Here is a 144179-nt window from a genome sequence, read left to right as displayed (position 1 = left end):
ATTTCCCCATTTTCACTAAGTCATTACAATTAAGGTGGTGTAAAAAAATCAATAAAAAAATGTGGCATATATCAAAGCTTTACAATGTAACCTGTACACAACCTCAATTAGCCTATATCAATACAAATGAGAAACAACAGAAAATTAGGTCATGTACCTTTAGAAAATGCAATAAGTTTAATGATTATATTTTTTAATTTATTGAAAATAGTACATGTTATGAAAATTCAGAATTTGAATGGGGCCGGTGACCAACCATACACCTAAAAAAAAATATATACGCGGGCCATACTTTGGAATCAAATATCTCCATTATTTGAGTTTTCCACATGCTGGAACCAATTTTATATTACGGAAAACATCGAAATCTGTCTTTTAAAAGTTAACAGTTCCGAATGTTTTATGATTTTTTTTCTTCAAATTTTCCTATCAGGAAGACTATTATCATAAAATTTTGGCAATCATTGTGACACAAAATTTGGACCTTCCTTAAAATAATGAGCACTATTTGGATTCGAAAAAAGTTATTTATGTTGAAAAAAAACCTTCAAAATGACCTTACTCAATCATACACGCTTTCCACGGTATTCTCTGGTTGACATCGTAAACTAGTGGGAATGAATGTAGAAATAAATCGGAACCTTAGTAGAGTGCATTCAGGGTCTTTCTTTTAATTCTAAGACAACCAAACCTGACATTCCTAACCTGACCACAAAAGCATATATTCACAAAATCTTAAGAAATCGCTAAAACTCCGCAGTATGTGTTAACAGACATACATCGAAATCGAACCATGTAAAAGTTGCATTTCTAGCATAATGAAATCGTAATAAAACAAAAGGAACTTGGGCTCATTTTCACCACTTTTCAGCATAATTTCATTCTACACGCAAACAATACGTAAAATTACTATCGGCATGAAACCAACATTCCTAACCTTACAACGATGTGTGACCAGCGTACGTTTAATTCCTCTATTTCGCACCAGTTTTTTTAAAAAAATAAATTCGTTCTACATGCACAAAACACGTGCATATTCGAATAATGACGTCACTGATGCTGCATAAAATCACTAATTTCTCGGGTGTAACACATCTCTGCAATGTAAAAACTACGACAAGGAGCAAATGAACTAATTGATCAGGTTGCTTCTGAACGGGTCGCAAACGAAGGACTCAAATTCACAGAATGGGTTCACGGGGGGAACAAAATAGTGAGTCCCTTTGTTTTTACTCGGCGTCCGCACCCGTCCAGTGTGACGTCAACCACAGCCAGTTACGTGAAATTCTGCTCTTCAAGCTTTATTGCAGATCCAAAACCAATAAACTGTCCGAACACCAACCTGCTCCGCTTTACGTATCAAAAGAGAACGGGTTCCGAACGGGTGTGTTCTTGAAGAAAGAAAATTTCCTCACCATACACAAAGCTAAAGCAACATTTTTTCCGCAAAAAAATCTGAGGATAGCTGGTGCGTAGGTTTCATCTTGAGTAGTTTGTTCTCTAAGGAAAAATCTCACACCTCTCCAAATTCCGGTCTTGAACAGGGTCACAAGAACGAGTCGCAAAATGAACGGATCCAAGAACCTAGAGCAGAGAGTGAATAAATATAGAATTGAAATGCAAGGAACCATAATTTTGTACGTAACAGACTAGAAGTCATAATGACGAGTGGAACAAGTTTCTGAACTGAATCTTTTGGGGGACTGGAATCACAAGAACCGAATTCGGAAGTGGAAATGAACCGTTCGTTCATTTTATAACTGGTTCTCCTGCAACTCCAAAATGCACGTAAATTCCAGAAAATATGCAAAATTCCCTGACTTTTCCCTGTTTTCCAGGTTTTCCAGTCACGTAGCAACCCTGCTTCTATCACCTACGAGAACTGTACGTAAGGAGACACCAAAAGATTTTCAGACAGGTGGTTTCCATGTCTGACAAGACAGATATGTTAAAAAAAAAGGGAGACTTAAAACGTACCTTATTGTGGTGTGTAAACATTTTCATCCTTTTACAATGAAATTTTTATCTGAAAGACATCTCAATTGTTTCCTGATGAAGGTTAATGTTCATTATTCCAAACATCAAGGTATGTTTTGAATCTCTTTTTTTCACAGTATTTCTTTTTAATGTGGTAACATGGATGATGGTGAAGAACGTTACTGACAAGACACAGAATTTAAGTACAATTATTTAAGGTTCAGGAATTCTGCCTAATGCACAGGATAATTCAGACTTCAGATAATGTAAGGTTGGCAAATAAATTGTTAGCTTCATTTTTAATAGTTCATTTACCATCAGAAAAAATATGACTGAAATATATATATTTTTCACCTTATGCAAACTTCGAAACTTAATATTACATTCTGTAATCTAAAGATTGATGTTTCCCTACTTTTTGGCACAAGGTGCATGACTTCCAATTTCTGTAAGTCAGGATGAGGGAACCTGTTTAGAATATTTTATCTTTATTATCTTGGGTTTCTCAAGAAATTCACACCTTTCATTAACTCTAAAATAACCATATCAAAACTTACCAAATACTTCTGAATAAGCTCCGAGCCAACTACCCTCAAAAACGTAGCAGACGTTTGATTAGCAACAGCTTTTGCTAGCAAAGTCTTTCCAGTTCCTGGAGGGCCATACAATATTACGCCTTTAGGGGGTTTTATACCCATCTCCTCATAATACTCAGGGTGGGTTAGAGGCAACTCTACGGATTCTTTGATCTCTTGGATTTGGGTATCCAGACCTATACAAATATAAACACATTTCATTTTTCGAATGATAAAAAATAAGATGCACACAACCTGGTGTAAATCTGAGTAAAACATTTGAGAAAATTGAGATTTGGTATGAAAAATAATATTACTGTAGATACACAGTGGCAGAAACATAACTTAAAAATTTTCAATTACTTTTAACACCAAGCAAAGGGCTGGACTGATGCCAGCTCTGATACCTTACCAATTCCTACACATAATGGAACTTGAAAATGGTAGCAATTCAAGGTAGTTCACAATATTTATAAACTTTAATGTATAGCAATCCACCAGAGATTAGCTTCAAATATTCATAATTTCATGTATCCATATGACCTGGATTATCACTTGCTGGCTGTAAATCTATCTGTTAGAAATTCCCATGTGCTAATCCACTGTTTTTAATGTTAACATTCCTAAGGTATTAAATAAAATCATAAATACACCACATCACAATTTTTGACTTGCACACAGGACACTACATTAACAAATAAACAAAACATGCAGAAATAAGAAAGTTTAGAAATTGAAACATTTGTAGCATTTAAGAGTAAGATTGCAATGTAAATTCACTGACTAGTTGATTTAGATTATTTTATATCACTTTTCTGCCATTTTTGGATAATAGGGATGATTCAAATTCGTGAAAATGCCTTAACTGAAACATGTCACAAGGAGAAAGGGATGGTGGGTGACAAAATGAATAATGCAGAACAGTTGCAAACAAAAACATAAAAATTACCTCCAATATCTGCATATGTTTCTTGAGGAGCTTTTTCTAGCTTCATGACAGTTACCATTGGATCTGTGTCATCTGAAAGAACTCCCACAACAGCATGAACCTTTAAAAAGAAAAATTCATTTTTTTACAAGTGATCCAGCATACTCATACTAATTCTTGCCTCCTTATTAACATAAATCAGAAATACATGATGAACATTCAACGGCAACTACATAATCTACAAACAACATTGCAACATAATATCCTGCAGTAAAATAAAATGCATACTCTAATGCTAACATTAAGAATGGCACACTTACTCAATGTTTCAAATACATGCATGGATCATTCAAAAAAAAAAATGCACTGTTGTATTTGTGTGGTTCAAGTACAAACATATGGATCATGTATTTGTAACATACGTAAAAAATAAAACAAATTTAACTACTACAGGTACAGTGCTTAATACTTCCATCATGACTGGTTACAAACTTCCAAAGAATTAAGTTCAGCAACAACTCACCTTGTGATTAAGGAGCACTGAACACCCAGGTTCCAGCTGATCTTTATCGACAAATGATAAAATGCTAACGTAATGCTCACTGCCTACAGATGTAGATACGATGGCATGGTTATCATCTATTATTTCTTCTAGGGTACCAACAGACATTGGAGTCCCTCTCAAATCATCCACCTTCGATCTCTCCTCCTGAAAGAAGAAAAAAGAAACAATTCTCAGATAAATTAACACCTGGTGCAAAAGTCCTTGAGGGCCAAGAACCTACCCACTGCCAGGTTCATTTCCACATGCCTCAGCAGAGGCGGACGGTAATCGAACCGGTTATGGGGGGGGGGGGGGTGATGTGTGGTCAGCATGACAAGCACCCCCCTCCCCCCTGTTGAAGGTTTCCATGACTGGGTTACGCTTCTCCTTTGTAGCTCCCCAAATTCCTCAAGATTGTGGGTGGCCACCAGTCCCATACACTGTTGTTAGGCTCCCTCCCCCCCCCCCCCTTGAACCAGCACCCATCCTGTATCCCCATATGAAAGCCTGATGCCTTAGACAACATTGTTACTTGCCTGGACCCCCACACTCTTTACATCCACACTCGAGGTTCGGTGCACTTCGTACTCGGCTCTGATTTGTCTAGGGGTATCTTTCTTTGTACGACAATGCACGTGGGTTGCTACAAGTCAACATAATTATATAATTAACTACAAGAGACAACGGATAACCTTTGCGAAACCTTTATTACGATAGGGGATAAATTACCTTGTCCAGCTTGTGTGAAATTAAAAACGGAAATTTTGGATAATTTCTATAGTTTAATTAACGTAAAAATTTAAAGTATATACATGTCGTTTCCGAACGTTCATTTCTCTAATTATTTATCGGGCCAAAACTCTAATTTTTGATGTTGGAATCTCTATTGTTTGTACCTGGATGCTTTACATTTTATGAATTACATCTGAAGTACGCTTGTCACAAGGTAGACTCGCGTTACTCCAAGAAACGTCTTAACAGGCGCTAGGCCGCCCGACGTGTACATTTCTCAACCTCCACGGTGACAAGGCACTAGGCTGCCCGGCGCACCGTAATTACTTCAAAATAACATCCAGTACAAACTACCTTTTTACCTGTAAATCGGACACCAAGGCACTAGCTTGCCCGGCAATCCAACCTCTTACAACATCCGTTTCGGGAGACCTGTCCTCCGGTCCTAGCTAACCGAAGCAAAAACAGCCTCTCCCTTCCAAGTCTCAGTTCCAACAGCCGACCTCCCCTACTCTCATCTGGGAGTTTATATATGTTTGGTTGGTGTCTGCTGCCAACCGCCCTTCTTTCAAAATTTTTAATCTTTTAACAGCTAAACTGCCCGCCTTTCTTCTGAACGTTCGAAACACGAAGCAAGAACAGATAGCTACATGGTGTTTATACATGGAAAAATACGAACCTAAAAATGCATAATAAATTGATTTACACTAATCAGACATATATATGTTTATACACTTGATTACCCAATTAATTAACATATTAATAAATATTTCAATAAGAAAAAAAACACTGTTGCCCTGACACGGGGGCAGGGTAACAACATATGACAGGACCACAAATATAAATTAGATAAAATTATTTTTCTTGCCAAATAAATTACTAAATGCACAATGTATACACAATAGATGATGAGTAAATTACTTTATCAATCGTACTCACAGTATTAGGTCCTCAAAATGTGTTTATAATAATACATATAATTACAGTGGAACCTTGAATTTACGTTTTTCAGGGGAGCTGAAAAATCTTAAAATTCACGAAAATATAAAATCGTGGAATCTTTTATAACATTCTTCTTCTATGTTGGGACCATCAACATGAAATGTATAATGTGGTAAAATTTTGAAACTTAAAATTGGGGTTCCATTGTAATATGCATTCATTATAAAGTTCACCAGATAAACTTACCTCATTTTTCTCTTCCTGAGGCTTCAACCTTTCCTGATTTTGGATAAACTCCTCTTCCATCATCAAGAAGTCTTTTATTCTGTCCATTTTCAACAACTTTAAGCGACATCTTGTATGAGGAGTAACTGAAACATAACAATATTTATTCCAAGTATTATACATTTTTGTATTTATATTCAGTGGCGTAGCAACATATCGCGAGGCCCTGAGCAAGATTAGAATGCGAGGCCCCCATCCGTACTTTACATTTGAAATCTCAATTTGAATCCATAGAAAATCTTCAAGGATACGTCAGCAAATTTTATCACATTTAAATATTAATAGTAATAATAAATTACTCACGAAAATTATATTTAATAATATGCCATAGAGAAATTTACACTTGACAGAGGTATATTCTTGTAACACTGCTGGAATTTTCTTTAACCAAAGTAGTAGTAATAATACCTTTTTAAAGATGTTCTTGAGGCACTAATACATAACTGAACTATCTTTAAATATGCTAAACTTTATAAAAAAAATACAAACTGCGAATCTATAAATATAACCTATATTATTTTCAATTAGTTTTTCTTTGCTTCCTCATTTAAAAATTTGTAGGCAAGGCAAAAGAAGAAAATATCCAAGAATACACATAAAATTTTTTCTCAAATGTTTCACATGATAAATATGGCAATAATTTTAACCTTTTTTTTGGGCTCTGTTAGGCTTAGGACCTTGCTGCATTTGTGTTACATTTCTGATTGGACGTATTCATTCAAATTATAACGTTAAACTAGAATTTAAAGCCAGATAAAAACAGAATGTTTCAATTTTATTTCCTGCAAAAATTAGCCTTTTTCGATCTATATTTCTAACTTCTATTTATTACATTTTGCGTATCAACTCCATGGGATGTGAGGCCCCGGGCGGTCGCCCATTTCACCCACCCCTTGCTACGCCACTGTATATATTGGTCATCAGGAAAGAAAGTAATTTTATTCTTACAAATATGTAAATCATCATAGGTACAAGGTAAAACTGAAAGCTAAATAATACAATTTAACATTATTATGCAATTCAAAACAAATTAAACAATGCACTTTCATCAAATTTTATAGTTTCCTGAAATGTACTTTCAATCATATTCAGTGAGAGAATTCCTGAGAGAGAAAGTGTAGCTAATGAATGTAAAACCCTTCCCATTTCATGAAAGAATAACAATTTACATGTTCACAATAATTGCAGTCAGTCATTGTGTAACAACCAGCCCTGGTACTCTTCTAGGAACTTACATTCCTTGCATTTACAAGCAAATCTCCCTCTAATTTCAATATCAGCAATTTATTCATAGACACCCTCCTTACTTTAACATAGTTTTGTACTAGCTCACATACTGATCTGTTCTGTACTGCAAGGTTTTTTACATGAAATATACAGGGTGATCCATTTGGGTATGGATAAAATAAAATGGATTTGAAATCTTTTTTGTCAAATGTGATTACCTGAAATATTGTATACAAAAGACTGCAAGGTGGTAGTTTTTATCTTTATACACTACTAACAGTTTGGTACAGTTTTCAGTTTTTTACATGGCCTCCATTGCGAACTCTGCACAACTCATAACGGTGATTCAAATCATTCCACGTCTCATGTAACATCTCTGGGGGGATTCTGTCGAAAGCCTGTGTGAATTTGAGTTTCAAATCGTCAATATCTGTGGGTTTCTGTGAATCGAGTGTCTAACAAAACCCCAGAAATTTCCGTTGGACTTCTGTAACACTCTCACACTTAGCATACCAAAGGACACATTTAGCCCGTTGCTGGATCGTAAACGCCATTTTAAGAATAATGATATCAGACTTCATTGTTGCCAACACACTACAGCAAAACTCCCATGTTTCACGCACGAAAACTTTCCTACTATCACATTTACGTTTCTATTGTTTTATTTTACCCATACCCAAACGGATCACCCTGTATTATAATATAGTAAAGTCATGTGAAAACCCAAATTCACATTTTTATGCATCAAAAAAGGAACTTCCTCTGCTCCAGATAGCGAAAATGTTATCATTATTCTATTAATAAGTTACTTTTAAAGTAAATCAAGTTATACAGTGGTTTGATAATAGAAAGTTGCATTTTGTGTTTCACAAGTGTCATAAATCAAATCAAAGTAATGTCCATTTATGTCTATTTAAAATGAATCTGAGGTTGATAAAACAAAATATCAGAACCTAAAGTGAAATGACAGCAAGTTGTTTTTACACATACCTTAAAAAGATATAATTCAGGACCTTTAACATGCAACTGAACATCTGTTCTATCTGATCAGTACTTGATTAAGTGATAAGCAAGTTCTAATTTTTATTTATACAGGTAAAAGTAATGCAAATTACTTGATGTTTTCTAGAATAGTGTCCACTGTTTACATAGCAGAGCTTCCAAACCTTTTCAGTACAACATTCTATTTTTTTATTAGTTTGTCTCTACACATCGTGGAAATAAAGGTTTTATCTAATTCCATTAAAACTAATCTTTTGTTGATGATGATTTCCACCAATTGATCCACCATTTCTCCCCCCAACAAACAAGAAAATAAATATTCATTTTTATACAGTATCTTTCCACTAAATTTTTTATGGTGCTGTTACTGACTATAACTAGTACATGTGTTACCTTGAGGCAGCTTCATTGCAGCATCTGGCCCTTTAGTCCTTCTCTTCTTTTTGCCAACTCGAGTAGGAATTGGAGGCTCATACTTCTTTTTCTTTTCCTTATCATCCTTCTTGTCTCCACCTGAGCCTCCGCTACCTGATTGGTTTTGTCCCTGAAGAAGAATTTATCAGTTATTAATGATTTCAGAGTTGGTGTTTTAAGTCCACTTTATGCACAGTAAGGCTAATCGGGACTGGACCTACAGTTTAAAGTGGGATCCGAACCACTTGTGCCTCCACCGGGTATCGAACCCGGGACCCCTTGATTACAAGGCGGCGACGCTACCACTGTGCCATCGGGGAGGCCCTTAATGATTTCAGAGAAAGGGGAAAATGTAATGCACTGTATGTATTAAAAAATTAGTTGTCCCATTATTGACACAAATGGAAAATTGAGTAATTTGTGTTGATTATTTTAATAATTATTTGTATGATGTTAAAAGTTATTAATGAATATTGCAAGATACTTGACCGCGAGTCTTATCTGCGTAGGATCTTTGTCTCACGTACTTGCTCTTCACGGAAAAGAGTACAGGTTCATTTAACAAATTCACAACTATTTTTTTACTTTTCAAAGCCAAAGGTAAGTTGGAAAAGGTGAACAAACCTTTGAAAGGGAACAAATTTTGTTTTTGGCCACGCTTCTAGAAACTCAAAAACAATGGTATCGGTTAGTATCAGTGCAAAAATATCAACCGATACATCGGTATTGATATTGGCTCAGCCCTAATCTTTATGTATACTGTACAGTTGATAGTTGCTTGAAAAGAAGAGTTATTCATTCTCTGGGTATGGAATTATGTTTCTTTTACTGTTTGAAGTGTCTTTCATAACTGTTTTGAACACCTATACAGCCTGAAATGTTTGTGTGAAATATGGATGTTAAAACATGTCAAGAATAAGATCAGTGATCACGAACATTGAGAACACTTTTTCATGAGGATTTATCTACCATGTAAATACTAACTGAATACGTGTTTTCTTTGCTGGTGAAATTAAGCATATGCTATTGTCAGCACCTGATGAATGGTCATGTCCAAATAATAATATCTTACACCACACTCCTATTTTTGGATTATGAAGGAGGGGCCCATCCTGAAATCCTTCATTTTTTTTTATTTTTTTTTTTTTAGGTTGCAAATTGTTCAAAACAAAATTCTGCATCGTGGAAACAAATATTTATGAGTGTACAGCCGTTTAAAGTTGCAAGGTGGAAGTCTACTTGCGGCCATGTTTTCATAGCAGCCACTCGCACCCGTACGGATGGATATATAACAGTCGCTTTTTCAGGATTAAACCATAAAAATTGCCCACCGATTCAGGGCTATGCCCCTGGGGTAATTGACCTACCACTACCGTGGCCCCGCCTTTTTCTATAGAGTCCCTTTAAAGGCATGTTAGAACCTGCCCAACACTATCTTTCGACAATTCACTCGAACATAAGGGAATTAAGTAACAGTAGTATAAGCTGGTGACACATTAAACTCTTTTATTTTCAAATAGAAATCATTGCTACTTACCTCATATGCATACCAGAACATTTTTCAAGCTGGGGATCACTTTTTTTCCATGAAAAAAGCGTTATTTTTAACATTATAATCATTTATTGGTCGTTGCTAATTCGGCGGGCAAATCTTGACTCACGTTGTCTGTCGTCAGCTGATATGCAGTGTCGTCAGCTGATGTGCAGTGCTTCCAAACTTATGAACCGATAAATGCCGCACAAACTATTCACAAAAGGTTTTTAAGCGAAAATTGAGGCTAGACTCTACTTTACGTCCTTATCTAAATGGTGATCGCTTCTTTGCGTTCGCAGTGTGCGATCGTGGTGCGGCACTCGGCATCTCTTCGGGTAAGTACCTTTTTCTTTATACACTTTCTGTTCACGATAGCCCCACTATCCATTCACGGGGTCGAGTTATGCCTACGAGGTTAGGTTAGGCCTGTTAGGTTAGGTTCCATTAGCACTCATTTCACCCCTAAATATGTGCTTCATCATCTAAAAAATTCCTCAGTACGTTCAATTACGCATATCCGGACAACATCGTTTTTTCTCGATTCACTCCTTCAGGAAATTTTTCCTCGCTTTGGGATTTACGTTGTTGAATTCCTTATAAAATAACCTTTCCAACGATATATGACACGTATTCCTTAGGATAAGGACGTAAACTAGTCTTACCTTAAATTGAAAAAAAAAAAAAAAAACCGCTCACACGTCATCTTGAAAAACTACACTGACAGGGGGTTACATGATCGAACGCATGGAACATTTGATTCACGTAGTCGACGGTAATGGCGGCACGAGCTATCGTACAACGAAGATGCATGAATGACGAAAAATACCTTACTTACAGGCCAAATAAGTTGCACGATTCGAAAAAACAATTTCCCCGGCTTCAGAAAGTCCGGTAACATTATCGTATGGGTGAAACGGATTCCTTCAAATTTCCTTCAAATTTACAGGAGAAAGTACTTACGGAAATCATTTTCTTGAGCGTTTTGGAAGTTCCTGAATGTAGATTTGATCCATTTTAATGTGAAAGCGTTTTGTTTTCTGCGAAAATCTCTGTCCGACACGCTGTTTCTGCTCCCGCCATTTGCTTTTTGCATGAGAGTGCAATGTTCCGTGTGTTAAGGCGAAGCAACCCCGTAGCCAGTGTTTCAGCCTCGCCGTGTTTTCACTAGAACCACCTGTCCAGTTCGGAACAAGCCATTTTTCCTGAATGGGTGTCACTTATCGCACAACATTGTAGCAACATTGTGTTCCGACGTCACAGGAGAGAGCTGTTTTTACAATTTTTCTTTGTATTTATGCTAATGGAACCTAACCTAACAGGCCTAACCTAACCACGTAGGCATTCCTCGTCTGACGTCAATATTCAAGGTTGCAAGATTGTTGTGCGTAAAGGAAGAGAATTAACGAATTACGAAAGAAAGATGTTCCGACCCGAATGGGTGTCACTTATTGCACAACACTGTAGCAACATTGTGTTCTGACGTCACAGGAAAGATCTTTTTCATGTTAGGCAATACAAGCTAACGCGTCTCTTAGCGAAAATAATAATTTTTCTTTGTATCTATGCTAATGGAACCTAACCCAACAGGCCTAACCTAACCACGTAGGCATTCCTCGTCTGACGTCAATATTCAAGGTTGCAAGATTGTTGTGCGTAAAGGAAGAGCATTAACCAATTTCGAAAGAAAGATGGTGTGTCACTTATCGCACAATACTCTAGCAACATTGTGTTCTGACGTCACAGGAGAGACCTTTTTCATGTTAGGCAATACAAAGGTAACGCGTCTCTTAGCGAAAATATTATTTATTTGTATTTATGCTAATGGAACCTAACCTAACAGGCCTAATCTAACCACGTAGGCATTCCTCGTCTGACGTCAATATTCAAGGTTGCAAGAGTGTTGTGCGTAAAGGAAGTGCATTAACGAATTGCGAAAGAAAGATGGTTCCGAATTGCGAAAGAAAGATGGTTTCGAATTGCTGTGTATGGACAATGAACGTGGTAAATCGCAAGGTTATTTTACAAGTTCTACACGTAAATGCGACGTATTAGCATAATTTCAAATAGGGGCACGAAAGTAGATATTTTCCGGTGAACGAGGTTGCACCACTGCATAAATCGACAAAACACTCCCAGAACGCCCCCTAAACCAGTATGCTATCACGGCCATAATGTGTTACAGATTCGAAACAACAAGTAACAGTAAGTACTCGTAAATAGAGAAAATAAACATTATCTTAGTTAGAAATGCATTATTTCGCCTTAAGAAATGTTCCGCAACACGTTAGCAATGTAAAGAAGTCCGAAATATATGATTCGTAGGTGTTTCACCCATACGATAATAGTACCGAAAGTCCTCAAGTACTTTCTCGTCTTTTCTCCAGTAAATTTTAAGAAATCCGTCTCCGACTTATACTATCGTTACCGGGAATGAAACACATAATCCACAAGTCATTCAAAAGAAGAAAAGGAAAATGAATCCATGATGGAAGCCCTGAAAAACCGCAATGACATTACATAGGTAAGGAATTTTAATATTACAAAAATGTAAGTTTCGTAGCACGTATATCTCTAAAAATTTCCTTCCGCGCTAGTTAAAAACACCCTTTCTTAGAAGAAACTTCATTTTGGACGAAAAGTTTTGAAAAGACAATTGGTAAGTACGAACCATTCGAAACACAAAATATTCGATTTAAATGTGTCTCCGATATACTAAACTGTTACCGCCTTAAGGAGACTCTACGAGGTACAGGTAAAATTCACTGTAATATGTAGGTAATTTCCATATCCCAAGGTGGACCATACTAGATGTAACACTCACTACCCCGAGCTCGCAAGTCACCGGGAATGTTGAAAATCACTAGTTCCTCCCTTTAAATTTGTGCACTAATATAGGCATTATAATATAAAATTTGACCAGTCCTGCGTCACGCATAACGGGTTAATCGTGTATTTTTATTTGACATGAGTGGTGTTCTTTCAGATAAGACAATTTACTACATGTGAAGCAGCAGTGGCCATTACTCAAGCAATTCGAGTTTGCACATTTAAAAACACCCTCTGTAAATACACGATTAGAGTAAATGCTTCCTCTTTATTTACTTCACTTACCATTTTTCTCCAATTTTAGAATTCACCAGTCATTACTTGCACGGTGAAACAACGAAGAAACGATATTCCACAGATTATTCTGACATGTTCGATCACGGTTGCCAGGTCTACACATCAATATAGTATTCCCACAGACTACGTTCTCCCTAACACTAAGCTGATACGTAGGAGGGCGGAGGGGGAGTGGGGCTAGGACTGAACCTGATTCCTCAAGATCCCGACTTCCGGAAATGATTTCTCGACTTTTCTGGATCTTATGCACAGAGTAGAGTAATCGGTATTGGGCGCCTGCGGTTGAATATGGGATCCGAACAACTTTTTGCCTCCACCGGATATCGAGTCCGAGACACCTTGATTACAACGTAACGGCATAACCACTACGCCATCGTGGAGGCCTCCGTTCGTCGTACAGTGGTGGAAAAAAGTTCTTCCCCATAAGACTTCAATGGCAGTAAATAATGCCGGAAGGGTAGGCAACACACATTGCACCTTTAGGTGATCGGGTGATTCTGTCTGTTTCAAGAGCAACTCGTCTTTCATGCAAAAGCCAACAGGCACAGGGAATGTAGGAAAGTCACGTGACCTGTCAGGTTGAATGTTGTTCGTCAGAAAATCGCCTTTTCTCAAGCCAGGTCGCACAACCGACAAGAGCTACACGTTATATCTCCGAAAAGGATTCGCCTAAAAACGTTGAACGAAACACTTAAACAATTCTTGCCTTAATTATATAGGCTACTACACTATATGTGCCGCAGTAGCTCAATCGTTAGGGCGTTTTAATATCATGCGAGAGATCTGGCATCGATCACCGACGGGGGAGAATCGGAATTTTGTCCATCTGTTCAAGCTGCTCTGGTACCCACCCAGCTTCGTATAAAGTGGGTACCTGGAGGAAACTGGGGTGGGGGGTTAAGGCGGCCAGGGGCGTGGTGCTGATCACATCATCCCCACCTTCGGCCTGATGAAGAAATCTTGGCGCCCTAACCCCACACCCCCTATACGCCTTAACGGCTTGGTGCAAAGCACAAGGTAGCACTTTGCTTTTTAATTTACTATATTACATACATCCCGATTTTGTCGGAACAGAACTTCCCAATCTCTACGTGGGCTTTCTTCCAAATTCCGTAGGGATGTGAATAGGCTCCAATTCTTCTTGACACAATTTATACATGTTATATTTCGATATAAGAACAATAGACGTTATCCTTTGTGTGTGTGTGTGTGTGTGTGTGGTGGGAGGGTATCATCTAAACATGTGAGGTGATCCTTTTCCCAATACTCCATTCTCAGAAATAAATCTCAATTCGACACACTGAAAATGTAGCATTTTCTACATCTTAGCATGCAATTATCTAGTAGCAAAATAATGTGTGGAAAGAGAAAAATTACGATTTATAACGCACTCTGGAAATTTCGTATTATTTTTTTTTTCAATTTGAACTGACATTCATAATATTCATTGACTAAAGAATAGCTTAGTCGTTCTGCTACTTTCAATTCTTCATTACCGTAGTCACCGTAAATCTCTCTCTCTCTCTCTCTCTCTCTTTCCCTCTCTCTCTCTCTCTCTCTCTCTCTCTTAGCCTTCCCCATGGCGCAGTAGTAGCGGAGTCGCATTGTAATCAAGGAGTCCCCGGTTCGATACCCGGTGGAGACACATAGTGGTTCGGATCCCACTTTAAGTTGTAGAAGCAGTCTCGATTAGCCTTTTTGTGCATAAAGTGGACTTAAATACCAAATGAAAATAAAAATAAAAATCACCGTAACTCTCTACAAAGCCAGAGGATCCAGGTTCGAAACCTGTCGAGGCTTAGATGTAGCATTGCATTCGCATCATTACGCATCATCTTCATCGTCGCGATTATCGCAAGAGATAAAAATGCGACACAAAAAAAGCCAAACAGAAGATTGGAATCAATCTGAATATTGGTTACGTTGGATACATGGTAGAATTGTCTTAAAATCACTTCCTGTGATGTAATAGGGTTTTTTATTAGAGACCATTTGTATAATACATATCGGTGTTGCGAACAATAAGTAGTTTCACGTTCACCCCACTCTTCGGTGTTTTAGAAATGTAAGGAAGAAGGATCTCTAAATTTCCGCTTTCACATGTCAATGAAACTTTAACATAAGTTTAGTGTAGGCCACAAAAGAGATTTACATATTGTTATGATATCTTTTATACGTCACGAAACATACTTCCAATGAAATACGATACTACTCCTTACGTTCCTGTAAATGTTCACCATTAGTCTGGCGAAAGAAAAAGTAACGAACATTTCTGTGTTTCCTTGAGCAGAGATAAGGCGCCTGCTTGTAGCAAGCAAGCAACAACTGCTTCGATCAGTGACCTTCACTGCCGGAGTGACTCACAGCAGGCCTGCGCTCGTTCCAGTGTGCGTATGAAACAGGTGTTTTATTTCGTTCGTTCCAATCCACAGTTATATCAAGCTAACATTCTACAATATGTAGTAAACAAGTTGTATACATTATGGTCTTCCAGAGTGTTGTTGCCTCCTGCTATTTACATGCGGGAGATGGGGGTGTTGTAAACATTTCTGAACCCAAAGGTCGAGCACGAAGGAAAAGTTGTGTAATCATTTAAGGTAATAACAAGGTAATAGAAGTTGAAGGAAATGCTGGAATAAATTATATCAGAAATTGAGTAAAAACCGTTCTTATCACACATAGGGCTATCAGATCACTCTTCAGCGGAAAGTAGGACAAATTGTCTCCAAATGTTGGACACGATCGCATTTCCAGTAAATATAATAGGTTACTAGAACATCTTAACATATAACGAGAATATGACACATCTTCAGCTCAAAAATTAATATTGAAGTGAACGGTTGATTTAAAAATTCTTCAACTGCTAATTAATAGCACAGCCGTACGTGATTTCAACTTGTGTATGCAAGACAGAACGTTTTTCGTCGAGACGGGGCCAGGAAGGGAAAACAATCCATGAATTCGGGAAGGAAAAAGTTCACAATTTCGTAAACAAAGTCTGGAAGTTCTTGTTTATTGAAATGTAAAAAACTGCTATACACTGAAAAAAAAACAGAATTTTGTGCCTTGTTTTACCAATAAGGACTGAGGGCCCCACAGATGGCGCAGTGGTAGCGTCATTGCCTTGTAATCAAGGGGTCCCGGGTTCGATACCCGGTGGAGGCACATAGCGGTTCAGATCCCACTATAAAACTGTAGGTCCAGTCCCGATTAGCCTTACTGTGCATAAAGTGGACTTAAAACACCAAATCAATCAATCCAATAAGGACTGTTTATGTAATTTCTGGAATGAAACTTGTTACTTCGAACAAATTACCGACACTTATTGTATCGATAAAACTTCACAAAGTAAGCATTTTTATACATATATCTGGACTTTTCCGGATCTAGAAAATCGGGAAGTAATTTCTGAGCTGGGATTGTAATTGTTTTTCCGAATATCCAGTAGCAACCATGCACACTCTTTGATTTAAGCATACTTCTTCAAGGAACCACGTTATCTCAGACTTCCCTCAGATTTTCTGTTTCTCCATCTAATTGGAAGTTACGTGATGCCCAAAATACGTATAAGACATTTGTGATTTCTTTCAAATTCTTCCGGAGCCCAGACACAAATCTAAAATCTAGGACACGTCCGGAAATAAGAATGCTTCTTATAACCTCTTTTTATTTTCTTATTTAGTGTCGTTTTCCTTTCACCTTTTACTAATCGCGACGACGAGGATGAGTGATATAATAGAATTGATGAAGGGGCACTCACAAAGAACACCCATACGCACGACGGTATTCGAACCCAGGACATCAGACATCGTAGCACACTGTGCTAACCACTCCGTCACGGACGGAATTCTTATTGCCCTAATCGATCCACAAGCATTTTCCCTATCTTTAACTACACACGAAACATAATGAACAATCTAAATAAACAGGTGCCAGTTCACACTCTAACCGTAAAAAAACATGTGCACGTGAAAATGCAAAATAATATTTATTTTTAGGTAGTTGTGATTTATTATTGTATATTAAAGAAATATATTAGTGATAAAATGACGGAAGTAGAGGAACATCTCCAATGAAACACTCATGCCTTATGGATATTTGTATTTCTTGCCGAACAAGGTTCCGAGTTCGAGTTCCGACCAAAATGGGTCCATTGTGTATGTTCATTCATGTGTTTAATGTAATCATAAATCGTTGTCATGAATAATTTAACTTCAGAGGAAGAAAACTGAGAAAATTACTAATAAAAACAATAACAAAACAAATTTGATCTTAAAGCCCTGGCTTTGCGCTAAATATTCCATCACGGGGACTGGCACTTTACGTAGGTGTAGACACGCTTCGTACAATTTGATGATATCGCGATAACGTAATGGATGTGCAGCCACTTAACTGAACGCCCCAAAATTCCCATTTTATTACTAAATTCTAAATTAGCATAATATCACAGTTTACCTATTCATAATATGCGCCGCTTTGGTGCACTTTGTGTATTGTTTCGTTGGTTGGTTATTTTAATTAATGTTGCATTAATCAACATCAGGTTAATCGCGCCAGGCAAAGTGGAGGGAAAATGACAATGAAGCAGAACGAGGAGGGCCTTGGTTCCCGATTAATGAAACTTTGTCTATCGCCGCGTGAAATCGATGAAAATGTAACTTCTTGATTTTGCTTATTTCATATTGCTTTTCTAGCACTTGCGTCAACAAAGGCGATGAGGATAATTAATGAAGCTATGAAATGGATAATAGGACATGATGATCCATGCCTTACACAAAATTCTAAGTTGGGACTAATGAATATCGATTCGTTTTATCATTTGTCAAGTAGTTGTTTTTAACTCCAATCTTTTTCAAGGACTTCTGGGTTGACATTCTGTTGCGCGATGATGATTCGATGAAAACCACAATTTCAGTGAACTTTCTTGACAATGACTCTAATATCAGTAAAGAGAACATATCCTTACGAGTAGCTGTTGTTAAGAAACCAATTCCTGAAACTTTTTCTGCTGGTCTCACTGCAACCAGCTGTTGTTTGTTATGGCTGGGCCTGGGGGTATGACTCACGCTGCTGTCAATAGCTATTCAATCGTTCCCGAGAAGCCAAGTTCACCAGGAATACCTAAGTGACAATTTTGTTATTTGGGTTGCATAGACAACAGGCTCTAAGATGTTATGATATCGTAGGTCTCGTGGCCCAAGAACTACTTTCTCTGACTGTACAACACTTAGGAAAAGACTAAAAGAGCATGATTTTGAAATCATGTTATCGAACATTGTTACCTGTACGAAAAATGTGAGACACCTCACATGTGTAGAGATCAAGATGTAACAAACTGTGAAAGCTGAAACAGTTTCACTAGGCACAAAACCGAAGATAGTGAGTCCACTGTACTAGTTCGTGACACCACATAAAATAGCTACATTACTAAGGCTCTTCATGGGCTGTAGCGCAAATGATTATTATTATTATTACTAATTAACAATCATTACTACTCTGCTACACTTACTTGAGAAAAAATACACGAGGATCCAATTTAGGGGGTTGGGTCCGACTTGGATCGACATCCTCCATTATTTCATTTATTAGATTTTTCTTGCATATAAAAAATGTTCTGGGATTCTCGTTAGTTATTTTCATGTGTAAAAATCTAACGCACTAGAACTGCAGGGTAAAATTAAGAGACTCGATTTACAACGGGAACTATTAATCGGTTTTGCGTGGGGGGTGGGCAAGTGATATCGCAGTCATTGACTTTGCTGGTGCGTATTAATAGTCACCATCAACTCGCAATCAAGATGTCCTGGATTCGATTTTCAGTGACGGCACATTTCTCAGTTTCAAATAGACCCAGTACCAGATAAAACATGTATGTTAAAATTTCTCTTTGGTAGTTTGGAAAATTATATTATTGTACGTTTCTGTTTTATATTGCTCGATTTATTTTGATCGTTGGGATATAACGACGTAATCACGTATCATGGCTCTTTTGGGGATGGTAGTGCCCTCCGTTAAATGCGCCAATGGACGTCGCCACAATTTTTTGTATGGAGGCCGGTTAGTCGACATAAAACTTGATAGGAAAATAATCATTATAATTATTGTGAAGTAGCAGTAATCTATTATTTTTATTAGCAATTTATTATTATTGTTCCAAGCACAACCGTTTTTCATTCTATGCAGACTGAAATGCATAACCATTCTAGTTTGTTGGTTTTACGCACCTCACTTGGGGCGGTTGATGATCTGTAGAGAATTACAGCGTCAGTTTGAAACATCTGAATTAATAATAATCGTAGATTCTGCCAACTCCAATTTACCAAAATGCATTGGACAAGTGGTGCCTCACTGTGGGCTTCCTCGAAAATGTCAGATGGTAAAGTTAGTGAGTGATGATGCCTCATCTGATAGGTCTCTTAATTTCAAACAGCTTTTGTAGAAAACATTCTTTTGGTTTGGTCAAGGACTTTCGAATGGAATTTGTGGGGATTTAAACAAATCGAAATTCCGCACCGTGGGCGTGCGGTCTAGGGAAGCGCGCTAGTTTGAGTCTCCTGGGGAAAGGGTTAGCACCTTTTCTCCTAAGATTTCGGCAAGTGTATGTGACCGGTGGCTACCTACCATCATGAGAGAATTGGAGTAGGAAGCTACGAATGAATAGCGTAACCCGGTCATGGAAAACCTACAACAACGACTCGGGGTACGTCGTGCTGACCATACTTCGCTCCGTAACTGGTTGAAGAATCGCCCACTTCTGCTGAGGCATGTGGGAGTGAGACCGGCAGTCAGAAGGTAGGCCCTGGCCTTCAAGGGCTGTTACGCTTCGGGTTGTTATTATTAAACTATTGTCAAAGAAGTCAGTTCTTTGCCGCTCACCCATATCAAAAAATGTTACTTACAAAATTTCTTGAAATCAAAAGATAAGTAGTTGTCTACGTACCTCCTATTAAACATGTTTGATGCCGACTACTATGGTGTAGTGGTTTGCACAGCGTACTATGACGACAAGGATTCCGGATTCGAATCCCGGCCAGGCATGGTTGTTCTTTGTGAGTGTCCTTTCATCAATGTCATCATGTCATTACTCATCCTCATCGTCGCCAATAGCCAAGAGTGGAAGAAAAGCAACTCTAAATAACAAAAATTATATCAAATCAAATGTTTGATGTAGGCTTGTCCCTCTATTAGGGCATCAGATATTTTCAAAACAAACCCTGTTACTTATCGCATGCGTTTGAATTATTTGACATTACAATTTATTACCCATTCAGATATCATTAGCTCATTAGCGAGATTTCAGACGCACCCTGTATTTCGTTCTTTATCACTAAAATCCGGCACATTTTCATGGTACCCTATCGGAACAGAGGTTAGAAGTTCACTGCTTATCTAGGATTAGAGTACCGTTATTTTGTAAGGAGTATATCTCTTGATAGGATGACCCTGGCAACTATCCAGCTCTCTCTGACGTCATTTGAGATTAAGAAATTACTAAGTCTACTGAAGTGGTACGGAAAATAGCAATGAGGATAGTTGTCTGCACTAGAAAAACAGAGAAAAGTTTTATAAACTACAAAAAGTTTTTATGCTTGTAAGTTCCCTGCTTCACAAGATATTCATTTAAAATGTCAGACAGATATTGAAAAAGGTTCTCTGTCTGTTCTAGGGATGGTATTGAGACTAGAGGACACCAGAGCAGACAGAGTTTTAGTCTCGTCTCGAATTGTAAATGTCTCGTTCTCGGTCTCGTCTCGAGTTAGTGTAACAACATAAACAGCACACATCTTCAACAGTAGTGGAAACGTCGTCGCCTCGTACCGGGTTCGATACCCGGTGGAGGCACATGGTGGTTGTGATCCCACTTTCAACTGTGGGTCCAGTCCCGATTAGCCTATCTGTGCATAAAGTCGGCTTAAGACAAGAACCAAACAGCTCAAATTCTCACAGCATGCAGAGACCATTAAGGCAAACAACTGACGCCTCGTTTCGACGCTACAAACCGTCGGAAAATGTTGATTTTGCCATGAAAGTATGTAGCCACACCGCACAGGTTTACAGTTGCCACAAATAGATTGAATTTTCATCGTAATTACTACGTATAAAATATGTGATGTATCTATAAAGAATCAGATAAAATCTGCATGTTTAGGTAGAATTTTCAAATATAATGCCAAGTTTCGAACGAGACCTCACGGCCACCGCACAAAGTATTGCGCTTAAAAATGTTATTGAATTGTTTATTCGTTGTTGCATTTCTCGTTCAAGCGCGATGACATTCGAGCAGAGGGAAGAAAATAAAAGAAACACATTAGACGACACGTTTGCAAATCAGCATATGTAGTCAGAAAAAATATACCTCTCATCAGAAGACAGAAGCGTTTTAAGGGGAGGAAGAGAGAGGTGTTGATATTAAAGTAGCAGTAGAGAATAAGAGAAAGGAAGAACATTAAATAACGTACAAAGAGAGAGAGAGAGAGAGAGAGAAGAAAAATGAGAAATAAAGTAGCAAAGGACAGAAAAAGACCGATAAATTAAGATGCGAAATAGGCAGACAGAGAGAGAGAGAGAGAGAGAGAGAGAGAGAGAGAGAGAGAGAGAGAGAAAGAGAAGGAAATATAGAAGCGATAGAGAGGCAGAGAGAAAGGGACACGCAAGAAACAGAGAGAGGGGAAAAGAAAGATAGAGAGAGATATATATAAATAAAGAAAGAAAGAGAGAGAGAGAGACACACACACACTAAAGAAGAAAATGAGATAGAAAACTGGAGAAATTGATAGGAAAAGGAATGAAGAAGAAGTGAGGAACTAGGCACATATTTTTTCTGAACAGGGCGGAGGGTTAAATAAGAAAAGCTGTGTGTTTAGAAGGAGAGGCGGCGCCAGACTATCTGGTTTTGGTGTACCATTTCTTCAAATAAAAATGTATTTTGATCCAAACAATGATTTATTAGCCAATAGTAGGAAGTTTAAATAATGGAGTAAAAAGAAATTATAACATTTAAAACTTATGGAATTGCACTTACTTTAACTTGCACTATCTAAGAAATATAATCCAGGCTTTCCCACCCAATAAGTTGCATAGTAAGTAGACGTGGGGGGGGGGGGAGGGATCATGCTTATAATTTATTATATCGAATTTTATTTTTGAATATATTGTTGGCATTGCACTGGAGTCGTTGGCGTGGTGGGGGGCATTACCCTGAATAATTCAGAGACAATCTTAAGACATAAATCATAATTAATTATTCTATCCAGTGAAGAACATTTACTGGTAGTCAATAATTCTTACACATAGATCAGAATTTTTTAAAAGTAAATACTTTCGCTAGAAATACATAGTTAACTAGTAGCAACACCAATTAAGAAAATGAATTTTATATCAAAGAGTACTGTTTTCAGCAGAGTTTTTGTTTTGCATTGAAAATGTATTAAATTTTAGATTCAGGCCTTCATAATGCAGGGATGGGTAGAGCGTTCTCCTGAACCAGAGATCCTGGGTTCGAATCTTCTAAAGTTTGTCGTCCTACTCATCATCGTCGACGTAATTGCAATTACTTTTTATCATGAAATTGACCAATTACATTTTGACAGATCGGATCAGGCTGATATTTAACTCTTTTTAATATTTTCGGAAAGAATAAGAGCAGACCCATAGCGAGGAGTAGGCTAGAGAACCAGTCTCGGAGGGCGTCATTCAAAGCTCTTGTCCCCCCCCCAAGACAACATAGTAGGAATATGTACCAGATAAATTTATACCTGGCAGAGCAGAGGTAAGGGAGAAGGAAACATACAAGGTGTTACTCGACCCTTATTTTCCTGGAAGTTAACATGAAACTCCAACACGTGTGTTTTAGCTTCCTTACACGTGCTGCTCTTCCATGGTGAATTCCACTTGGAGAAGTAGATGGGGAAGTAATGGTTCTTTATATGACATGCCTCTTTTGTCGCCTTTCAAATTTCTGCAGGTGTGTATATTTTATTCTCTGCACAAAAATCCGTTAAATCTACAACAACTTTTGATATTGTGAGCTCGTATTAGCTTACGCTTGCATTATTTACTAAGTAGCTTTCAATAGTAACAGCTGCCGTAAATTCTTTCCCATTTAATTGGATAAAATATGAGCTGCTGGGTAGGTCTAAATATGGACTACCTTGTCTTGGGAATAATTACATGGTAAATCTAAAAAAAAAAATGAAACTAATCTAATCTTTCTTTTTGCCCAGAAGTACTCCTAAATACGAGCTTTCTAAATGACTGTCGGGGTTTGATGAGGTTATTACTAATCAAGTGATTGATTTGGATTATTTTACTTCGCTTCTCTGCCACTTTTGGTTAATAGCAAAAGAGATTATCACTGATTTTTTTATTCAAGAAACTAATGCCATTTTGTGAGAACTGCCTCCTGGCGGGCGTTGACGCAACTACACGTTAAGAATTAGAAGCATACAAAAACCTATCTCAGGAAGCGATAGAAAGAAGATGATGTGGAAATAGTCATTAAAGTCGTTAGGAAAGAAAGACTGAGCAACGCTTCAAACTTAAGCAAAAAAAGGAAAGAGAGAGCGACCTTGGAATACAATTGGGATGACAATAATGCGACTCGCGTGTTTCGTAATGGACTCTTCTCTGAAGACTCAAAGCGAGAACATTGAGCAGTAGAGACTGCTGCTTAGATAGCAAAATTGCGCAACCACTACTTATTTTAACATACCTGTACATTAGATATTATTAACGTCAAGTTACGGTGAATATATGAGTTACATAACGTTAACATGCGAAACAGAGAGAAAAGTAAATTACCTATCCAGCATTATGTTCTTTGCCTGCTCTCGGTAAAAATTTTCCACTGTTCTGAGTGGCAGTGACGAATTCACGAGGTGGCCATTTCCCCCCGGAAATTAAAAAGTCCCTCCAGAAAATTTCAGCAATTTGGAAGAGCATTAGGACAATAGCTAAGAAATTTTGCAACCGTGTTCACTTTGGTTTCTATCATTCACTTTGATTTAACCCAGAACGTACTATTTCTGTTCTTCTCGTTGTAATAAACACTGATTCAGCCCTCGTAATAATTAAAAGTCAAAATAATAAACGAATTTAAATTATTATCCCTTTTGTTAACTGCTAAAATGAGAAATATGATGGAGGATACGCTTCAAGCTTGTGTGAAGGCGTAAACTGCTGAGACGGATGAGGACCTACAGTAAGGTTCATTGCTGACGTCATCCACAGATATGCTGTAGAAATCCTAGATGCCTTGATTTAAATGTAAATTATTGCATCCTATATTATTATTTTCTGATTCTCATAATCTCATTCTTAAAATGATAGTTAATGAAACATAATTACACTTAATTTAATAATTATGTATCAAATGTAAGGGACAACTTAAAAATATTAGTATTGTTTCATTGGTATTATAATTTGAAGCTGATGACATTCCCCCGTGAAGTTTGATGTCCCTCATCGCCCCGCCCCGAGGAAATTGGCTGGATTCAACGCTACTATGTGGAAATCTCACTCCTCCCGCGCGAGGGTGTACTAGGTTCTTGAAACTTCAAGACAGCATTGGAACCCTCCCTATCCTTTCTCAAGCGCAGTGGTTCATATAGTGGGTGCCGTGGCTGGCTTACAGGGGCGCCGCGAAAAGTTGCAATATTTTAACTGAAATGATATAATTGTTCCAAATATGTACTTATTTAGTACTTTTTACATGTAAAATGTTTCTGAATTTGAAATATTTTTAACTTAATGCAAGCTGAGTTGAGTTGGTGTTTTAAGTCCACTTTATGCACAGTAAGGCTAATCGGGACTGGACCTACAGTTTAAAGTGGTATCCGAACCACTTGTGCCTCCAACGGGTATCGAACCCGGGACCCCTTGATTACAAGGCAATGACTTAATGCAAGCAACCTAACCGCACCACTAACTGAGCGTTGCAAGTGTTAGATAGGCCTACATTCTGACTTGGGCGCCGCGGAAAAATCTTGAAACACTAAGAGCGCCGTGAAACGAAAAAGTTTGGGAACCCCTGCTCTAGCGCTTATGCCTTTCTACATATCGTAGTGGACAACGGGTGGTTACTTACCGATAGTGAGGGTGTCCCAGAAATTTTTGTACAGGGCCGGGGGGTCTCGTTCACTCATGTACGAGGGCTATTTTTTTTTGTTTTAACATCCGATGGTGCCGCCAGGAGGCTCGTGAAGCGCTAGGAAGCGGGGCGTCCCGCAGCGTGATTGGCGTACCCCCTGCCACTACCACCACTACTGCCAAGGCCAACGCTTCAGTTGAAGCTGAGCGACGGGTGCGTAAAGATGTCTGCTACAATCGACTCTCCCGCCAAGTGCGAGTTACGTAGTGTGATACGATTTCTACAGGAAGAGGGGCACAATACAGCGGAAATTCACCGTCGAATGAGCTGTGTGCCGGAGAGCTATGCTGTCTTCGGGCATTGTCTTGCTTCATGACAATGTCCGACCGCATGTTGCTGCATCAACACAAGACCTTCTTCAACAAATCCACTGGGAAGTGTTTGATCATCCTCCCTACATCCTAGACCTGACAACGTGACTTCCCACATTTTCAGGGTGATGAAGAAGTGATTGGGAGGACGGTGCTTCCACACCAATGCTGAGCTTCGGCAGACCTGGCTCAACAGACAGGCGGCACTTTTCTTTGCAGAGGGTATTGGAAAGCTGGTACGTCGGTACAATAAATGTTTGAATCTTCTTGGTGATTATGTTGAAAAGTAGATTATACGTGTACGTAACTTTTGTCAATAAACCCATTTTGCTATTCTCTGTGGTTATGATTTCATGTCGTATCCCTCGTAAATTTCCATTACCTTGATTTTTAAATATCGAGTACAGTGTATGTGTTTTATTAATGTTTGTGTTTTCTGTATCACGTGTATCTTAAGTCAGCATAATAAACATGCCATCAGAAATTCTTACAGCGTTGTTAGCCGAATTTTAAACCCTGCAGCGATATGGTAGTGTCAGTCATATATTAGAATGTATTGCATAGTTATTTATGCTGTTAGCGGTAGAGCCTTCTTTAAGAAGGTCACTCCGGCGCAAGAATTGATTATTTTTAATCCAATCTCATATTAATTAATAAATTACATGTTTTATTTATGTAAGGTCACATTTCAAAATGTGTAGCTTTATCTTAATTGGATTCATGACTTTCTTACCCCCCTGTATTTGAGGAGAAAAAAAAACTGGCTGCTCAGGAAAATGGGCTGACGTCTGATTCGTTTTTGTTTCGTCTACTCCTGTATATCAGTCAATCAACCTTTTGGTATGTATGGATAGTTTATGCGGTAAAGTAATGTTAATTTAGACGCAATATTTTCATGTAGGTGAGGGGTAGATTCTCACTTGGAAGTTCCCCGTACAAGCTAAAAACTGTTTTCCAAACAGACGTAGTTACGTACCGTTCACACTATTGCCCTTGAAATTGTGTAAGTCGATATTGAAGTGTATGCCTGTAATCATGGTAGAACCAGTTAAGTTGAAGTAATATCGCTGCCGTTTCTTGCATAAAATTAAGTCAACTTTCCTGTTTGATTTGCATGCACACACGTACATAGCAACTTTCAGGTTAACTCATCGTTCCGTTCTAATATCTGTAGTTCTACAGGGTTATGTAATATACATGCATCACCCGAGTTCATGACCGGCAGTCAGTGTTATATACAGAGCTAGGAATTTTAGGTGCAAAAATTTGCCAACAAAGGTGCAAAAAAGGTGCCAATTTTTGTGCTAAAATAGGTGATAATTTTTAGATGTAAAATTTATTGTGAGCAGTGCATACATATATGATTCAACTTGTCTGGATAAACACATAGAGTATTCTCTGGTTTTAAATCGTTTAATAACTAAGCAAAGAAAATTCTCTGATACATTAGAAAGCGACATAAAGGAAAACATGCTTCTTCTTACTTGCTTAGAATTAGTCATCTAGAAAATTGTTAAAATAGATTACATTCAAAATTTCTATGTTCTTCTGAGTGAGGCTACATCTGCGGTCACTAAGCAGATACAAGTGGTGCGTATTTTGTTTTAAACTGGTAATCCACATCCTTGTTGGTTGCGACTTCTTGAACATCAGAGTTTTTGGCTAAACTTTGTTCTCTTTCCCGACCCCTTGCAGCTCTCGTTGCACATCCATCAAAACAGCCCACTGTGCTTCCTTTTCAGGACACTGCTCCTCCAGTTTTGTGATTGCAGTAGTAAGGAAAGAGAAGCCATGTACAATATAGAGTTCATCTTGCAATTCCTGTTTAAGTGCAAGTTTTTTGGCTTTTTCTACAGCTGAGGAATCACTAGGCAAAGCATCTAAAAATTTCGATATTGTATGGAAATGACTGCAAATAAACATTGCAGCTTTTAACCATGTACCCCATTTAGTGAGGATGGAAGAGGGTGGCAATGGAAGTTTCGTAATTTCTACGTACTTCTGTATTCTAGAAGGAGCCTTTTTCAGTATTTTCTTAATGCTAGAAACAAATTCGTTCACATATGTATATTCATCTTTAAGAGCTTCACAAACTCGATGCAACGCATGAACAATGCAGGTCACATGTTTTAAGTTAGGATACATATTCTTCAGATTAGAAAATTCAGCTAACATTGAAGAACTAACCACACACTATCATATTTTACGCCCTCCGGCTACAATACAACACATGCATCATTGAAACTTTGCATTACACTTGCATTATTAAGTTTTTAATAGCATGGGTTTCACTTGATGTCCATTGAGAGGTGCTACTAAAATGTTCAAAACGTACCTGTTTTGCCTATCTGTGGTTTCATCTAGTATGAAATAGACTGGATGGTCAGCTACTATTTGCCTGATCTGCGAGATTTTAGTTTCATAAGGAGGTTGAAGGTAAGATTTCCTTAAGGTGCTCTCATCTGGAACTGACTTCCCAGTATATTTTTGCAAATATGATTTCATGACAGGATTGTTAAGTTTCGAAAGAGGTATTCCACATGCTATAAATGTCTTTGCTGTCTCACTGAAAAATTCATTTGTATTTCTGGAACTCGAAGATGCAAGCGCCTCACCAATGAATTGCTGTCGCTTCCCACCTTTACCATCTCGTAGTTCTTTATTCCTGACGTGCTTCCTACTTTGTAGATGCTGCACAACCCGAGTGCGTTGGTGTTTGTCATCTACAGCAATAGAAATATCACACACATCACACCTCAGAACAGATCCACCACTCTGAATGCCGTCACCGCTTAACTGTTTAACAATGTCCTGCAGTTTCCCAACATTTACTGTATGTTTTGGCATGGTGAACAAGCAAATCCGATGCATCGATCAATCGATCACAGACTGCAGTTACCTTGCTCGCTGAGACTGGAGAAGGAAACAAAAACAAAACAGTTTTCCTACAACAATTCGTAAACAATACAGCATAGGACAAAAAGAGCACAACGTCTAGCAATTGAAATGCGTCAATGTTGGCACTGTTTAAAGTCCGCGCGCTTACTACATTAACGTCCAAGAACTGAAGAAAGCCGATTCATTGTTGTGCGGTAAACAAGAATCGCGTGCCAAGAAACCGTGACTCGAATGTGGGTGGGGTTAAACAGTGCGCGAGTTGTATTTAAAAAAAATGATAAAGATGCAAAAAGGGCGAAATGTGCAAAAGCTTCTGAGATTGTGAAAAAGGTGAAAAAGGTTCTGAGATTGGGAAAAAGGTGCGAAAAGGTGCAACCGAAACACCATGAGTAGAGTTCAGTACATGCTTATTTTGGGGATGAGTCACTTTTTTTTACCCATTTTCACACAAAAAAATTTAAGGTGCAGCACCTAAAATTCCTAGCTCTAGTTATATACCATACGCTCTTATTTCCCCCGGACATTCCTGTTCTTAGGTAATAGAAAGTGCGTCCGTGTCGCTTGTGAAACGATTATCGCTGAAAACGATACTCAAACACTGGAGATATCAACCGATATATCGAGATCAGAAACAGAGGGGAAGAACATTTTAATTTACACACACACACACACACACACACACACACCCCCACACACACACACGCATCATAACTGCAAGGACAAGGTCCCAAAACTGGGTACCGGAGCAAGAACGGTTTACTTTCCCTTTATACATAGAATTTACCATAGTACGGGGGCAAAAGTAACATAAAGTGGGGGAAACTACACCCTACAACCCCTCTAATCGCAGCCACTGTATGCGTATATAATAAACGGCGCCTGGTCACCATGGCTCGTGAATTTTCAAATTCAGTTTTAAAAAATTATTCGATTTTATTAATATTTCAAGTTTGCTTATGGAAATTTGCATTACCTTTTTTTAAAAAAATAACGCTTACAGTGTGCTTTTTTTTTATGTTTGTACGTTTTCTGTATCACGTCTATCATTAAATCAGAATAATAAACATAACATAAATTAATATTTTTTTACTGTTGTTAGCCAAATTTTAAAATCTGTGTCGATATGGTAGAGTCCACCAGTTGAGCCTTTTTTTAGAAATGCCACTTTGGCCCAATAATTAATTACTTTTAATCCAACCTTGTATTAATTAATAAATTATATGGTTTACGATCAAAGTTAAAAATCTGTAGCTTATCTTAGTTGGATTCATGTCCTTCTTAGCTCGTATTCCCATATATATATTCTGTTCTTGTATCTTCTTTCCAGCTATCGACCATTTCTCACTTTTACCTATTCGTTAGTTACTTCCTCTCCTCTTCGACCATTTCTTTTCTATATTTTCCCTCGCATTTTGGTCAGTTTCTTCTTTATTCCTTCTCTTTATCGATATTCTACTAATTCTCTCCCTTCTCTCTCTCTTTTTCTGCCTGTTTAAATTCTTTACTTTCCCTCAGGCTTTCCTATTTCTCTCTTTCTTTCACACTCTCACTGGCTTCTTTATTCCTCTCTCTCTCTCTCTCTCTCTCTCTTTCCTTTGCTCACCTATTTCGCCATTTCTCTCTGCTTTTCTGTGCTGTCTCGCTTCATTATTTGTCTTCCTTTATTTTGCCTATCACTTCCGTTTCTCTTTTTTTGCCTTTCTCTCTCACTTTCTGGTTTCACTAAATCTCCCTCTTTCTCATTGTCTACCACTCATTTCAAATCTCCTTTCTTTACATATACTACTTTCTTATGATTACTAAGGATGCAGCTTTTCGATTTTATCACCCCTTAGAACATTTTCTGCGGGCTCTCATGCAAGTACTACTCAAAAAATTGTAGTATGTCCAAAAATTATCAGAAATCTGCACAACCCATCTCGCGCTTCGCGTCATCTCGGACTAGAACTCATATCTACATTCATTAGAACTTGAAATCGTGTAGCGTCCACGTGATCTTTAGAATGCTTTACTGTTGTGCTTTTAGAGTTATATTAAAAAAAGAAGTGCAGAAACGAAAATGTAAGTTTACAGATTAACTTAAATATCTTTTTGTGCGAAGTCTGAAGAAGCCAGAAGATACTGTAAATATAACCTGTTTCGAAGCTGTAACGAAGCATAGATAAACATCTTGATGTAGAAATGTATTGTGAGTACATTACTTTTTTGCTGAAAATTCTTTCTAAAAACTGTTTTTCACTTCATACACGTAATCCTGAGTGCAGTAAACATATTTCACGGAGCATGTTCACTAATAGTGAAAGGATAGACATATCTGAAATGATACTGTACTGGATGTATATGGAATTTTAATACTTTAGAAACTAACAAAAGTAGAATAGTATATTCATTTTACTATCTACATAAAACATAACTATTTCCAAATAGTTTTAAATAGTGAAAGTCAATACATAGACGTACACAACTCTAAAAAAAGGATATCTCAAAAAGGGAATAAAAATAATAATCCTGCAGAACCTTTGCCTTAATTCCTGTAATACAGAAAGCAAACTTCGAAGGTATCAGGTTGTCTTCCATAGCAGCGACTCATTAGGTCAAGATACCAATGGCAGAGCTCGTGCAAGTGTTTAAATCTAGCCACAGCCACCACGGCTCCGTTGTCATGATGTTCGTGCGAATCTACAAATATTATACTGTCAAGATCCTTCTGGAAAATGAAAAGAACGCTTTTGTTTTCAGTTACGAGAATAACAAACAGCTCCAGTTTCTTGGAGGTTAGAGGATGCTCATACCAATCTTGCACACCCTGTTCAAGGCTGGAAATAAGTGACGATCCAGATGAGTAAACTGTGCTCCTCCATTCCGTAATGGACTGCTTCTTCAATTCTAACGCTGTAATGCCTTCTGGGACTGTCATATTACCGTACCGAAGTGCACCTCTCTCCTGTAATTTGTTGTACATATCGTCCCCTTGCACGATGCTTTCAACAAGAGCTGTTGTTACATGATCTTTTAAACACTGATCATCGTGACCCTGCACTATGCTACTAAGATTCCTGCATTTATTGGTCATCAGCAGAGTTACCACAGTGCAAGAATTGCTTTCTATCTTTCTACCAGCGATGTGCGACTGTGAGTAATTGGTAGGAAACCAGTAAACATGGACTTTGTCTGCCTCCTCGGTTTGGACTACTGGACGGTAATTGATTCCTGCCGTAGCCATATTTCTTCTGCTTCTTCTTTGGTGTCACAGATTCCTAGTTCTGGCGATAGCCTAATTATAACTGGCAATGGCTGATGCAAATTTTAGCTGTGGATAGCATGTTGTTCAGCTGGTTGGGAAATACTTGGTACAATTTAAAGGATAATTGATTTGCCGGTGAATATGACTCTCCTTGGTTACCTATTTATCGATTGTTGCTAAGTTAAATTGTTAGTTTATTCCAGTGGCGGCTTCTGACTATTAGCACAGTCGCTCGTGCACACCCAAATAAATCAATAATGCAAGGAATATCAAAACATCAACATTTTCCATGTCATTTCACCTACCATTTGCTTCCATGTACAGTACAGAATGTTACCAGTAGGGGTGTGCGGGGTCCCGAAAAGTCGGGAAATACCAAATGGTCATTTTAAAAAGTCGTTAATTCTCGACTGGAACTTATCGAAATGGTTAGTTTTTGTTCCAGAAATGCAAAAACAATCACTTAAAGTGAAAATGACGTGTAGAATTCGAGATTTCCAGAGCTTCGGGAAATTTTGAACATTTCCCGTGCAAAATTTTCCCGTCCCGAATGTCGGGATTTAAAAAATTTCCCGTCCTGATCCCGTCCCGACCCAAAGAATTCTGTCCCTCACACACACCTAGTTACCAGCGTTTCTGCCTACCTGTCAAACTTTTCGAACCTGTTTTCAACAAGCGAATAGAGAAAACTTGTAGGCTGTTCTAATTTGTGTCAGTGGGCTTTTCAAGAAATTCTTTCGTACACAAAGTTGTGATGAACACTCCCAGGAATCTGTGCTTCCAGGCATGAGCTTGACATTCCTCTTCCGTCGTGTTGCAAACCCGTTCCGTTCGAGACCGTGTGGTTCTCAACCATTCTTCCACATTCTGTTCAAGGCTAGAAATAAGTGGCGATCCAGACGAGTAAACTTCAAGGGCGTATCCAGAGGTTCCGGAAACACCAATAATTTATTTCATCTTTTTGAAAATACTATGGTAGATTCAGCGTACTTCCTCATGAGACACTTTATGTAGCAGGTATAGAACAATTCTCTCTTTGTGCACTTAGTGTGGATTCTGAAAATAACACCCAGCAAATATTTTAAGTTTCACACTGGGTACTGATACATCAGCTGAAATCTGACTTCAGTTCTTCAGTTCTAGCCGCAGTTGAAAAGGGAACTTTCTTAATTGCAATCTTTATCTGTGAAAAGGTTTTCAGTTTTACTCTACAGTTGTCAAAGTATTTAGAGACCTCATCAATCACCAATTAGGCTCTGCTCTTCCATATGCAAGATATGTCACAGAATCGTTTCAGAAACTTCGGGAGATTTCAGATGAAGAGATCAGTCAAAGCTTTCAAAATGCTTCTGAAAAGTGTCAAAAGATGTTCAAATCTGAATGTGGGATTCCAAGAATTACAAAACACTAAACAAAACAGGGTAGTCATCCTCGTACTATTGTAGAGGAATATTTTCGCAGAAATATATACATTCTTTCTGTCGATGACTTATTAAATAATCTGACAAATAGATTTGAAGTTCTCCAGCCAAAAATTACTTCACCACAGCATATAGTTAAATTAAAAAGCCTTTCAGTGTATTATGGAAATTGAGGTTTAGGTACAACATGAAGGACTGAATATTCTTTGGTGTCAGAAGTGGAAAAGTGATTATGTTTGTTTCATCGTGGTGTAGTTGTAGCGTCGTCACCTCGTAATGAATGGGTCATGAGTTCGATATTTTGAAGAGGCACAGAGTGATTAGGATCCCACTATAAACTGTAGGTCTAATCCCGATTAGCCTATCTGTGTATAAAGCATACTTAAAGAAAACACTAAAGAAAATAAGGAAATATGGCTTAGGGTGAACACTTCTTGCTGGACTAGTCCCCAAATTTTATTTTTGGATACGCCCCTGGTAAACTGTGCTCCTCCATTCCGTAATAGACTGCTTTTTCAATTCTAAAGCTGTAATGGCCTCTGGGACTGTCATTTTACAGTACCGGAGTGCCCCTTTCTCTTCTTCTATCTTACCTTTATTTTCCTTCATCTCTTTCTCTTGTTGCTGTTTCCTTCTTCCTCTATTTATCTAATTCTTTTTTCGTAGTCGAAAAAACCTTCACCATTGCATTTCTCGTGAAATTCTAGCCTGATTTGATATATCACATCATCCCCTTCCCATTTAAAAATTTTGAGTTGAATCCAATATGACGGCCACCAATATGACGGACGTCCGCTTGGAACACACCAATATGGTTCCCCTGGGTGTAACATATTTCTATCGTGACCATTTGTACCCAGCCTAATTCCTTTACATTTTATATGGGATGTTAAGGGACATTAGAATCACCCTGTATAATTTAATATGACATAAATTATTTATTGCTTGTTTTCTATACATGGTGTATCAGATGTGATAGCACAAACTGAAACGGTGAAAAGTACACGATAGTAGAAGCAAAGAAGTCTCAGTAAACATAGGGGTCGCAAACGAACCATTTATAAGAAAATTGCGAATGTATGGCTACGATCAGCCACTGACTTCATTGCTTGCACATATCGTGCGCCTGCCACCTTACAAGTGACGTATCTGTCATGCCTTCCGTCCTGTACAGGGCGTGTGGTTTGTTTACAACGCTCCCTTTCGGCACTGTTCAGTTTTAGACAAAGAAACCTCGGAGTCAACGGCGTAATGGGCGCCTCCGCTGGCCCTACAGTGCGGGGAGCCCCGAGATGCAGGGGCCCCGCAATGTGCTCCTGAAATTTTATATAATCGCAGAAATTCAACAAGATAGTGCCGCTTATAAAAGAATCGATTTACGAAACAGAAATCTGGTTCAAAGTAACATCATATGACGACGTCCAGAGACGGCGACAGGGGTGGGAACGGGTGGGCAGGCGCCCACCCAAAAATTCCTGTGCCCACCCGATTTCCCACCCAATAAAATTCACTAAGTACATATACTTAGAGATATATGAATGTTGCAATAAATAAGTGTATTCTGGTGTTCATTACATGTATATTTTACTAATAAATATTGTCTATTCTATAAATGTTCACATGTCATCATCCAATAAATATGTCACGTGCCAGTTCCGACGACACAATGAAAAACACAAGGAAGAAATGTTTCCCGAAAGCGACGATAGATGGCAGCACGCCATACGAAGAAAAGCAGAGTTCACTGTAGAAACTTGGAGCGGAGAAGAGCGATTATATATATTATAGTAAATGCAAAATACATAAAGGAAGAGTATAAAAATTATAGAAGGGGTGAATAAAATGTTGTAAATAACCAATTAAGATAAATAAGAATATGCTCGTATATGAAACAATTATGAAAGTTAATAAGTGAGCAAATGAATTCAGAAATGTATATCTCTCTCCTTTTTGATCCTCTGACGAGGAGAACATCGTCAGCTTTTGTATTTGTCCGTCCCTCGGTGGCGGTGTGGTCAAATTAGACGCCCCGAAGCATTTGCGGTTGCGCTTCTTATTAGACGCACTGGGCCATAGGCAGCGCTTGCTGTTAGCGATCCTGGGCTATTCCCCTTTTGGTCGTTACATAGGAGGTGGCGCTATTGTCAGTTTAGTCGACCCTACTCTTTCTATAAGTATAGCTTGTATCGTTTGCCAAAGAAACGGGGAGAGCGAGCACATATATGTAATAAATAAGATTACGATTTAAAAGGGAAGAAATAAATTAGAAGAAGGAACAGAAAAAGAAGCCTTTTCCCAAATCAGAGAGAAGAAAAAGAAGAAGAAGCCTTTTCCCAAATCAAAGAGAAGAAAAAGAAGAAGAAGTATTTTCCAAAAAAACAGAAAGAAATAAAGAAAGAAGAAGTATTTTCCAAAATAGAAGGAAGAAAAGAAGAAGAAGCCTTTTCCCAAATCAAAGATAGGAAGGAAGAAGAAGCCTTTTTCAGAAATTACGAGAAGAAAGAAGAAGGCAATTTTCTTTCAAGAAGAATATAACCGACGTAAATTTGGAATCAGCATATATATATATTTTCAATGTACATACAAGCTTCGCTATATGTTTTCTCTGTATTGTATATAGTTTTCAGAATATAGATCCGCATTTAACTATATCCTCTTGGCTATAAAAACGCTTTCTTATTTGGAATTCTCGAATAAAGAACCTATCCCCTGAGATTAAGATATTTCTATAGTCGTGGTAAATAACATCTAAGTACGTACCCCCAAAGGGCGTAGCAAATAGCTGATTTAACTTTGTCATTTGAAATCAAACGGAATTACTAGAGATCTTGAAACAAGAAAACTGTGACCACTTGAATACTTCTATGATTAGATGCAGCTAGTGGGCTTAGGAGGCACAAAATTATGCAGGGTATGGTGAAGATGAGATCAGGATTTAGGGTGAGCTTGAGGGCTGCAGCTCCAGGCCTTCACTGGGGAAAGAAACTGCTTTGAAAAGTACCACATAAAGATAAAATTAGGTACTTCGGATGTGATGAAAAATGTAGAGATACGTATAACTAACCTCATCATGGAGCTTGGCGAAAAGTTATAACTGAAACTTTGGAGGGGATTGGGGTGGGAGTCTTGGTGTTGTAAGCTCCGGTCTTCACATATATAAATCCCGGCCTGCGTATGATTAAGGTAATCTCTAAATAAACAAATAAATACCTCAGGGTTGCTTCATCCAGTAACACAATTAATTATTTCGACTATTTAATTACATTTTTTATTCATTGAAATTCCAGAAGTGTCTTTTTCCTTATTTCTTTACAATATTAATATTTATATTTTACATACCTGTCATTTTGAAATATCTACATGGTATACAAATTAACAACTTTGTATTCGATCTACTAATAAATACTAAAAGAAAGCAATCATAATAACCACTACAATACCGAGGTATATTCATTTTGATGTAAAAGTTATGTGGGTTAGGAAAAAGCAACAGAATTATTGATTTGATAAAGGGTGGCTAATTCTATTTAGAAATCCTAGTTCCACACATAAATGTTCCCTATCAGTTACGTAATCATGCGATTTTTCTTGTGATTAACGTATGTAGAATTAAAAGAAAAAGGGGTTGGAAAGAAAGCTTTGTTTTGAGAATTGAGGGCGTCAGAGAACTAATCAATCACGATGAAAATGGTTTATACTTTGGAAGCATCAGAGGTTTAGCCGAAAAGGTCAACAGAAGCTGTAGATGCAGATGATGTAAAGAAGAAAAGCTACGTCACAAAGTATCCATAAAGAAATTTTGTTTATTTGTTTTTAAGTCGAATTTAAGCTCAGATAGGCTAATCGGGACTAAACCTACAGTTTAAAGTGGAGTCCGAATCAGTGTGCATTGTGCTTCCACCAGAGGAGGGGGCAGTAGAAACCAGAACCTCTTCATTATAAGGTGACAACGTTATGCCATTGGAGAAGAAAATATACAGGGAACGTGTTATATTATCACCATAAAAGATGCGTTCATATAAGAGACAAATATTTGAGACTTTCGGAAAACAACGTTATTGTTCACGGAGTTAGCTGATGCAACAGTGAAACACTGTGAAATTGAAACTACCACCTCAACTTTCGAAGGGGTATGAACTAATGAAATTCCACTTTTGGAAGAGTAAGTTGTTGCTGATTCGACTGATTTGTTCTATGTGAAATCATTTTTCTGCTAATTTGGGTAATGGTGAAGATGAGGTTCAATTGTGATTAGGTGAAAGTGACGAAAGGCGGGGGAACAAATACACGCAGATATTGAAAATACAACCCCCCACAAATTATTATTTTGACTGTGGTTCCAGGCGCCGAAGACTCGTTTGCCTGCAAGATTAATGTTTCCAGGGTATACTGCGTAGGATAGAGGTTGACATTTGAGCACATTCTAAAAAGTCACGCCATACAACCCAAGTCGTCTGTGAAAAAGAGATTTATTACCGGGTATAGTGATCAATTTCGATGAATTTCTTGTGTCCAAAATCATATTCCATAAAATGTAAACTATTTGCTACCTCAGTGCATGTGTTCATCCAGCCATGCGTTTATCACTTCTCCCGCATGAGTAACGAAGACCTACTTCAGAAACGAATAACAAGTTAGCTAACCGATTTTATAATGTTACTTGATTATTACTTTTGGGCGATATTTTGTCAAAATAGCCTTTCATAAGCCTGGGGATACTTTATGCAGAATGAAAAAAGAATTGGTTTTTCCGCGTGTGTGTTTACATTCCCAATAAGACATTAATTTTAATCCAAATATAAAGTGGCGGCGATTAGGAGGAGCGAGGGTGGAGTTCCCCCGCCACATTTTGCCACTTGTTGCACCCACACTACCCACCCACTTTTCTACCTAAAAAGTAAACTGTTTTTTCCCCCAAGTTTTGGCACCCGATAGTCGTTACTGCAAACATTCAGATACATTTTTCAGTTGCCAGAGCTAGGGATTTTAGGTGCAAAAATTTGCCAGTAAAGATGCAAAAAAGGTGCCAATTTTTGTACAAAAACAGGTGCTAAAATAGGTGCTAATTTTCAGATGTAAAATTTATTGTGAGCAGTGCATACATATATGATTCAACTTGTCTGGATAAACACAGAGTATTCTCTGGTTTTGAATCGTTTAATATAACTAAGCAAAGAAAATTCTCTGATACATTAGAAAGCGACATAAAGGAAAACATGCTTGTTCTTACTTGCTTAGAATTAGTCATCTAGAAAACTGTTAAAATAGATTATATTCAAAATTTCTATGTTCTTCTGAGTGAGGCTACATCTGCGGTCACTAAGCAAATACTTGTAAGTTGAAAAAGAACGTTCAACGTCAACAGACACAAGTGGTGCGTATTTTGTTTTCAACCGGTAATCCACATTCTTGTTGGTTGTGACTTCTTGAACATCAGGGTTTTTGGCTAAACTTTGTTCTCTTTCCCGACCCCTTGCAGCTCTCGTTGCACATCCATCAAAACAGCCCACTGTGTTTCCTTTTCAGGACACTGTTCCTCCAGTTTTGTGATTGCAGTAGTAAGGAAAGAGAAGCAATATAGAGTTCATCTTGCAATTCCTGTTTAAGTGCAAGTTTTTTGGCTTTTTCTACAGCTGAGGAATCACCAGGCAAAGCATCTAAAACTTTCGATATTGTATGGAAATTATTGCAAATAAACACTGCAGCTTTTAACCATGTGCCCCATCTAGTGAGGATGGGAGAGGGTGGTAGTGGAAATTTCGTAATTTCTACGTACGTCTGTATTCTAGATGGAGCCTTTTTCAGTATTTTCTTAATGCTAGAAACAAATTGGTTACATATGTATATTCATCTTTAAGAGCTTCACAAACTCGATGCAAAGCATGAACAATACAGGTCACATGTTTTAAGTTAGGATACATATTCTTCAGATTAGAAAATGCAGCTAACATGTAAGATGCTTGGTCTGTAAGAACTAACCACACACTATAATATTTTACGCCCTCCGGCCACAATACAAAACATGCATTATTGAAACTTTGCATTACACTTGCATTATCTGTTTTGCCGAGAGAATAAGATTTTAAGAGCATGGGTTTCACTTGATGTCCATTGAGAGGTGCTACTAAAATGTTCAAAACGTACCTGTTTTGCCTATCTGTGGTTTCATCTAGTATGAAATAGACTGGATGGTCAGCTAGTACTTGCCTGATCTGCGAGATTTTAGCTTCATAAAGAGGTTGAAGGTAAGATTTCATTAAGGTGCTCTCACCTGGAACTGACTTCCCAGTATATTTTTGCAAATGTGATTTCATGACAGGATTATTAAGTTTCGAAAGTTTCACACTATAAATGTCCTTGCTGTCTCACTGAAAAATTCATTTGTATTTCTGGAACTCGAAGATGCAAGCGCCTCACCAATGAATTGCTGTCGCTTCCCACATTTACCATCTCGTAGTTCTTTATTCCTGACGTGCTTCCTACTTTGTAGATGCTGCACAACCCGAGTGCGTTGGTGTTTGTCATCAACAGCAATCGAAATATCACACACATCACACCTCAGAACAGATCCATCACTCTGAATGCCGTCACCACTAAACTGTTTAACAATGTCCCGCAGTTTCCCAACATTTACTTTATGTTTTGGCATGGTGAACAAGCAAATCCGTTGCATCGATCAGTCGATCACAGCCTGCAGTTACCTTGCTCGCTGAGACGGGAGAAGGAAACGAAAACAAAACAGCTTTCCTACAACAATTCGTAAACAATACAGCATAGGACAAAAAGAGCACAACTTCTAGCAATTGTAACGCGTCATTGTTGGCACTGTTTATAGTCCGCGCGATTACTACATTAACGTCCAAGAACTGAAGAAAGCCGATTCATTGTTGTGCGGTAAACAAGAATCGCGTGCCAAGAAGCCGTGCCTCGAATATGGGTGGGGTTAAATAGCGCGCGAGTTGTATTAAAAAAAAATGATAAAGATGCAAAAAGGGCGAAAAGGTGCAAAAGTTTCTGAGATTGTGAAAAAGGTGGAAAAGGTTCTGAGATTGTGAAAAAGGTGCAAAAAGGTGCAACCGAAACACCATGAGAAGAGTTCAATACGTGCTTATTTTGGGGATAGGTAACTTTTTTACCCATTTTAACACAAAACAATGTATGGTGCAGCACCTAAAATTCCTAGCTCTGGTAATAACCTTTGTAAGTCAAGAAAAAGTGATCATTAACCCCCAAGCTTCAGTCAAAAACTCATGTGATGAAAATAATATGATCAGGAACATGCATTTAAATTACGAAAAAGTAATTTAATCCTTCACCATTTCTACCATCACAATTTCTATCATTGTCGCTTTTTATAACAATACAAAAATTATCAGACACGGAAGTTAGGTTCGGAGTTCCTGAGTCACTTTGCAAATAAGTGAGACTTCGGCGTTAACAGTAACGGTGTTGATACTAACAATGCACGTTTACATGGACATAGACCATCTGAAGAATACTCTACCGGACTCTGCTACATCGTGTGGTCATTCATCTCTCCTGGACGCGGGACTTGCACACAGTTCCTTTGAGGCGAAATTGTTCTCCGAGGTCGATCGCGACGAAGAATGATTGCGACGATATGGTGTACTTGCACCTCCTTAGAACTTCGGGTGTTCCTCTCGTCACTAGCGTCGGGTGTACGTGGTCACGGGCCGGTCCGGAATCTCTCTAGTGTCGGCCATAAATTGGACGTCGATCTGGAAACGTCCTTCTCCCTCTCTCTCTCTTAATCTCTCTCTCTCTCTCTCTCTCTCTCTCTCTCTCTCTCTCTCTGGTAATGGGCTTCGATTGGGACTGGAAACGGCCTTCGGGCTTTGGGCAGTGACTGGCTTTGGCGTCGGCTGGCTGGCTTCACCGGATGATGATGATGCAATCGTTGCAGGCGTCAGGGAAGTCGACGGACTCCCTTCTCTATCTCCTTTAGCCGCCCATTATTATGTAGTCCACGCTTGGCAAAAACAAATTACCGCGTAATACTTCACCAAAAATAAGGCGCACATTGGTAACTCTATTGGTAACTCACTCACATTGGTAACTCTCTATCTGCAATTCGCTCACGGTACGTAGGAAAACAAAGTCCACGGAGACAAATAATAGTCAAGCGAGAAGTGCTCTCTCTATGAACTCCTGGTAAAAACTGTGTCCGACTCGAGGTACTCTCGATTTTATATCACTTTCGAATTTGTCCGTTGAGAAGCACGCTAAAGTGTCTTGGCTTCGGTTTCCGAGGAGATGGAAATGACCTCTGTCCATTGTCTTGAAACGCGTTCACCAGGCGCGTCCTCGATCCTTGCAGGCTTGGGCTCCAGTTGATTTTCCTGGTCATTCGTGAAAAATGGGTTCGCCCACCCGCTGCGACTCCTAGCCCGGTCCCGACGAAAATATTCCTTCCTTTTCTCCGGAGGCCCCGTGTTGGTGCAAATATGTCATGTTCTAAGCAGCAATGACAGTTCGGCTGTCACTCAGGAAAAATCCGTCTCCCAACTCCCGACGTCTGGCTCGGATACAAGTTTACCCACAAAATAAATCAAACCTCAAACTTTTATATTTGAACATTAAATGAATCAATAAACAAAAATAATTTATATCGAACTACGTTTCACATGTCACTGGATACCGTGACACAGCCCTTCCAATCGGCATTTCATTGAGTGACAAAATTTCAATGAATAGAGTTCCATCACCGCTATATTATCTTTCTCTCAAGACTGCAGTCCGATGCTATTTCTTTGTAGTAGATTGCAATTGACCTTGTGATGGTGGGCCACCACCTACAATCTCGAGGTCCGGTTCAACCCCCATAACTACGATTAGTTTGCTTGAGTATATTACTATGTAGTAAATACAATCTATTAGAAGCCTAATGTGAGCGACTCTTTCGTTGAAACTTGGCCTGCCGCAGCCAGGGGATAATTTTTGGATCTGAATGAAGCGCATCCATCTCAAAGTCCAAAAGAGGAGTGTTTACTATCCTTTAACCATTCCCCCAAAATAGATTTTTTTTAAAAAATATGTGCATTATATGTAACCTAATTAAAAAAAAGTGTTTCAAGCAAATAAATACGAAGGAACACGAACAAAATATTTGGCAGCGAGAAGCTTTCCCGCCGCGTCGTTGAAGTAAGAGAAAATATTTCCAGATTTTTCTTCCAGTTATTTATCAGAGATTCAGATCATCCTGACTTAGTTTCAAGAAGTACTACACTAATATATAAGTCGAAAACAAAAAGTGGGAAGGCAGAGTATTTGAGTATTTGAGTATTTGGGGTAGAAGTTAATTTTGCACAGTCACGGACACTTCTGGGTTATAACAATTCCATTAACTTTCAAGGGAATCGTTACAACCCATGACTGTACAAGGGGGGGGGGGGACTTACCTAACTATTGTATGTACAGTGGGATCCATGAGTATTACCGTGCAAATTGTCCATCAGCATGTTCGTGCACTTTATTTGACCCAATAAGAGCTTCAAGAATTAAAGAAAACTCAGAACTAGCTGTTGATAACTTCTTCACCAGATTACATAAAAATCAATCGCTTAAAAACACATAGGATGTAAGAGAAAAAATAATGAGAATAGTAATGGACCATTTGCACGCTAATACTCATGGATCCCACTGTACGTCCCACTCTGACATCACTTTTTTTTTCACTGGGGTCCTACCAATATTTTACTTGCTTGGGGCCCCAGGGAACTGCACTACGCCACTGCTCGGAGTGCACTAAGGGACACAAACGTATGATGTGCACAGTCAAGTCAGTGTGGGATCGTAACCATATATTCGCAATTTTGTCGCAAACGACGTGTACAAACAATCAAGTCAGTGGCGGATCATAGTCATACATTCGCAATTATCTCGCAAACTATTCGTTTGTGACCCCATGCTTACTGAGACCTTTTTTGCTTTTACGCTTCTACTATCGTCATAATTCATTACATTATGTGTTAACCACAAGCATACAATTTATGTCATAAAGTTTCCTGAAAAATAATTTGTAGTTTCATTTAAAAAAAAAAATATTAAGTAAAATTTCCTCTGACACGGAAAATTTAAGGGTGGCTAAGGGGAAGTTTCGGGACATTGCCCCCCCCCCTTCTATCCATGTCCCTGTGCGATAACTAATAACCTCTAAGGGCCAAATTTATAATAGCATCCTTCAGATCGGAACTAAGTTCCTTCGCCTTGCCCATTTCGAACACGCTGATAGATAGACGATAGGCCTACAACCCTTGGTTATTTGTATATGCCTACAACAATACCTACGCCAGCATTCCGCTTGACGGGGAGCGCGCTTGCATGTTCAAACTTGTTACGAAGTTGCAAACTGCACGAAATCGCCCGAATAGCTGTGGCGCTGTATGCGAGGAAGATTGAAACTCTTGCCTGTACGAATAACAATGTTGCATGAAACAGCGTGTTTTTCTCTTTTCACACAAATTATATGCTCTATTTATACACTTTGAACATACATTTTTATTGACATTTGTTGGTGAAACCTTCATTAACATTAATTTCCAGGTACATATGAAAATGATTATATTTACTAGTAGATATGACATTTTTGTTCCTCGGAAATTCTATGTGTACGAATAACAATGTTACATACTGTATCAATACTTAGTTTATGTATAATTATTATAAGGAAATAATGTGTATAACCATGGGCGTATTTAAGGGGGTTTAACGGGTTCCTTCCCCTTTTGGTTCAGTAAAGTTGCCACATTACCTGTTCTATCTGCTTGTTCATAAGATTTCTTCGGACTTATTTCATTCTCTTAAATTAGAGACGTATAGGACGGGATACGGATGGGAAGGAAATTACGTAATTCCACACACCAGATGGGACTGCAGACCAAATGTCTGCAATTTCCTAATAGTTTCGGAATTCCTGCGATAAGAAACATCATTGAGACTGTCAAATCACTTATTTTTTCCTCCTCGAGTCATCTTCAACAAGCTTCTGGCCAGCAGTGTCCTGGATTTTCACCTACGAAATATAGCAACCCTAATCATACCAAAAGTTGAACCCCCCTTACGTGAACTATATATACACACCATGTGTATAACATTATATCCCATACAGAAATGGTACGATATATTTTAAATTTTCTACCGTGAAAGAAGCCGTCACTTCTCTTTACCCCGAACGCATTAATTGGTTACTTCACAACCTCACTACTACAGCGCCTTGAATAACGTAGTGTGGAAAACGACCCAAGAAACTGGTTCCCCGAGACGATGACAAGTAGATGGCAGTGCGATCGACCCAGGTGCTAATTTTGTTATGAAAGTAATGCGGCTTAGTTAGTTTTTGGAATATATTGTGTAGATTTGTTTCTCTATAAAGGCGGTAAGTGAATTGATGGAAACAGTTATATTTGTGGAGTGATTTGCAGTCACGAAATGGCATTAATTTGGAAAGAAAAGTAAAATAAAATTAATAAATAAATAGCATGCGTAACACAAGAAGAAACATCGCAATGTGATTCCGGACGTCAGGTCTTGGACTGTGTATTAGAGTTTATTTTTCTATGTTATTATAATATAAATAGTATCCTGAGAGATATTTCATACCGAGGCGACAAACCACAAATGTCGCATGAAAGCGAGCAGTCGGAAATCAATGCAGCCTTTCGAACCGTAGGGACAAAAGCTCTGACTGCACCGTTTCCTCAAGGAGATTTTACACCAAAGCGACACGCGACAAACGATACGAGGATTTCAAACCAAAGCGACACGGTTCATTCGGTGCAAGGCAACTTTCATACCGAAGTGACACATGTTGCTTGGAAAGGAGCCAATCAAGAGCAACATTTCACATCGTAGCGGCATGACGGGAAGCACAGGCCAGCGTTCGGTTGGTGAAATCCTCAAGCGATAAGCGTCGCGTGCCGCTTGTCGCTTTGGTGCGCAGTCTCACTAAAGCAAGACAACATGTTGCAAGCTATTGAGGAAATGGTCCAGTTTGAGCGACGCAGAAGCGACAAAGCGACACGTGTGGCTTATCGTGTCGCTTATCTGTTGTTCGCAAGCAACGCTTGCCAATAGACTGAAGGCACCATGTCGCTTGTCACTTAGTTGGGAACTCCCCCTGTAGCGCGTCGCTTTGGTCTCAGCACCCTTCCTTTAAGGAGCTTTCCGACCGAAGTAAAAAGTAGCACGCGAATACGCCATATGAACGTGTCGTTTGCTGTTTGGACCCTCATGTGCAATGAATGCTATTTTACAGTCTGGAAGTGTGTGTCACTAGTGTGAACATCCCGTGTCGATTGGTTTGAAAGTTGCCTTACACTCATGTCGATGGCACTAAGAAAGTTTTGTGGGGTTCCCCTTGTCGTTTCATGCAATCATCATTATCATCATCGCCGTGATTAGTTTAAAGCGGAAGAAAAGAGACAGTAAATATCAAAAATACAAATGCTTCAGTGTGTATATCTTTAAAAGAAATGGTGATGTTGATAATAATAATGAACCTAATTCATACACAAAAATTTAGTTGCCAAGAACATTCCACGCGTATTTTTTCTCCCGTATTATTAACGAAAGTATGACGATAACAGGACGTGTCGACTGTCTAGAATGTTCGTTAATATCTTCGCGACCACTGTACCAAATATCATAGCAATTATCACATTCATAGAAATGCTTCATGTAAAAGAATCAGACGTTGCAGCGAAAACTCCATTTACTTCCATTATAAGCAGTCGAACACCAAGCACCGGGGTCAACACCAGCGCCTCTAGCGGATCATTTTCGAGTGGAACCAGCCTGAGAGCGCAGAAGCATGCCGTTTTCCACACTACGTTATTCTAGGCGCTGTACTCACTACTAAGGATCCTATCGAGACGAGAAATGGCAGCCTTGGTCTCGTTCTCGTTGAGAGTTTGTAAATGTCTGTCTCGTGTTTATTTGTAAATGTCTCATTTACAGTCTCGTCTCCATTTATAAACATCCGTCTTGGTTTCGGAGGGCAATTATCGTTCTCGTCTCTAGTCTCGAAAAATATAGAATTAACGTATGCAAAGGCTTATCGTGCAAACTTTCATAGTGCATACATATTATAAATACAAAAAAAAAAACTTATCTTAATGATATTTTTTTTGTTTGTTTGGCTCCTCATTTCGCCATCGAAAACTGGATATTATTCTGCTTATATATGCAAACAAAACCGCAGATTCAGAATTACCACGAATGAACTGGCAATTATTACACAGAAAATTCATGATTTATCTGAATAAGTCGCATGTTCCAGGTTTGACTCTCAACCTGGGCATGACTGTTTCCTTGTGACATTTCATTGAACTAGAAATTGTTACATGGGGGATGTTTGCTCGAGACTTTGGGGACAGCTAGGGAAATGCTTCTATTATTAACGTTAGTGTTGCTCACGAGACGAGATATTTCCCGTCTCATCTCATAAAAGGAGACGGGACAAGCGAATGTTTTCGAAATGAGATGGGACAGAAAAAAAAGTTCGTCTAGTATCGTGGCAGGTTGTGTGATATTTAGATTGTGCTGGTTGGTGGTGGAGGTAGTGTGTGTGTGTGTGTGAAAGGGGGGGGGCGTTCTCCTGCACCCTGACTTCGAATACTGCTTGTAGTCATTCTGTCGCGATTAGCCAAAAGTGGGAAGAAATTTGATGTTAGAGAAGATACATTCTAAATTGACCATGCGTTCTTATCGTTGCGGTTAAACAAAGTGAAGGAAAAGCGACGTAAAGGTAGGATAAATACAAAAATTTGCAATATATATATTAACTGAAGAAAACTGTTGTTTACTGCAGGGAATTTAAAAACTCCCCGTTCCTTTTTTATACCGTATCATCTCTTATATTGCAGAAATCGGTGTGTAAACCAGAGTGTTCTTCACGTATTGTTAATTTAAAATTTGCGAAGAAAATATTATGACGAAAATAATTGTAATTCCAGAAAAGATATTCCTATAAGAGTAAGGTCTTGCCAGTCAGAACCAACCTATGTATTCGCAATGAACAAGGCTGTTCACATGTTCAGCCATTGACTGTTACAAGTTTTGCTTTGTCAGCCTACTGGGAAAAACCTCTACCGAGTGGTTGAATTATAGTAAATACTGCTATACTTTTAGGACATAATTCATCTCCAAGAAATGGAGCACACATTTTCGCACTGGGAGTTACAAGATACTTGTTTTACACAGTAACAAGTGACTGTGCTGTCGCTTTCACGGCTCATGCTAAGTTGATGGGACAATTTTCCTTATCGCCAGAAGCGTCTATTTACTCGGCAGAGTGCTATGCCATTTACCAGGCCTTGATCCATGCTCGTGAAGCACAATACACGCAAACTTTAATTCTCACAGATGCCCTCAGCGTATTATTCACGATCGCTCGTTGTGGTAAGGATGCTTACCGGTTGCAACTCTTTCCCATTTTAATTTTACAAGAGTACTTTCACCTCCAAAACAAAGCCCAACGCGTACAGTTTACCTATGTCAAAGCACATAGCAATCTTAATCCCCATCAAGACCTTGTGGATCATTATGCCAAAACAGCTGTGGACGTTCCTCTCCCCTCTCCTCTCCGACTTGCCTATACGGATCTTCTCCCACGGGTCAAAAAAAAATTCACTCTCAGTGGGAAAATTGGGTTCATGACGCAGTGGCAAAAACCACTACTTACAAATGGTTCTATGCTAACCTCCCTATTCGACCCTGGTTTCATCATTTAAAAATGCCTCGTGAAGTGATCACCTGTATCCTACGCCTTAGAACGGGACACGTGGCCACAAACGAGCATCTGGCACGAATTCATCAAACCCCCTCTCCCAATTGCACCTGCGGAGAACATAAACAAACCCCCACCCACTTATTTTTCCAATGCCCGCTATGGAACACACAACGACAGGCACTCCTCCACAGACTCCTTCGACAAAAGGTTGCTTTCCCCTTCTCCTTGCCCACTCTACTTTCATCTCCTTCCCCCTCTATAATGTGGATTCTCTATGGATTTGCCCGACAGTGCGACCTTCGCTTTTGATTCCCTCCCTCATCATTACTGTAGTATAGTGACAGTGAAGTGAAGTGTAAACCAATAGTATGCTGTTTCTATTAGTGCGCGAAATTATAGCCCTCAATGTTCTCAGACCGTTGCCCAAGACTGCTACCATTCAAGCGGTAAGGGGCATGAAGAAGAAGAAGAAGAAGATAAGTTGATGGGACGAGCAGAAGCCCTGCATGCACGCATTTGTAAGTAATGACGTCAGAAGACCTCGTGTCTGTGGAGAGGACGTTTTCAAATCCGTGACGTAGGAGGTGAATTTCAGCGGTGTTTGAAGGCGTGTTTCTCGAGAACCGAAACGAATATCGCCGAGATATTTTGCACATCTCATGTTTGTGTCATTATCCTTAAAATGAATGGATTTAAAACGTTTTTCATGTCAAAGTGGAAATGTCCATTGCATAAAAAAATAGCAAAACACAATAACACAACCTAGCAAAGATAGAGAACCGCAACCTCGCGTTTAGAAATTTCTAAAGAAACTGAATTAGCAACATCTCATTTAGTCCACGTGGACTTGACGAGAGCTGTCATTTCTTGGACGGACGCTATTAATGTGAAAGGTTTCAGGGGACGATTTATTGCACTCGACGCATGGGCGTCCGGAAGGGGGGCAAGGTGGCCCCCCCTGGAAAATGAAAGTCAACCAAAAATTATGTATTTCACACACATAATTTCATTTTAGCCACAGTAATATGCGTTAATTATTGCATGAACACCATAAATTCAACTTTAAGCAATGTTTTTTTAGGGAACAACACTATTTTGGGCATGGCCGTAGGCAGGAAAAAAATTCGGGGGAGTTCATTCATAATTGTTCCCAGGGCGTCGCCAGAAATTTGAATAATAGAAATAATAATTATACAATAATAATTAAAATTTCATAATAATAAAACAATTTTATTCCACAATAATAATACTAATAATCATTATTATTATATTATTGTTATATTCTTTGGGGGGCTTACTCAATCCAGCAGATGAGTAAATATCCAGCATAAGTTTTTTTCTTTTCATTTTTTTTTTACGTTTCATACAGTGTGTACTGAAATGCACAATTATTTTACTTCGTCATTAAACTTTAGATACCTTCAAGAAAAAACTTTAAAAGTTAGATGGAAATTTTAGTCATAAAGTTTTTGTTGTTTGACTTTAAAATTAAATTTTTGGAATTTTGAAAAGTGTGGAACCAGTTATTCCCTTTAAAAGCTTAGCCTGGTGCATGGATTGTAACCTCAATCGCGAACGTAATGCGCTACGAAACTGGAGGTACTAGGTTTGAACTCATATCAAGGGGGGTTTATTTTCGACTTTATCGGACGTGGAATTTAAAAGCTGGAAAGGGGAATTTTGGGACAATCATAAGGGAATCTTCAGTCTATATTCCTTGTGACGCAGGAACAACACTGGAAAGATGACAGCCAGGCACGTATCCAGAGGGGGGGCTTAGGGGGCTCGAGCCCCCCCCGAAAGTTTTAGGTTTACACTAGATAAAATGAGGTTTTTTGTTTCTTTTGGTGTGAAATAAAATAATGTGACAATAATTTAAGGAAAGAAATAATTATCGAGGCAAGACGGAGAATGTTCCGTAACCCTGTTATTGATAATAGCACATATCCAAGATGGAGCACAGGGGGAAATTTTTCACTTTACGTTAGATAAAATTAGGTTTTTGGCTTCTTAAATAATGTGAAAATAATGTAAGGAGAGAGATAATTATCGAGGCAAGACGGAGATGTTTTACATCCCTGTTATTATTAATAGCACGTAGCCAAGGTGGGGATGAGGTGGCTCGAGCCCTCCCCCCCCCTCAGGAAATTTTTAAATTTACACTAGATAAAATTAGATTTTTGGCGTCTTGAATAATGTGAAGATAATAAATTTATAAATCTGAGAGAAATAATTATCGAGACAAGACGGAGAGTGTTCTATAACCCTATTTTTGTCAATAGCGCGTATCCAAGGTGGGAATCGGGAGGCTTGAGCCCCCCTTCAGGATTTTTTTTCTGTTTACACTAGATAAAATTAGGATTTTGGCTTCTTGAATAATGTCATGATAATTTGGGAGAAATAATTATCGAGACAAGATGGAGAATGTTCTATAACCCTGTTATTGTTAATAGCACGTATCCAAGGTGGGGTTGATGTGGCTCGAGCCCCCCAGGATTTTTTTTTTATTTTACACTAGATAAAATTAGGTTTTTGGCTTTTTGAATAATGTGACGATGATTTAAGGAGATAGACAATTATCGAGGCAAGACGTAGAATGTTCTATAACCCTGTTGTTGGTAATATTGCACGTACACTTTTCTTGCGCTTTCGGTGTTGTTTCAGCGCACTTGAGGACTATGTAGAGACTTGTCAGCTGCACAACAAAGGTAGAGCCACACGTAGGGCGATTCGTTGTATTTTCTAATCTCTGGAAGGCGGGAGAGGGTACGTTCTTGAATGAGAGAAGGAGTCAATTACTGGCGAGATTAACGAATCGTTTTATCTGCGGAACGTTCTACAATATAATGAGGATATAAATACGCCGATTCAATTTTTCGATTGATCTGTACAAAGAATCGGTTAATGAGATTTCAGAGGTAAGTGTGACAATTCATACAGTTGATTGGTGATCAGATCAGTCAGCGTCCTCTGGTTGCTTTAAAAGATATAGCGATTCGAAAATGAAGACATTGACCACAGCAGAACTTCCGGGGCCTCAGAGTAGTGCTAGCTCGGTTCGAGGGCCGAAGAGTTGAGTTCGTGTTTTTTTAAGTCCACTTTATGCACAGTAAGGCTAATCGGGACTGGACCTACAGTTTCAAGTGGGATCCGAACCACTTGTGCCTCCACCAGGTATCGAACCCGGGACCCCTTGATTACAAGGCGACGACGCTACCACTGCGCCATCGGGGAGGCCCCGAGGGCCGAAGAGATCAAGGCCTCTCTCTCTTTCTCTCTCTCTTTCTCTCTCTCTCTCTCTCTCTCTCTCTCTCTCTCTCTCTCTCTCTAAAGTGAATATTTAATCAGTACCGGATATTAAAACAGAAATAAACTGCATAGATCAACTGAAAATCAAAGTTTTGAGTGATGATTTAGTTTTGCCAGAACTAAATTTCGTATATGCAGTCCGAGAATTTCATGATATAAAAAAATACTTTTGTTTAGGCCTACTGGGTTCGAAACACATTCAAACTCTTAACTACCATAAAGAGACAACCGAAAATTTATGAATGTCGAGAAGAGAAAGCAAGAAGATGTTGCATATGTAAACATTTTAGGCAGAAATTGCAGGCTCTACCAGGACCCAAATCAGGGCTCTACCAACTGAGCCACCTAGTCATCCTTGACTTCAACCGATTTTTCGTTAAAATGTCTACATAGTACATGTCCTGTGTATATCAAATCGTAAGGTGTTGCCTGTATAGTGAACAAGCACAGAAAATATAGAAGAGAGAAGCAAACTGAGGAGCATTCTCACCGGTTGAGGAGAATTTTTTTCTGTGGTCAACAAGAGCTACTACTTCAAGGTGACAATGACAGTGGCCTAATAAGGGAGATTTCACACCGTGTCGCCTGAAGATTAGGTTTGTGCGGCCTTTTGTGTCGCTACGGTGTGAAACGTTGCTGTTGATTGGCCCATTCCAATCGACATGTATCGCGTGTCCCTTCGGTCTGAAACCTTCCTAAGTCTTGAAAATCCAAGTCAAGGATGGAAAATTAGGGCCTTGTTAAGGTTAGGTGTGAAGGCAGGCAGACGACAGCACCCTAAAGGATCATATTCAAACCTGCAGGAAGAACGCATCTTACTTCAATCTCCAATACGATGAAAAAAACTTCTGGTGAGTTCATTTTAAAAAATGTGTCCGAGATAAAGAGAGGCGTGCCCAGGATTTTTGGAAGGGAGAGGGGTTACGCATACTATTTTTGGTAGTCAGTCCTGATTTTGCCATTTTTTTCCTGTCTTTGACGTTCCTTTTTTTATATATATATATATATATATTAAGGAATACTGGGTCAAATGGGGTTATTACCTCACCAACCCTCCCTTGGGCACGTCTCTGGAGATAAATGATCATACTGGGAGATGAAACATTAGATGAGTTGGGAACGGAAGGGTTTTCATTATGCATTAATTGTTTGATGATCCACCTGTATTCGAGAAGACTTCCTTTGTTTCGTGCCAATATATAACAAAACAGCGGAAGCTGTGACAGGCATTTTTGAACACTTGTGAGTGTTAAAGCCTGAATCTGAACAATTTGGTGGGTTTCGGCTTTTATAAGAGCTGCAAACATGGGAGTACAAGACACATTAGTGGTGTTCAAGCTCGAATCAGAGAGAAATATTCGAGAGCTGTCTGCGTCCAGTTCGCAACCCACAATTTGAATCTCGCGTTGTCGAGTGGATTGTCCATCCCGTGCATGTGTAACAGCTTCGTAAAAACACTCAAAGATACCATAGATGTTTTTATACCTGATGAGAAGAAATTGACAAACACACATACTGAGATGGTTCCGGCACACATTATTAATGCATGGAAACAGAGGAGTCGAGTGGTAAAAAATGTTCCGATTTCACGTTCTGATTAAAATGATAGCCTTACAGTGGCAACGATTTAAGGGATAGTTGCTCCCCATTTTTTATTTTTCTGTTTCAAAATTATGGCCTCTTAATGTTAAGCCTTGGCTACCAAGAGAAAGTAAACTTTCCTTGCAACGCCCTTCGCACTCCCCCCCCCCTCCCGTTTTGGAACCCAATTGCAACCACTGGTCTTAAACATACAATTGTGAGGTTCTTACTATACCTCTTAAAAAATTGGTGTTGAGCCCCCCCCGAAAGGAATTCCTGGATACGTGCCTGATGACAGCAGAAGTGATAATGGAGGGATCGCCGGTGGGCTGCGATTCCGAGAATAAATCCTGTTTCACTCAACTTTCAGAATTCCAAATGTATGAAAATTCTAGCTCGATCGTTTCAACATTGTCTCCTTGTACTTTTGTGATTCTTCGAAAAAAAAATTGAAAATTTGTTACAGATTTTGGTTTCTGAACATCCATTAATTCAACATGTCAGAAGTTTCGGGGGGGTTTGAACCCTAGAAACCCCCCTCTAAATACGGCCATGATTTTGGGGGAAAATGTGCCTCGTTTGCCCTCCCCTGGAAAAATATACCTTCCTTGCCCCTCCCTGGAAAAAATCTTGCGGGTGTCCATGACTCCACGTGGACCTGACATTTGGTGTTAGGGGGAAAACTGATCTTTCGGAACTTTCTTTGAACTAAAGTGAGATTGCTTTCGGGACGACAACTATACACAATAATGCATTTTTTGGGCCTGAAGGGCATTTATTTATCCAGATGAGATTTTATTGTTTGCTGAGAGAGGCAGTGAAAAGGGGGGGGGGGACTTATAGAATGAGGGGGCGGGTCCGCACATTTTTGACTCCCCCCCCCACCCTTCTTGCGCCTTCGTTGCAAGGTCGACGTCGAAGCGACATACGCATGGAGCAAAAGTAGACGAGAACGAAATGAAAATGGCCTTGAACATTGTAATTCCTTGATACTCGAAGCACGTGACCACCTGCACCCGCCAGAAGGATGAAAGATTGGTGCATTCTAGTAGATCGTCTGTCTGTACACCGAGTTCGAAGCATTTTTATGAGCACCTCAGTCAAAAATAGTCAGTCACTGGTTGTTAGTGATATTGTTACAGAATCATAATTTGAATTGAGTGAGCGGCAAATTGAACGGAGAGGAGGGAATTCAAATTTTACAAGTATGTGTGTGCGACTGTGTTTTTATTTTTGTGAAAAAGTGTGGGTTTTGGCAAGAATTTCCGCGTTCTTTTCGAAAGATGTAGATACAATGTGTATATCTTACATTCCTGGCATATTGGTTAATTTTAGCGCATTCCTAAATCACGAGTCCTGCGTTCGAATACTCAGCATATTCTCCTGTCATAATACATTCCTGTTGCCTTCGTGAAATTAGTGTCCTGAAAATTACAATTTCACATAACACCTAGATTTGCATCCTGTTTCGTTTAAGTGAAATTACGTGAAAGTGTATGTGGTAAGTTGAAATAGGTGCGCAATTAGTGGTCCGCGGAGATCATTCGTCTCGCGCGTAAGTTACAGGTATAAATTTGTATCAAAAAACGGAATTTTATGCGTTCCGCATATCACCAAATTCATTCCCTTTTCTGCGTAATAATATTTAGAGCGTTCAAATATATTATGCGAGAGACTGATCCTACCATCACTTGTAGGTGCTGCACGAAAGAGGCCTGTTTTTTTACGGGCCGTTGACGCACTGTACTCCTTCGAGAATAACGTTGAATTTTGTTTTAATTGACAGATTTCGATGTTTTACGTAATATAAAATTGGTTCCAAAGTGCGGAAAACACAAGCAGCCAATATATTTGATCCCAAAGTATGGCCCGCCTAAGCACAAATCTGCCATCTCTGAGTACTTTCGCCGCTTTGGTAACATTATAGTATAAGGTGAAACGGATTTCGGTACTATTATCGTATGGGTGAAACACCTACGAATCATATATTTCGGACTTCTTTACATTGCTAACGTGTTGCGGAACATTTCTTAAGGCGAAGTAATGCATTTCTAACTAAGATAATGTTTATTTTCTCTATTTACGAGTACTTACTGTTACTTGTTGTTTCGAATCTGTAACACATTATGGCCGTGATAGCATACTGGTTTAGGGGGCGTTCTGAGAGTGTTTTGTCGATTTATGCAGTGGTGCAACCTCGTTCACCGGAAAATATCAACTTTCGTGCCCCTATTTGAAATTATGCTAATACGTCGCATTTACGTGTAGAACTTGTAAAATAACCTTGCGATTTACCACGTTCATTGTCCATACACAGCAATTCGGAACCATCTTTCTTTCGCAATTCGGAACCATCTTTCTTTCGCAATTCGTTAATGCTCTTCCTTTACGCACAACACTCTTGCAACCTTGAATATTGACGTCAGACGAGGAATGCCTACGTGGTTAGGTTAGGCCTGTTAGGTTAGGTTCCATTAGCATAAATACAAAGAAAAAATAATATTTTCGCTAAGAGACGCGTTACCTTTGTATTGCCTAACATGAAAAAGGTCTCTCCTGTGACGTCAGAACACAATGTTGCTAGAGTGTTGTGCGATAAGTGACACCCATTCAGGTCGGAACCATCTTTCTTTCGAAATTGGTTATGTGCTCTCGTGCTAGTGAAAACACGGCGAACCTTGAATATTGATGTCAGACGAGGAATGCCTGCGTGGTTAGGTTCCATTAGCATAGATACAAAGAAAAATTATTATTTTCGCTAAGAGACGCGTTAGCTTGTATTGCATAACATGAGAAAGATCTTTCCTGTGACGTCAGAACACAATGTTGCTACAGTGTTGTGCGATAAGTGACACCCATTCGGGTCGGAACCATCTTTCTTTCGTAATTCGTTAATTCTCTTCCTTTACGCACAACAATCTTGCAACCTTGAATATTGACGTCAGACGAGGAATGCCTACGTGGTTAGGTTAGGCTTGTTAGGTTAGGTTCCATTAGCATAAATACAAAGAAAAATTGTAAAAACAGCTCTCTCCTGTGACGTCGGAACACAATGTTGCAACAATGTTGTGCGATAAGTGACACCCATTCGGGAAAAATGGCTTGTTCCGAACTCGACAGGTGGTTCTAGTGAAAACACGGCGAGGCTGAAACACTGGCTACGGGGTTGCATCGTCTTAACACACGGAACATTGCACTCTCATGCAAAAAGCAAATGGCGGGAGCAGACACAGCGTGTCGGACAGAGATTTTCGCAGAAAACAACATGCATGCACATTAAAATGGATCAAATCTACATTCAGGAACTTCCAAAACGCTCAAGAAAATGATTTCCGTAAGTACTTTCTCCTGTAAATTTGAAGGAAATTTGAAGGAATCCGTTTCACCCATACGATAATGTTACCCGGATTTCTTCAAATTTACAGGAGAAAGTGTGTTACGATGACGCAACCCCATAGTCAGTGTTTCAGCCTCGCCGTGTTTTCACTAGAGCATGACGTTCGAGTATTTTTAATTTTTTTTTTTTAACTATGCTTGCCTAACCTAACCTAACCTTACGGAAAATGGTTTTTGGGGCTAACGTGAATTGTTTTTTTTGGCTAACGTCAATGGTTTGTGGGGCTAACATCAATGGTTTACGACGTATTAGCATAATTTCAAAGGGCACGAAAGTAGGTATTTTCCGGTGAATGAGGTTGCAACACTGCATAAATCGAGAAAACACTCACACAACGTGCCCTGAACCAGTATGCTATCGCCCGCCATAATGTGTTACAGAATCGAAACAACAAGTAACAGTAAGTACTCGTAAATGTAAGAAATAGGAATTATCTTAGTTAGAAATGCATTATTTCACCTTAGGAAATGTTCTGCATTCCAAAATAGTACGTTAGCAATGTAAAAAATATGATTTATAGGAGTTTCCCTTATACTATAATAGTACCAAAACGCATTTTATTAGTAAAAACATTGGTAAAACTTCGATAGCGTGCCAACGGATTTTTCATTTTTACACAAGAAACTACTTACCAAAATGAGTTTCTGTAGCATTTAGAAGTTCTTGTTGGTATTTCCTTGTATCGAGAAAAACCGATGTTGTCCGTATATGCTAAATTGAATGAAATGAGTGCTAATTGAACCTAACCTAACCTTGTAGGCATACCTCGTCCCCGTGATGGTCGTGGGGCTGTCGTGAATTTTTGGACTTAACGTCAATGGTTTTTGGGGCTACCCATGGATAGTTTATGGGGCTAACGTCAATGGTTTATTAATTACTCTTTATGTCAAAAATGGAATTTTTTATTTTCGTGAAAAAAGCAAAGGTAAATATACGATATCGCCCGAAAGGATTTCTTCAAATTTACAGGAGAAACTACTTACTGAAATCAGTTTCTGTAGCATTGTCGAAGTTCTTCGGGGTATTTTCTTTCATGGAAACTGAAAACTTCACCATAGAATGCTGCAGAACAAGAAATAATAACTTTTTATGTAAGGAACTTGCATTTTCTGTAAAGCGACAACATTATGCTGTTGTTTCCATTATGTACCTGCAGATGGCACGAGCGTCGAAAGTCACGCGGTCTCGCCAGTGTTTCCAAACGTGCATTTTTTAATGATTTTTTCTTTTTTTAACTATGCTTACCTAACCTAACCCAACCTAACCTTGCTGGAAATGGTCTGTGGGGCTATTGTGAATGGTTTTCGGGGCTATCCGTCAATGGTTCGTGGGGCTAGTATGAATAATTTTTGGGGCTATCCGTCAATGGTTTGTGGGGCTATCGTGAATGTTTTTTTGGGGCTATCCGTCAATGGTTTGTGATGACATAATGAACACGAAAGTAGGTATTTTTCGGGTAAGAAGGTTGAAACACTGCATACCCACTCCAAATTGACAAAACACAAGCACGGCACATTATGACACATGACGAGTGCACACCATATTGTCTGTTACCCAAGCTGAACAAGGAAGACAAATAATGACTCATAATATGAAAAGTTGACACTATTTTATGGAAAAAGGCACAACTTCACCTTAAAGAATCTTCCGCAATGCAGAATAGCTAAGTGTCAATGCTAAAATTAACGAAATAAACAAGTGAGAGGTGTTTGGGTGATATCGCATAATTACCAAAGCAAAATACAGAAGGTCGATCCACGTATATGTGTTCGATTTTGGACTAGCATTTACCTTATGAAAATCCACGGGATCACCATTGGTTGGCCTCAATGTGATCACCGTGTGTCTTGGCAATAGCCCTGCACCGTAACTTCCATTGTAGGAGGCTACGATGAAGTACAGGAAGTGGAATCTTCTGCCATTCCTCCTGACAGGCTTTCCACAGGCCCCGGAGAGTGGTGACACGATGAGAGGAAAGTGCCCGTTTCAGTAGACCAAACCCACAGAAATTCATAGGACCCGCATCCAGTGACTTCATCAGTATATCTTGAAATGGAATACCCCGAATGCCGATGTCTGTCGCCATATGTGGCAGAAAGTTCTTAGTAGAACGAGATGTATGTGATGAGACCTTACACCGATAGGCCTCACTGAGGTAATGTTCACGGCTTTTAAATCCTTCCGGAGGTTTAATTTCTCACACAGGGTGTGGTTCACAGTTGACTGGACCACGTGGAGTCGTGTGGCCATCACACATTGCGTCAGGAGGTTTCCTTTAGTGCCATTCGATGCAGCTTCCGAGACACGGGTGGCATCACTGCAGTGCACGCTCCCTTCCTCGTCCCCATGGTGGGCGACTGAATAGCTGGAACCTCGAGGTTTTTATGCCACTTGATTATGTTCTTGATGGTTGTCGAACCCAAGGCACATTCATGTTTTTTGCACTGTTTCTGAATTTTTGACACCGAATATTTGGCGTGGAAAAGTGCAACTATGTACCCCTCCCAAAAGTGGTTCACCTGTGGAGCCATGATGCACACAACACACACTTGTGATAGTGCCACGATACTACAGGCTCTAACCGTCCTCCTATGCTTTTAACCGCTTGGATCGGTCGATTCTGTGCACAGGGGTGACTGTTGAAAATCGCACACATATACGCAGATTGACCTTCTGTAGCACCTTGAAGATTCTTTTGAAATACAGAATAGGTAAGTACGAATGTTAAAAATGACTAAATAAACGAGTGAGAGGTGTTGAGACGCTATCGAAGTTTTACCAAAACATTTTGTATGCACACTAAAATAGCGAGAGAACACGTCGATAATTGCTCCTAACCAAATGACATAAAATGATGTTGCTGTTGGGGTATGTCATGTTGGATGCTACATTCATGTGCATGAAACCTTCAGGATGTTCTGCTTCACCGTAAGGTAACATACATATTTTATTTCACAATAACTCATCTTCGCGAGCTAAAAACAATGGAAAACATTCATAAACAACATAATCTTACTATGCAAAATATATAACTTTCTCGACGGGGTGCAGAGGATTAAGGGTACATAACCAAAAGGTTCTGATTCTCTTCAAGTTAGTTTGTTGTTGTGTTCATCCTAATATCTATTAAAAATATTGTGGTATGTTCATAAATGATTGTACATCTGTGTAGTTACAAAAACACACACACATTTATTTTGTTAAAATATAATATTAATAGTTTCTCACATATAAAAAGGTGCTGTTTACAATATGGCATATATGTATGTAGTATATATACACCAGATGATCCATTTGAGATGTCAGAGAAGTAAACCGTTGTGTACAATAGGTTAATGTATGTATCTCTGAACAGGTTGTTGTAATATATGCAGAAAGGATGTAAGTTTTGAGTGAATGCAGGTTTACAGACTTCATCCATGTGGCTGTACTAGTGTGCATATAACACTCAAAAATTTCACATTCCATATGATACATTGTGTGCCGTTGTGGCATCCCCACTATCTTTATCTACCATGAACACTAGCGCCATGCGACAGACTTCAGCCACGTGGCACTAGCGTTCATGATAGATAAAGATAGTGGTCACGCCCCAACGGCGCACAATGTATCGTATGAGATGTGAAATTTTCGAGTGTTACGTATATGCACACTAGTACAGCCACATGGCTGAAGTCTGTAAACCTGCATTCACTCAAAACTTACATCCTTTCTGCATATATTACAACAAACTGCTCAGAGATACGTACATTAACCTATTGTACACAACAGTTTACTTTTCTGACATCTCAAACGGATCACCCGCTATATATTCAATGAATTATTGAATGATTATCGACACAACTTCCTACGGCTGTATGATCTTTACAGTACCACATTTTAGATTTTTAATCAGTTTGATTTATTGCAGCTCACACATGGATTTCCCAAATAGGGATTTTTGTCTAAAATTTAAATTTTCCTCCAATTGTTTTATGGGAAGGAGGTGTGACTCAGTTGTTAGCATATGCAGATGATGTAGACTTACTGGGGGATGATGTGAATACAATTAAGAATAATGCTAAAATATTTTTCAAAACTGCTAAAGAGATAGGTTTGGAAGTTAACAAAGAGAAAACTAAATATATGCTTACAGGCAGAAACCAAGTGTTAGGTAATAATCAAAATCTAATTATTGATAACAACTCGTTTGAACCAGTTTCCAAATTCAAATACTTAGGAGTAATATTAACAAATGAAAATTATATTAAAGAGGAAATAAAAAGTAGGCTTAATTCAGGAAATGCATGTTACTTCTCTCTTCATAAACTTTTGTCTTCTCGTTTAATATCTAAGAAACTAAAAGTTAAAATATACAAAACAGTAATTTTGCCTGTAGTATTATATGGATGTGAAACTTGGTCCCTTACATTGAAAGAAGAACATAAATTGAGAGTATTTGAAAATAAGATCCTTAGGAAAATCTTTGGACCTAAAAGGGATGAGGAGACAGGTGAGTGGAGAAGGTTTCATAATTTAGAACTACATAAATTGTATATTTATGTCCAGATATTATTAGAATAATTAAATGAAGAAGACTTATGGGCAGGCCATGTGGCACGAATGGGAGAGGAAAGAGGAGTTTACAGGATTCTTGTTGGGAAACCTGATGGTAAGAGACCTGTAGGAAGGCCAAAGCGAAGATGGAGGGACAATGTTGAGATGGACCTAAGGGAAATCGGTAGGGATGGAAAAGAGTATATAGAACTTGCTCAAGATAGGGAAAGATGGAAGGCCTGTGTTGCTGCAGCCATGAACCTTCAGGTTTAAGAAGGCTAGGGAGTTAGTTAGTTAGGTACCAAAAATTTCCTTCCCACAAACATTGCTTAAAGCAAGGGTGGGTGGATCTGTCCCCCAAGTGAAGAAAATTTTCATAAAGATTCCCCCCACCAAGCTAGGATAATTTGCATAAAAATAGAGCCTGGATGTTCTATTATTTGGAGTACGAAACAAGGGTATGTGAATTGTACTTTACATTCACATTCAATTATTATCAAAATAACAAAATGACTCACTCAATTAGAGGCTATGTATATACATTTAGATTAGTGCTGTTTTTAACCTGCCCTCGCAGAGGGCTGCCATGCACTCCCAGACTGCTTGTAATGTTAAAGCTTTTACACACATAGTGAAGATTGGAGAAAATAGAGTCAATTATTAAAGAAACACATTTAAAAATTAAATATATTCCAAGATTTGCTAAAAGTAAAACATACCAATATTTTTTTGTTAATATTAGAGGTTGTTCATAATTCAAAACTTTTAAATATAAACTATTAAACTATTGCATTCATTGCAACTGTTTTGTATTATTATTGTCATCATTATTGCAATAAAACATACAAGTGTCGTAATAATAGACTGTCGATGAGCAAGTTTGAATAAATATCTGATGTGGTGTATCACTCCGAATATTAAGCTCCAGTGGTTTTCAACAGCAAATAAAATAAATGTATTTCATGTGGACCTGAACAGTAACAAATAAAGCAATCCTGACTATGGCATGACTAATATCTGATTTATTATTAGTCTCTTATCACACATTGTTATCGTTTTGATTACTGGCGAGTTACAAAGGAAATATAGATTTGAACGAAAATATATTTTTGTATGTGCAAATTACAATTACTTTATATTTGATTGCAAAATCTATCAGCAAAGTAATGGTCTATCAATGGGAAACCCAGTATCCGGAATCATCTCCAGCATTTTCCTTCATTACATAGAATCTCCAATTGTTAAACAGATAGGTGCGGATTTCATACTCTACATCAGATATGTAGATGATGTGCTAATTGTTGCTAAAAATGAGAACACCATCATGGACGTATTTAAATTGTTAAATGAATCTCATTGTCGCATAAAATTCACTTGCGAACCCATGAATAACAATGTAATTTCTTTCCTTGATCTGAAAATTAAGACAACTGACAACAATTCAAACATCAGTCCATAGGAAGAAATTAGCAGGGGAAAAATACATCCATGCCAAATCAGAACATTTACATATAACAATGGATAATATATTTTTAAATTTTTTTTTAGACTATGTTCTAATAATAAGGATATCAAAAATGAAGAAGAAAAGCTTTTTAATATAGCAAAAGAAAATGGCTTTCACACTAACAGAATAAACCAAATCAAAAAACAAGTTGCAAGAAAACTAATGGAAAAGAGAAATTCGGACAAAGATGAAAAATCTGTTGAAAATAAATTTGTGTGCATTCCATTCCACAAGGGATTCTCACATAAAATTGCAAACATTTTTAGAAGATGTAATTTCAAAATTGTTTTTAGATCACCAAGAAGTTTGGAATGAATTCAAAATGACAAACTCTCTACCAGATGTGGAAACTACAGGAAGTTGTTCATGTTCAAAGAATTATGTAGGACAAACAGCAAGGAAAATGGCAATAAGATGGCACGAACACGATTTGGACATTATAAATCTAAAGCCAAGAACAGATTTGTCAGCTCACATCATCGAAGAGAAGCATTTGATTAAAAAGAGAAGGATTTTAAAAAGATTGACTGGAAACATAGAGTTGAATGTCTGGGAAGCTTCTTCGTTCATTGCAGAAGAACACTGGAATAAATTAAGTAATGAAAATGGTAACATAGATCCAGTTGGAGTTTTCTTTTTTACAAATGGAGTAAGCCACCATCTTTAAAATTTAATGTAACAGAAAACATCAAGAGACTTTGTGAAAACAATGATGACTTTGAATTACTTGATTATATTTGGGATTCATAATTTTAAATAAATTTTTGATCACATTATTTTTTTATCTGAAATAAAAATAAAACAGACTGCTTCTTTTCACAGTTAAGTTGCTATATTACAACAATGTAACATTGACAACATCCATTATATAATGGATTCTTTTTGTTTAAAAAATTGCTAACCATTGTTATAACTGTATCTTTAGTCAAAATGAAAATAAATGTCTGATGAAGGGAGCGTGTGTTGCACTACATTGTGGAGTGGTGTACAGTGTGCCGCATGGCCACGTGGTACATGCTGACCAATCTAATGACATTTAAAATTGTGTTGATTAAATCTTCCAAACTCAGAACACCGATTTTCTTGCAGACAGAGTCTACTTTGTCCAATGCAGTTTGCTGGCACCAGCCCGACATGGGATGTACCTGCACACCTGGTATCAAAGTGTAGCAATCTAGACTGGGCTATTATGCATACATTTTTTTTCTTCAAATTGTGTTTCTTAGGAAGCATTTTTTATTGCATCTACAGTATTCTTCCATAATTTATATTTGCATTGTTTTTTAAAATTATTTTTCAAATTGTTTTAATATACATTTTTCAGGTATTTAAACAACTATTGAAGCAGTTTCCAAAATGGTAGTCCCAGGAACTGGGGATGGTGTTGCAAAGGTCTTGTCAGGAACAGAAGTAGCTAAGTATGTCTGGTTTTCTGTTGTTCCATAGTTTTTAAGTACTAAATAATAGAAAACTGTGAGAAAACACATGTGTACTCGACCCTCTAATGTTTTTGTAAATAGGTTTGTAGTATTGCAAAAGTTTATTGCATAATAAACAATATTGTTTGATTTGATTTATTTTACTTTGCTTTATGCCACTTTGGCTAATCGCGAAGATGAGAGTGAGTGATGAAATTGATGAACGCTCACAAAGAACACCCATGCCCAGGTGAGGTTTCAAACCAGTACCCCTGGCATTATAGCTGTTGTGCTAACCACGGAGGCTGGCTAAACAGTATTGTTAATTGGTTTCTTGGATTCTATTGGTGTGGGAAACTGTACTTAAAACATTTTTTTTTAAATATGGTATTTATGAAACTTTACTCTTATTGTCTATCCTAACATATAGCAATAAGGAGACACTGGTTTTGTTGAAAATTGTCCCTAAAAGATATTTTAAAGTTACAAACTGCCTTCAGCCTGCGAAGGAGCTTTTTATTGGATGATACACGGTCAAATTGTCAATGTTGTTTTCTGGCTTTCTTAGCCCAGAGTCTGGTGCTATTGTTGCTATTGCTTTCAATCCAAAACGTTTTCTGTTTTATGAAACCAGGGTGACTACTCACTATGAATTTTGCATTTTCTCCTTAGACATGAAAAATTGCAACTTTTATTAATCCAAATACCATTGAATTTATACATATTTGTAAATGCCCTGAGGCAAGTTTTTCAGAGTGTAGCTTTTATTTTTATTGAGGAAGGAGGAGAAAGCTGCATGGAAAATAAAACAGAATTATCTTAATCAGTTTACTTTGTTAGTCTCCTTTGCAGAACAGTCTGACAGATGGAAGATTATTGCAAGACAATATATCTTTAAGTTGTTTAGGTAAATTTTAGTTTGAAATTCTTATACAATTGACAATTTTTTGTAGATTTGTATATCCAGTAATCTTTATGACTTGTGTTTGTAGATATATTTTGAGTCTGAGTATGTGTAATGGCCAACGTAAGCTCTGCCCTTTAATAAAGGAAAATTGTATAAATTGAAAATTGAAATTAAATATATATATATATATATATATATATATATATATATATAAAGGCAGAAATGAGAAGAAACAAAGTAGATGTTATGGGAATATCAGAAGTGAGGTGGGAACAAAATGGTGAAATAGTGAGTGATGAGTTCAAGATGTTTTATTCTGGAGGTGATCAACAAGGAAACCGTGGTGTGGGAATAGTGCTAGGACCACGTGTGAAACATAAAGTTATAGCAGTGCGTTATGTGGATGACAGGATTATAATGGTGAAACTTCAAGGAAAGAAGAAAGACTTAGTGTTAATTCAAGTGTATATGCCACATAGTGGGTTGTCAGAAGAAGAAGTGGAGGAAAACTATGAGAAGATAGAGGAATTGATGGAAAAAGAGAGAAAGGGTTCGTGCATTATCGTAATGGGTGATTGGAATGCTGTAGTAGGAGAAATGCAGGATGGAAGTACAGTAGGAAGATATGGATTAGGCGAGAGAAATGAGAGAGGGGAAAGCCTGGTAAAAATCTGTAAAAGAAACTCCCTAATTGTTGGAAACACACTGTTCCAACAACATAAGAGAAGGAGCCTGGATATGTCCAAGAGATTGTAAAAGATACCAGATAGATTACATACTGGTACAAGAAAGATTTCGAAATTGTTTGAAAAATGCGAAGACATTGCCAGGAGCTGACATTAATTCAGACCACATCTTGCTAATAGGAGAAATCAATCTTACATTGAAGAAGATAACCCAAAACCAGGTGAGCAAGAAACCCCACTTAGAGAAGCTAAGGGAAGAAGACGAAAGACAAAAATTTGCAGAACATTTCCAAGGAAACTATAATAAGTTTAAAGCTAGTTGTAACAATAAGGATGAGATGTGGGATGGAATAAAAAGCTGCTTACAGAAGACAGTGGATGAAACAATAGGCTACAGGGAAAGGAAAAGTGCAAAGAAACCATGGATTACTGAAAGTATGCTGGAAAAAATGGAGGAACGGAGAAAATGGAAGAATGTAAATACAGAAGAGGGAAGACATAATTACAAGATACTGAATAACCAGCTAAGAAGAGAAACTGACAGGGCAAAAGAACAATGGATGAAACAAAAATGTGAAGAAATTGAAGAACTGGAAAAAAGAGGAAGGTATGACTTGATGTATCGTGAGGTAAACTGCTTGGGCTTCCAAAAGAAGAAATGGAAAACAATGTGGATGATAGAAGATGAGGAAGGATGTGAAATCACAGACAAAAAAGGAATATCGAATGTGTGGGGAAAGTACGTTGAAGAGCTCTACCAGAAAGAGAATCGCCCAGACAGTCTGAATGTAGAAAATGAAGACGACGTGCCTGACGATGAGAAAGGATACTACATCCTGAATGAAGAATTTGAGCAAGCACTCAAAGAAATGAGGAATGGGAAAGCAACGGGCACTGATGAAATTCCTGTTGAACTTATCAAATGCCTGGGAGATGGAAAAAGAGAAATACTGCACTTATACATTGAAATCTATGAGAAAGGGGATTGGCCACAAGATTTCACGGAGACTGTTTTGGTACCTCTGCAGAAGAAAAGCAATGCCAGAAAATGTTCTGAGTACAGGACAATCAGTTTGATATCTCACTCGGCAAAAATTCTTCTAAGAATTCTGAACAGACGCCTATACTCGAAGGTCAGTGGCGAGTTAGAGGAAGAACAGTTTGGTTTCAGGAAAGGAAGAGGTACAAGGGATGCAATTGGTTTACTGAGGACCATTGGGGAAAGATATTTAGAGAAAGGAAAGGAGGTGTTTGTAGTATTTGTAGACCTGGAGAAAGCCTTTGATAGAGTGAATTGGGTTAAACTTTTAGAAATTCTGAAGAAAATTGGTGTAGATTGGAAAGAGAGAAGACTTCTAAGCAACTTATACATGAATCAACGAGTTAAAGTGAGAACAGGAGACGAAATGACAGAAGGCTGTGAAATTGGAAGAGGAGTACGACAAGGATGCTGCCTATCGCCTACTTTGTTTAATATTTATTTAGAAGATATAGTGAAAACTTGTTTCCAGGGCACAGGAGGTGTCAAATTAGGAGGAAGAAGAATAAACTGCATAAGATTTGCTGATGACATGGCATTATTCGCTGAGGATGAAATAACCATAAATAGTATGTTAGAAGAGTTAAACAGCAGCTGTGAGCAGTATGGGATGAAGATTAATGTAAAGAAGACAAAGGCAATGGTTATAGGACGGGAACCAAGGAATATTAATGTGAGAGCAAACAGTGAAAGAATCCAGCAAGTGGATAGCTTCAAGTACCTCGGATGCACTATAAGCAGTGACATGAGCTGCAACCAAGAAGTGAAAATGAGAATCGCAATAGCAAAAGAAGCTTTCAATAGAAGAAAAAATGTTTTTTGTGGACCCATGGACATAGGTCTAAGGAAGAGATTAGTGAAATGTTTTGTGTGGAGTGTAGCACTATATGGTGCAGAAACCTGGACGTTGAGAAGAAATGAAGAGAAACGACTCGAAGCTTTTGAAATGTGGACATGGCGAAAAATGGAGCGTGTAAAATGGACGGACAAAGTAAGAAACGAAGCCGTACTGAAAAGAGTTGGTGAAAAAAGATCTATACTGGAGACCATCAAGAAGAGGAAAAGAAACTGGTTAGGGCACTGTCTAAGAAGAAACTGCCTGCTAAGAGATGCCTTGGAGGGAATGGTTGAAGGAAGAAAAGTCCGTGGAAGAAAGAGATATCAGCTTATGGATGATATTAAATTAACTGGGTCGTATGCTATTACGAAGCGTAAGGCAGAGAACAGGGAAAGCTGGAGATTGCAGTGAAAAACCTGCCAATTAGGCAGAAAACAATGAATGAATGAATGAATGTATATATATATACAGGGTGTTTCTAAAGGTCGTTTACAACGTTTGGGAGGTGATTCCTCACACGAAAACAAGCAAAAAGTCTAAGTTCCATTTTTATGACTGAGGCTTCGTTTCCGAGATAGGAGCCTCGCAAAAGGTGACAAAGTGAACGTCACACCTGACTGGGACGAATACTATAACATATAGAGAGGCGGTTCCAAGGGAATCATAAAGGAATCGTATGTGCTCAGTCCGGAAGTCACTATGAAAAGTTCACTGCACGCATGCGCAATGAAGTCCTCAAAGGAATTGGGGATTTCCAGCAAGAACAATACATGGAAAGGGTATGTAACGCAGCAAGAAGGACCGTGACAATGAGAAATGCGTTCAAGACAACACATCCCGACCTCAAACATCAAAACATGAGCACCGAACACAAAATCCGAAAAGTTGAGCACGGTTGCATACCCCAGTTACACGCGAGGAATGAACGAATCATGTCATGTGGCATACGAGAGACACATTACTCCACCAGGAGGAGGGAAAGAAAAACACAATATCAGATGATTGCGACAACGTGTATTTTTACACGCGACAAATACGTAATATTCCCCCCCCCCCCCACACACACACAACAAACAACAAATGCTACAATGTCTTATGCACAGACAGTGCGTGTCACTGTACACCAACTGAAGATGTCACTTTCACCACACAAAGGGGGTGGGGAGCAATACCAAGAGTGTTCTCACTGAGATTTGCCGAGGGCAATAATCACAGACGGTTTTCAAAATGTCTGCCGTTTACTTCTACGCAGAGATGACAGCGACGAATCAAGGATTGTCGAGTACGAGCAAACAAGCCAGGTGTATCTGCTACCGTCGCGGCGGCGACGTTGATGCGAGCAACGAGGTCCTCAGCTGATGTGACAGGTGTGTCGTATACGAGGGTTTTCATTTCTCCCCAGAAGAAAAAATCGAGAGGGTTGAGATCTGACGACCTCGGTGGCCAAGGCACAGGCTCATCCCTACCAATGAACCTATTGCGAAACACGTTATGCAGGAAATGTCGTACATTACAATCAAAATGAGCTGGTGCACCATCGTGTTGGTACCACATTTCTTGCCGCAGTGCCAAAGGTACGGTCTCCAACAGTTCAGGCAGAACCTCACTAAGAAATGCATGATACGTGCGACCATTCAGGCAAACAGGGAGAATGTATGGTCCAATTAAATGATCATGTACTATCCCGCACCACACATTCACTGAAAACCTGTGCTGGTAATGGGCCACAAAAAGTGCATGTGGGTTGTCAAAGTCCCATACATGACTGTTTCTACTATTGAAGACATCCATCCTGGTGAAAATGGCTTCATCTGTCCACAATACGTTTGCCCCGAAGTGATGGTTTGTGTCCAGCTGATGCAACAACCATTGACAAAACTCCATACGAGGGCGAAAGTCACGAGGTAACAGTTCTTGTACTTTCTGCAGTTTAAAAGGGTGCATTCCTTCCTCTGACAACACTCGCCAAACATTCACATGAGACGTGTTTCGTGCCCGAGCGAGCAATCGCGTACTGGTGCCAGGATGTTCTGCGACCGCTGTTAACACATCTTCTGCAAACTGATGTGTGCGTACACTTCGGGGTCTTCCAACTTCTTGCCGCGGTGGTAACACTGACCTTGTTTCACGCAGTCGACTGTCCACTACCTGAAAGAAGTTGTGAGACGGTAAACGTCTATGTGGAAAGCGTTCTCCATAAAGACGCCTTGCCTCACGGCTATTACCACGTGCCTCCCCATACATGAGATGCATGTCTGCTAGCTGCTGGGTCGTATACGCAGCCATCTGTGTAATAGGGAGCTGGAACTGAAAAGTATTGTTTTTGTTTAACACTGGCACACTGCACAAATTGGCCGTATCACCGTACGAACACCACAGACCAATTGTTGCGATACTTGACTTGCCCACTCCACCACGTCAACTTCTTTCAATACAACATACTAGAACTCTTCAATGCGTATGACAACCTAGAGCGAACTGCTGATCATATCCCAGCACCTGCAACACGACTGGAACGACTGCCGGAGGGAACCAACCCTTCGAGCTCCTCTCGCGCGAACAGCAGTCATGAAGGTCAAACGTAGACTACGAGAGCCAGACTTGCCTGTGCAGCGCTTCCAAAACTGGTCTCTTTTACGTCACAATGATCGCGTGCGAACACTTTTGGTATTGCTCCCCACCCCTTTGTGTGGTGAAAGTGACATCTTCAGTTGGTGTACAGTGACACGCACTGTCTGTGCATAAGACATTGTAGCATTTGTTGTTTGTTGTGTGTGTGGGGGGGGGGGGGAATATTACGTATTTGTCGCGTGTAAAAATACACGTTGTCGCAATCATCTGATATTGTGTTTTTCTTTCCCCCCTCCTGGTGGAGTAATGTGTCTCTCGTATGCCACATGACATGATTCGTTCATTCCTCGCGTGTAACTGGGGTATGCAACCGTGCTCAACTTTTCGGATTTTGTGTTCGGTGCTCATGTTTTGATGTTTGAGGTCGGGATGTGTTGTCTTGAACGCATTTCTCATTGTCACGGTCCTTCTTGCTGCGTTACATACCCTTTCCATGTATTGTTCTTGCTGGAAATCCCCAATTCCTTTGAGGACTTCATTGCGCATGCGTGCAGTGAACTTTTCATAGTGACTTCCGGACTGAGCACATACGATTCCTTTATGATTCCCTTGGAACCGCCTCTCTATATGTTATAGTATTCGTCCCAGTCAGGTGTGACGTTCACTTTGTCACCTTTTGCGAGGCTCCTATCTCGGAAACGAAGCCTCAGTCGTAAAAATGGAACTAGACTTTTTGCTTGTTTTCGTGTGAGGAATCACCTCCCAAACGTTGTAAACGACCTTTATATATATACAGGGTGATTCAGAATTCCTATTACACACTTCTAGGGGTTGTAGAGGGGACTTGGTAGAACAAGTTTTGATAAGGAACCAATGTCCTGTAACGTACCGTTTTGGTACTACACAGATGACAAGATCATATAATTTCACATCTCCCGCTTCACGGTAGGCAACCCACATTGACGAAGGGCGACAACTTCAGTCACCTGATGTCATGTGTGCTGCTTTCAACATCCTATGTTTACAATCTGGTGTGCTTCGACCTTCATGTCAGTTGCTATTCAGTCGTTGTGGAAGACAGTACAGTATGGTTGAATACACGTTTGCCGAGAACACAGACATGTTGTTAATTGACGGCGAAGCTGGACATAAGGGTAGAGCTGCGTAACTTCTGTACGCAGAGCTTTTTCCGCACCATGTCACTCCATCGCCATACCATTTTTGCCCGATTAGATGATGATGGAGATGTGAAATTATGTGATCTTGCCATCTGTGTAGTACCAAAACGGTAAGTTTCCGGACATGGGTTCCTTATCAAAACTTGATATACTAAGTCCCCTCTACAACCCCTAGAAGTGTGTAATAGGAATTCTGAATCACCCTGTATATACCATTTAATTGAAATGAATTAGAATTTTTGGATACATTGGAATCACAGATCCTTGTTAATATATGTTTGTGTGTGTATGTGGGTCGATGATGAGATGTAATACATAAGATTGTACCCTTGAATTTTTGGAAAGTTCACCTTGAAAACCTGGAATTATATGTGAATTTTATCATGGCCCTAGAGCAGCCACCCTGGAAACCCCAATTAAAAAGAACATGGCTTAAAAAAATGTGAGCCATTTAAACAAAATAAATTCAGACGTTATAAAGATTTGGCAGGTAATATATGCTGAAATAATTTCAGTAAACAAGCTATGTACTGAAAATTTAAAACTGCCAGTTTTGTGACAGTGTATGTTACATGGTAGACTTCCCACTGTGGTTCTTGGCTACTGTCCTGTCCTGGGCATGTGTGTTCTTTTGTCTTCTGCATCAATTTCACATAATCATGACTCATTCTCACCATTGTGTTAAGCTAAAAGTGGCAGAAAAGTGACGCTAATAACAAAAATTGAAATACAGAATGAGGAATATGTAATTTGAGATTGGTGGATCTTTAGTAGGGGCTGCACTTTCACAAGCTTTTAGTTTGACTTGTTTCCGTGCATCCTGTTTATTTGACTTTTGTGAAATGCAGTTATGAATGTGACAGTAAGAAGGAAAGGTATATAGTTTCAAATATTCAAAACTATAGTGTATATATAGTTTCAAATATTAAAAATAAATAACTGTTTATGTAATCTGTATCATTTAGTTTTAATATTTGGTCTAGGAATTAATTCGTGCGCCTGGACAAGAGATGGCGTAACGAGCGTATCGTCCCACAGTTCCGTGTATCCACACATGCGTTGAAAACTCCTGTCAGCGCGCATCGTTCGTAGTATAGAGCAGTTGATTGACGCGTCAACAACAGCATTTTGTAGTCAACTGAACATGGTGCAGTTCGTGCTAGATAAAGTGTTTTTGCGGGGTGTTCTGCTTCATTACTTTAACATGCAGAAAAGTGCTACCGAAAGTCATCGTATTTTGGTGGAAGTGTATGGTGACCATGCGCTAGCTGAGCGAATGTGTCAGAAGTGGTTTGCATGGTTTAGAAGTGGTGATTTCGGCCTGGAAGACCAAGAGCGACCTGGACAGCCAAAAAAATTTGAAGACTAAGAATTGAGAGCGTTGCTCGATCAGGATTCGTGTCAAACACAGGAAGAACTTGCAGAAGCATTAGGTGTTGATCAAACAACAGTTTCCAAACGCCTCAAAGCCATGGGAATGATTCGAAAGATGTCACATTGGGTTCCACATGAATTGAAAGACAGAGACGTTGAAAGACAAAAAACCATTTGCGAATTGCTGCTTGAAAGACAGAAAAGAAAGGGGTTTTTGCATCGCATTGTTACTGGCGATGAGAAGTGGATCCATTACGAGAACCCGAAACGAAAAAAGGCCTGGGTGAAGCCAGGTGAACCAGGTCCATCACAACCGAAACGAGATATTCACTGTGCAAAGGTTATACTGTGCATATGGTGGGATATGAAAGGTGTGGTGTACTATGAGCTGCTTCAACCTGGTGAAACTATTAATGGAGAACGTTATCGACGACAATTAATGCGTTTGAAGCAAGCTCTGGCCAGGAAACGACCAGAATGGGAGAACAGACATGATAAACTTATTTTTCAACATGATAACGCTCACCCACATGTCGCAAAACCGGTCAAAACCTATTTAGAAAATGTCGGATGGGAAGTTTTACCCTACCTGCCATATTCACCAAACGTTGCTCCTTCGGACTACTACTTGTTCAATTGCATGAATAAAGATTTGATTGGACAGCGGTTCACTTCTTCAGAAGATATCGAAAAATGGGTCTCTGACTGGATCGCTTCAAAGGATGAGGACTTCTTTCGCCACGGAATCCGTAACTTGCCTGACAGATGGGCGAAAGTGGTGGCTCGCAATGGACAATATTTTTCTTAAGGTATTTATGTATTTTGTGTTTGAACTACAGCTTCAATGTGTGCGTAACAACCGCACGAATTAATTCCTAGACCAAATAATTATAAGTGGTTATGAAATCTATACAAAGAAATAGAATGTGTTATGTTATAAATATTGTATTTTTATTAATTTTTAGATTGTTCATAAAATATCATTTTCTACACATATTTGTGGACTTAACAAGAAATAAGCTACATCATTAAGTATTGTTTCACAAAAGTCTTATGTGCTACTCCAAGTTGGCCAGCTCTGTTTTATAGAGATATTACCAACTAATCAGGGCTGAGCACATTAAATGGTCAACACCCAGAGCATGGGTGTTCTTTGTGAGTGTCCATTTATCAATTTTATGTAATCATCACTATCCTCATTGCAATTAGCCAAAAGTGACAAAGAAGCAATGCAAAGTAAAAATACAATTACCAACCAATGGGGCTGATAATTTGGTTGATTAGTAAATTTACTAATTCATGTGTGATTGTGAGAATGAACCTTCCTCTACCCATTGAATTTTTTAATGGTTTCACCCTGATGTACATCAATTTTATATTACAAGGTTTGGGGCATAAGTAATGGGAATGATTTTTTTTTCTTTTTTTTTTCTTTTCTTTTCTTCGTGAGTCCTGCCTGAAAATCAGAAATATAGAAATGGAAGGGGCACTGTATGATATTATGGAATGCATGAACAGTGCAGATCATGTGCACCAGGTGTGGGGTGGGGAAGCGAGCAAAAGATCCTTGACGATAGGATGTGTTTAAAAGTCACAAAGCATAAAAACTTTACAGGAACAAAAGAGGCACATACAAGGTGCATTCAATAAATACCAGAAAAGTAGTATAAGAAATCTAAAATACGACCGTGATTGTTATATGTTTGTTATTTTGTGAAGGCATCTGTAAGCTATTCATAGCTGGAGCTGGCATGCCTGCCTCATGCATGGTACACTTAGAAACAGTTACACAAGATGGCGACACCCTACTACCACCTACTCCAACCTTTTGCTCGAAAAACTGAAACCAGCCATTCTGCAGAGACGATGTGGTCTGGTGTCCACTGGTGTGCTTTTGCTCCATGACAATGCGAGACCACATACTGCCAATGTCACATTGTCTACCATCGAGGCCTAAAGTTTGAGTGCGTACCCCAGCCTCCATATTTGCCTGATCTTGCATCTTCCGATTTCCACACCTTTGGCCCACTGAAAGATGCACTAAGTGGATCGAGGTTCCGGAATGACAACAAAGTCCAGTCAGCAGTGCATCCAAAAGAATTAGAATTTTTTTCCTGTGGAATCAGTGCCCTTATACGTGTAAAGTGCTGGCGTAGTTGCATTGAACTAGGGAAGGGGGTGACTATGTTGAAAGATAGTACTGTAGTTCTTTTGGTGCTTGTAATAAATATTCATTACAACATATTTCCGGTTATATATTGAATGAGCCTTGTACTATGGTAGGACACTCTTACCTACAGTTTCCATCACCTCCCTGTGGCATTCTCTGCCATTTATATCCATAAAAAGACCGGCTATTTTGATACATAAATTCTGTTTTACAACATGCAATGGCAGTTGACTCAACCACTGCCCTCTGTACAATAACAGTTCATCACATTGCCATCTAGTGACATGTTCACATACTACAGGTGCCACGTTCTCTGGAACATAATGATTATTTATATTGTGGTACCACTGTTTAACTTGAAGAAAAAATATAGTTGCCATGACTTATGCTCCATCCCTCATATCAATATCTGTAAAATCTAAATTGTAATGAATTTACTTAATAATAATCTTTGTGAGTGAAGCACTTTTTGATGCGACTTTTCAGGGAGATAAGAAATAACCTGAAGGTGGAAGTAGCCAAGTTGAGAGTGGAACTTCCAGACTTCACTCCAGGCCTGGCAATTGTGCAAGTTGGAGGAAGAGAAGATTCTAATGTATATATTCGAATGAAGCGCAAAGCCGCTGAAGAAATTGGCATCACAGCAATTCTCGTTCAACTTCCAAGATCAACAACTGAATCTGAGGTATGTACAAAGGTTGAATAATAGGGAGACATAATGGTTAATCATCTTATCACCAGTACGATGTTTCTTCTAATCTAAGGTGCACCTTTTGGAAGTTGAAAATTGGCCTTCAATTTGACTATATGTATGAATATATCATGCCATTAGTGTAATATATAATGTAGTATTTGCCAGTTTCAACAATCAAGTTTTTCCTCGATGTTTTAACAAAATTCTGGTATTGATAAAAAACACCCTTAACAAAATTTTCTTATGGTAGTATTGTTAACAGTAAATGTAACAGTGTGACAATAATGTAAATGTAATGCTATAAAGTGTTTTTCTAATAAAGTACCAGTATTACTGGTATCTATATCTGTGTGTGCACCTTACATTAGAAGTATTTTTTTCTGAAACAATATTTAAGGTGCACCATACATTTGATGGTGTCTTGAATTCAAAGAAATGTGATATATCAGATCCAAATTTATCTCCAAAGTCCCAGTTAACTTTTAGGTAAAAGTTCTGGATTTAATTAAATATATGTACAACTTTATTTACACCACTTAACATTCCATACATTCAAAATATTGATTACTATTAGTGTGCAAGTATTTTACTTCAATTATATACATCAATTTACTAACAATCAGAAATTACACTTGAATATTACAATACATATTATGTAGTCATGAGATAAAGTTTTTCACACAATACTGGTGCAAAGTATGTGGAAAATTTTGAATTTTTCATGATTTCCAGGATAAGTTGCCTTTGTGAAAGTGTCATCTGGCATATTTGCGGACAATATGAAAGACCAAAATGGTGGAAAATTATCAACCAGTATCAAAAACTATCGGTGAGTAACTTCTGATGCTAATACCACTGACAGGGTCCCAGGTTCGATATCCGGTGGAGGCACATAGTGGTTCGATTCCCACTTTAAACTGTAGGTCCAGTCTCGATTAGCCTTACTGTGCATAAAGTGGACTTAAATCACCAACTCCATCAATCAAGCAATAATACCACTGGTATTGGTTAAGCTCTAGTTAAGTCCAACTTGCTTTAATCCAATGAAGACTGATAGTGCAGAATTTATCAATAAGCAAGCAGATGGTGCTTATTGTCAATAATGTACTAATTTTTTCTTCATGCCTGTTTTACATTTTAGATGTCATTATGGTTTGCACATAGTCTTTAAATTATGATTTATGAAATAATATAGAGTTCTTATTCATATACTGTGAATTGTGATTTTATTTCTAGATCTTGGCAAAACTGAAAGAGTTGAACGATGATCCAAACATTCATGGAATAATTGTACAGATGCCTTTAGACTGTGACAATAAGGTGGATTCTCATTTTATCACAGATTCGGTTTCACCAGATAAAGATGTGGATGGGTAAGTGAGAATTTTGAGTTTTATTGTAGCTAAGGTACGTATTATTTTTATAGAAAATATTTTGATCGTATTAAAGACTTCATCAGGTCAGCATTAACAAGGATGCAGTCACACAGTGAGATGTTAAGCTGGTTACTCTTTGATGTTTCATCTTTCATTTTCCCTTCATCCATTCTTTTTATTTCTTGTTTTGTAAATTAACATCTTGATTTGTAATCATGTTCATTAAATATTTACATTTTTTTGGTTTGTAACATGTACTATTACAGAAATTGTAAATTTTGTTCTAATAATTGCCATATTTTATTTTGTTGCATGAAGCTTTGCATGTTACCATTTTTTAACCTTTATTGTGCACTAAGTTGAATTTTAAATTATAGAATGAAATCTGTACTGTATTCTTAATACACCAACATTATACAGTAGTTATTCGGCGTCATGGTTGTGTGACTTTATTAGGTTTTTAAAGTGAAAATATTGTTTTTATTGATAGCTTTTTACAGCTTCACACACAAAGCTTTGGAAAGGGCATTAGACTTCATGTTCCATGCTAAAATTTTGCCAATTGAAATACAAATCACTTCCTTTTTGCTTTTTTGGTGTATTGATCTCAACCTAGCTTACCCATGCCATACAAGAAACTTACTTACCTGAAGTGGGCAGGGGGGGATCACTTATTTTTTCACTAGAATTCAAGAAACTATTTTGTTATTGATCACTGCTTTTTGTTGATTATATATGTTCAGTTATTTATTATAATGTTACAAAAATTACTGTCATTAATAAAAAATTATAATCAATTAATGCTTAATACCATGCGAGAGACCAGGGTTCGATGCCGGGGAGAAGCAGGATTTTTCCACCTGTTCTATTGGCTCCGTGCCCACCCAGCGTCGTATAAAGTGGGTACCTGGAGGAAACTGTGGAGTGTAAAGGTGGCCAGGGGTGTGGTCCTGATCACATCACCCCCACCTTTGGCCTTGATCAAGAAAGTGTGTGGCCCTAACTCCACACCCCTTATATGCCATCATGGCATGGTGCAAGGCACAGGCAGGCACTTAAATTATTGCATGAGTTTCAACATATTTTACCATTCGCTAAAACTCACAAAGACCATAATATTTTTTTTTCATTATAGAGGTTTTTCTGTATTTTTCTGTTTATAGAGGTGCAGTTGTTTATTAATTGTAATTAATTTGTATTTAATAATTTTTGTACATTTTGTAAAATTTGTAATTACAAAAATTACCATCATTACCAGTCAATTGTACACTGTCACTGGCATAGTGCCTCGAATGATATGCATTGAAAGGTGGTGCCCGATAGGCCCAACAAGTTCATTTTGCCGCTTATTTTTTCACATTTATGTTTTTATGAACAAAAATAATACAGAAATATTAGGAACCATGTAATTTATTTTCAATTTTTTATAATAATTTTCAGTTGAAACATCGAAAAAATAGAGGTGGTGGGCCTGACAGCCCTACCCTCCATCCTTGGGTTAACTAGGGCTGGGCTGATACCTATGTTGATGTTGAAACTTACAACTGATTCCAACCGATACTAATGTTAAAGATATTTATTAGTAGTAGTGTGTACACCCCAATTATAAGTATAAATTAGTTTACAAAATAAGTTTATTGATTGGGTGTTACCTAATTATCTGAATTTTGAAATTTGTTTTTCAGGCTACACACAGTTAACGAAGGAAGAGTTGCTATTGGGGATCTAAATTCCGGATTTCTGCCTTGTACTCCAAATGGATGCATTGAATTGATAAAAAGGTATTTTATTGTTACACTCGCCTTGAGTTATTGAAAAAGAAAATATGCCTGATTATATTCACATGTCACCGTTCTCCCAATTTTGATTATTGGCCAACTTTCTTTAAATTTGACACTTGAGTTGCAGTTTTCCCATGTTGATCTATTTATATGATTTAATTTTTAGAACGCAACATTGCATTAAATGTTTTTGGAATTTATATTTCAGGAGTGGTGTACCAATAAGTGGTAGCAATGCAGTTGTAATTGGAAGAAGTAAAATAGTTGGTACTCCTGTATCAGAACTGTTGAAATGGCATCATGCAACCATTACCGTTTGTCACTCCAGAACAAAGGATTTAGCAAAGGAGGTGAGCAAGGGAAGGGTCAAGGCATTGCTGATGTGTTCAATCACTTCGTTAGTCAGATGATAATTTTTGAAGATTTTAGGAACAATTAAAGTAGGTGTTTATGTGAGGGTTATTAACTAATCAACCTCTAGTGAGTGGGTAAAATAAAGCAAAGAGAATGGGAGAAAAGTTAGCATGTACAATTATGGAGTACAGGGTGTCAAAAAATCCTGTACAATGCCAAAGTTGACTGTGTGAGGCAGGGTGTTTATCATGTTGTTGGAACACTGGGTCCCCACGCTTGCTAGTTTTGAATCCATTGGACTTTACATTCTGGGGTGTCTGAAATCTCAGGTGTACAGCATAAACATTCATGATCTGGCCCACATCTGCACCAGGATCGAGGATGAATGTCATGCCATAGCTCCAGATTATGTTCCCTGTGTGCTCAACAACCTGCAGTTTTGTGTGCAGATCTCTGTGGAACTTGATGGAGAACATATTGAACAAATACTATGATTTGACCTTCTTGGACACCTTATAAAAATCTACAATACCTGTCAAACAATGAACAAGCATTTGTATGTCTGTCATAAAAAGTTACCTGCAGCCAACTTTGAACGGTGCTTATGTATTTCTTGTTGTCCCTGTGACACTTGCAACACTTATCCTTTGATGAATATGAACCACATTGTATACTTAAAAGAATTGAATAACAAGAGTACAGTCATAGAAACTGGACCTTCCGTCCTAAAAAAAATTAGCTTATATCAAAGCTCATTTACATCCTCGCAGGCATTGGGTGTGCACAACAATTGTACCTTTTTTAGTGTAATATAAAATCAAATTTTGAATAAACTGACAGCTTTATTCTCTTTTACAAAATTTCTGTAATTATCCATTCCACCCCTAATTTATTGTATCTTTCCAGGCATCTAAAGCAGATATACTTGTTGTCGGAATTGGGCAGCCTGAAATGGTGAAGGGAAGTTGGATTAAACCTGGTGCTGTTGTTATTGACTGTGGCATAAATTCCATTCCAGGTAAATATTCATTGACAAAATTAATGGTCAGCTTGAAATAGGCAAAATGCAATTTACTCTGATAAGCTTATTATTACTACTTATTAAAACTTTGAGAGCTGTAGAACACGTTGCAAGAAACCGCATGTCTTTATCTCATATAGTTTAGGAGCTATGTTTCATTGTAATGGTAGCAGGACTTTGTGGACACGCTGGAAAAACTTAGCAACATTCACCCAGGTTGAAATTCACAATAGAATGGGAAAACCAAGGCATTATCAACTTCCTAGACCTAACCATCAAAAGGAGGGTCAACAAATTCACCACCATGGTCTACAGAAAACCAGGGGCAGGGAACCAATATATCCACTCACTTTCCAACCACCCACCCAAACTTAAGCAAATGTGTGGCTTAACTTCTACAAAAGAGCTTTCTCGCACTGCTCAAGTGAAGAAGATTTGAAGGTAGAAGTGACCATGGTTACAGACATAGGACTTCAAAATGGATACACAACACATTAACTCTCTACATGATGTAGCAAAGCCGAAATGCAGGTGCGACAACTTAACCAGCACCACCCTGCCAGCAGCAATAAAACAAAATGGATCGTCTTCCCTTACCACCAGACTACATCCAACCGTCTAGCCAAGACCCTGAACCAGTATGACTTCCAACTCTCACACAAACCAGTGAACAAAATATCCAGTGCCCTAAGCAAACACAAGAGATCTTTCCTTTCACCACGTGACAATCCGGGAGTATATGATACCCAGTGTGAGTACTACTCGCATTACATTGGCAGATCCATCAACGAACGTATACAACAGCACCTATCCGATGCGAAAAAATGCCAACCCACTACCGGACTAGCAAAGCACCTCAAGTTTAACAAACAAACAGGATCCAAAATGTTTTAGTTAGTCATATAGCACACACACAATGATTGGCACAAATATCAAAGAGACGCATGCAATTATGCACTTTCCGCACGAGCTGAACATCGACGGTGGTCAGGCACATCATGTTTAGCTCCTGCTTTTGCAACAACTCAAACCTATCACACACAACAGACGAACTGGTTACACCAGCACCCCTAGTGGTAAGCCAGGAAACAACAGGAACCGGAATCAACCAAACAGTGAAGCATAGAGTTTCCCAGGTGGCTGGTGGCAGGGCCACCAAAATTAATCTAACATTTACAAGTAAGTTTTGAGGAAATCATTTTAGTACTTACGTACGTATTCTAATTGAAAATATTATTGGGGACAAGAATATTTAATAGGAATGTTTGTAATTTAATCGATGTCGCAAGGGTTGATATCATCATGTTGGCCTCCTCAAAGTGTAGAGACTTCCTTTGTAGTGCTAAGTGTACTGTGTCCAAACAGTGTTGGCAAAAGTGACAACAAAAAAATAAAGTGAAAGTATGCATATGATTTAAAAAGCCCTTTGCTTTGGCCTCTGAATTATAATTTTTCTATACATTTAGAAAAAGAAATCTTGAAGTTCTGTATAGTTGGACAAAACTGATGAAATTGCCAAGTACCTTACTGCCCACCTTGTAGGACAGAATAGTCTAAAGTTTGTAGTCATCTGTCTTTAAGTGAACAAATAGAGCTAGTTTTTTAGGTGAATCTAAAAAAAATGTATTAAAAAATCTTTCATAACACCAATATATTGCTTTCACAGTGCCTTGTAGTGTTAGGTTTAATGAGTATGCAAGGCAGTGCACAAATACAGCTTTATTTTCCAATTCAATAAACTTTGCCTGGACACCATTATACAGAGCATTCCCTGACATTCGCTACGAGACTTGGCGGCAAGCGGCTGGTGTCAGCACTTGTCTTTCTCGGTGAATGGGGTCTGCGACAGTCGCATGCTACAGTCTGTTTTTTTTGCTCTCCCTGCCTTCGCTCTCTTTCCCTTTCTGTTGACGTTGCATACTGGCGCCAGTATAATCCTCCCTCGAAAGCTGTGTTGTGTTGTGTCGTGTCCGTGTGTTGAAGATTGTGGCTTAATATGGCACCACAAAAGTTTACATTACAAAAATAAAGTATACGAAGACAATCCTCACACCATCTGTGAGTTAAAAGAGAGCATTGTACAAGAAATCGGGAGAATTACAGTATACGAACTTGCACGTGTAAATGCCAATTTCCTTCGTAGATGCGAGGAATGTGTTGCAGCAGAGGGGCATAATTTTGAACACCTTCTGTAGTCAAGGTTAGTACACAGTATGAAAACTGTAATTTTAATCAAGTGCTGACTCCGGGCCGCTTGCTGCCGAGTCTAGTAGCGAATGTCAGGGAATGCTCTGTATAATCCGTCCATGTTAGCAGAACCGTCAAAGCAGGCATACACTTTCAACTTTTCTAACCTCCTTTTCCAATTCAAGAAACCAGTTTTAATAAAAGTTATTTCCATTTTGTGAAAAAACTGAAAAATATTTTCTTCAAATATTTGTTCGCAAATTTTGCAATATATCACATCTTTTGACTTGTTGAATCGATCGAAGGCTCCCTGTTTATATAATAATAATATGGAATAAAATTGGTTTATTTTTATTAGTTAGAATATTATTGAATAATAACAATTATAGTATTTTTAACTAATTTTATTATTGTTAATATTTCTACTATTCGAGTTTTATCATTGACCTGACCCGAAATGTTTTTAATAAACATTGATTATATGTGACAATTTATGTCATGTGTAGTTCATTTTCTTTATTTTCAAACATGCAGATGCCACCAAGAAATCTGGCCAGCGTCTGGTTGGAGATGTTGATTATGAAGCAGCGAAGACTGTTGCTTCTTACATTACACCTGTACCTGGCGGAGTTGGTCCAATGACAGTAGCGATGCTCATGAAGAACACAGTGCTGTCAGCAGTGAAGGCTGCAGAGAGGTTGAGGAACCCACAGTGGACTTTAAGAAACTTACCTCTGCGAATTAAATCACCCATGCCAAGGTTAGTTTCCTTTTTGCATCAAATTACTCTTCTCTAATAAATTTGTGTAGTTCAACATATTTGCATGTAGTACTGTAAGAAAAAATAAGAGTGTACTTGTAGTGGATATAAATTTATTTTCTTAACCTACAAAAAAAATCAATAGCTGGTACTGACTTTACAACATTTATGAACGTTTTGACTATATTTTTGTATACTTCAATCTTGCAAACATATTGACCAATTATTTAATTAATTATTGCCCAAATGAAATACTTGCATTGGTCTGTATTTGTTAATTTGTTGGTTTTCCACTGGTAAAGTTTTTTTGTGTGTTAATTTATTGTGATGCTAGGAAGTTGGCCTAATGCCCAGTCCCAACAACATGGGTACACGAATGTTCCAATTGTGGGATCGGGAAGTATTGTTTTTTGCCATCAGAGACTTTGCCTGGAAGTTATTGCATGGACATGCCTCGAACCATCTTCTTTCATGATGATGTTGATGTAATAGATTTAAAGACTGAGAGTGAGTGAGTGTCAATGTGTGAGTGTATCTCCACCCAAGTTTTCCTCCATCATACCTGAATGGTACCTTAGTAGTGTCAAAATTCGTTTTTTGATTGAACATTTTTATTCAGTGTTGATCGAACTGCATCTTGGACAATAATGTAGTAGAAAGAAGAATTACAGCAGTACTTAGTGAGACCAGTGGTCAGTATATGTAACCAAGTGGTCGTATTGTTTGGTAGATTTTGTGGTATGGAAAGAAACTGTATACTCAATTTTTTTTATAAAATGTACTTGACTTGTGCTTCTATTTGTATGAAGACTTAGAAGGTGTGGATATAGTTTTTTCTCCAATGTAGTACAATGATAGAATTGGGAACAAGTTATGAATGACTTTAAAAAATATTGAATCAGTAAATTACCAATAATTTTATACATACCATTATACATATGCAGCTAGTGGTTTCTTATGTACTCAAGGTAGGATTGTGTCAAGGTGACAAGAAGAGGAACTGCTCTCCAAAGTTTTAGGTATACAGTGTAAATCTACTGTATTTTTGGTGGAAACTCAAAAGAACTAAATATATTTTTCTACATAATTACAAATATCGATGGGAATTCAAATGCCTATTTGAAGCTAGTAACTTGTAATTATAAAATTCCCCACTCTCCCAGTAATGGAGCTGAAAATAATTCTACTTGTGCATTTACACAATCATTGTATTATTAAAATCTTGTGTGTAGCTTTTTCTTTCCAGAGTATCTCCAGTAATTAAATATTGATCTTTTCAGCGACATAGAAATAGCAAGATCTCAGACACCAAAAGACATAATGCTGCTGGCTTCAGAAATTGGACTTTCGCCTTCGGAAGTTATTACGTATGGCAACAGAAAAGCTAAGATCTCTCTGTCTGTACTTAAGAGACTTGCCTCACAGAAGTCTGGGAATTATATTGTTGTTGCTGGGTATGTAATGAATTAATTTTCCTTTTTTTTATACTTAGAATATTTAATGTTTATCAGAGGTATCCTGAAGGCTAGAGAAGAAGATGTTAATGCAATTATTGTCCCTTTATGTAGAATTGTAAGTCATTTGATTAATTATCAGTAAAAGTAAAATCTGTCCCATGTGTGACTTTTAACTGTCTCGTCACAATAGTTACATCGAAACCCTAGTTTAGTGGACCTTTGCTAATGTATAAAAGAGAGAAAGTATGATGTACATTATAAACTTTCATCAGAATTTTTGTTTAGATGGGATTAAATCTATGGAGAATTGTTTCTAGATGAGATGTTGAACTCTCTCCTGAGCAATATTTTTTCTTGTTGTAGTGACTTTTTCTAAGTTTTAATTTCCTAGATGATGTACCATATCTGATGGAAATTGAACAATTTACAGAATTCACAGGTTATTTGCCATTTATTGTACCCTATAGGATGCTACAACTCTAGAAATATGTCTGCCAGTATTGCAGATTAAATTTGAAACAATACATCCCAATGTCAGTAGTACTCAGAGTTGCTGATAAAAAATACATTGATGCTAGCACAAAAGTCTACAGAATGTATGTAGTTTTCCTTCAGGATCTTATAAAAATAGTTGGCCATTCAATAACCTAGTTTAAATTAGCTGGTAAGAAAAAGCAAATCCATGTCACTGTTTGCACTGACCTAGAAAACTGGAAAGATCAGGTAAATTGGCCTGTGACGGTGGAAAAGTCTAGAAATGCCATAAAAATGTACAGAAACCTGGAAATCTCAAAGAAAATAATAACTATGGATGATGTATTCCCACCAAATATGAATTTTTCATATATACAGAAACCCTAATTTTATGTTTCTGGATTTTAAATTTTTGCACATTATATGTTCTCTCTTCATGGTCCCAATAGAGTGAAATGTCATAACATTTTTCCTGATTTTATATTTTCCTACATTTTAAGTTTTTGCCTTGTTCTCCTGAGAAATGTAAACAAGGTTCCACTTGACCTGGAGAAAGTCTGGAAATTTGTTTTGGCAGGTTGACTGGAAACCCTGCATATGCATTTTTCTGATTGTATGTTTTTCTGTTTTAGTATAACACCAACGCCATTGGGCGAAGGAAAGAGTACAACTACTTTAGGACTTGCCCAGGCACTTGGAGCCCATAGAGGAAAGAATGTGATTGCATGCGTAAGGCAGCCCTCTCAGGGACCTACATTTGGAATAAAAGGTGAACTTTTGTAGTACCTTCAAATTAATAGCACATGGTGCATCTATTTTGGCAAGTTAAATTTGTTAATGTTTGCTTGCTGCAAACTAAAAACTCCAAATTAAATGCACATTTTAAGTAAAATGTTTCTTTTCTTCGAGTCCTTGCATAGACTTGGGTTCTTTGCGAGTGTCCTTTCATCTGATCATCTTTCATCCTTATTATTGTGATTATTCTAAGGAAGCAGAAAAATTATGCAAAATAAAAATGCAAATACAGGGTGTTTCAGTTGCCGATTTTCGCTTATAAAAATCAAACTAACCAATCAGGTGCCGAGAGAGTGAAACACCCTATACTTTCTTTCTAGCTTCTGAATGTGTAAGTTGACGAAAGTATACCTAACATCCACTTGATTTTTATTTATTTCTTTTCCACAGCAGTAAATGTAAATAGAATGCAGGGTGGGGATGAGTAGTAAAAGAGGACAAGATATTTGAATTGTCTGCCCAGTATGCTATGTTAGTTGTATTTGATACATCTTGAAGTCCACGAGGTTCATTGTGATGTAATGAACAACCCCGATGGCATGGTGGTAATGTTGCCTTGTAATGAAGTGGTCCTGGGTTTGATATATCCTATGGAGTCACATTGCACAGTTGTTCGGATCCCACTTTAAACTGTAGGTCGTCTTGATTAGCCTATCTGTGCAAAAAGTGGACTTAAAACAATAATTCAATTCAATGGACATTACCCCTCATTTTAATTGACATATAGTCTGTTCTTCCATTAAAACAAATTGCTATTTCTATTGGCAATGTTCTGTGTTTCTGCATTTCAAATTTAATTGGTTTGTCAATTAATTTCAAAGTACCACTGCCTTCATTAACAAAGGTTATGGCCCAAATGCCAGTAACTTTTTTGTTAATAAAGGCAGAATTTGCAATGTAGAAATATGTAACGTCATAATGTTTACCACACCCTCCAGATACTGTGTCAATCTGTAATTGTATTTTTTTACTGCTGCCATGCAGTATTGCTGTTGAATTAATTGTTTGTTACCTTTTGCTGTCTCACACCATATCTGGATTCTAGAACAATATTGTCTGGCAACTGTAGAACTGCTATTCAAAATAAATATTCACTGATATTATCAAATACTGAGATATTGGTATAGATGTCAGTCCAGTCCTACTTTACTGAATTTAAAACATTTATCTAAACAATTTTCTAACTTAAATATTCTGTTCACAGGAGGTGCTGCAGGAGGTGGATATTCTCAGGTCATACCAATGGAAGATTTTAACCTACATTTGACAGGTGACATACATGCAGTGTCAGCTGCAAATAATCTCCTAGCCGCTCAGATTGATGTCAGAATGTTCCATGAAGCAACTCAAACAGATGAAGCACTGTATGATAGACTCGTTCCAACTATTAAGGGAAAAAGAAGTTTTTCAAAAATACAGGTTAGCCCCATTCTATTAAATATATTTTTATGTCCATGTTTATGCATGTACAGATACAAACTAATAATGTATATGTATTGGCTTCTGTGGGTATATGTTATCTCCATGCAATTATCCATATGCTGAGTAGCGTGAATTCTTAAAATGTAGTTATTGTTTCCACACATCCGGTTCAGTAGCCACTGCAATAATCTTGCACCAAATTCGAAATTAGAACCTGGAGAAAGTAGATAAACAGAAAAGTAAACTTTCAAGAACAGTGGTGGAGATTAGGGTAGTGTGGGGAACAGTTGCCCCCTCTTTTTATCACTTTTGGCCCTGCAGTATTGTCTGTTAATGCTAAGCCTTGTCCTCCCCCCTCAGTTTTTCAGCCAATTACCGATATTTCGTTGTATTTGCCATGAAAACATGAATAAATTTATGATGCAAATATTTTTAATCAGGTGCTTTTATACTTTAATTATTAAAAATTGCAAATGCCACTTCATAATTTAGTTTACTTAGCGAAGTTAATTTTGATACTGTCCTGCACATTTTTTTTTGGTGTGTGAGATCTACGTATATTAAATATATCTGTTATGCTAATATCACTTAATAAACACACAAGTATAGTTTTTTAGAGAAACCTTACGTGCAAGACCCCACATGACTGTTTCTAATTTTTTCATGTATATAAATTGATACATTTAAGTCAGTGGCGTAAATACGTGGGTTAAATCATAAGTCATGGCAACTTTTTTTTTTTCTCGTGAACAGGGGACAACACGAAAAATCTAAGAGATATACGTTTGAAAGTGTATGGAATGTACTTTTGAAAGAAGCCACCAGGTGGTGTATGTAAACAACGGTGGGGTAGTAAGCATGCACCCAAGTTCAGTCGGTGAGTGACAGCATTCGAAAATGGAGGTCTTGAAGCAGGAGCAACATTCGTACGTTAAGATAGCAGTTCTCCATGGCAGAAATGCATGGGAATGCCATACAGAGCTACGGGAAGCACTGGGTGTGCATGCAATGACCTATCGAACAGTGTTGAGGTGGGTGGAGGCCTTCAAATGGGGCAGTGTCTCAACTGCCGATCTGCCTCGCAGTGGGCATCCTGTGTCCAAGGACAAAGATGTACGGGTGATGGTGATTGAACAGTGTTTACGTGAGGACAGGCGCTGGACTGTGGTGGAATTACAGCTGCATACAGGAATACCTGCATCGACAGTTGCATTTTACACATGGACCTACAGATGCGGAAACTTTGTGCAAAGTGGGTGCCACATCACTTAACGGAGGTACAGAAGTAGACTCGCTACGAAACATGTCGCGTCAACTGGTGAGGTTTCAGAACGAAGGACATGCCATGTTGAATCGCATCATTGCAGTTGAAGAAACATGGGCACGTGCGTATGAACCTGAACTCAAGCAACAGTCAAGTGAATGGCATCATCCTGGGTCATCACAGAATCATAAGGTTCAACATAATCAGTCGCGGACAAAATTTATGGTCAATCTGTCATATAACATATAAAGTGAAGAAGTCATTGCATGGGAAACTGTTTGCCAACAAAGAAGAGATCGTAACAGTATTTCAGCGAGAGGTGGCAGTAGTGGAGGGTGCAGTAGGAATAATAAATTGAGAAACACCATAGTTCACAAAAGTTTTTCTTTCATCATTAAAATATATTTTCAATTAAACACATATTGTTATGCCCCTACAACTGCAAACAGAAAATGCTGATAACTAGAAGAGTAGTGAATTACCAGATTAGAAGAAAACCTTCATTAGCTGAATACTTCAAGTTATTGATTACGTCTCCGAAGGGTAGACGACAGGCAAGAAAATGCGCTGCCAACTCTGACATTCACCCCTCCCTGCATGTTACAGGTTTTCTTTGTTTTCAATATTGCACCTCCAAAATTTTATTCTGCACCCCTTAGTACCCCTAGATTATTATTCCTAATGTTGCTGCTGGTGGTGGTGATTTACATGCATGTGGACAAATCCTAGACACTGGTAACAATGGATTGTCTAAAACAGAACTTGTAGATTCTTACCAAGGAAGTGAAAGTGAAGTGTTTGAGGATGATACCAACTTAAAAACCAAGGCAGACACAAATGCTTGTGAATACCAATATTGGTTTGAATTTACAGAATGAGGGATGATGTTAAAGCTTCGATTTTATCATCCAAATCAAGTAAACTAGAAGCACCATTCCTGAAAGACCGATGAGTAAGAGATCTTTCACCTTCATTATTATTACGCCAGCACTAACACTGGACAGAAAATAGAGATATTTTGGTTAGGTTACTCATCTATTTTAAATGCTGTTTATTGTGTACCGTACTGGTTGTTTGCAATAAAATGCTTCGATCAACACTTTAATGATGCATGGTGTTACACTTTGTCTGACGTCTTAACCTTTCATACTAGTTTTTACATTGATTCCAATTACATGTATGCATTTTCATTTTTTTTTTTTTTTTACTTTCTTTATTTTACTTCACTTTTTGTGTCACTTTTAGCTAATTTGCGAAGGTGGGTATGAGTGATGGATGATATGATGAAATTGATGAATGGACACTCGCAAACATCCATGCCTAGGCTGGGGTTTGAACCTGGGACTCCTGGCGTCGTAGTGCGATGTGCTAACCACTCCACCATAGAGGCCAGCGTATTTTCATATTTGCATATACCTAATATAAATGTAGGCATGAATTAATATTTTAGAAAATAAAGCTTTTATTAAACAAGTATGGCCACACAACTGAAAGTTGCAGGGGAGCGCAGGGCATGTTAGTGATGCTACTGGATTAAGTCAAAATTGCTCATAATATTTCCCTTAAAATTCATAGGTATTTTCATATTCTAGAGCAAAAATTTCTGTTATTCTTAGACATGTTAATTTTAAGAGGTAAAAGAAGTATCATACAGGCTGCTTATAGAATGAACTTTTAATCTTATATCAGTTTAGTACATTATTGTTTATGGGTACAAATAAATTTCATGTTGGCACTCTTTCCCAATTTGTAAGTATTTTTGTACAGCAAGTGCTGGATAGAACATGTTTGTATCTGTCTTCTATGCTTTTATAACTGATGCAACAATCCTGCTAATTCATAAATAGTGTCAGTCGAAAAAAAAAAAATATGAAATGTTTGTTTTCTTACTGCTTATCTGTAACTGATACAGAAACTATAGATGGACTGATATGAAAAAATTACCAATATGGATATTCTGCTGATTTGATAAGTTGCGCAAATGTTCCTTGAAGAATGTGAATTATCAATTTATCTCTTTAATTAAAATAAGTGATGGGAGGCTACAATGGCCTTTGCTTTGAAACAGAAACTGCATATTTAGACCTTACGTTCGAAACCAATTTACAAGAATTACACGAACTAAGTTACAAGCAATTTGTGGATATATCAGATTGGTCATGTTGTTGAGAATTCTCCCACTATGCTTATATCAGCAGATATTAGTAATGTACCGATTTATCTGTCCTATCTTAAGAATATTTATTAGTGTTAGACATCAGTTATTGGTATTATGTATCTATTCTCAATCTGCAACAGTAAGTTTTCACTATGTCTGAGTCAATGTTGATGCTTAAAGATTCTAACAACAAAAGGCTATTAAAAGTATTGCAAATTATATGCATAAATTTACTAGACTTTTACTTTAAAATATTCAAAGATTTACACTGGAATACATAAAGTATCTGTTATCAATCACAAAAACAATTTTTCACATAATAAATTTTTTTTTTTTTTTTTTTTTTTTTGAGTAATTTCAGCAAAGGTGTAAGCGGCATTTTTGTGGATCTTGTGAAACACTCAAACTCCGGAGAAGTATCGGCCAGTATTGGTGACTAAATTCCAACTGTAATATCGTATTTACTCATGTATAATGTGCACTTTTTTCCAAAATTTTTGCCCCCAAAAACTGTGGTTCGTATTATGCACCGAATAATTCAGACAGCCAACATGAAACCGTACAGGGTTATTCCATGATTTTGTGACACTTGTATTGAGTTTTCATGTTTACGGAACCATATCATGTTATATATCATTGTAAAGCTTAAATCCTGCAGTTTCTAAATATGGCAACAGTATTCCATTCAAGATAGCGACACTAATGTGAAATGCACTTGAGAAATAACCTCATCACAAAATGAAGGAACATTCTGATTTTTATGGTACTTTGGATGAAAGAAAATATAAGGAAAAAGTAATGTAATTATAATGTATTACTGGTCAAATAATATGATATATATGGAGTGTGTAAATGCCTTAATGGAAGAAATCTTTTGCTGCTAACATAGTTTAAGGGTCCTCAATGTGCTTCGTCTAAATATTGTTAGTCACTGAAAAAGTATTGTGAAGTTTTATTTTGAAAAAGTAAAGAAGGAATGAGCAAAACCACATATAAAAGTTTGAAGGCCATGTCCCACAATTTTTCATTTTATAATGTAATGTTCTGTGAAACCAAGAAAAGCAGTGCCATTATTGTCTACACAAGAGGATGTTCTTTTCATGGTCAACATTAAAAAGGTGAATGGAATCATTGAACAGATATGATGTCATTCACTGTTGATCCGCATAGCAACAGCTTTACGACCTACAACTATGAAAGCCATTTCTTGAAACTAGATTGTACTGCACATTATATACGATATATAATTGTCACTTTTCCCCATCAAAAACCAGGGTGCGCATTATACACGCGTAAATACGGTATTCTTTATAAACTACACAAACAACTTTAAGTTCAACAAAATAGAGGAGAACAAAACTAATTTTAAAAAAAGTTAATGGAAATAAATGGCAAAAAGATACGTCTGCATGAACTTAGTCCTGTTTTTTATATTTATCAATCTGTATTATCATTTTATTAAATGTACACTCATATGTGATGAAAGGTTCCATTCTCTGTATTTTTCTTTTGCTTGCTTACAGCTAAAAAGACTGAAGAAACTGGGAATTGAAGAGACAGATCCTAATGCATTGACACCAGAGCAAAGGACAAAATTTGCCAGACTGAATATTGATCCAAAGACTATTACATGGGTTCGAGGTAAGACTTCAGATGTATTGCATTTTAGTTCCGGAAATAAATAAATGTGATGATTTGTCAACTACATATATGGTCATATCACAATGTCAGGGTGGCTACTCACTGGGAATTCCTTGAATTCCGGTAATTATGCGTGAATTCTGCTTGAATTTTTCTCCGTAGACGTGAAAAATTACAATATTTATTAGTGCAAATCCCATTGAATTAATACATATTTATTAATGCCCTGAAGCAAGTTTTTCACAGTTTAGCCTTTATTTTTATCAGGGAAGGAAAAGAAAAAGTTGCGTGGAAAATAAAACAGAATTCTCTCAGTCTGTTTAGTTTGTTAGTGTCCTTTGCAGAACAGTCTATCTGGCATACGGAAGATTATTGGAAGATAAGATATCTTGAAGTTAATTAGGTAAATTTGAAATTCTTATACAGTTTACAATGTCTCGTAGATTACTATATCCCGTAAAATTTGTTACTTTTGTTTATCGATGTATTTCTAGTTTGATATGCGAAATGGGAAATGCAAACTCCGTGCCTTAAATTAAATATGTATACCTTTCAATGGAATTGAATTGAATTGAATTAGAATTTTTGGACACATTCTAATCGCACAGGCCCTTTATATTGTTAATATATTAGGGTGTGAGAGTGATGAGAGGCGATAATATGTAATGTTGAAAGGGAGAAAACATCTGCTTGATATACCCTTGAATTTTTGGAAAGTTCTCCTTGAAAACCGGGAATTATACTTGAATTTTATCATGGTCCTAGTGTGGCCACCCTGAATGTGTATTTTGATTTTTGTCTGAACCACAATGGTTGGTATTGAAGAATAAAGTTGAGAGAAATGGTAACTGTATACTGATCATAACGGTAACAATTGTTATTTGTATTGGGAAATTATTCACAATTAAAATTATCTGATAAGCCATCTGGTGAGATTTTCAGGAACTGTATGTAGGACACTGTGTTGTGTTGAAGTCATTCAAAGCATGGGGAATATGTGAAAGAGTAACGTCCACATTCAGTTTTTGGCTCAATCGTTTTTATGGGTCAGAACAAGTGAAAAGTTTTCACTTGTTTCCACCCCGTAGAATGAACAAAATGAAATTTGGAAATAAATTAGGAAAAACAGAATTGTTTGACAAGACTGGCAAGTGGGATAGCACTGAAATACAGCAGGGAAATTACAAAGACTGCACGAGTCTACTCACTTTATTTTTTCGAAAGATGATAATGTATTACCATGAAAGTAAAGTTTTAAATTGTACTTTATAAATAAAACTTTCAATGCGTTCAGATAAATAATGTACTATGTATGAAATTTGGGAAAGGTGCAAGTCTATTAAGTGTGAAGATGAAAATAGTTTGAGAACGAATTAATGTCTTAAATGTAACCAGAAAAAAGAAATGGACATGCTAATGTTGCCGTTTCATTCAGTACAATGCCCTTTTTCAGTGAAGCTAGCGTTGTCTTGAAATTGTGAATTCTGTTATTATTACTTAACCAGCTTGCCCCTTTGAAGGAAGAACTGCAACAATATGTTCGCAATTTTCTCCTGCCTCAGCTTTTCAAGTACAGGTAAATTGCTTTATTTTCAATTCATTTGCCCCAGTTACAAAGTGAGGTGCAGATGATACAACTCGGCTTGGAAGGTCCAGTGCGTATTATTAGTTTTGTCTGTGCTTTCTGTGTTATTTTTGCCTGTCATAATTAAATGCTTCATTCTCAGCACAGCTTTACCTTTGTTATAGTTCCTGGTATTTGCATAGTTTTCGCAATATTTAAAAATATCGCCTAACTTCGTTTCTTCCATAACAGCCATGTGCCATGACCATTCCCTTCTACTACCTTCTAACTGAACATAAACAAGGTATGCATCCTACATACAATGGCCATATTGGAAGTTACACTAGCGCTCAGTTGGTAATTTTAATCACGAATAACCTTTAATAATATTATGTTTATCAATGTAAGTCACATTTAAATATTTGAGTACCTGCAGGGTTTGCACTAGGGATGGACTAATAAGAAATTTTTGCTGATAAATATTAAAAAAATACGGGCCTCCCCGATGGCGCAGTGGTGTCGTCATCGCCTTGTAATCAAGGGGTATTATACCTGGTCGAGGCACAAGTGGTTCAGATCCCACTTTAAAGTGTAGGTCCAGTCCTGATTAGCCTTACTGTGCATAAAGTGGACTTAAAACACAAAATCAGTCACAAAAAGAAATCAAAAACCTATTAAAAATACAGATACCAAAAATCAGTATTCTACCAATCCAATATAAAATTGCAAATGCCCCTAGAAAAACCAGAATGCCTCATTAATGTTACTTAATTGGCGTATGTAATCAAATGATTCCAAGGACTTCTCTTAAAAATATATTACATGATTAGACATTTACTGTATAAAACCATGATATAGAAATTGTATGTCTATTTTCATAGAAGTGATAACATAGTGGCAGAATTTTACACTAAGTTCAACTATTTATTGATATATGCCATATTATCCAGAATTTTTGTGGCTGGTGCTGCCATTTCGAGAGCAGTTGTAGTAGCGCAATGCAACGGTAGATATCTTGGGAGTAGTGTACAAAATTTCACACAGTTGGGTGAACATTACCATTTGTGTCCTTTTATTTGGAGTCATGTATGTGTTGTGTGACAATTTTGCGATGGTTCCGAGAAAGGAACAGTAAGTGTGCATAAAATGTTTTGCAAATCTCAGGGAAAATGTGACTGAATCTCTGGCAGTGATTACACGAGTGTTTGATGAAGAAAGCATGAGCTGTAGGAAATATATTTTAAAATTACCTCAAAGGGTCTGATAATTCTTTTATCTGAACTAAATGGAAATATTTATTTGGTGTTCTTTAATATTTTACTGAATGTCCATGTGATTATTTTCAGTACAGGAAAAGTTTATATGATAATCTAGGGATGTGCCGAAGCCGATTACAGATGTATGAAAATCAGCCGAAATTGACACATCGGAATCGGAAAAAATCCGATATTTAAACCGGTACAGATTATACTTAAGTTTTTACCTTCTAATAAGTTTTATATTCTAGTTTTGTAAGATGTATTGAAAATTTGGTTAGATTCGTCATTATTGTAGAGTTTTTGTAATAAAATTATTGCAAACTCATTCAGAGAATCAACCTAACTATAAATCTGAAATAAAACAGTACATTGCTGAACCAGGATCTGCTGTTGTATTGGAAATTCAAAAATGAATATTCAAACCTGAAGCAAGTCCTGAGAAAATACTTTGGCATACTTGCTGCATCAGTATTCAGTGATTGAGTGTTCAGTGTTGCTGAACAGATTTGAGGTAAGAGAAGAAGTAGGTTACTTCCTGAAGTGCTTCCAAATCTCGTGTTTCTGAAGTTGAATCTGGCAGAACAGGAATTCATTTTGCATTTCAAAGAACTGCTTGTGTACTAATGTTTAATCTCTTGAGAATCCATGTTCTTCTTAAAGGTTCACATAACATTTTGTAGATGCAAATGTACATTCGCATCTCTTGAGAATATATATGTATATACATATGATAAGCAATTTAAATACAAAGCAAATTTATTTTTGTCATGCTGAAAATAACATCCCATTTCTGTTTAATAATCTTATGTATCGGAATCGGTTAAATATCAGTATCGGTTCCAAAAATTATCAGTGAGTACATCGGCATCGGTAAATTTTCAGCTTCGTCACACCCCTATGATAATCCAAAGATACTAAATTTAAATTAATGTGCCGTGGTAGCTCAGTCGTTAGGGCGTCTGACTACCATGAGAGAGACCCAGGTTCGATCCTGGTGGGGGAGAACCGGGAATTTTTCCACCTGTTGAAGCGGCTCTGGCACCCAGCCAGCATTGTATAAAGTGGGTACCTGGAGGGAACTCCGGGGGGCAAAGTCAGCCAGGGGCGTGGTGCTGATTGCATCACCCCCACCTTCGGCCATGATCAAGAATGTGTGGGGCCCTGACACCACACCCCCTATACGTCTTCATGGCGTAGTGCATAGCACAGGGGAGCACTTTATCTTTTTTTTCTTTTACCTTTTACTAAATTTAAATGATTAGACTTGCTGCCATTTAAAATTCCTGACAAGTACTTTTTCTTGGTGCATCTTGAGATGAGAAACTTTATTTTTGTACCTTCATGAAAACAATATTATCATCTTTATTTTCAGTTGTGGATATAAATGACAGGTTTCTACGGAAGATTACTGTGGGACAATCTCCCACAGAAAAGGGTCATGAGAGAGAAACAGGCTTCAGTATTTCAGTCGCAAGTGAAATCATGGCTATTCTCGCTCTTGCGAAGGATATGGAGGACATGAAAGAAAGGATGGGCAAAATCGCAGTGGCAGCTGACATGGATGGAAAACCAGTTACTGCAGATGACCTGGTAAGTTGCATATTTGTACAGCATGAAACTATATCCTGTTTAGGCTTGGAGGAATGAAAAACACTGTGATTCACACACATGTTTACTTTGAAAAGGTACTTACTTTTTTTTTTTCTCTACAACAGTTGATTTAATTTTTTTTACTGATAGTCATTAAACTATGAAAATCAATTTCACTGAAAACTAATACCTCTTTGGAGTTTTAAGTATACTCTACTTACCTCAAATAAACTTCATATCAAAATATTTTCAGGACAGTGGAATGCTTTGGTTTTTGAAATAACATCCATCCAGTTAAGTCTTGCTCTTGTATCAGATATCTGAAACTGTCATCAAGGCTAACATTCTGCAGTTATATCCATTTTTTTCTAAAGTACCTTAAATAGGTACCTGATAGTACCTCAGATATCAGTGGCATTTACTGTTTGTGACAGTAGCGATATTGTGCACGGTTTTTACGATAATACTAAGGCAACATCCAGGATTCATGATTGTGCAATACACCCAAATACATTATTTTATGTGTGGAAAGTTTACACTGACATCACAAAGGAAACATCTGTCAAATTGAATTGAAACCATACAAACTGTACTTTGTGCACTGTATATTACGAGAAGCATTCCATATTGATTTACACTTTTGAAATTCTCACCATCCACAGTCTGCCATTTGGCTTGTCATAACGGTTGCTGATAGATCTGCTGCCAGGTGTCAGCACAGGACAGAGTTGTGTAATACCTATGAATCCAGTGCATTCCGCCAACAGCCGTCAGTATGTGCATGGACAGCATGGAGAGCAATCAGCAGGGACAGCGCTGGATGACGTTTCTCTGGAAGGAGGGTGTAACCTCGGCAGAGATTCACAGGTGATTGGTAGCATTGTGTGGAGAGCATGCACAGTCACCAGAAACCATGTACAACTGGGTGGATGGCTAGAAACAGGGCCACACAACAATGGAGAAGGGAAGAGTTCTGGAAGGAAAGTGACAGTGATTATGCCAGTCACCATCTCATGAGTGGAGTGGCTTATTCAGGAGAACGGGTGCATAACATTCTTGGAAATGGAGGTGGCCAAGGAACTCTCCTGCATCGCATTGTGCATGAACACCTTAAACTGGGGAAGGTGTCTGCCAGGTGGGTTCCCAAAGCTCTGAATGCAGCACAGAGACAACAGCATGAGGACATGAGTCGTGATCTCCTGCAACACCACAACCAGGATCCAGAAGGCTTCATGTCCAAACTTGGGACCAGTGACGAGACTTTGCTCCTTTACCATGAAGCGCATACCAAAACCCAATCCATGCAGTGGAAGCATAAAGGGAGCCCCTCGGTGAAGCTGTCCGGAATTGGGTGTGATACACTCAAACAAAGTGGTTCCAGGAGGACCTGGAGTAGTTGCCACACCACTGGAGCAAGTGTATAGAGACTGCATTGAGGAGGTGGACATATCTATCATGGTGTAACTATTCTGTGCGAGTGAAAATAAAAATAAAAAATAGTGTAAATCAATATGGAAAACCCCTCGTACATATAGATTTTTTTGTCTTTGATGCATTAAACGAAACTGAACAGATCCGATACTTGATTCACCAAGTTGAATGCAAACTTTAGTTAGACCGTGAATGATGCACCAGCCTCTGTGGTGGAGTGGTTAGCACAGCATGCTACAATGCCAGGTGGACAAGTTTGAATCCAGTCTTGGGCATGACTGTTCTTTGTGAGTGATTTTTTATGAATTTCATCTTATCACTCATCCCCATCTTTATTGCTACCCAAAAGTGGCAGAGATTCAAATTAAATAAACCAATCAATCAACCTAGTGTTATGTAAAAGAATCTAAGGGATGCATCACAATAATTCAGTTGTGGCTAGTTTCCCAAGGAGAAGTGAAAGGACTGAGAGAAATGCTCCTCTTGCTAGAAACTAGGTCATAAGCTGTCACTACTTGTGTGACACGTAACGTGTTATTCGAAAAATGATTCAAGTTCTTTGTCAGCAATGCATGTAAAATTCACATGAGTTTCTTTCTAGGGAGTTACTGGTGCACTAGCCGTTCTGATGAAGGATGCCATTCAGCCAACCCTGATGCAGACTCTAGAGGGAACGCCTGTTCTTGTGCATGCAGGTCCCTTTGCTAATATTGCCCATGGTTGCTCCTCCATCGTGGCAGATAACATTGCCCTCAAGGTGGTAGGACCCAATGGCTATGTTGTCACGGAAGCTGGATTCGGTTCAGATATTGGTAAGTTGCAATTTTGTAATATAAATTAAGACCTTCACTTTACTAATGGAAATATTTTTGGGGCCAAATACTTTAATTAATATGAGGTGTATAAGTGATCTTCAGATTATTAAATACGGAGAAACTAGTACTCACTTATATCCACGAAGCTTTATCTTTTTTGATTAATTTCAGTGGCCACTGCCACCATCCTCGTTGGAACTTGCTGTACTGTTGCTTGGCGTGCATCTTTTGTTCATAGTTCTCTAGCTGCCGCTAGGTGCACTGTTGTTAACTGTGCATCTGGGTTTGTGACGTCTGCAATTTCCAGGCGATAACTGTTGTAGTAGGGGAATCCAAGTGTGGTGCACTTGCCTGCTAACGATGTTTAGCTCTTGCGGGATGATTTTGATGTCTATGAGCGTGTGGGCAGTGTGTTTGACTTGAACCTTTTGAATTTTATGTCTATTGTATTTGATATGTTTAGCAAGACCAGTAGTGGGTTGGGCTTTTTTCGCATCTGCTAATCCCCCTTGTGCATGTTTGTAATGTTTTTACTCTACGAAAGTAATAGACAAACTAAACAGTGACTCGTACAGTGTCATCAAAAAGGACCCCACAGACAGGTACAATAGAATTGTGAAAAATGCAGTGAAATCTAGTGCCATACTTAGTGAACAAGACCACAAATTTCTTTTCAACCCCCACCCTTCACCTGCCATTGCCTACAACATTCCTAAAACTCATAAACCTGGAATCCCCACGCGCCTTATAATAGCTGGCTTCAATTAGCCCACGGTCCACCTAACAAACTGGCTAAAAACAAAATATCTCAATTCAACCACAAAGTAACATACGTGTTCCGCAACAGTGCCGATGCTAAAAATCTGGTGACTTCAATAGTGCAAGCCCACAGTGCAAAATTAGGAAGCAGTGACATAGTAGATATGTACAGTTCAATCCCCATAGACCTAGCACTGCGTTCAGTTGAAAGATGGCTGACAACAAACAGAATCCCTGCTCTAGAAGTACAAGAGATAACCAGGCTATTGGAAGTTTGTCTAAAACACAATTACTTTCAGTTTGAGAATAAATTCTACAACCAATCAGAGGGCCTTGTGATGGGCAACCCGCTATCAGCTCCTTTGGCCAACATCGTCATGCACCTGGCTGAAAAAGAGATACTCCACACTCCAGAACTACAACACATCCGATATGGAAGGTTCGCGGACGACACAATAGTTGTATACAAAAAGACAGAACAACTCAACCTTCTAGTGAACAAGCTAAATAGCATCCACCCCAGGCTCAACTTCACCGTAGTAAGAAATTCACAACCACTGTCTACAGAAAACCGGATGCAGGCAACCAGTACATACATGCTCTCTCTAGCCATCCTCCCAAGTAGAAAGCCAATGTGTGGCTGAACTTTTATCGAAGAGCCTTCTCCTACTGTTGCAGAGAAGAGGATCTACGAGAGGAGATAGCCACCATCACTGAAATAGCCCTGAAACATGGCTACACTGAATCACAACTTTCCACTTGGTGCAGTAAAGCGGAAATACAGGTCAGACACCCTAACAAACCACAATCAACCCTTCCGCATGCAACCCAGCCACAATCAACCCCCAGCGACCAATATAAATGGTTTGCCTTCCACTACCATCCCACCACTTCCAACCGCATATCCAAAGCCCTTCTCCCATATGGCATCAAAGTAGCGCACAAACGCAATTCCAAAACAGCTGATAAACTGAACAAACACAAACGGTAATTCCTCTCCCCCTTGATAACCCAGGTGTATACGATACAGAGTGTGAATGCAAGGCTCATTACATCGGCAGGTCCATCAGATCTGTCAATGAAAGAATCCAACAGCACCTAGCAGATGTGAAAAAAGCCCAACCCACTACTGGTCTTGCTAAACATATCAAATACAATAGACATAAAATTCAAAAAGTTCAAGTCAAACACACTGCCCACACACTCGTAGACACCAAAATCAAGGAAACTCACGCCATAATGCACTTTCCGCATGAGCTAAACATCGATAGCGGGCAAGTGCACCACACTTGGATTCCCCTACTACAACAGTTATCGCCTGGAAATAGCAGACAACTCAAACCCAGATGCACAGTTAACAACAGCGCACCTAACGGCAGCCAGAGAACTATGAACAAAAGACGCACGCCAAGCAACAGTACAGCAAGTTCCAACGAGGATGGTGGCAGTGGCCACTGAAATTAATCGAAAAAGAAGAAAAAACAGCTTCGCGGATAAAAGTGAGTACTAGTTTCTCCGTATTTATATACTACCGCGTGTCTCTTTTCTCAATTATGAATTCAGATTATTAATAGGGCTGGTCATGTAACATGCTTGCAGAATCCACAAGACACTCAGGCTCTGGAAAGTATTGTCCAGTATTGGTGATTAAATTACTACCAATGCTTTCCAATACAGATACATTGATAAAGTATTGGAACAGCCCTAGTTATAACCAATCAAAAATTTGAATGATACTCTTATTAGAGGCACACAAATTTTGTTTTTGGCAAAAACCAAAAATGTGAAATAACATACTATAATGTTCATTTTTCATGTTTTGGAAAGGTGCAAGGTGCATTTTCATACCATGTTTTGGCATGAAATGATTCAAAATTAAGTGCAAAATTGAAATAAACTTTTAAACATGAAATTTAGAGTTTATTTACTTACACTACAGTTTCTGAAGTATGAATAATCTTGAGAGTTATACAAATCACGGAATATTGATTAATTCTGCTGTAAATATTTGAGAAGCAAAAATGGATTCCTTTACATAGGAGTAGATAGTATTTGTATGTTTGACCGCAACTCTGATTTCTTGACCAAACGACCACCAAAACCTGAAAAACTCACTTTCTCTCCACGTTCCGCGCCTCATTTATTGCGCTGACGATGTTTCACAGCGTAGAAAAGCAGTGATGAGTGAAATTCACTCTCTCATCCTCTCATCCTTTGAAGGATGAGTGCACCTTATCGTAATTTTCCAAGTCCGGGACCAATGTTTATATATCGTGACCTTTGTAAATCTCTCTCGGGGGAACGATGTGCCACACACGCGCACGCGTGCCTCTCATTATTTCCGTATTGTGACGCAAACAAACAAATAATAATTGTTTTTTTTTTTTAGGATCCCTGGCCCCTATAACCTCGCCAGGGGTGCGCGACGGCGGCGAAATCCTCACGAGTTTGGATTTGTATTGCGAATGCTGCCAAAAATTCAATCAACGTTGTTCGTTCTCGATGTTGGAATCTTACGTAGATTATTCCATGAAACATAAATCGATAATCCTATGCGAAGCCCCCAAAAGCATTCACGCAATTTTTTGATGTTCGCGTGTATGGCGACGCTCGGTGGAACCGAATCTTTTCCGATCCCCGTGGAGAAATTGTGTTTCGTCGCTCAATGTAACATTTTCATCACGGACCAAACTCTTTTTTCAAACCGATCCAAAAAAACAACATTCCCGAAAATTCGTAATTATCGAATGTCCTCTCTCGAGAGTGTGGTGCGGAAAAATTAAAATCGATTTTCGATTCGATGAGAGCATCACCCCAAACGTTAACCACCATTCCGGAGCTTGCTGCACGACAAGAAACGTCCGAGATGTTGTTTTCGCGCAACATACAAAATATCTTGCAAGCGTTTCCGAAACTAACATCCTACAACGATGTAATTTTGGAAACAACGATATGTGCAGGTGGTGGCGGTGCGGAAATCCAACGTTCGTCGTCGTCGTGGCTTCGAAACCTTACCCATTTTTTTCTGCTCTGCATCCGCATATTGGAACGATTCGCAATTTCGCGCGCAAGTTTTGTTTTTCTTGAAAGTATATGCTCGATTGGGTAATGTTATGTTTTCGAAAGAATTGCAATTACAAGACGTAATCACCATGCTACCAGCTTCGACGAAAAACCCCTCGCCGCCGCCACATCCACAGCAACCCCTCCCCGAACCCATTCAGCTTGCATCCTCTTCCGCCCGAAGAGATTCTATTTTTTCAGCTTTCCCACGGTCCTGAACGACGAATCCACCACATCCCCGATAACGATCCAATCCGAGGAGGATGCGGTGGAAGCGAGCCCCGCAACAACATCCGCTTTGGAAGTTTATCTATCCACATTATGCTCGACCAAAAAAAAGCTGCATTGCTGCACGTGGAATTTTTATGGAATCACAAGCACGAAACAAGTGGATGCTTTGTTTCAGGCATGGTTGAGTTTTGTGCTGGTTCTCGCAGAGCTGGGGGGGTCGCCCGTTTCACACACCACACACCCTGACGGGGCGTGGACCGAGGAAATGATCGACATGGGTGGAACTGTCAACGCCTGTTCATTGCTATTTGTCCCCCACAGGATATTGTGCGCATCACAAAAGTCTTTTGTTGAAAAAAAAAAGTATAGCATTGTTCGTTTGTACCACATGCATGAGTGAATCGGTCAACGGGGGTTCATTGCTAGGATATTGTGTTTTAACCAAAGGGGGTCGAGTGGGTGGGGTTCCTATATAACACACCAGTTTCTCCTTTTGTACATCATTATCATAGTGAACGTCAATCGTGGCAGTTCAGTATTCTTAATTGTGTGTCTGACAGTATACATATATATCATCGTGGAAGTTTTAGTGAGCTACAAGTTTTTTTGAAGTCTGTCTCTCTCTTAAAAGGTAAGTTCTTTTTCATGATATATATATATATATATATATATATATATATATATATATATATATATTGTTTTGCGTCTGACACATATTCAGAGGAATTATAAAAATTGACACACACACCTCCTACAACAGTGTGTGCACTGTTCGTGTCTAATATATATATGTACTTGTGGAAGGAAAAAAATGTCTAGCATTTTTCAACTTTTTTTTCCTTCTGTTTCAGTGCGCTTTCCCCTACCACCACCACAACCCCCCCCCAAAAATGTCTGTATATATATAAATAACAGAGAAAAAATGGAATCGCAACCAGGTCCCTCCGGTCTTTGCGGGAAAGTGGCATGTCGCAACTGCGGAAAATTAATTTCGAAACCTAACATTGCTAGGCATTTGAAAAAATGTCGTCTACCGGAACATGATGTCGTCCCTCCGGCAAAGAAATCTCGCATTGATGCGCATGAAGGCGGTGCTTTGAATAAAAGTGCACGCATCATGACGTATAAATCTGGAAGCGACAAAAAGTGTGACTCGAGCACCTTCCTCGACAACGTCAAATCTATGTTAGTAGATAAATTACGTGATTGCCTCGTTAATGTTGCAGTTAAAATTCATCTCGTCTTGACCCTGCTGTATGAGAAAGTTGTCTCGCCCGAGTCAAGCACTTTCAGCTTTTACGTAGGGTGCGAAGGCTTACACGATGACAATAACGAGGATCTTGACGAGATAGTGACACAGCTATTTGAGCACCTGACACAAAAACAAGAAGACTTTGAAGGTCGCGGAAGTGGATGGAGTCTTTGCGGTCGCAGCCACATGTTAGAACTTCGAGTCTGCAATTTCAAACCTTTACGCAGTGCTCAAAAAAAACAAAAACAAAAAAAAAAAAGCAAAATGCAGTGTTGAACATACAAAGTAATGATCAGAAGAGTTTCCTATGGTCTGTCATCGCCGCATTACACCCAGCTAATAATAATGACCCCCAACGTCTGTACAATTACAGAGGATACGAGGGGAGATACGAGAATATGATGAGAGGAATTTCCTATCCTGTGCCCCTGAATAAGATCAATCAATTTTTAAAAAACTATAGAGAGGAAAAAGGAGAAGATATCGATATTTCTGTGTTTGGGGTTGACGATTCCGGCAACATTCGTGTGTTAAGACCTGCGAGAAGCCAGAATAATGTAATTCGACTCTTGCTTGTAGATGGCTCTTACAGTTTGATACGGAATTTCTCACGATTAGTAGGAAGACAGATCAGCAAGCATTGCGATAAGATCGAAATTTGCGATCGGTGTTTGAGAATTTTTCGCGAGGGTAAGAAGATGAAAGAACAGCACAAGTGTTTTGGCTCCGTGAATGCAGAACCCGAAGATGTCATGCCGGAACCCGGAACCAAGATGAAATTTCAGAAACACCAGGCTCTTCTCCACCATCCCGTCGTCCTTTATGCCGATTTTGAAAGCTTCCAAGTTCCCATGACGTCTTGCAAGATGTTTTACGTCTTCAATAACAATTTACATTTTTACGAAATTCCGATCGGTGGGAAACTTCAAATCACCGTGAATCCGGAGAACGCAGGACGAAAAATCAAAATTTCTACCAGCAAGAACATTTTTCGAATGAAGCACGACAAGGTGGTTTCTAACATGGCGTACGATGTTTCTGCAGGAGATTGCCTATACATGGAACTCCTAGGAGATTACGACAAACTCATTCCTCTCTTCGTAGAATTACGAATCGTCTATCCTATTATAAATAACCGTTAACCAAAATGCCTAACGACATTTTCGGCAACACCAAGCGTGTAGACCACGCAGAAGAGATTCTCATGTTGGACGTTCGAGTCAAAAAGTTGAGGAGCGATTTGATCGCTTTGCAGGAGACCTTAAACAAAAGTTTAGAGTCGGAAATCGCTACGCTCCAAACGCAATGTCTCGACCCCATTCTGAAAATCGATTCCGAACTGAAAACACTCATAAAAAATTATGTCGACGTACCTTCTTACGACAACATTCAAAATATACAGTTGAGCGTGGATTCGCTTCAAAATGATTTGGCCAAATTACAGCAATTTCAATCGAAAAATGAAGATTTGGAAAAATTGAAACTCGAAATCGAAGAACGAACTTCCGCAATAGAAAAGAATTTCTCTGAACTTCAAACCGTCGTGAACGATATTGATGTGGAACGCTTGCACGTCGTCGTTTCCAAATTACAAGAAGAATTCACCAGCACGTTGGAAGAAATTAAATCCAAGTTGCAGACTTTGGAAGATACCATGACAAACCTACCATCGTCAGACGAACTGCAGGTCATCGGTAAAAGCGTCGCGAACATAAAAATTCAATTGGAGGCTTATCAAGATTTCGAACACATTCAAACCACCATCGCTACGCTTCAGGCGTCTCTGGAGTTGATCAACGAAGAAATTAAAAATATTCACGCTGAAGCAAGAGCGTTGACGAGCATTCAGGACACGTTAAGCACGGTTCAGCAGAAGATCGAATATTTGGAAAATTTGAACGTCGAAACGAATCTTGCTCATTTTCATCACATACTGGACAACATACAGGGTGACTTGGAATCGTTACGGACGAGCGTACCTTCGAGCGAAGATTTGGAAAAATTGTAAACGGCGGTGACGGCACTATCCGATTCGAGTGACATCAAAAGTTCGTTGAGAGATCTCGAGAGTAGGGTGGCCAATCTCCCCACCTCCAAAGAATTACACGCTTTCAAAAGGAACATATCACGTATGCTGAAACGATTGGAAACTGAAACGGTGAACGTGGAACAGATTCGAGATGAAATCAATTCGCTGGTGTCGACGTTGCCCACTTCGCAGAGCGTCGCCGACCTTCACACGCAGTTTACAGAGATGCGACGCATCGTGAACTCTCTTACCGAGAAGAGTTCGAAATTGAATCAAGTCGAGAACCTTCAGAACATTGTTGTCAACATCAGAGATCAAGTTGGAGTGCTGGAATCCACGCAGGAATCGACGCTGGCCTCTTTCGGTGCCAAGTTGCAAGAACTCAACGAAAACTACAAGCAGTTGAACGTGGAAGTGAAAATCAAACCGTCATTTTCTGCCGTAACGGATACCATAGTCGAGCATTTTTGCTGCCCATCGAAAATAAACTCGGACACGTTCACAGTAATCTGCTCGGCGTCGACACTAAATTCGCCAAATTGTTCACCTTGCAAGCCATCGAAATCAACAGCGTACCCAATCAACAGAGAATCTCCACGTTCGTCGAAGGTAACAAACTGTACATGTTGCATCCTTATCATCCGTACTACAAGTTTCTCCTCGATGGCACGATTCAGGTAAACGAATTTTCGTACTGGTCTCACGGCAGAAAACCTAGCGTTCCCACCATGACGTTGATATCGAATCGTGGTGTCCAGAAAGCAGGAAACATTCCTCTGGCACGTTGGAACGAAACGCGCAACATATATGAAATACACGAAGACGAAGACCTTACCGTTTTCGACGTGAGTGCCGGCGATAAGCTGATCGTTCAAAACACGAGCGAGGTGCCACCCTCTTTGAATCCCATCACGCTGGTGCTTCTCTTGAAACGTAATCTCTCTAAAAAAAAAAAAAAAAAAAAAAAAAAATGTCTAGGCAAGCCATCGTCCAAGAATTGCATAAACCTGCACGCCGCAACTACGAACGTTTGGCGGTGGTAACCAAGGGCATCGATGACCTCTGGGAAAGCGACCTCGTCGAGATGAGTAGCGGCAAGTTAAAAAACGTACATAAATTGAACAAGGGCAACAAGTACCTCCTCACCGTCATAGACACGTTTTTGAAATTCGCATGGGCTCTACCTTTGAAGGCGAAAACAGGAACGTGCGTCACGGAAGCATTCAAGACAATTTTTCGCGAAAGCGGCGGCAGACGACCTCAATTTCTGCACACGGACAAGGGGAACGAATTTTACAATGCCGTATTCCAAAAGTTTATTCGGAAACACGACGTTCGACATTACTCGACCTTCAGTGACGTCAAGGCCAGCATCGTGGAAAGATTCAATCGCACTCTGAAATCGCGCATGTGGTCACGCTTTACGCTTCAGGGAAGCTACAAGTGGGTCACCATTCTTCAGGAACTCGTTAACGCCTATAATCACACGGTGCACGGAACGATAGGCATGAAGCCAGCTGACGTTACCAAGTCCGACGAGCAACGTTCAATTTCTACCGTTTACTGTCCAAAGTACACACCCACGACAAAAAAAGCTAAATACGAAATTGGAGACCAGGTGAGGGTTAGTAAATTGAAGCGAACGTTCGACAGGGGTTTCACACGAAACTGGAGCACGGAACTTTTTACCGTGGTTCGAGTTCTACCCGGGAACCGTCACACGTATATAATAAAGGACAGTGGCGGTGAAATTTTATTGGGGCGCTTCTACGAGGAGGAACTCTCTAAAACTAAATACCCCGACACGTACCTCATCGAGAAAGTTTTGCGCAAGAGAGGTGACAAACTTTTGGTGAAATGGTTGGGACTTCCGGAAACGAGTTGGATCGATTCAAACGAAGTGATTCTATGAGTACGTGGAATGTCGTGAAACGTCTACCTGATTCGGAAAATCAAACTAAGAAAAGGAACGGCGAATTGCTCCCCGACAGCATACGGTGTCTGATCGTAGGACCTTCGGGGTGCGGAAAGACGACACTGCTCATTGATAATTTTATCCTCTCACCCAATTGGTTAGACTGGGAAAACAGACACCTCTACGTATTTTCGAAAAGTCTCGAACAAGCGAAATACCAGCAACTTATGAAACTGTACGAGGGACTGGGCATTGCAACTTTCGCAACTGAAATTATTCCACTGGACGATTGTCTCGAGAATTCCGTTGTGGTGTTCGACGACATGATCTTGGAAAATCAAAACGAGATTCGTAATTTTTTCACTCGAGGACGTCACAAAGGATTGGATTGTTTCTACCTGGCACAAACTTTTTCCAAGGTTCCGAAACAACTGCTACGCGATAATGCTAATTTCATATGTTTGTTTCGACAAGACCACACCAATTTAAAACACGCACACGATGATTACGTAGGGGCTGACATAAATTACAATATATTTTCTAAATTCTGCTCCCACTGTTGGAACAGTGACGGTTTCGGATTCGTGACCATCGACATGACTCGAAAAGCAAACCATGGAAAATATAGAAATAAAATAAACGTTTATCTACACGTCTCAAAGGCTAACAAGAGGACGATTTCAGATTTGCAACAAGAAGAAAAAAAACAAAAAAAATCAAAAGTCGAGAAACTAAAAAATAAAATTTGAAAAAACGTTATTTTTTTTTCAAACGTCTGACAAGCATATATAAAATAACCATTACACCAAAAAGTGAGTGTTAGAAAAAGTGGATAGTCTCAAGCGGGTGACAGCAGAAAACTACGAGAACCGAACGTATAGGCTGAGAATTCGACGTTTCAAAAACGTTTCAACGTATATAGAAAAATGTCAAAACGTCAATTTCAAGAAGACGAAAATCTCAAGTTGCGGGAATACCTCGCGAAGCGCTTCAAAGGTTGGAAATCCGAGAATCGCGGATCCTACGAAGAGAAGAAACGTCAGGATCAACCTGTGATCGACGCCATCAGCGGTCTAGGTAAAGAAATTAAAAGTGTCACGGAACAAAATAAAAATTTGATCAACGAACTCGTACCGCTCGCAGCTAAAAGTTACACCGTACCCACGCCCATTTCGAGCATTCCTTCGACGCCGTTCGAACTGAAGGACGTACCGGCACGACGTCGAGCCATAGGTAGCACGTCTTCGGATAAGATCGAGTTGGGACCTTTGGCACGAGACTACCTGAGCACGGGGAAGTTCGACAAGGACGAAGTGTTCGGATTGTATCCAAGCATGGAGAGCAACGAAGGCGGCGGTGTGGTGTGGAAGATTGGAAAATCGAAAGTCACCTTCGAAGGCAACGACATTAAAGTTAATTTAGGCAACAAGGATAGTTGGACCAGGTATCCGGGTACGGTGGGACTGTGGGAACTCGTTGCAAAAAAGCAGCCGAAATATTACACCGACGAAGATTACCAGAGTTACAAGGAAATTTTAATCATGACGGATGCCTTGTACCAGAACAACGACGCCTCGCAGAATAGGGTGAAATCGAGCAGCGGCGAGAAGTACAGGAATCTCATCAAACCGATTTGGAACCAGGTCAAAACAGGCAGCGGCGTCAAACGCTACAACACGTTACCCAAAGAATTCGTTTTGGTGGACGACGTGAGGAAGCTCGTGGACCGATTGTTGGTGATAGCCGGCGAAGAGAATGCAGGCAATCGTAATTTCTACAACGAGAAGGTTGGCATCATGGACATGATCAGCACGAAACTTTCCAACTTCATCGTGAACGACGACAAGGGTATAGGTTACCTCATCAAAATTATCAACACGCTGCCTCCGAGATTCTGGAACGTGGCCGAAGGAAAGGGACTCGTAAACGACATCATCAACAAGTTACCTTTCGAGATGCATTTACCTGGCTACCAGTACTGCGGACCGGGTACCAAACTCGAGAAAAGATTGGAGAGAGGAGACAAGGGTGTGAATCCGTTGGACGCCGCATGCAAAGATCACGACATCGCTTACAACAACACGCAGACGGATCTGGATGCACGTCACGAAGCAGACAGAAAGTTAGAGCACGCAGCTTTCGAAAGATTCGTCAGGAGAGACGCATCGCTGGGTGAACGGGTTGCCGCACTGGGCACCACCATCGTCATGAACACGAAACAAAAATTTGGGTGGGGTGTATAAATAAATAACATACAGTAAAAAACAGCATGGCTTGCATAACTGATTTGCCGCACAAACTGCTTAGAAAAATATTCAAACAGGCAGTAAACTGAGATTGTGAGGATATAGGGAAACTTTTGATCATAGCTAAAATGACGAATCCCATGTGAAATGGCTGTCAAGGACCGTCTTCGGGAGATCAGTGGAATGAGGTGTGGCGATCTCGATACTCTTCTTTCGGCCGCAGGGGAAAAATTAAACAAGAGAATGGACGAACTGCACGAGGCGAGGCAGGGAAGAAAACGATACACGGATGATTGGCGCAAGTCTAAACAGGAAACTGAAGATATTATTACGCACATCATCGCGTTGTCGGAAGCACGGACTTTCTTCCTCCGTGAAAAATAATAATAATAATAATAATAATATACATGTCAAAAAAATGTACAAGTCAAAAAAAAACTTGATATATAAATAACACACATCGTGAAAAAAAAATAATCTTCGGTATATATAAATAACACACATTGTGAAAAAATTAAATTTCTATAACACTCTGAAATTTTTCTCCTTCGATATGACTGAAAAAAAAATGAGTGATCTTCAAGCATTAAAACAAATGCTAAATTTGTCAGTCGAGTATGTAAAAATTCAGTAATTGGAAGTCGGCAAACCTTACACGATAACTTCCGGTTCAATTGTTTCTACCCAGTATGGTCCCAAGGTGCGTCTGTTGCTCGACGGACAATACAGTCTATTTTTACCAGATCGATACGCTAACATGTTATCCGACGAGAAGCTAGCTATTTTAATCGAGAACAAAACTCGAATCGTGTACAAGGGAACAAACGAACTTCTTGGTAAGAAAACAAAGCACGTAATAGAATTTGTGTAACGACTGCGCGGAGTATATATAAAATAACATACCTTGAAAAAAAAATTACACGAAACAAAAAAAAAATCTCAGAACATTTATATATAAATAACATACCTTGAAAAAAAAATTACACGAAACAAAAAAAAATCTCAGAACATTTATATATAAATAACATACCGTGAAAAAAAATTACACGAAACAAAAAAAAATCGCAGAACATTTATATAAATAACATACCGTGAAAAAAAAATATATAGAGCATCAACATGAAGCCCAAGGGTGTCGTGTACCAGATACCATACTCCAATCTTAAAAATCTAGGTGCCCTCGATGGGTTACTCACCAAGAAACAACGCGAGAAGAAACGTTTGTGTAACGACTGCGAGGCCGTGAAAAAAAATCTCAGAACATTTATATATAAATAACATACCGTAAAAAACTATACGAGAAAAATCTCAGAATATATATATAAATAACATACCGTAAAAATAACACATAGAGCATCAACATGAAGCCCAAGGGTGTCGTGTACCAGATACCATACTCCAATCTTAAAAATCTAGGTGCCCTCGATGGGTTACTCACCAAGAAACAACGCGAGAAGAAACGTTCTTGCTTGTCGAAAGGACACGGAATGATATTACTTCTCAGCACTCCACAATTGAGACGCTTGCAGCGTTCGCGGAAACAGCAAAAGATCGGAGGTTTCATATTCAGCATCCCGGCCATCCTTGCGGCTTTGGGTGCCGTTGGAAGTTTGGCCGGCGGAAGTGCCACCATCGCGAAAACCGTCATCGACTCGAAGAAGAACAAGGCGGAATTGGAAGAACAGAAACGTCACAACCTGGCCATGGAGAAGAAAGGGGGGAAGGGCGTAATGAAAAAGTTTAAAAAAAAGAAACAGCAGCACTCACCAACCGAGACATTGAATCTCTGATCGAACCATTTCGAATCAAACACTTCAGAGGAGTTTTCATGTCCGACTCGTTACCTTCAACCGTTAAAAGAAGAGAATGCGGCGTAGTCAACTTGGACGGTCAAGAAAATCCAGGCACGCATTGGATATGTTACCACAAAAACGACGACAACAAAGCATTCGTTTTCGATTCTTTCGGAGGTGTTCCACCTACAAATTTAGTTCATTATCTGAAAACGAACAATCCTATATACTACAACGACGAACGAATTCAAAATTTCGGAGACGAGAACTGCGGTCATCTCTGCCTCTCCATGCTCGCGTTTCTCTCTAAAATAAATAAGCCTACGATCAAAGATTTCCAGAAAGCATTGTGGAATCTGAAACAGCATTACTAGGATGGGCGTGTTCCATCTCACGAGCGAATCTTCGATCTTGAAACTCACGCTGCACGTCGACATCGTCTATCCTAAATCCGTAGCTCTGCGTGCATTCTACAGCATGTACCTCATACCTAACGTCACGCAGCACAACAACAAAATTAGCGTCGGAAGCGAACATATCGTCGTCACGCCAGGCCAATACAATCTTTCTACTTTGCAAGCTCAATTACCCAAAGGCACGTATCTTTCTCAAAATTCGGTCACGCATAGAGTGGAAATCGTGTCGGCGACGGAGACCGTGGACCTGGGCACCATGGGAGAACTTTTAGGTTTCGAGAACGACACAAAACTCGAAGCTGGCATCAAGCACGTAGCAACCAACATTCCTAAATTCTTGGCCATAGAGACTCTGAACGTACACTGCAACGTAGCGGAAGGCATGATCACGAAATCCTCGGACGGGGGGTTGCTGGGAAGTCACAAGCAGACGGGAATCATAGCCACTTTCAAACCAAGTTCCATGTTCATGGAACCGATCATCTACACACCCTCTTCGCCGATCTATTTTCCAGTATGTCGCAACCGCATAGACGACATAGAGTTGGTGGTGACGAACGAGAAAGGAGACGTAGTGGATTTCGCAGGTGCAACGACCACTGCCATCCTGGAGATCAACGTATAATAAATAACCATACACATCATGGAGCAAATCGAAAGTTACGAGTTGCAATCTTTTCCTCCCAACCGTCGCACGTTCGCCAATTTGAACGAAGCGAACAGGGAGATCGAATACGACGTGGACGTAGGGGACGGGTTCGTTCATCCTCACAGAGCGGACCTCTACCTTCAATTCGACGTGGTGAAGAAAGAAAGCGGAGACGCGTTTCCCGCAGCAGCAAATTTGATACTCGTGGACAACTTCGTTCCTCACCTGTTCTCGCAGGTGGAGGTGAGGAAACACAACACCATCATCGACAGAATCGATTATCCAGGCATCACGTCGACGGCAGTGGGAACATTGAAATTATCCAAAACGGACGCAGCATACTATCAAGCGGGAGGATTCGAAGCGGGGACCAAAATATCGACGAGAAGTCACACGGTGCTCTTTCCCATGCGTCTGCTGCCGGGATTCTTCTCGGACTTCCTACATGTGGAAGGGAGGACTGAGAGTCAGCTTTCGAAGAGCTGCCAACGATAACGACGCACTGATGCGATACACCAACTTGAACGCAGACGGCACGCCGATAGCCAACACTTTACCCGAATCAGCCAAGTGCGTCATCTGGAGCATGGAGTTGAGAATGCCGATCGTGGAATACGAAACGAACTACGCCCTCAAGTACAAAGCGGAGATCTTGAAAAGTCCGCAGGTACCGATTCACTTTCACGGTTACCAGTGCGTGCAGAAGATGGCGTCGGGAAGTCACATGGAATTCGACGTGACGACTCAGTTCAACAACATACAGTTCGACATGCCAGATTTCGTCGTAGTGCTCTTTCAGACCGGGAGGGACAACAATCAGGAAAAAGATTCCAGCAAGTTCGACGACTGCAAGATCAAAAACGTTTATCTCAAGAATGGTAGGAACGAAGTGTTCCCGCGCGAGAATTACAACCTCGACATGACCAAAGACGATTACCTCAAACTTTACGAAGCGTTCTCGGATTACAAACGCGTGACCGAGGGAAGCGTGGACATGTATTACACGCCCAGCGTTTTTAAGCACGGAGACCCATGACCGTCATCAACACATCTAAGAGAAAGCAGGTCGTGGTCAACGATCGCACCAACATCAAGGTCGTCTGCGAGTTCAACAGTCCATTGCCCGAGGATACTCTATGCAGTGTCATCCTGGTCGCAGAGAAGTCCTTCGCCTACGACGTGAAGAACGAGAGGGTCACAGAGCAGTTTTAACAGGTTTAACATCTTTTCTTGCACAATAAGGAATTTTAGTACTAGCACAATCAGTTACAATGGCACAATACGAATTTCACTAGTTCAGATCGGTTACAATATCAATTTCATCAGTTATCAGTTACAATATCTTTTTTTTTCATCAGTTTTTGCACTATAGCACGAGACAATCAGAATTTGCACAAAATTTTTATTGTTTTTACACGAGAAAATTAACAATAAAATTCTTTTTTTTTTTTTATCGTTTCAGATGCTGTCGAACATCAAAAATATATACACATACACACACTAGAAAAAAAAAGCATGCAACTTTATTTGTAACACACACATATTCTCCATCTTCATCAAGAAAATATTATAATAAACATAATTTTTATCTATCTCACAATAAAACTCTATATCCAAAAAAAAATTACAACATCAAAATAACACTAGAGTCGTTAGTACACGTTGCATGCATTACGGAGGTCCTCTGTAGAGTTTCATGGAAGTTTGAGAAAAAAAAAAAAAAACACGTGAAACTCTATAGAGGTGTGGTAATCTATAACCGCAGCCGTTAGAGAACCTTTACTTTATTGGTTGGGCACCACGCACCCCTGGCGAGGTTATAGGGGCCAGGGATCCTAAAAAAAACAAACAATTATTATTGTTTGTTTGCGTCACAATACGGAAATAATGAGAGGCACGCGCGCGCGTGTGTGGCACATCGTTCCCCCGAGAGAGGTTTACAAAGGTCACGATATATAAACATTGGTCCCGGACTTGGAAAATTACGATAAGGTGCACTCATCCTTCAAAGGATGAGAGGATGAGAGAGTGAATTTCACTCATCACTGCTTTTCTACGCTGTGAAACATCGTCAGCGCAATAAATGAGGCGCGGAAAGTGGAGAGAAAGTGAGTTTTTCAGGTTTTGGTGGTCGTTTGGTCAAAAAATCAGAGTTGCGGTCAAACATACATTTACTATCTACTACTACTTAACTTAATAAACTTAATAACTGATAACTACATAAGTGTAAATGAGGGAAACATTTTGTTTGTGTGTGATAAATGTAGTTTTTAAAATCAAATTTAGTGTTGTATTCATCATTTTAACACTGATATGCCATTTTATATACTGCTTTTGATCCCGAAATGCACTGATGCAATGTTATTGGCATTAGAAAGTAACAGTTAAAATTCATTCAACAATGCCGGTGTATATTTTTCTGAAATTTGGGTATATCATGGGGTTTGTAAAATTCCATGGGACACTTTTGTGGTCTAATTATTAGAGGCACATATTTTTGGTAAATAGAAAGTAAAATTTCAGTACAAAAACAGTGTCAGTTTCAGGTTCAAAAGCGGTAAATAAAATGAAATGTCGCTGTTATAGTGGTGAAAAAGCGGTATATAAAATGACATTTTGGTTTTAAAAATGTGAATATAATCCCAAATTTGATTTCAAAATTGCACTATTACACAATATAAACATATCCCTTCTAATAGCACATTAAATCATTACCAGAATATTAAGATTATTCCTGTATAAAGAGGTCCATTTTTGCTTCTCAAACGTTTGCAGCAGAATTTTCCGTGAATTGCATAACGCACAGGATACTTCAGACTTCAGAATGGTTGCGTTGGTATATAAACGGTAAATTTCGTGTTTAAGAATATATTTCGCATTTTGCAGTTCATTTCACATTATTTCGTGACAAAACAAGGTAGGAAAATGCACCTCACACCTTTCAGAAACATTAAAAATTAACATTAGTGTGTGTTATTTCGCATTTCGTGTTTCCGTCAAAAAAGAAATATGCATGCCTCTACTAATTATCCTGGAAATTATGCAAAATTCAAAGTTTTCATTACTGTTGGAGATGTCAGAAATTGGGTTTTGTGGTTAAATGACAGCTCTGTTAATATTCCATGTAATTCATGAATAATGTCAAGTAAAAGTCTGGCAAATTTATACATATAGTCGCTGTGGGATACCTGCATATTAATATAAATCAGTATTTTCAACAACTTTTGATTGTTAAAGTTTTGAAGCCTCTGTATCGGTGAGAATCTGGAATAGTATTTACATCTGTGTCAGTATTGTTTCAAAAGCCTTAGTAAGTTCTTATGAAACTATTTTTAAATGTTTTGAATTTTGTGTGCATATAATATGTTTCCTTATCTTTAATTTAAGGTATGGAAAAATTCTTGAACATCAAGTGCCGAAGCTCAGGATTGGTTCCTAATGCTGTAGTCTTGGTTACTTCTGTAAGGGCACTAAAAATGCATGGAGGTGGCCCTAAAGTGACCCCAGGAACACCCTTAAAACCAGAATACACACAGGTAATTTGATTAACTGTGTACCTGAGAGGGCATAGGTGGATAGATAATGAATCTAAATCATGCATCCATGGTTGTCAAATGTGTGTTTATTTGTTGTTTATAAATGAAGGAACTCTTCCTTAAGTTCTCCTCCTCAGAATCTTCTGAAGCCTGTTCAAAGCAACCAATTGTGGCTAAACTTGGTGTAGAGGGTACCATGTGGAAGAAAGTGATGATGAAAAAAAAAAGTTTAAATTTTCACCATCAGGTGGAAATGTGGCACTGAAATCTGGTGTACATTGAACAACATCGTGCTGTTGAATCATTGATCATTAGAGGCATGCATATTTTGTTTTTGACGAAAACACAAAATCTGAAATAACATATTGTAATGTTAATTTTTCAGTTTTTGAAAGGTGTGAGGTGCATTTTCCTACCTTGTTTTGTCACGAAAAATGTGAAATGAACTGCAAAATGTGAGATAGACTCTTAAACACGAAATTTACCGTTTATATACCGACGCGACACTTTCTAAAGTCTGAAGTATCCTGTGAGTTATGCAATTCACAGAAAATTCATTAATTCTGCTATAAATATTTGAGAAGCAAAAATGGACCCCTTTACACAGGAATAAACTTAATACTCTGGTAACTACACAAATGTGCTATTAGAAGGGATAAGTTTATTTTGTGTAATAAGTGCAGTTTTAAATCAAATTTAGGATTATATTTACAATTTTAAATCCAAAATGTCATCTTATATAGCACTTTTGATGTGATTATTCACCGCTATAACACCAACATTTTATTTTATTTACCGCTTTTGAACCCGAAATCGACTCTTGTTTTTGTACCGAAATTTTGCTTATTTTCCAAAAATATGTGCCTCTATTAATTCACAATATTTCAAGTGTAAAGTAATATGTAGGTGTACTTTCAACAAATAACTTATCTAATCTAACTTGGAAAGAATGCATTTTAATCTTCTTCGTCACGTGCTGCAAGGAAGTAAAATCTAACTCGGAGCCGAGAAAATTTCCAGGAATGAAGGTAATAAAAAACTCAGTATCAGCATATAAGACACACCCTGTTTTTCAGACCTATTTTTAAAAGGAAAAAGTGCATCTTATATGCAAATACGGTAATTGTATTCATTGTGTGGCATGGTAAACATGATTAAAGATTTGTGTAGGTCAGTGGTTCCCCAACTTTTTCATTTCACGGTGCCTTTAGTGTTTCAAGATCTTTCTGCAGTGTCCAAGTCAGAATTTAGGCCTATCTAACACTTGCAACACTCAGTTAGTGTGGTTAGGTTGCTTGCCTTATGTTTAAAAGAAACACACATTTCAAATTCAGAAACATTTTATATGTAAAAAGTAATAAATAAGCACATATTTGGAACAATAATATCATTGAATCAATAAATATTGGAACATTTCACGGCACCCTTGTAAGCTACCCCGGTGCACACTTTGGGAACTACTGATGTAAGTGAAGTTTTGTGTAAATATCAGATGTTATCTGCAAAAGCAATTGCAATGCTCAGTTAAAATAAAGATCAGAATTCAGACATTTCAATTGACCTTTCACTAATGTAATTAGATATTAGTTAAGGAACAAGTTATTCAAACATGTCAACCTATAATGTTAACAACAAGACAGGAGTTTTAATCTTAGGTCTAATTGTGTTGATGATATACATGTGGCGTAACAGTTACAGTGAAATCTCGATTTTATGTTCCTGGATTTTACATTTTCCTATATTTTAATTTTTTTCACCTGGGTCCCCTAAAAAACATAAAATTGAGGTTTCACTGTATGTTCAGTTTTAATGCATGTGCATGAAAAACATTTATAAATTTATCTGATTTTTAACACACATGCCTTTTAAGTGTTTTCATAAATTGTCGTGACTAATAAAAGACCATTCATTACTTATAGGAAAATCTTGAGTTGTTAGAAAAGGGGCTACCAAATTTGGTGCGACACATCAATAATGGCATTATGTTTGGTCTACCAGTAGTTGTTGCTGTTAATACCTTTGCGTAAGTACTTTATTTATAACTTCTACAACCCTTGGTTAATAAGTTGGTCATTTAATCACCATTCATTTTTTATTAAAAAATCTATAAAGTTTATATGAATATGAATACTATTATGCACGTGAGGGTACATACAGATAAGTTTGTAGAGGGTTACTTTACTTTACACTAGAGATGTGATGCATGAAGCGGCATGTCGGAACTGGTATCGCAAGCAGTAAATTTCCAGTATTTAATCTAATTTCAATATGTAATTATCAGGGAATGGATGTACATGTAAACCCGCTTTCAAATGTTAAGTACGTGATGGTAAAATCAACAAAAATGGAAAAGTACAGCTTTCATTAACACAAAATTGCACATGAAGGTAGCAAATGTGTTTATGCATTAAAGAAAACAAGGATTGTGTACAGAGATAAAAAAAAAAAAAAACTTTTCGTAAGTTATATGATGTCACATTTGGGTCATTAACATAATGATGTTTAAAGGCAAACAAACCAAACAAAACTTAACGGTAATATGGTATGTGACCACCCCAGACCTTCACACAAACTTTACAACGATTTTCCATGCTTTCAATGAGGTGAGCAACCATCGCAGATGCAAGCAATGGCCATTCCTCCATTAGGGCAGTTTCCAACTTTCTGAGACTTGCTGGAGGAGGTAAACGTGCAGACACAGCATGCCCGAGGGCATTCCAAAGGTTTTTAATGGGATTAAGGTCAGGGGAATACGCCGACCACTCCATACGAGAAATGCCCTCACTTTCCAGGTACTCATCAACGATGTTGGCTTGATGGGGACGGCATTATCGTCCATAAGGAGGAAATCAGGACCAACTGCGGCAGCGTAGAATCTCGCAATGGGGTCTAGGGCTTCATCCCGATACCCCGCAGCTGTCACAGAACCACCATTAAAGATGTGCAGCTCGGTGCGATATCCCATTGAAATCCCAGCCCACACCATGACGCTGCCACATCTCTATGCGTGATGTTCGATGATGTTCTTGGCCTGATTGCATGTGCCTCGTTCTCTCCAGACCTACACGCTTATCATCTGATTCCACGGCAAATCTGGACTCTTCCATGAACAGGACGTTGCACCAATCTGAGACAGTCCAATTGACATGTTGACGACATGTCTTGCTCCTCGGGCTTGGATGGTTAGTGCAACACAAACACGTGGTACTCAGGCGTACAATCCCTTCATGTGGAGCCTTCAGCACACAGTAGGCTACTGGCAGATATTGTCTTACCAAGTGGTGCTGCAACCATAGATGTAACAGTTGTGGAGGTCACTCGTCGATTCCGCTTGGCTACTATAGCATTATATTGATCAGGTCTCCGGACAACTGTTTGACTTGTTTGGAATTGTTTCCATAATCGAGAAATTACCGAATGATCAACGCGAAAGAAAATAGTGACATCTTTGACTGTCCTGTCCTGCTTCAATGTATCCGACAGCACGCCAGCGCTCACTTGCTGTCATTCGTCTTCTTTCAGCCATAGAAACACTAATATTATCAAAAATAATCCTACAAGAGTTATAAACACTTCGTATCACTTATGTGAAATTTAGAAATTTCGTATTTCCGCATTGCACAATTTAATAGTTAAATCCTATTAATTTCGAAGATCCTCTGTCTTCATTCACTAAGAGTACGGCATCTGGAGCAGAGACGCTGTACCCTTAGTGAATGAAGACAGAGGATCTTCGAAATTAATAGAATTTAACTATTAAATTGTGCAATGCGGAAATACGAAATTTCTAAATTTCACATAAGTAATTTTAAACAGTGTTTACCGCATCCATCAGGACTTTGTATCAGCTTTAAATGCACCTCAAACCCATCAGAATGCTGGCTTCTTCAACGAAAGTGTGGTGATTCTTGCACGAAATCCTCGCTTTTATGCTATTTCAAGAGCACAGATTAAGCACCTAGGTACAGATGATTCACTCTCGACTTACAAAAAGGAAGCTACACTTAAAAGTTGACATCTACATCTGAAGCGATTTTCAGCCACTCAAATTCACATACGCTTTCGAAAATTTGCATTGCGTGCTTAACTTTTGAAAGGCAGTGTAGTAAAAATGTGCTAAATACATATTTAGTTATTTTCAGCAAAATATGGAGTTGAATATGGACTTAAAAATTGTAAAATATTACCTTTTAATAATATAAGACACTACACGAGCTACATAAAATACAATAAGTTTACAGTGACATTAATTGTGAAACAACACAAAATGGGTTTTCATTTTCTGTTTCCAAAACAATTAATAACAAAATTTTGTTGTAAGTGTGGAGCTGATGCTTGAGCCCTTATTCTCTATTGTTGACAACAATTATAAATAAACAGTAATTTTAAGTTTTACAATAGCAAGAGCAAACAGGTGGGAGGTGTAAAATTGTCAGTTATTCGTAAAAGAAAATTCACCCTCATTCACATTCACTCTTTCAGTCACACACGGACAATATGACAACCTAATATGTGTGCGAATATGGAAAATAGAAATTTAATTTTTTGAGTCTACATGCCATGCTGCGCAAAGATAATACAAAATATAACTATTTCAGCTTCATACATAAATATGTATTTACATATAAATCCGTAATGTAATTACATACATTCAAAAATTTCAGTCATAGAGGAAGTACTGATATAATGGCAAGTTTAATGCAGTGTAATGTTATAGCGTAAAGAAAGAGCTAACAAATTTGCTTTGAGGGTTTGTCTCCTTGTAATGATTTAAAATCTGATAACTGTGTTCCTTCTCGTGAATATATGAAAGCAGTTTCTGTATTTGTATACTGTAAGGATATATGTATAATATGGACAGATGTTTTTTACAGCATTTCTACTGTTGCCATGCTGAAAATGGCATTTTAATATGTGTGTTAAATTGTAACCCTTTCACTGCTGAGAGACTCTTGGCTGAGTAAATTTTGCAAATATTGAGTTTAATATGATTGTTACCTTATGTGATGTGTGAAGATTAAACAGAATCCAGATATTTTGGAAATCACATTTTCTCTTACAAAATGAAATTAAAACATTAAATGAGTTATGTTTTTAAGTGGTGGGAGGTCCAGTAAAGGGCCACATTTGTACATCAGCATCATCAAAATCTTCACTGCCAGAACTAAATATTTTATCGAAATCAGAATGTTCATCACCTGATTCATTTGTAGTTTGTAATTCTTCCATTTGTGCATCTGTAAGGTAGCACGGATATTGAAATTTACTGGTAGAAGCTATCTTTAACATTCTTGAGATTCCTGAAATTACATGGTTAGTGAGGAGCAATAGCAGCGGCGATAACTACAGAGTGGATTTTTAGGTAAAAACTTATTTTTCTTTGTTGCTTCAGAATTTGACCATACTCGGTAGAAGTGCTAACCATACGGCTGGAATTTAATCTGCGAAGTCTTTCTTATTTTACATAAAAATGGAAAATTTTACCTTTAGCACATAAAACATGTATTTGTAGAGATATTGTAGAGAAATAACATAAAATGAACATTATTTAAACATTCCAGATAAAATTTCAAAATTCTTTGTGTAAATACAAATTTTGTAGTTAATGCATAAATTACAAAAAATATGCAGTAAATTAGTAAATTACTCTCCCATTCAGGACTCCACAACACACTGGTCACTACTGCCCTATACTGGAGTGCTACGGAATTGTGCAAGTTTTGTTCAGTTGTGAATTACATATTTTGGAGTTCATGCATAAGTAGACAAAACATGCGGTAAATTACTATTCTACTTGGGACTCAACATACTGGTCACTACTGATGGTGTTGTATTGTCAACCATGTGGCAAGGCAATGCATGCAGATCAGCATTCTCAAGTCACCCAGCCAACCTCTGTGGCAGAGTGGTTAGTACAACATGGTATGGTGCCAGGGGTCCCGGGTTGAAATCCTGACCTGGGCATGGGTGTTCTTTCTAAGTGTCCCTTCATCATAACATCACTCATTCTCATCTTCGTAATTAGCCAAAAGTGGCACAAAAGCAAAGTAAAATAAACCAAATCAATAAAAAAATCACACACTTGTTGTTGGACTAGGAATACTTAGTCAACCATGGAGCAGCAACCCACTGCCCAGTTCAGGATAGCAATATTACACACACACAGTCAGTTATCTTTCATAACCATTCAGAGAACTACAATAGTAACAACCAATTACAGTTTCACCCTCTGGAAGAAATACATGATGCAATGCAATGCTGTGGATAAAAATTGTCTTCACTTTTGATTTTTGAAGCTGCATTTTCTTGCCTCTTGGTAAAGTTAGCAACTTTCATTTTGTGGGAGGACCATACCAGAAGTGCTGTGCTCCATCTTCCACAACAATGGAATTCAGGGAATGTTTGTTTCTGCAAGGAGTTTTCAAAATGTCTTTCATGAAACTTTATGTTCACTCTCTGCTCCAGTGGTGACACCCTTACACCTCCCTCGCAACATGGCAGGATAATTCCCAGCATTCCCCTCATAAGTTCACGAGGTGTTACCAGGCTGTAGATTATGGACCACACTACACCACGAACACATTACTTCACAGATAGAATGCACATGTGGGACAACATAAAATCAGTCTCATTACCTAATTGTCAGACTATGTATGAACAGCAAAACTTGTAAATTGATATTATGGAATACTTACATATTTACATTTATAAATATTCCAAGAAGCTTTAAATTGTTACAATGTGGAAATCTGTAAGAGTATTGCCATCAGTATAGTATCGACTCGGACATGTTCCTAATATTTTAATATTGAAGAGTAGAGTTGAAATTAAAGATGTAATTAATTTGTCTTGTAGAACTGACACCCAAGCTGAACTTGAATTTCTGAGAAAGGCAAGTGTACATGCTGGAGCCTTCAGAGCCGTGATCTGCAATCATTGGGCCGAGGGAGGACCTGGAGCAGCGGAGCTAGCAGATGCTGTTATTAAAGCCTGCCAGGAACCACCGGAATTCAGGTACTGTGTAACATAATAAATTCAGTAGCAATTATGTAAATTATCTTGTATTGGAAATACTAAGTAGTGAATCCGTGGTGAAGATTGAGCTTGCTGGTTTGCTGCAAGTCATGCCTCACTAGGGATGGGACAGATGTAGTCATATCAGTTGATTGGTAATATTACAGATAATTTTAATGATCCAATATATTTATAAATATATTACAATTCATTGCAATATTGTGCCATTTTTTTTACAATTTTTATGGATATAAACATATAATCACCATTCTGTACTTTTTTTTAAAAGTAAATGTCTAAACATGCAGCTGCTTTAGTATTACAAAAGCTTGGTTTATCTGGTAACACAATTATTTAGGAGATTAAACTTTTGGTGCCCGATCGTCTTGATCGAGATTCTTTGTCAAGGTCGTAGTTTTTACGTTATAACTTCGTAATTTTTGGCTAGAATTCCAATTTTCCTTTTTCATATTGTTGTTAACACATGTATTAACAGAAATGATTGTTGCACGTTTCTTTTTTTTTTTTTCATGAAAATGGCAGGAAAAAGGAGACTTCTTTTCTGCATCTTTTTTGAAGGAAAAAATTTTGCCGACAAAGGAAGGCCGGCTTTTTTGTTCTAAAGCAATGCGTTTCCCTCACCCCTGGAAACTGCATTCGAAGGAAGTTTGTTTATTGGTACCCGAGGTCAAAAGGAATGTTTTCCGTGCGGGCACAAGTGGGGGTTGGGGGAGGGGAAGAGGGGTTGTTGAAACTGCGTCGTAAGAATGGTAGTTTGAGGCATGCTGAAGAAAAGCCTTTGTTCTTGATCACAAGTGTTCACAAGTGGCTACAAAGGTTACCCTGCATTGTCTAAAATTTATGCAGAATGTGCATAAATTTTATATCTTCTGCATCTGTGATTCATTCCGCGTACAACGGTATGTCATTCATCTCTCTAGGGCAATTAGCTTCTGAGCTATAGTCATTTCAATGTAACCCTGCATTTTGCTGAAACTATGAAGCTTGAGACAGTGGCACGCAGGCCTTTCGTTTCAGGGGTACATTGGTCATATGATAATGATGCAAATATTTTTCTGTTTCTTACATGCCAACAATAATTTCTATGTGCATGTTGACCTTTTCATGTCCTTTTTTTCAGGGGGGTGGGAATCCCAGTTTTTTTAAGAAAATGATTTTTTGGGGGGATTCCCCCTTCCCCCTCCATATATACGCCAAATGTGCATAAATTTTATATCGTCTGAATCTGTGATTTATTCCGTGTACAACGGTATATCATTCATCCCTCTAAGGCAATTTGCCTCTGAGCTACAGCCATTTCAAGGTAATGCTGCATTTTGAAGCTTGAATCAGTGGCATGCTGACCATTCCTTTTTGGTGTACAACTCGCATTACATTGGTCATACGATAATAATGCAAATATTTTTGTGTTCCTTACATGCCAGCGTTAATTTCCATGTGCATGTCGACACTGTCATGTACTTTTTTCTTGAAGGGAAGGTGGGGAAAATCCCCATTTTTTTCTGAAATTTTGGAATTTTGTGGGTTCTCCCCTCCCCCTGTCACATATATGCCGAATTTGCATAAATTTTATATAGTCTGAATATCTGGTTCATTCCAAGTACAACGGTATATCATTCATCTAGGGCAATTAGCCTCCGATCTACACTCATTTAATTGAAACACTGCATTATGCTCAAAATCTGCTCGGGTACTAAGGGGGTTGGTTACCTGTGAAAATGGCCTTGGGCTCCAAAAGGTTAATGTAATGAACCATTTGGAATTTTATATCATATCGATACAATATCAGTTATTGGTATCAATAAATTTATTATCAGTACTTCATCAGTATCAGCCAAAATTCCATATCAGCCCATCCCTGTACCTCAGTAAACTTTATAAAAGAGGTAGTGTTTAACATTTCAGTACATTTTATTGTCAAGTTTGCTTGGCTACTCAATACCTAAGAACCAATGTTTTCTGTCATTTTTCTTTTTTAAGAATTTGTGACAATTAGGGGTCCGGGGTGGGGGGGGGGGCAAATGCCCAAATGCCCAATTTTAGAAATTTGCGAAAATTACAGATGCGGAAATGTGGAATTTTCAGTTTGGGGGGAGGGGGGCATGGGCAATAGATATCATCAAAGATTGGTCTTATATCATGCTTCCCTCCAAATTTGGTTCATCTATCTCTAGAAGCGAAATTGTGAAAATTGTTTCCGTAAGCTGGCAAAACTGTTATTTTTTTGCACAAGATGAATCAGACTGTTTTCAACACAACTGTGCCTGTTTGTAGGAATGTACCACTGCTACATACTAGATTTTTTCATTCACTTTGTTACATTGTGGCACCACAGTATGCCTTTTTTTTTACATTTCAATTTCCATCTCATTTTTCCTTGAACACTCATTACAAGCCCTGTCTTTAAGAAAGAAAACCGATATCATCTCTCTATGACAATTTGTTCTCGAGTCTGGTCCTTTTTTTTTTGTAGGTTTTTGTATGATCTGGACCTTCCCATTGAGGAGAAAATGAACACCATAGCCAAGATTATATACGGCGCTGATAAGGTTGAACCTACAGAGAAAGTGCAGAAGCTAATAGAGGAATACACAAAACAGGTATGAATATGTTTTTGTTTTTATTTGTCAAATTATAGCTTCAATGAAAATGTGTGATAAGTTGAGGTCTTGCATAGGCACATCTGTGATTTACTTATCGACAAACGTAGTTGTTCACTTATAAATTATGACTCTTCTATAAAGTACAGAAAGTTTGTTGCATACTTCTGCTTTGATAAAGAGGCACCTTGGGTGGGATTATTAATGCATCTTGTACCAATGTGACTTTTTTTATTGATATCAATAGATAGGTACATCTTTCTTGTTTAAAAAATCAAGATAGTGTGTAGTTTTGAAGTGGGAGGAGCATGTGATCAATATGATGTTGATATTTGGTGGTGCAAGAGGGTCGATTCACCTCTCTCCTCCTCTCCCATCAAACTAGAAAAACTAAAAATAGATACTCTTTTAGACCAAATATACATTTTTATATGGCACTTTGTGGTGTATTATATGAGATCACTCAGGAAATATTCCACCCTCTGCCTCCCCACTCAATTTTTTTCTGATGCCATCACTGTCAGTGACATAGATATGGAAGACAGAGGATTATCAGAAGGCAGGCCACATTGCTGGTGATACCCCACGTGGACAGGTTATTGAGGGTAACAAGTGTTACTGAATTTTCTGCTTGTCTGGAGACTAGTCTTGGTTCAAATATGCACTACATCAGTAGAAGCAACTGCCCAGCAAATGGGTAACATTACAATCCCCCCCCCCCAAATGGCATCATTGATGTGTTAACAACTGGCATCTTACTCCCTGACTGGCTTCCGCAAAGTGCAAAGTAAGCAACATCATCTTGTGTCACTTAATACTATCCATTGGCTGTTCAGAATCAGCAATAGAGGAAGGAAAATGGCCTATCTGATAATCATCGCTTGCACACATCGAAGTATATCAGAGATAATTGTTCTCCAACATCCTGCTTACTCTCCAGATATATCTCTAGCTTGGATTAGGGCCTATTAGACAATATGAAGGAGACATTAGCCAATGCAGATGACCTACAGGAGGTTGTCCAGCAGTGGTGTCGCATTATGCCAAAAGATTGATACCAAGAAGTTTTCATAGTGGAGAATATGTTGGCCATTCCAAATGTTCATTCTTCCATGTGTTTGTGTATTCCTAATCATGCATACACTACTGAAAGTCTGGTCCCAGGTTCGAATCCCAGCCTGGGCATGAGTGTTCTTTGTGAGTGTCCCTTCATAAATTTCACCATATCATCAGTCATCCTTGTTGCGATTAGCCAAAAGTGACACAAAAGCGACACTAAATAAATCAAATCAATACCGAAAGTCAAAAATGGTTTAGGGGTGATTCTTTCCGAAGGCACCCAAATGTCACTGTACCTTCCACATAGTACACCCTGGAATGTCATCTGGACTCAGTCAGTATAATCCTCTGTGCGGCTCAAGTGCCGTCCCTATATGTTTGCACCTTCATCCATTTCATCTTCTTCTGCACGATTAGTCAAAAAGCTAAGTAAAATAATAAAAAAAAAAACAATCAAAAATTCTTTACTTATAAAATAAAATTTGATCTTTTCAAAATAGAATCTGGCTCTTCCATTACATGTGAATGCTAATGCCATTATGTTCATACAAACACAGATAAGATTCACTTGTATGTAAATTCTCTTTAAATGTAATTGAAGTATTGTGGAACTTATTAAAAAGATTTATTTTCCTTTCGCAGGGCTACGGTAACTTGCCGATATGCATGGCAAAGACTCATCTCTCTTTCACAGCAGACCCACAAGTGAAGGGAGCACCAAAGGGCTTTGTTCTACCAATCAAAGATCTTATTGTTTCTGCAGGAGCAGGGTTTCTTGTGCCACTTGCAGGGGAGGTAAGTTGATTTATATTAGACAATTACAAAAGATAAAACTGCATAATTATCATGGCAGTAGTTTCATATGCAATTGTTTATACGTAGAATGTTAATTTATGGAGATTTTGATAAGGAAAGAAAGTCCTAAATTTAAGCCAATACAGTGGAATGCCAATTTTCAATTTTTCTAATCCCAAAAGGTCACAATGCAACAAATTGTTAAAATTGTGTCTCAAGTTCTATGTTGAATTCATTGATATCACAAATTCACAGATTAATTTGTCTAATACAAAATAAGAGGAAATTCATCAAGAATGGAAAGAATGTTATTGTTCTGGTCTTTTAAAAGGGTAATAAAACTAATTGTAATAACTAGTGTGGAATTTCCCTTTTTCAAACACCATATAAATTAAAAAAGGCTATAACGTTCTTGTGGGGAAACATGATGGTAAGAGACCCGTACGTCTTGCCCAGGATAGGAACAGGCAGAAAATATTGCTGTGGAAATAATTCTTCAGTACAGTGAAAATATAAATCTAAACACACAATGATAAGGCTTTAATCATCTGAAGTTTATTAGAATACATTTTCAATGTGAGTGGAAATTTTAATCCAAGTTGTCAGGACAATTTTTGAATGAATTTCTCTGAATGTACAAGTGTTTCATGTACAAGATTTTCAGATTTTTACTTGCTGACACTGCCATTTTTCATAATGGCACCTGTTTTAACAGTGTCATCCCTCTTGGTCTGTACGACCAGAAAAAGTGCCTCAGACCACTTCAGCATTAGAGTAATAGCTATTCTACGATCCCACTTAGCAGGTCATAGAATACATACTTCTAAGAATATGAAAGCAAGAAATTGTACTTTGGAAATAGCTAAGTATATAAACTCCTTCATAGTACCTTAAAGAAATGAAAATATGCTGAATGTGACTGAAAAATTTAAAATATGCTCATTATTGTAGAAATGGCCAAATATGCATACATGTGTTATAGCTAGGCATATCATAAATTTCTGTATAGTTTAGGAATATAATTTGTATATTTGCAAAAAAATGCAAATTCATGAAAACTCGAACCAACCATACTAATAAATGAGACACTCAGTATACAAGTGGTGAAAGTCCAAAAATTGAATATTTGCTAAATACAAGGTATGTACTGAAAGTAATGAGCCAAGTGATATTACTCAGTCAGAAAACACTATTTTTATTCTACCTATGGTTATACATAATTTGGACCTTGCTGTTACTTTTCCACATAACATACAGATCGGTCAACACATTTGCGCCACTGTAACGCAGCTGAAAAATACCACTCTTGTAGTAGTCAGTTTTGACACAACGTAACCACTGGTGAACCTCAACCTTCACTTCATCATCAAACTTGGTACCCCCAGGTGCTGTTCTTCAACGGAGTAAACAAGTGAAAGTCAGATGGGGCTAGGTCAGGGCTATGGGGAGGGTGGGGCATTAGCTCCCACCCCATCTTTTCAATTTCCTGTACTGTGCTCCCAGCTGTATAGGGACGGGCATTGTTATGTTGCAAAATGGCATTGTGCTTGTGATAACCAAGATGGTATGATGTCCTGTATAGCATTGTGTCCAATATTCAGATTTCTCGCACAGTTATCTGCCTGTTGCTTTGGATAAGCTCAACAATCTGGTCCGTTTGTTGCACGTGGAAGCTGTTTTCTGTCTCCCACTATGAGGCTTATCAACAATGTCTGTGTTACCATCTCTAAAACGTTTTACCCACATATCCACTGTACTGTAACCCATGCAGGCATCTTCTTAGAAGTTCTGTAAACGCTGATGAATTTCTGCCGCTCCAACTTTTTCACTACAAGGTGCGCCATTTTTCTCCTACCGACAGCACTTACAGCTAGCATGTGGTTCATGCAGTGGATAACAGATGGCTGTACCTGACAGACATTTGGTTTCAACCAAAATGGTCAATGCCTGAGAGTATTTGAACAAGGATCACGACTTTCAGTATGTGCCTTGTAGGTTTTGAAAATGGTCTACATAAATGACATTGTTTCACAGGACTACGGAAATAAGTCCATGGTTGGATTGTTTGGTTCTAGATGGCAGCACTTTGCTGAACCACTAAACCAGTTGATAGGAGTTCTGATATCGAAATTAATTCGAATTAACTTTGAAGTGGATGCGTAAGCATGTTTCATGTGTATCTTGCCACATTTAAAGTGCTATAACAAACATTTTAGACCAAATATCTCATAAATACTTTCTATGGACTTACACAACTTGTATCCTGAGTGGGATTTTACCATATTTATATAATTGTTAAATTGACCCAAAAAAACTGCACTGCATGTTATACATGGTATAATTCCAACAGGTAACATGAAACCATGCGTGTTTTCACTATGTCACTGTGATAACACACATACATATCAACAGGCATAAATACAAATTATGCCCAGAAATTTGTAGGAAAATTTTGTAAAGAACTTCATTCAAAATTGCTTCCGCTGTTTTTTCGCCTTCAATCATTGCGTTACTGAGCAAAGCGGTGCCATTCAGATGTCAATAAAGTTCACACCTCCCGTCACACGGGAGCCAAATCATTAGTATTTTTTTGCGAGAAATAATGGAAAATAATTTCCCCAAGTGCTGCAAGTCAATAATGTATTTACATAGCTGCACTCCACTTCTGGATATTTGCAATGCTTAACCTGGATGGAGCTGCCTTCAGTTTTTTTCTTGCTTCTGCCATTGTCTTAAACTTGCCTCACCATTGTGTTTGTACACATAGTATCAGGTGACTCATTGAAGAGTCATGATGTGATTAGTTCTTGATCAACATAGCAACAGCTGGACAACCTACAACTAAGAAAGCCATTTCTTGAACCTGAATTGTGCTGTGTGTTATATCCCAATATGAGAGATATAATTTTTTGTTGCTTTTCTTAATCAAAAACAAGGGTACAGGTACACACGTACATGCATTATAAACATTTTTCATCCTTTTGTGAAGATTGTATATTTTCATATTGAATAAAATGTACAAGAAAGTTCCTTTCCTTTCAGATTACCAAAATGCCTGGACTTCCAACAAGGCCAAGCTTTTATGACATGGACCTTATTACAGAGACTGAAGAAATTGAGGGGTTGTTCTAATAGTCAAACAGAAATGTGCAGTAAAGTACCCCAATTCAACTGTACTGTTCGACTTGCCATAAATCACGTGACATGAAGAGTAATATTTTCATTAGAATGCTATTTGAACTGTAAATTGATTTTTGTTAAACTCTGAATATTCTAGAACCACGAGTTTAACAAAAATCAATTTACAGTTCAAATAGCATTGAATGTTAGAAAACATTGCACAGTTATGCTGTAAGCGCATTACAGAACATTCCAATGTCAAATAATTTTCCATATATTTTTAATGTTTGTTAGAATTTATATTATTTTGTACTTGAATTGTTGCTCAACAAATTTTATATATCCTTAAGAAATTTGTGTGAAACTGGAGGCGTTTCAAGATTGTTGAATTGGAATTTTGCTAAGAATTTACAGAATAAATGTTTATAAAGTTTATTACATGTGTGTTTGTCTCACTTTAGAAGTTTCTTAGCTATGGTGCCCTGAAAAATGTATAATTGAAGTTTCCTTGTAATTTATACAATCATCACGTAAATAAATTGTTAATCTTTTCAAAAATGCTGCAAATTAAACTAAACGAGAAACACATCACTTAAATTGCATTATGGGTATTTATGCAGTATACACAGCCAAATTATAATATGTCAGGTCAAAATTTTAGATTAGGGCTTAAATGATAATTCTCACAGGTAACTTTGTTTCATCATCTACAATTACTAAAGCATCCGAGTTCTACCTACTTACTTTTTCACAATGTTAACCTCCCAAGAGGCACGTTGAGGCACTAACTTTTCAAACTTGCCGCAATGTACAAAAAAAATAATTGCAAGAGAACTAACAATCGTAGCAGAGGTGAAATTTATACATTTTACCTCCCAACAATGGAAGTTTAAAAAAAGAAAAGAATTGAAGTTTTGCACAAAAATTCATATTTGATATCCTGCCACCTATGGCCACCACAATATATCAAACAAAAAAATGTTTAAAAAAAATGTATGTAGCAGTGCCATATTTCTACAACCATGCAAAGTTGCGCTGAAAATAGGTAGATACTTCTTGGGAGAAAAAGAAAAGCAGTGTTGTCATCTTAGGGGAAACAAAATTCCGGAAAATTTATTTATTTATTTATTTATTTATTATCCTGCGCACAACAGGCATCTGCCCTTTTACAGTGCACAGTAAATGTCTTACATAGGATTTATACACATCAAAATAATATTTATACATATTTCAGATATTAAAAAAATACATACAGAGGTTATATATATCGTCCTTAAACATTACCGTGGATAAAAAATGAATCAAACCTTACACAATTACATTCATATATGTATGGGTATATATATATACACACATAAAGAAGGTAAAAATAATAATAGTAATAATAATAATAATAAAAATAATAAAAAATTAAGCAAGAATGTTGTCCATTAAATAGCGTTTATACTCAGAAAATTTAGCAAATATGTCCAAGTGTATGACCCTCTCTAACCATTCATTATACAAGCTACACATTCTTCGCAGGGGAGCCATTTCTGCGGATTTTGTACGGGTGCGGGAAATTGCAAAGAGTTGTTCTCTTGATCGCAACTTTGGATGGGGGACATAGAAAGCTATTTTTGAAAGCAGAGAGGAAGAATCTAATTTGTCGTTAAGAAGTTTGAAAAGAAAAAGGAGCTGATGTATGGTTCTTCTGTTTACAAGGGAGGTAATGTGTAATTTAATTAGTAATTCGTTATAAGGTGTCATCTTTGGATATGCACCATCTATCCTAAAAACTATATAGCGGGTGAACTTATTTTGAACTTTTTTAATAAGATCTATTTGTTTACTGGTTTGTGGACTCCACACTTTCTTTCTTGTATCGTAAAAAACGACACACTATGGGACGGGGGCCACGTGATCGCTGAACGTTCACACGATGCGCTCTCTGGATATCATCATCATGGAGGGTCACTTTGAGTTTGCTTTCGACGATATCTTTCACCTTACGTTCCGAAGTGTTCCAGTCCTCTCCGGCATCTTCCTCCACACCAAAAAACACGAGGTTCTCTCTCCGTCCTCTGTTCTCCTGATCGTCGATTCTGTGTTCCAACCAACTTGTGTAATCGCTCAGGTCGTTCACACGCTTTTCTAGAACATTCACACGGTTTTGCATGTTGTCCACCCTCAGCAATATCTTATTTAAAGTGTCCCCAAGTTGGCGAACTTCGTTGCTCAAACTCTTGTTGCTCTCTTGAAATTCAGACTTAAGATCCTGAATCAAACCTTTGAGCTCTTGTAGATCATCTCCAGGCCCTGGATTTTGCTCGACACCTCCCACAATGAGTAGGGTTAGCACCACAACACCATACGCAAGATACACTTTCTGAAGACCGCAGTTCTGTTTTGCTTTCGACACTCTTGGGCGCGCTCGGGTGAAATACGTGCCTATAGCCAGGTGCCACTGAACGGTGCACACACCCATTGTCCCCGGACACTTCAACCAGCGGAGCTCAACAAAAACACGTCCGTCCTAACGACTTTCACTTCAGATGTCAGCCCATAGATGCTGGATGGACCAAATTTATAGGGAATTACAGCAAAACACTCTTCAAAGACCTGTAATGCCAGTCACCCAATTTTGAGGAGTAAAAACCCAGGAAATATATGATTAATTTCTAGGTAATTTTGAAAATTGGAGGTTATCTCCTGTGCTGAACCCTTATTTTGTCGCAATTTGTGAAGAAGTTTTTTATTCATACTATGGGAATGAGAGACGCGGTAATAGATAATTAAGGTACTCATGTTTTCCGCAAAGCTGTTTTAGAGTATTTTCTATTTAATTTTGGAATATTCCAACGAGGAATGGTGGCAGTGGCTACTGAAATTAATATAAAATAATGTAAATCAGCTTCGCGGAAAACGTGAGTACCTTAATTGTTTTTTTTTTCTTTTCATTTTTGTCGTTGAATGTAAAACATATCAGCAAGAAACCATCTTTGAAGAGTAATACCCCATTTATATCTTTAATCACATAATTTTGGGCAGGGGGAAATATACATTTTCAAAATGCATTTGTTAAAAAAGTTGTGCTGATTTAATTTGTGCGTAGTCTTGCACAAATGTCAGGATTAACAGCTAAACACAGATTGAAAACTGCAATTTTTGACACTCCTGTTGATGATCTGCTAGCAGGAATACATTTGCCTTTGCCTTGCTGTACCACAAAATCTAATTAACGTTATTGAGATATTCCAATATTTCCTAAGTCAATATGCACAATCATTTATTTCCTAAGTCAATATGCACAATCATTATGTTTGATTCCACAGTTGCTTTGTCATTAGATAACTCATCATGGTTGCTTACTTCTTTTATCTGCTCAAGTGACATTATGAAATTGCATTTTTCCGGGTTCCTGTTAAGCCATGTAATTATTCTCTGAGTTTAGTCTCTTTCATAAGTAGGGTTTAGTTACCCGATGTCCTGTATTCTACAATTTAGTTTTCATGTAATTTTAATGCCATATTTAAAATGCAATGCATATTAGAATGTATAAAATATATAATGTCAATAAAAAAAATATTTTTCAACTGACGTGGTTGCAGCGAACACACGAGACACATCAATGCGGTAATCAAACTTGTTCCAGACACGGTGTAACATGTCCACTGTAATCTGCACTGCATGCATTATTATGAAGTTGCTGGATGGAAGAAATTGCACGGCGTAAGATCCGGGGAACGAAGGGGCCAAGAGAGAACATGATTTTTTTGTGGAAAATCCTTACGTGATGCAGGCCATATTTGGAATCAGCGTATCAAAAAGATTGTAATTTTAACTCGCATATCAAAAATTGGGACAGTTTCTGCCTCAGTGTTTGTTGCAACCATGTAAATTGAAAAATATTTTTTTTATTGACATTTATAACTGCAACATTCATTTGTGTACACCCTGTATAATCACTTAGTGTATAAAAACCGGTTTTTATATTTCTGTTCAGGAAGTGTCCTGTATTTGCAAGGGAGACATGTGGGAAGTCGAAGTTGTTTTTGCATAGGTAGGATATTGGATTTATTAGATCACTGCAACTGTATCTTATATACAGGGTCTCTGAGAATGAATGATGGGGTTTGGTGAGGTTATTGTGAAATATACTTTACATGGTATACATTGGAAGTTGTTTTATTAGATTCAGCAACTCACTGTGTGCTACCATGTAGGGCGTTGCAGTGTCAATTTGATCATTGTAGTGCAATGTACACCATACAAGAGAAAGCTGATTGTGTCCATGATTCTGGTGCAAAGGCAATTTAGATGCCAGTATCAAAAAGATCCAACACGAGAAGAAAACTCCATCGATGGTTCTCACAATTCTGAGAGATAGGTAGTGTGGAATAAAAAAAATTATCAAATAGATTCGGGGATCAAATGAAACCATGGAAAAATCCTACACTCAGCATTCGGAGTTGGGCCTTTATCAATCAACTGTGCGACATGATTCAGTTCATTCAAAATTTATTTTAGTTACTTATTTCTCTCTGCTTACCTTAGAAACTGTTTGAGTTGCTGAAGCTAATGAAACAACTTTCAGGATATACCATGCTACACAACAATCTCACCAAACCCCACCATTCATTCTTCGAGACCTGTACATTTATTTCATGTTACTCTTACAAAATAAAAAATGTATCAAGGAGACCAGCTGTTATCAAAGATATATTTTCTGTTGATCAAAAGTTAGAGAGAGCCCAACATTTCATAATGCAATGCTTCCTTGTCAAGTTTCTGATACAACAAACTATTTACTGAAGTTTTTAATCTTATGTTGGGATGGACTAATAGGAAACTTACGCTGAAATGCCAGCATAAAAATTGTGGACATATTTAACAATTCATTCTCTGGTTTTATCAGATTATATAACAAGTAAATAAGTGGCTCTGACCGAGCCCATTTAAGTATCTGGCTTTCAACACCAAAGTTCCTGTGTTCAAGTACCAGCTTAGGATTGGGTGTTCAGTGTCTCCCCCTTCATCAGTTTTATCTAATCACCACTCATCTTCATTGTTGCAATTAGCCAGAAGTCGCAGGAAAGTGACATTAAATAATACAGCAAGGTTTCCAAATTAATTCATTTACACTACAATTACAACACTGAAACAGTAAAATTATTAATGCCATTATGCAATTATTTCCAATAATAGCAACAAGGTATTAGTGCAGTCCCTACTGTTATGATAAACTGATATTACATACTTCTGCATTTAGTATAAAGCCATAAGCCTTTTCATAAAAACAGTATGCTCATTCCACAGAATTTGAAATCAAGGTGACAGTTTTTTTCATTGAATTATGGTGGCAAACACTATTCTCTTTTAAAATATGTGATCTTTCTGGCAGTCAACTTTATTTTAGCACCTGAAGTCCAAATATTGGTATATATTGCACATTGCAAATATTGTGTAGCTGTTCAGAAATCTTGTAGTGAAATATGATCCGGTTCCTGGTACCCTATTCCATCTATTCTACACTAGAAGTGTTAATTATAAGTGTATTTTCCATTTTGGATATATGCTCTATGATACCACACCATTATTATGAGTGTTCTGGGCATGAGATATTGGTGTGGAGGTTTTCAGGAGTCACATGACAGTTCACTGGGTTTTTTTTTCCTAGACTACATGGATCAAATGTAAATCTCCAAATATTGTGCGCAACAAGCAATCAATGGAAGGTTGTCAAAAGCTACAATTTTTTTTAAAAAAAATATTAATCAATATTACAATTTATGGTGGTCAGGTTTGTGACCTGAGACAGGTATGTTACATTGCTATTATGAAGATCTTAATGACTAGAATAGTTATTTTATTTTCTATTTGACAGTGGCAGTGACAATAATGAATACAGAGTATTAGCAGGTATAGTATTTTTATATTGTTTGGACATTGTATATACTGTTCCAGATATGCATGATGAGATAACTATGCGAATATGGCATTAGATTGCATGAATTGTTGCTTTAAGTCCATTTTAGCACAAATTGGCTAATTGGGAGTGGACCTTCAGTTTAAAGTTGAATCTGAACCACTGTGCCTCAGTGGGCTTCGAACCCAGGACCAGTTTGTTATAAAACAGATCGCATTAGAAAACATGTTCAAAATACTACCTTAAGGCTGGTCCACATGCTACGTCTTACAGTAAGTCTTGTTTGCACAGTTCAAAACTGTACAGGAAGAGATGTTGCAGTTCTGGCACTTTCACACGCTACGTCTTGCTGTATGTCATTTCCTACTCAGTTCAGCGCTGGAGGAACTGGAGTTTGTACTCTGGTCAATTTTCAGATTGTCTTCCAAAAAGAAGGCAAATTGAGCTCGAGACGTTCAAGATGGTACAAGCACAGACTACCGAAAATACACCAATTTTCACACCTCACGTTACTTTGTGAATTGCATGGTGAGAAACATTGTGCTTATTTACTTATCACCTATGTCCTCCTGTAAATATGTGAATAAATGAACCTTCATTGTAAACGTATAATATTATATTAGCACTACCTAAAAGACTATTCCAATAGTTCACTACGATTAGTTTTCCTAATTCCATAGAATACTTTACAATGTTCAAAAATCAAAAGTTAATACGAGGGTCACTATTTATATTTTGAGCCTAACAATGAAAAAACAGGAATTTGGCATTGAAAACTGCTTTATTGTTTTTCAAAGTATTCTCCTTTATGGTCAATACACTTTTGCATTCGTTCGAACCATTTGTCAAAGCAGTTTTTCCAATCTTCTTGAGACACCTCCATAATATGGTTTTTGAACGCATCAACGGCATCTTCCGCCGACGAAAATCGTTGTCCACACAATTTATTCTTGACATTCGGGAACAAAAGAAGTCATTGGGTGCCAAATCAGGACTGTACGGTGGATGACCCATCAATTCGATTTTTTGACTGTTCATAAAGTCGGTTGTTAGACGAGATGTGTGACAGCTGGCATAGTCTTGATGAAGAATGATCCGACGGCGTTTGTTTGTTTTCCGTATTTGACCGAAGTCCTCTGGCAAACAAATTGTTGTGTACCATTCAGAGTTGACCGTTCTACGTTCCTCTAAAGGCACAGTTGCCACATGACCAGTTTTCCCAAAAAAACAGGCGACCATTTGTTTCGATGTGCTTCGAGCGCGAACAACTTTTGTTGGATTGGGTTCATCTTGAAACACCCATACAGTCGACTGCTGTTTACGTTCCGGCTCATATGCATATATCCATGATTCGTCACCTGTTACAATCTTATATACGTCTTTTGAAGCACCACGATTGTATTTATTGAGCATTTGTTTGCACCAATTGACGTGAGCGTCTTTTTGAGTTTTTGTCAAATTGTGTGGGATCCAACGAGAACATACCTTTCTCACAGCTAAATGATCATGTAATATTTTATATATGCTGGTGGAACTAATGCCTATGGTTGCCTCAATCTCACAGTATGTCACATGACGATCTTGCAGTATTAGGTTTTGCACAGCATCATTGCTTTCTTGAACAACAACTGATTTTGGACGACCTTCGCGAATCAAGTCGGTGAGCGAATGGCGGCCACGATTAAATTTGTTATACCAGCGTTTCACACTGGCAAAGGATGGGGCTTCATCGTCAAATGTGGAAGTAAGTTGATCGATGCACTCTTGTCTTGATAATCCACGTCGAAAATCGTAAAAAATCATTGCACGAAAATGTTCACAAGTTAATTCCATTTTATTGTTGTCGCGCAATCTCCAAGGCAACATAAACAACACAAATCAAGCTATTGACAAAACATTTGAAGTACGTTATGGTCAATAATGCCAGACGATTCCGTGCAAATGTCAAATCGCGCCTAACTTCAATCAGTGTTGCCAAGGCTCAAAATATAAATAGTGACCCTCGTGTAAATACCCTTTCTTGATGATTCTCTAATGAAAAATGTATTTACAATTCAGTTTGCTTTAAAATATTTCCATTATAAATAATAAATTAAATCTAATGTAAAAGTTATTTATATTTTCATTACTTCATGCCGTTCTTTTACCTCTTGGATTAATTGTGACGATGAGAATGGATGACGAAGTGATTAAATGGTGATGGGACGAACAGAGTGATATACACGTACATGACTATGGTTCGAACTTGTGACATCTGACTTTCTAGAGCATTACTCTGACAGTAATGCCATGGGGATAAGGTACGGTAAAATATTAAAACACACTTCCTGCGGGGTTGAAAAAAGTACCACCTTGTTACCATTTGGGGTTTGGCTTATTTTACTTGGCTAGTTTTGGCTAATTGCAAAGATGGGGATGGGTGATGTATGATCAAATTGACGGACACTCACAAACACCCATGCCTAGGTCGAGATTCGAACCTGGGACCTCTGGTGCCATAGTGCAATGTGATAACCACTCTACCACAGACACTAAGATAGGCTATTCCGGGCTGAACCTATCATTTAAAGTGGAATTTGAACCACTTTTTAATGTGCCTCTACCTCGAGATTGAACTCAGGGCCTCTTGATTACATGGCGTCATCGGTTCAATAAAATCAACATTCAATCTTATCATTGAGATTAACCTGGAAAGGCAGAAAATAATTTGTACTCTCTTGTAGTTTCTTCATCAGTCAAAAATCCAAATAAATGAAAATGCCTTAACATTGAGTTGTAATCATCATACCCAGCATCTCAACGAACTGCTTGGTTTGTTAACTTTGGCCAACTCTTTTTGGTAAACAGTCCTCATGGAATTGATTCTTCTTACTACTGTATTTCTGTTCGCTGAAGCGTCAACCTCTTTGTATTTTTGTATTAAGCTCTCATAGGCCTAATTCTCCTTGTCGTGATCACAGTAGTTCTCTGATTTTACTCGCTACAAACACAGAAATGAACTCCGCTAAAAACTCACGTGAACAATGATGAATAGAGCCCGGAAGTTCAGGCATTTATTTTCGTTAAAATTGGCAGCAAAAAGGCATTTATAATGTGGTAAATAGTCACTAAAAATGAAAAAAAGGCAAAATAAACCGAAAAATGGCACATTTAGAAGTCGCTTACTTTTATCTATAATTTCTGGCAAAATGTTAAAATCTAAATTGGGAAGAGCATTTCAATTTTCTCCGTCTTGATTGCACATAACTACAAGGTGCTTTTTAAGTTCTAAACATTCACTGATAGTCGTCTGTCAGAGAGAATGTTTTTCATAATAGAAAATGATCTTTCTACTTCGACAGAAGTTATTGGAGCATACATATAACAAGCTAATGTAGCTGGACTCATTTTGGTAACAGCATTTTCACCTTTTAGAATATCACAAATTGTTTTCAATTGTTTCAAGTTCTCATTTGCACTCACTACCTGTTAGCACTTTTCCGCAACAGCTGACCCCTTTTCTCCTGGCACTTCCATCATCTGCTGCATAGATTCCTCGAAGATTTTCATGGATGCTATAATTGTAATTGTCTCTGGCAATGCACCATAATGTGCAAAAGTAAACTTGAATAGCACAGGAGTTTTTTCACTTCACGAATTGAAGCCGCTTCATTTTCTGGAAGAGCATCGATCACCTCACTGATTTTTTGAAGGTTGTTAGCATAATATATAGCTGCTGATATCCAGGTTCCCTATCTCGTCAAGACTGGTTGCTGAGGTAAACTAAGCTCAATCGCAACTTCCTGAAATTTTTGGGTTCGAGGGAGATTTCAGAAATATTTTCTTTGTGTTCGAAATCAACCTGTCCACTTCAGCAGTCAATCATGCACAAGAAATGTTAACTGAAAGGCAATATCCTGACTCAGCATGAAATACTTTTTTCTCACACTTTTCTCCTTCAGCAATGTTGAAACATGCGTGAGTTCAATATTACTTAAATAAGGCGAAAATTATTCACATAATAAACGGAAGAAAAATAAATGCCAACAAGGTTTTTTGGGAGAAAAATAATTTATATACACATTTTTTTTTAAAAAAAAAAGTCAAATTTCATTGAAAAAGGCAAAAAAAGGCATTATAATTAAAAATAGGCAGTGGGGTCCCAAATAGGCAAAATTAAAAGGCTTCCAAAACATTCGAAACAACATAAGAAACGTATATCCGGAAAAATTTTATCAATATATGCAGTAGATAAAAAGAGGCATTTTGCCAAACTTCCGGGCTCTAATGATGAAGATTGGCCATCGTTGTACAAAAACTAATTTCAAGAAAAAAAGAAAAAGATTTTCAAACTCCGTTAATAGTATTTCAGCACTAGGTTAGAAGGGAAACGGAGCGACAGGTGCACCAAAGACTGAGGGGAGCGTCCACACGCACAAACTTGTTTGCGCAGATGTTTGAGATTTGCCCAGACATCTATGCTCTTGGGCTCAGTCTTTGGTTGACAATTTCCACATGTGCAGTTCTAATTTCCGGTCCACATGCTACGTCTTGCATGCACAAGCATGTGGACCGGCCATTACAGTGCAGACACTTTGCTCAAAGCAGAGAATCCTGCTGTAAGTATTGAGTACTCGAAGTTTTCTTCTTAAACATAGATCTAGTGAACAATATAAAAGAATTTGAGCTGCAGCCTTCCAATCTGACATACAAAAAAGTAAGTGTGTTGATCTTACCATGAATTATTCTTGTGAATGCCACTCTGAAATACAATCAGCACTTTGGAGTAGACGGTGTCTGACCTTATTCACTGCTGCTCTTTTTTAAGACAAGTAAAAGACACAGTGCTATCTTATTGTTAGTCACACAAAGCAGTTTGTCTGCCTTCATTTTGAAACTCGTTGACGTTCTCAGATTTGAAGTTAATGAATCAAAACTGATAATCTGGAGTGATGCAACATTGAGTAAGTTTAAAACAAGTTAATCTCTTACCATGTCTACATGATATCCAGAATACAAGAACGATTTTTGGTTTTTGAAAGAAAGTACTCGGCAACTTCCCATTGGAAAGGAGGAGTTGATGATATTTGTGGCATCGTAAGTCTCGAGTGAATGAAGAAGTCATGACACAAACAGCTGCTATAACTGCAAAAGTAGTTCTAAATTAAATGAAAAAATATAAATATGCTGACCAAGGCAGTAATTTATTTTATTAAAAACATAAACTAAACGTAACGTTTCAACCTTCTAGCAAGGTCTTCATCAGACTCTGTATCAAGTACAAAAGTAATAAGATACACAAAAAGGGCATTATATATACACAAACTTTACTCCCTCCAGACTATTAGAAAATTGTTAGGAACTTTCTAGCAGGTGGCTTTCACTTTCCAACTGTACTTTCACCTAAAAGGCTAAACATAATTACTTTCATATAGAATGTGAAGAGATATTCATATTGAATATCTCACACTCTTTTTCCTTCATTTTTCTCCCTTCTCCTCTCCTGTTTCTCTCTTGTCCTTTCCACTCTTTCTAACACTTTCTTCCATTCTTTGTTTAACTTCAGTCCCCCATTACAGTTCATTGTGTCTTCTTCACCTTTCTTCTCTATTTCCTTGGCTTCCTTCCATTTTCTCACTAGCATTCTCTTCTCCTTTCCTATCTGCTTAGCCTCATCCCACTCTGTCATGTCCTGTTTCTCTCGTGTGTTTAAATATTGCATTTCTCTCTCTCTTAAGTCGTACATCATCCCTATGTTGTTTCAACCTATCTTTTAGTATCTTTTTTGTTTCTCCTATGTACACACTCTGACATTCTTTACATTTTACTTCGTAGATAATCCCTTCCTCTTCTCTGTTTTCCTTTTTCTTTTCTAACTGAAGAAAAGAATGTCAGAGTGTGTACATAGGAGAAACAAAAAAGATACTAAAAGATAGGTTGAAACAACATAGGGATGATGTACGACTTAAGAGAGAGAGAAATGCGATATTTAAACACACGAGAGAAACAGGACATGACATAGAGTGGGATGAGGCTAAGCAGATAGGAAAGGAGAAGAGAATGCTAGTGAGAAAATGGAAGGAAGCCAAGGAAATAGAGAAGAAAGGTGAAGAAGACACAATGAACTGTAATGGGGGACTGAAGTTAAACAAAGAATGGAAGAAAGTGTTAGAAAGAGTGGAAAGGACAAGAGAGAAACAGGAGAGGAGAAGGGAGAAAAATGAAGGAAAAAGAGTGTGAGATATTCAATATGAATATCTCTTCACATTCTATATGAAAGTAATTATGTTTAGCCTTTTAGGTGAAAGTACAGTTGGAAAGTGAAAGCCACCTGCTAGAAAGTTCCTAACAATTTTCTAATAGTCTGGAGGGAGTAAAGTTTGTGTATATATAATGCCCTTTTTGTGTATCTTGTTACTTTTGTACTTGATACAGAGTCTGATGAAGACCTTGCTAGAAGGTTGAAACGTTACGTTTAGTTTATGTTTTTAATAAAATAAATTACTGCCTTGGTCAGCATATTTATATTTTTTCATAATCATGGAAACAAGGCTTAATGGTGTTCTAAATGAAAGTATAATTTTAGTTATGCAAAAAGGTATAGATAAGTCTAAATTCAGTGGAATCTGTAAAAAAGCTCCAAGAATTAAGAAGGAATCTATCGATCATATCCTGTTCCAGGGATCATGTTGGTCCGTAGTCATTGAACAATGTGATACAAGAGATTTGTTAGTGTGAGGATAAATGTGATCTGAAGATGGTGCACACGGTATTGAACCTTCAGTCGTCATCTGCTACAAAATGCATTTCAAATATTTCACCTGGCGCTTTCCTGCTGTTAAAAGATTTAGAAAGGAAATGTGGAAACCATGTGTCCGCAATGCAAAAGTCTGACATTAGTGTAGTTTTCGTTAAGGAACAGTCTGAACATAACTTCACAGATATCAAGAAAATGATGTAGGTGCCATACAACTGAATGATATAATTCAAAGATTGCCTACTCCCATAATTAACAATTGTGGAATTATGGTATTTCCATTTTCAGTTAAGTAAAATCAAGTTTGCCAGGTATCCAAAATCCATGTATTCTCATACAATGTCATAAAACCTGATCGCCTGTCACATACATGACCTGCACAATTGTATGACATTAAAAAACTGTAAATAGAAATTGTTAATTCTGCTA

The 144179-nt window shown here is 38.2% G+C and overlaps 3 protein-coding genes across 3 annotated transcripts in view; 1 reads left to right on the top strand and 2 right to left on the bottom strand.

Moving 5' to 3' along the window:
- The window catches only part of Rpt2 (26S proteasome regulatory subunit Rpt2), a 22497-nt gene extending 9093 nt beyond the window's left edge, over positions 1–13404 (bottom strand). The window contains exons 1-6 of the mRNA XM_083137919.1: positions 13272–13404; positions 8606–8756; positions 5945–6069; positions 4004–4189; positions 3502–3601; positions 2535–2749 (exon numbers count right to left, since the gene is read on the bottom strand). Of these exons, the coding sequence (XP_082994045.1) occupies positions 2535–2749; positions 3502–3601; positions 4004–4189; positions 5945–6069; positions 8606–8756; positions 13272–13274 (780 nt within the window). The 5' untranslated portion in view covers positions 13275–13404. The remainder of the gene's footprint in view (positions 1–2534; positions 2750–3501; positions 3602–4003; positions 4190–5944; positions 6070–8605; positions 8757–13271) is intronic.
- A 17571-nt stretch (positions 13405–30975) lies between these two features.
- On the bottom strand, positions 30976–32030 carry LOC145999993 (uncharacterized). Its single transcript, XM_083137292.1, has one exon. The coding sequence runs from the start codon at positions 31861–31863 to the stop codon at positions 31165–31167; it is 699 nt and encodes a 232-aa protein (XP_082993418.1). The 5' UTR covers positions 31864–32030; the 3' UTR covers positions 30976–31164.
- A 21864-nt stretch (positions 32031–53894) lies between these two features.
- Positions 53895–131541, top strand: pug (pug C-1-tetrahydrofolate synthase, cytoplasmic). The gene is made up of 20 exons (XM_083137918.1): positions 53895–54149; positions 63709–63802; positions 75052–75250; positions 76496–76632; positions 78321–78416; positions 78625–78766; positions 79677–79788; positions 82513–82738; positions 84019–84192; positions 85302–85438; positions 86669–86883; positions 91832–91949; positions 96145–96362; positions 98395–98605; positions 116349–116497; positions 118417–118520; positions 123353–123511; positions 126006–126132; positions 127834–127986; positions 131029–131541. Exons 2-20 carry the CDS (start codon positions 63741–63743, stop codon positions 131116–131118), a joined length of 2829 nt encoding a protein of 942 aa, XP_082994044.1. The 5' UTR covers positions 53895–54149; positions 63709–63740; the 3' UTR covers positions 131119–131541.
- Positions 131542–144179: the final 12638 nt, after the last annotated feature.

This window comes from Lepisma saccharinum, chromosome 16 (genome assembly GCF_977018435.1).
Source record: "Lepisma saccharinum chromosome 16, izLepSacc3.1, whole genome shotgun sequence".
Lineage (NCBI taxonomy): Eukaryota > Metazoa > Arthropoda > Insecta > Zygentoma > Lepismatidae > Lepisma > Lepisma saccharinum.
Note: the sequence above shows the minus strand (reverse complement) of the source record. Positions and strands in the feature narration are given on the sequence as shown.

Coding starts and splice junctions, on each gene's coding strand:
- LOC145999993 (XM_083137292.1), bottom strand. CDS start 31,863: ATGGCTACGGCAGGAATCAATTACCGTCCAGTAGTCCAAACCGAGGAG.
- pug (XM_083137918.1), top strand. CDS start 63,741: ATGGTAGTCCCAGGAACTGGGGATGGTGTTGCAAAGGTCTTGTCAGGA. Junction 63,803..75,051: donor TCAGGAACAGAAGTAGCTAA/GTATGTCTGGTT, acceptor GCGACTTTTCAG/GGAGATAAGAAATAACCTGA. Junction 85,439..86,668: donor ACCTACATTTGGAATAAAAG/GTGAACTTTTGT, acceptor TTCTGTTCACAG/GAGGTGCTGCAGGAGGTGGA.